Source organism: Panthera uncia, chromosome B4 (genome assembly GCF_023721935.1).
Source record: "Panthera uncia isolate 11264 chromosome B4, Puncia_PCG_1.0, whole genome shotgun sequence".
Taxonomy (NCBI): Eukaryota; Metazoa; Chordata; class Mammalia; order Carnivora; family Felidae; genus Panthera; species Panthera uncia.
In genome coordinates, this window is record NC_064809.1 from 71,315,432 (window position 1) to 71,459,610 (window position 144,179).

Below are 144,179 nucleotides of genomic sequence, written 5' to 3' on the forward strand. Positions count from 1 at the left end.
ACTACTAAGTATTTATCCAAAGGATACAAAAATGCTGATTCAAAGGGGCACATGCACCCCGATGTTTATAGCAGCAGTATCAACAATAGCCAAATTATGGGAAGAGACCAAATATTCAGCAACTGATGAATGAATAAAGAAGATGTGGCATATATGTACAATGGAATATTACTCAGCCATAAAAAGAATGAAATATTGCCATTTGCAACAATGTGGATGGAGCTAGAATGTATTATGCTAAGCAAAATAAGTCAGTCAGAGAAAGACAAATACCATATGATTTCATTCATAGGTGGAATTTAAGAAACATATGTGACCATACAGAAAGGGGGAAAAAGAGAGAGAGGGAAACAAACCATAAGAGACTCTTAACGATAGAGAACAAACTTAGGACTGATGGACAGAAGAGGGTGGGGGGGATGGGCTAAATGGGCAATGGGTGTAAAGGAGGGCAGTTGTTGGGAGGAGCACTGTGTGTTATATGTAACTGATGAATCACTAAATTCTACTCCTGAAACCAATATTATGCCAAATGTTAACTAGAATTTAAATAAAAATTTGAAAAATAAAAGAAAATGCTTTTGATAATGTTTAATTTGTTAGGAGGACATACTACTTTTGTAAGCTAAAGCAACCTGTTCTTTGAGCACTCCAACCCTGGTGTATTTTTCATCTTTCCTTCATTAGCTGCTAATATTCTGTCATTATTTTCTCTTCCTGACTTAAGACAAATATTTTCATCTCGACAGCTCCAGCTCAAGAGTTACCCCATTATGAAGCTTTTTTTCACTTGCTGCGCAGGTAGACTTTTTTTTTTTTGCACCCCTGTGTTTGCTACTGTTACTTCAGCACCTAACAGAGTTGACTTGTTATTTGCTTTCTTGTCTGTCTGACCTTTGCTAGAAAGTAAACCTATTGAAAATAGAGACTCTGTTTTACTTATTTAGTATCCTCTGTGCCTGGCATAGAGTCAGGGCTTAATAAATGTTTGTTTGGTGAAGAGGCTAAATCTTTGAAGGAGAGACCTTGTCTGCTATAGTTCATGAGCCTATTTATGGTGCTGTTCAAAAATATCATTGTTCCAGTCAGCAACCTTTAAAAAACTCGATGATTAAGGAAATTATAAACCCTCTTCCTCTGAACCTTAGTAAAAAAAATCTCTAGGATGGTTATATTTAAATTAGCCTTGAGAGGTTAAGCCATCATATCAAGTATTTACATGTGTAATAGAAATAGACTTTTCCCCCTGTTCTGCATTCACTGTTCTGCTACCAAACACAAGCAAACATCACTGACAGACCTAAAAGGCAGTGAGTGATAGGGAGGGGGTGTATTATGCCCACCTTTCAAGGTTTACTTCGTTTTTATTTCTCCAGTGAAAAATACTGCTTAAAAAAATTGCCATGTGGGGCACCTGGTGGCTCAGTTGGCTATTAATGTCCAACTTTGGCTCAGGTCATGATCTCAGCCTCTTGAGTTCGAGCCCCACATCGGGCTCTCTGCTGTCAGTGTGGAGCTTGCTTTAGTTCCTGTCTGCCTGTCTCTCTCTGCCCCTCCCCAGCTCATGCTTTCTGTCTTGTCTCAAAAATGAATAAAAAACATCACAAAAAATGTAATGGCTATGAAAGTAATACCTAATCGTTGTAAAAAAAAAAAGAATACATACTGCAGAAATTTATAAAGAGGAACGTGAAACTCACCTGGAATCTTATTACATAGCAATTAAGCATTTAGCAATATGTATTATTTCAGGCTGTGTGTGTGTGCACCCATACCCACAAATATTTTTACAAAAAAAGGATTGTATTAATCATACAATTTTGCAATCTGATTTTTTTCACTTAAAATAAATCTGGTCATTTTGCTTATTAATAAATATAGATCTGAATCATCTCTCTTAGTATGATTTCCTATCTGGATGTGTCATAAATTATTGGACTGATTTCCTATTAATGGACATTTTAAGTTGTTTCTAATTTTTTGCTGATATAAAAACATGTCTTGGGATTGCTATCTTGAATTCTGCACTTGTCTGATTATTTTCCTATGATAAATTCCTAATGGTGGAATTGCTAGGCCAAAAGACACATACATTTCAAAGTTTTGGAAAAATAATGCCAAATTTTTGTCCAGAAAAGTTCTGTTTCTACTCTGGTCAACACTGTAGGCAAGTGCCTATTTTGCTACATTTACCTGTAGTACTGAGTTTTATCATTCTTTTATTTTGCATTTCTTTGATCACTAGTGAAGTCAAATATTTTCTCATTGTTTTTCTTTGAACTTTGATTATGGCAGTGTGTGTGTGTGTGTGTGTGTGTGTGTGTGTGTGTTGAAAAAGTTTTTCCTTTTTATATGTTCAGTCTGTCGTATTTTTTAAGGTATTGGCTTTTGAGATCATATTTAGAAAGGTGTCTTTCATGACTGTGATAAATTAGTGCACCTATGTTTTCTTTCATATCTTTACTGGGAGAGGGGCAGAGGGAAAAAGAGAGAGAATCCCAAGCAGGTTCTATGCTCAGCATGGAGCCCAACAGGAAGCTCGATCCCATAACCCTGTTATCATGACCTGAGCCAAAATCAAAAGGACCCTCAACCAACTGAGCCACCCATGTAACCCCCTTTTGGTTTTTTAATATTTAAATCTTTGATCCACCTGACAATTATTTTGGGGTAACGTATAAAGTAGAGTTCTAGGGGAGCCTGGGTGGCTCAGTCGGTTAAGCGTCCAACTTCAGCTCAGGTCATGATCTCGCGGTCCGTGGGTTCAGGCCCCGCGTCGGGCTCTGTGCTGACAGCTCAGAGCCTAGAGCCTGTTTCAGATTCTGTGTCTCCCTCTTTCTCTGAGCCTCCCCTGTTCATGCTCTCTCTCTGTCTCAAAAATAAATAAATGTTAAAAAAAAAATTAAAAAAAAATAAAGTAGAGTTCTAACTTAATTTTTTTAATTGTTTATCATAAAATAATTAGCCCTTCTTCTATTCAATTAAATTGTTATAGCAAATACTTCAGTAGTGATTATACACACTGTTCTGCATGCTTTATGTGTACGAACTCATTTAAACCTTGCCATCACATGGTGAAATAGGTTCTATTATTATCCTCAATTTATTAACAAGGGAACTGAGGACAGAGAAGCTAAGTAACTTGCCCAAGATCACATGACAAATCATTGCTGAAGCCGGATTGGAATTCAGGGAGCTCAGGTTCAGAATCCACTCACCTAAACCTATGCTGCTGCCTCAGTGAAAAGCCTCAAGATCCAGTCCTAACACTGCTTCTCCCAGCACCTTCTCTATTCACCCTAATGAGACATGCTTTCCCTCCTTTGACTTGAATTCTTCCTACTCACAGCATTTAAATTCCTGCCTGGCAGTAAAACTGCGTGTGTATATGGCTCCTATTCCATAACAATAATGCTACTTTCCTTGGTGGCAGGGACAGAATTAACTATATTTGCTCCAAATGCTGTGCTTTGCTCATAGAAGCATAAATGAGTCCTTTCTGTGTGATTAGTTTCTATTTTAATTGGAAAATGATATATGTTCATAGTAAGCATTTATATAGCACAAGAGTAACACTGAAATATGTCTTTGCTCCTACAAATGCCCTCCAAAGGCATTTACTAGACATTTTCCTATTTAAATATAGGTATATGTGTATATATTTTATTTCTTGTAATTAGGAATATTCTAAGTATCTTTTTTTCAATTCATATATCTTGAACCTACTTTCATATGTATACATAAAGCTCTAACTCATTCTTTTTAATGATGTTATAGTATCCATTGCAAGGAAGGGCCCTAATTTATTTAACCAGTCCCCTATGGGTGGGTATTTAGATTTCTTCCAAACTTTTGGTTTTACATTGATAAAATGAACATTCTTGTACATTTGTCTTTAAGGACATATGGGAGAATATATATATGATAAAGTTATAGCAGTAGAATTGCTAGTTCAAAGTATGTGTGCATCATAAATTTTGATAGATAATGCCAAACGAAACCATAGAGTTTTGAAAGTTAGATAATATTTTAGAAATTGCATAGTTGGCTTTCAATAGTGATTGAATACTGAAAGACTTTTGAAGAAAAAGCAATTTAAACATGTGTAGACAAAAACAAATACTATGTATGGAAAAAAGGCTTACAAATTGATTTGATATTTACTGAAAACAAGATAAGCTGGGATTAAAATTAATAAAATGTAAAGTGGTAGCCAAGGTCAAAGACCATTGAGGACCCTGACATCATATACTGGTTGGAAAGCAGCGTTAGAGTAGTTTAAATTAGGGCATTAGAAATGTGACTTCCTGTGTTTAAATCCATGGTGTGCCTCTTAGTTGTGTGACCCTGGGCAAATTTGCTTAACTTCTCTGGGCCTTAGCTCCCTCATCTTTAAATGTGGGAGGAAATAATAGTGCCCACTTCATAAGATTGTATGAGAATGAATGAATACATGTGAAACACTTAGAGCAGGGTTGATACACTGTATGTAAGTGCTCAGTAAATGTTAGCCACTAGGTTAAATGCCATTTGAATGTTAGTAAAGGAGAAAAGATGATCAAATGAGATAATTGGTAACATACTCACAGACTAGAGGCTGAAATGCAAGAGTGAGTTTAGGAATAGATATAAAAGCATGTTTATCCGTAGTGTTCATCTGACATAGCTGGAGAATCTTTGCCTTTGTTTTTCAGGAAACAGTTGTTTCAGTTGTACTTGGCTCCACTTTAGAGGATGCACATGGCTCAATGCAGGATGAGACTGATTTTGGCAACTGAATGGAACACTGGAGTGTTCAGTTTTAAGGCTGATTTATGAAAAAACAATGGCAATAAGGCCATTGATTAAAACATCCTAATCCAACAATACAAGAAAATGATTGTTTATAGAGTGTTGGATGTGATTTTTGATTCTTGAATGAATTGCTTTGTTCCATTCATGAGAATAGTAGGGATTTTAACAAACGTTATATAGTGTTTTCCATTTTTGAAGAGCTTGAAGTTTGCATAATTTTATATACTGTTTAGCAAAGCTATTATAGAAAGCTATATTTGATCCACATGTATATACTTATATATGTTACACTATTCATGGTTCCTTTAATTTAGATAATAATTATAACGAATTTAATTCTGTACACTTGTATAGTGCTTAAAATTCTTTTACAGTTTTTTTTTAAATGTTTGAGAGTTGCTTCGATTGTTTTTCATGTATACAGATTAATCTCTTGGAAAAGATTGGAACATCAAACTTATTTAACATGAGGTTAAAGAAAAAAATGTATTTTTCTGTCATGAAGAAAATGCAGTCAGGAGGTCATATAAAATTAATGCCTGTTGAAATGTTAATTTTATAATAACTTTAGCTATAAAAGAAACCATGTGAGAGTCTGATACCATTCAAATCAGTTCATTTCTATAGGACACAAACTACATGAATCTCTTGTGGTAGGACTGGGGGAGGCAGAGACCACAGTTATTTCTTACTTGATGACAAAATGCTATTTCTGCATTATTTTTATTGGTAAAATCTCTCAGGAAGAGACAAATTACTCTTCTACCAGCTAAAACAAAACAAGACGAAACCTTGCAATTTAATTCTTTCATTGCACAAACTGTAGGGTTCCAGATGGTGGTGCTGTTTTCATGAAGGAAAATATTCTATAAATCTTTTATTTTTTTAAGAGGTAGATTATTATAATTGCTCCTTTATTTGCAAATTAAGCCATTTAAACAACAATACCATATGGATACAATTTCTATTAACCTTAAGAAATTACTGTTTCAGTGTGGGATTATTTTAATCTGTAGTGATTAATCAGCAATGTACTTAGCAAAAAGACAGTGGGATATTTATTTATAGTGACTAGTAATGTAAAAATGTGCATCACTCTCCTTTGTATTTGAAAAGCAAAATGCCCAGAAAATGCCCTTATCTTTGCAAAACACCGTGCTGCATTTATGAAGATATAAAAACCTGTGGAAAAGGTGCAAAATTCAAGACAAAAGCATGTCTAAGGTGGTTAAAATGGCAGTGCTATTCAAATTCACACAAGGAAGCAAACTGTTAAAGCCACACAATATGTAACTGCCAATAGTGCTGTTTTCTCCTTAGATAACATTTTATTGTTATTGTGTGTTGTTTTTTTCAGCTTGGCCTCCTTGGTGTGAAAGTGGTAAAGAGAGAAAAGTAAATGCTTGCATGTCTTTATTTTCAAAAGTCACTTCCCAAGAGGTGAAAATTTCTTTCCATAAAATTTCCTATATGAAATAATGCCTGAATATATGTATGTGGCTCTCTGAATAACTGTGGATGCTTAAGGGAAAAAATATCACCACATATTTACTTAAATTAGATAAAAGCCAAATGTTTCTTGGGAAAGATCTTCAGCAGTTCTGTGAATCTGGGCAGGGGCTGGTCTCTAGTGCGGAATTTGTTACCGTGGTATAAGCCCATATAAAAATGATTGAATGGAACACTTACTGTAGGAAAATCAGCCACTCCCTATCCAGGCATCAGATTTCCCATGCCCCTTCCTTCTGTCAAAATGTCCTGAAAGTTTTGGAACTACTTTCTGTTTTTAGAGGAGTAGATAGCACAGTGGACTCAGAAAGGAATCCAAAGACTTGGATTCTAGAATCTCATCAACTACTATTGTTTGGTCTTGGGCAAGGTGCCTCACTTGTCTAAACTGTTCTTATAAATAAATAAAAGAGTTGGACTAGAATATAGATGACCTCCAAGACCACTTCCAAATCTATAATTCTGGTCAAAGACAATAATAGAGATGTAAATATATATTAACTATATGTTAATTATGCATATTGAACATATATTTAAATACTAAGCAAAGTCTATTATCTCATATAACAGGCAAGGGGATAGGGTGATTACAGGCTTGCTTAATTTAGTAGTCAGTGACATTATCAAGGACATAGATTGTTTTCTATCTTTCTGCTCTGTCATCTTCACTATCTTGGCTTTTCTCCTTAGGCTTGTTCTTCACATGGTTGCAAAATGACTGCTTTAGTTTCTAGGTGTGGCATGGAGGCATGACCTCATCAAACAGAAGAAGAGCCATTTCATTCTGTGACCTCCTGTTATTAAGAGGGAAAATCTTTCCTTAAAGCACCCCTACTCCCACCCCAGCAGACCTGCTTTCACATATCATATATCATTAGCCAAAATTATACAACACATGTCCATGCCTAAACCATGACTGGCTTAGACCAATAAAAATTCACTTTCTGGGGGAAGAAAGGACTAGATATCCATATTTCAATGAAATTAGGGTTTATTAACAAGAAAGAGTTGAAGGAAGGAATGACAGGTAGGCTATCAACAGGGCCAGCCACACTGCTAAATGGGGCTTGTTTGATGTCACCAGTCTATAGACTAAGATCAGAAATACATCACATGGGTAGAAATATCCTGTACCCATGATAGATATCATTAATTAATAATGGTATGACTGTTAAATGAGTCACATATTCAACATCATATGTTAATTTTGGGGTGGGGCAAGAAAAATAATTCCACCCCACCACCATTTAGTCTTAAATTGCCAACATGATGCCCCATTACTCACAAATACTTTACAGTATAATTCCTACAAACATGGATATTCTCCTACATAATTACAATACGTCCATCAAAATCAGGAAATTAACACTGATACATTACTACCACCTAGTTCTCAGAAATGATTCAAGTTTATTTGTTGTCCCAATAACATTCTTCAAAGTTATAAGATCCAATTCAAGATCGTGTGTTGCACTTAGTTGTGTCCTTCAATTTGGAACAGTATTCCTCAATCTTTCTTTGAGTTTCATGACCTTGACACTTTTGAAGTTTGTAAGCCAGTTATTTTGTAAAGTACTTTTCAGTATGGGTGTGTCTGATGTTGCCTCATGATTAGATGCAGGTGATGCATTTTTTGGACAGGATTCATTTTTTTTTTTTTCAAAAAAAAAAGTTTATTTATTTTGAGAGAGAGAGCAGCAGAGGGCCAGAGGGGGAAAGAAAGGGAGTCCCAAGCAGGTTTCACACTGTCAGTGCAGAGCCGAATGTGGGGGTTGAAGTCATAAAGTGTGAGATCATGACTTGAGCTGAAATTAAGCGTCAAACGCTAACCAACTGAGCCACCCAGGCTCCCCTTGGCAGGATTATCATAAAAATAATGCTGTAAATCTGAGAGAGAGAAAGAATGAGAGAGAGTGAACAACTAAGTGAGAGCTTGATTGTAGGCAATTCTTAAAGTTTCAATATAATTTTGTATCCAAAGTTTAAAGAGAAAAGCAGTTGCTCATTAGTTGTACCCATAATAGTGGTATATATTATATCCATTGTTGGCCAAAATTCTGAGCTTCCCAAGAGACAAACTGCTTAGCAAGAGAAATAAAAACAAGTATATATGATTCTCTTCTTTGAGAAGATTGTGACACATACCTTTGTCAAAAGGAATAGATCTCACTGAAGTGGTGAAAAGGTAGAAGTATATAGAGAAGTAATATATCTATATATAGATGTATGTTTTTTTTCAGAGAGTAGTACTTAGCATACAGTAAACTCCCAGTAAATATTTGTCAAATAACATTGAATTTTAGGGTAGAGCAATGTGAAAAACATCAAATTAAAAGAAACAGGAATAGAGAAATTGCTGTGGCAGAGATCAAAGAATTACTGGCCAAATGGAAGGAAGAGATGATGTGTTCCTACTGCTGATTACAAAACCCAAACTAAGGCATGATATTACAGAAATGATGAATAGGATACACTTTTTCAAGCTTCTCTTGCTAGCCAGCTTTGTCTCCTGGGAGACTCCAAAGACCATCCTGGCCTGAATTCTGACCAGGAAAAAGGAACCTGTGCACGAAGGTGATGCAACAGGAACCTTGTGAGAAAGCGATTGCACCATCTCAAAGTTTTGATGATCAAATAAGGGGTTTCTCTGCATGGTTGGTTGGAATGCATACAAAGCTTGAAGAAAGCGGATTTCATCATCTTCAAAAAAAAATTCATCATCTGAGACATGTCAAAAATAAGGTAGAACTCTGACAAAGTGAAATGTTTCCTAGGAGTGTTCAACCTTGCATTTTATGGAAGAGTGTCAAACTGATAATATTTAGGAACATCAAGGCCAAGTGACTGGGGAGAGTTACTAAAGAGAGCATTAGCAGAATTATGGAATCTAGTAGAAAATCCCACAAAGGGGCAGGTTTCTGGTTAGCAACACCATTCTCTAGGGAAAGAAGAGAATAAGTATCACACTTATCAGAATTCAAGCAGAGTTCTGCTTTGGAATACAAAATTATTTATTCATAGAATGAGATGTGTATACAGAAGGAAAATTAATTTTCATTGAAGAACAATACATTACAGAAGAAATTTTGATCTGTTGGGAAACTGGTCATCAGCAAAGAATCAGTAAAACTTGGGTTATGGGGTTTTACTGGAGCTTGTCCCCCAAATCCTAAGGTACTCCGATTTTTGTAGTGAGACACAGTATTAAAGAATCATGGCCACAAGGTTTATTCCATGGGTCACTACATACCTTTCTTTCACAATATCTCTAACCGTTTCAACCAGAGCTGGAAGAAAGCAAAGGGACCACAGCTGAACATATCACATTACCCCACCCAAGCCCAGCAGGCCCCTTTCCCAACTCCCAGGCTGTTGTGTGACAACACTTAGAATATAAATTGTAGTGGATCATAGATCTAAATGTAAAAGCTAAAGCTATAAAAACCCCTAGAGCAAAACAAGAATAAATAAATCTTCATGACTTTGGGTTAGGCAATCACCTCTCAGATACAACACCAAAAGTATATATCTTAGATGATTGATAAATTTGACTTCATAAAAATTAAAAATATTCATGCTTCAAAGGACAATTAAAGGACAACCACATGGGAGAAAATATTTGAAAGTCATATACCTAATAAGACCCTTGTGTCTAGAATATATAAAGAACCCTTACAACTCAATAATAATTTAAAAAAAAAAAATAACCCAATTTAAAAATGGGCAAAGGGCTAGAGTGGACATTTCTCCAAAGAAGATACATGAATAGCTAATAAGCACATGAAAAGATCTTATCATTACTCACAGGGAAATACAAATCAAAACCACAATTAAGATACCACTTCAAATGTACTAGAATGTCTGTAATTAAAAAGACAGACATAACAGATCTTGATGAGGATATGAAGAAATTAGAACCCTTGGGGCACTTGGGTGGCTCAGTGGGTTGAGCGTCTGACTTCAGCTCAGGTCATGAACTCATGGTTGGTGAGTTCGAGCCCTATGTTGAGCTCTGTGCTGACAGCTCAGGGTTTGGAGCCTGCCTGGGATTCTGTGTCTCCCTCTCCCTCTGCCCCTCCCCCACTCACGCTCTGTCTCTCTCTGCCTCTCAAAAATAAAGAAATGTAATAAAAAAAATTTTTTTAAAGAACCCTTGCACACTGCTGACAGGGATATAAAATGTTCCAGCCACTTTGGAGAATGAGGGAACAGAGGGTAGAATAGGAATTGACTTAATGGATGAAAGGTTTCTTTTGGGGGCGATGAAATGTTCTAAAATTAGGTTATAGTGATGACAGCACAACTCTGAAAGGATACTAAAGCCATTGGATTGTACACCCTAAATGAGTGAAATTGGTAGTATATAAATTATATCATAATAAAGCTTAAAAGCATGTGCATCCATATATGTATACATGTGTATATGCACATACACATATACCTATCTATATAAATTCTAAAGTAGCATGGAGTTCCTGTGATAATTCCTTGGCATTATACCATTGTAGCATGATCTTAGAGCTGTCACATGCATAACATGTTGTAGGAAGGTGTGATTCCTATGAAAAGGAAATGTATGAATATGCAAAACAGTAATCTGATTTTTCAAGTGTCTGGTTTTGAGGCAGGTACTTTGGACAGGACTGGGATCGATATTATCCTTTACTGGAACAAAAGTTATAAGACCAAGGGGTCCCTCCATCTAGGTTGACTTATTCTGAAATAAAACATCCTTCTAAGGGCTTATTTTCATTGCTCTCAATATTTCAGGTAAATTTATAAAAAATGTATAATCTTTGCTTTCTGAGCACAAGCTTCTTTATATATATTAGACCTGCTTTCTAACCATGGTTCAAATCATATGCAATTTACTTTTGGCCAACTTGCTTTATCCATCTCTAAGAGAAGTATGTTAGAGATTTCCACTATAACTGAGGAGTTTTTTGACATCTCTTTGCATGCCCACCAGTCTTTCCCTTATTTATGAATGCTGTAATGTTAGAGACATAATGGATTTATGACTGCTCTACCCTCTTTGTGAATTGTTCTTTCTAGTAATGTGAAATATCCCTTGTTCTTCTTCTTGGTACATTGCATCTTGAATGCTATTTTGCTTTATATGAATGTTGCTATACTTGCTTTCTATTTCTTAGCATTTGCCTGGAAAATGCCTTTATTTTCCTTTTTGTTTCAAATGTGTCTCTTACAAATAACATGTAGTTGAGGTCTCTTTCTTTGTTTTATTTTGCTTTGTTTTAGACCAGCCTGAGAATCTCTGCTTTTTAATAAAGGAACTCAATCCATTCAGATTGCTATGACTATTGATTATTATACTCCTTTCTGCCCTATAACTTTATTATTTATTTTTTGTAATAGTTTCATACTTACAGAATACTTGTAAGAATAGTCCAAAGGACTCCAATATACTTTTCACCCAGATTCACCATCTGTTAATATTTTGCCACATTCTTTATCATTCTGTCTCTTGATATATACGTAGCCCTATGTCATGGGTATGTATTATATATTATATAGTTATACATACATCGTTATTTTTCATTTATGTACCGTTTGAGAGTACACTGCAAAGATCATATCCCTTTATTCCCGTATACTTCAGTGTGAATATTCTAAGAAAAGGAAAATTATCCTACAGATCACAGTACCATTATTAAAATAAGGATATTAAACATTGTTATGTTACTATTCTCTAATCTACAATCCATCTGCAAATTTTTCCCAGTAATATGCCTTATGGCAATTTTTTTCCACCCCTGCTTCCATTCCAGGATTGTGCATTGCATTTAGTTATCATGTTTCTTTAGTGTCCTTTAATCCAGAACAGTTCTTTAGCCTTTCTTTTAATTTTCATTATTTTGACATTTTATTTATTTTTTAAAGTTTATTTATTTTGAGAGAATGCGTGTGCACACACGTGAATGGGAGAGGAGCAAAGAGAGAGGAGAGAGAGGATCCCAAGCAGGCTCCACACTGCCAGCTCAGAGCCCCACATGGGGCTTGAACTCATGAACCATGAAATCATGACCTGAGCTGAAACCAAGAGTTGGACACTTAACCGACTGAGCCATTCAGGTGCCCCAATTTTGACATTTTGAAGAGCACAGGTCAGTTATATCCTAGAATGTACCTCGATTTGGATTTCCTATCACCTTGTTTTGTGGGTTTTGTATTTTCCATTGCTTGTTTTCTCTTCTTCTTGGTCTTTTATTCAATTGTTGAAGTTTTCTGTTTGTTTTGGTTTGGTCTCAGTTACATTTAGTTTCTCTAGCTGCTTGGAAGTTAGAAAATCTATTTCTACTTTTCTAATGGTTATTTTTATATGTTTAATATGCCTATTCAGCATATTTTTAATCTACATCTGGTATGAGGCAGCATTTAACTTTGCCCTTAAATGAGATTAACTTTCATTTACTAGCTCCCTCTGCTCCAGCACTGAGATCATCTGGGATTTTAATTTCTGATGGTTATTTTTTTATTGCTCCTCCAACAATTATTAAGGTTTAAGTATAATTTATTTTGGTTTCTTAACACACCACCCTTTCTTGTTTTATCTATCCTATAGGTCTTCTCTTTGGGTTTATTTTTCATTATTTGCAATTACATTCTTTACTAATTTTTTCAGAAATGATTTATGGTTGATAAATTTTTTGAGTCTTTATATTTACAAACATGTCTTTGCTTTCAAAGTGAAGTTATACTTTGATTAAGTCAAAATTTGGGGGTCAATTGTTTTCCTTAGAGCTTTGAAGTTGTATAATATCTTCTTGATTTCAGTATTATTGATGAGGTCTGATGTTAATATTATCTTTGTTCTTATGTAGGTTATCTGTTTTTTACTCTCTAAAGCCTTCATTATTTTTTTTAAAGTAAGCTCTATGTCCAGCATGGGGCTTGAACTCATGACCCTGAGATCAAGAGTTGCATGCTCCACTGACTGAGTCAACCAGGTGCCCCAACTCTCTAGAGCCTTTAGAATACCCTCTTTATTATTTTTGTTCTGAAATTTCACAAGAATGGATCTAGATGTAAAGTCTTTTTTCATTTTTCCTGCTTAAATCCCATTAGACACCAATATGAATTTTTTTCTGAGAGAAATTTTATTTTATTAATTCTTCAATTATTTCCTCTCTTATATTCTCTGTTCTCTTTCTGGAACCCCTATTAAATGGCTATGGGAATCTGTGACTCAATCTTTGTTAACTTTTCTTTCATATTCTCTTTGTCGTTTCCCACCATGTTTTGTTTTTTTTTTTAAGTTTATTCATTTATTTTGAGAGAGAGAGAGAGCATGTGAGCAAATGAAGGAGAGGCAGAAAGAGAGAATCCCAGTCAGGCTCCACACCGCCAGTGCAGAGCCTAATGCAGGGCTCAAACCCATGAAGCACGAGACCACATTCTGAGCCGAAGTCAGATGCTCAACCGACTGAGCCATCCAGGCCCCCCTCCTACTATGTTTTGAGACAATTCTTCAGCTTGGTATTTCAAAATGCTACTCATTATGTGTCCATTCTACTATTAACTCCCAAACTGATCCTTTTATTTTAATTATCAAATTTTTTATTTCTACAATATTCAGTTAATTAACTGTTTTAGTTACAGTTTCCTACACTTTTCCAGAGATATTTTTACACTTATTCTGAAACCTTGTGAGTTCTCTTACATCTTATTCTTCAAAATTCTTTATTTGTTGAATTTTGGCCTTTGTTGCAAGGTGTTAACTTTTCCTGAAATGTTTGCATAATCTTTGTTGTTTGTTTGTCTTTTGAGAATCAGTACATTTGTCTGTTCTGTTCAAACACTGTGTGGGACAGGCAAGATGTGCTAGGGGTTCAGGTTGGTGCTGGTAGCCTGTCTTCTCCCACCCCTAGAGGGTGCTCTTTTTGGTTTCTTGCCCTGCTTCTCCAGCTCCAGGGCACAGCTTTCTGATTTAGCCAATGGATTGATACTACTACTTTTGTCCTGATTTTGTACATTTCCCTGTATCTTTCAGACCCTTACTTGGCTTGCCCACTGCCCCTTTCCCGCTATTGGCTGACATTTCCTGAGACGAAGAGAATTGGATGATGAGGTCTTTGCTACGCTCAGATTCATTGTTGTTGTTTTAGCATCTCTTAGGAACTCAGGGAGTTACAAATCTCCACAAATTGGAAGAAAAAAAGAAAGTATGTTTAACCAACAAAGTTGGGATCCCTACCTCAGACTACGTAAGTGCTGACTTCTTTAGCCTCCAATGCTAGTTAAAATGCAGGATATGAAATTAGGAAAACTGATAGGAGTTTCACTTCTGCCACTTTTTCTAGGTGTTGTGACCCATTTCTGAACCTCAATTTCTTATTTTTTCTTCATCAAGGCATTGAGGATAATAAGATTATCTGCTGCATGTGTTCTGTGAGGATGAAATATGGCAGGAAAGTGAACATACTTTGTGAGTGTCAAAGAGCTACTGAAAAGCCATTATTCATTACACTAAATAATGCCTCCTCAGACTCTGGGGTGGGGAGGAGTAGGAAGTACTACATGAAGGAAAGAGAAGAACATGAGAAAGTAGGAGAGCATGAGAAATGACCAAAACAACCAAGATGGGAGAGGAGGAGACTGCCACAAGGTCTTGCCCCAAACTTCTGTTTTATAATCACTACCCTCAATTCCATAGACTTTTTAAAACTAAAATTTTCCACGTGTCAAATCCAGAAAGCCTACTTTCTTTATGGTATAAAATGTAGTCAAAAGAATCACTGTGAAGATTCTCATTTAATCAGAGTTATGGGGGAGAAGAGGGGAAGGGATGGCTAGTGATAATAATCCTAGTAGATAGGATTATAAACTCAGATTAACTTTTCCCTAGGACTTTTTCAAAGTGACAGTTTTGTATATATCTTGCTCTCTGTGTAAAAGAACTTGGAATTATCTAAAATATGGATCTGAAAATATCTTCTATGAAGTGAGGACTTTGTAGTGGGGTTTTTTCCCCTCGATGAAAAACTGGATAGAACCATAAACACTTCAAACAATCTGAAATCCTTGTGGGCTGGACTCATAACCAGAGTCCCCACGAGGATCTCTCTCCTCAGAGGATTCTCATGCTCTTCCTTTCTTTAGGGAATGCAATTTCTTAGGCAGTTCAGCCCAAGATGTGCTACAGTTACAGTACTGACTTTGGGGCTCAATGTTAAGAGGTCCAATGAGAATCGATAATACTACAATGCAATGGATACAGAGATTTCCTTCCAGTGTGCTTTCATATGGGTTATAACAGATGGCCTTAGCTAAGATTGGAATTCTGTGTTTTACTTCTTGTTTAAAATAATTCTTTGCCAAAACGTTTTCTTTACTAGTGTGAAAATGTCTAGCTGAATCAAAATGATGCTGCCTGCATACAGATTTCTTATGTTGGCTGATTATTGTTTTTTTTTTTTTTTTTTTCTTTAGGAAGGAGAGAATATTTGAATATTTGTTTCCCTCCATTTTCATTCAGGGATTATTTTGTCATACAGGTTTCAGCATGGTTTACCCAGCCCTCACTCACTATTCATAAAGGATGAGTTTGGTCCAAGGTTTCCTGTATTTTAAAGGGTGCCTGGGTGGCTCAGTCGGTTAAGTGTCCGACTCTTGATTTCAGCTCAGGTCATGATCTCATGGTTTGTGAGTTCAAGCTCCACATTGGGCTCTGTGCTGACAGTGTGGAGCCTGCTTGGGATTCTCTGTCTTTCTCTGCCCCTCCTCTGTTCTCTCTCTCTCTCTCTCTCTCTAAGTAAATAAATAAACTTTAAAAAATGGGTTTTTTTAATTAAGGAACCTAGTGATGGTCAGGATTCAGGGAGGGAGTGGATTTAATAGACCAGAAGAAGGACAAGAGACTGGACTCCATCTGGGGTCATTTTCAGCCAGATCAGCCAGATTGTTATTAACCTAAAGCTGGCAGCTTTTCTGTGGCCTGCACAGTATGAATATACTGAGCTCAGCCAATTCTCAACTGACTGACTCTCATGTTTCTAGGCATTCCAGCAGTGGTTCCCAGAATGTAGATTACATGGACAAGTGCAATTAAAAAAATAAAAGAAATATGGAGATAAATAGAAGACCAAAATCTTGGAATAAAAGTCAGCCCTTTAAATTTCAAATATATAAAAATTTTCACTGTATATCTTCCATTTTCTCATTTTTTTTTCTTGACCAATAAATATCAGATCTTGGGTCAGTACTGAGACACACAAACAGATGTGTGAAAACCCCTGTTCCTAGTCCATGGAGTAGCTTGTAATTTTTGAATCTGCAAATCCATTCCAGATGTTTAAACAGCACCTACTATGTGGGAATAAAAAAGTGAACAAAAGCTCTCCATTGTGAATACACTTGTGCAACTAATTACTCAGAAGACTTCACCAGTAATGTCTTATTTGAGTTCACTATTCTTTCAAAAATATTTGTGCAATTATAATCACTCAAATAGCTGTTTTTGGCTATTACTTCAATCACAAATCTGAATGATGCTGAGGTGAATAAAAGGCTAATGTTTAAAAGTTAAAAGTTTTTTGGGAGCACCTGAGTGGCTCAGTCAGTTGGGCATCTGACTTTGGCTCAAGTCATGATCTCATGGTTCCTTTTGGCCCCGTGTCCTGCCTGAAATTCTCTCTCTTCCTCTCTCTTTGCCCCTCCCCGACTTGCACTTGCTCGCTCTCTCTCAAAATAAAATAAGTAAACTTTAAAAGACAATTAAGAGTGTTTTTGTATTTGATCTGATGATTTTAAATATCTGCTTGCTGAAAAAGCAAGAAAGGGGAAGTCTGGAGAAGCATGAAGTATGAAAATGAGTATGTATATCTAAGTGAGCTCATTTCTTTGATGTTAAGTCTGCGTGCCTAAGAAGCTAGAATTTAGATAAATGAATTGCAGTCTTAATAGCATGCTCCTGGAAAACCAAAACTGCATTTCTCTTTTGTCAGGAATGGAAATATGCATTGTTGCCCAATTAAGGAAAGGTTAACTGAAGGGGAAAAAGATTTCACTCTTCTGCCCTTACTGCTCAAGGAGCTTATTTAACAAGCTAAATGCAGAGCTGGGGTGGGGGGACTGCTTCACTCTCAGTATTATTGGGCAGTTGCCAAACACAGTTTAAAAAATAAACTGAAATAAAATTGCTCAAGCATCTAATGCCGTGGAGTACAAGATTGACGTGTTGGGGCTCGCAGTTTTAGCTACAGCCAACTAATTACCACATACGTAATTTCTAGTTATGGATAAGTGGCCATTTGCACAGCATCTAGTACTTTTCATATTATCTCACCCAGGCATCTGCAAATTAATAGGGGTAATATATTATTATGGGAAAAGATTGAATCTGACGATGATCTCAGGCACTGAAGGAACAGGCTGTCCTACAGCACATGTGAATTTTTCATGTTTCTTGGAGACTAGTGTCCTTAAACTTCCACTGGCATTAATTTTTACTGTTAAGCTTTTGCCCTTGTGGCCCTGTTTCTATGGCTCAGCAGACCACAGATCTGATGTTACAGTGTAAGTCTCCCTGTCCTCTGCCAGGAGTCTCTGCTCTGTGCACACTTTCCCAATAAGAATCTACACTGCTTTGACTCTTGACTGCATCAGTCTCTGCCAATTACCCCTGTGAAAAGAACTCCTTCAAAGCAAGCAGTGTGTTTGGCTTTTATACAATGGTCTAGTCACAAACTGTGACAACTCTACCTTGAGTAGCCCATTTGGGAATCCAGAAGAGCTAGGGCTGCATTTGGACTCTCTTTAACTACAACATTCTTTTGGCTTTTCTTCTGGCCTCAAACATGGTATACACAGTGATTTTGTTCTTGCTGAGTAGAGTTTTCTCACTGGTTTCTGCCAAAACGTGGAATGCAGGCCCACAGATAAGATCATCACAATGATAACAGGTAACCTTTGTTACAGGCTTACTATGTGACAGGTACTGCACTGAGCAATGTACAATGTCCCCTCTCTTCCTCACAACCACTCTGTGGAATGGCTATGATTATTCCCATTTTATGACTGAGGAAATTGAGACTGAGAAAGACTAAGGAAACCTGCCCAAAATCACATCGCTTGTATGTGGTAGAGGCCTGATCCCAGCTAAGGTCAGTCTGAGTTCAAAGCCATGTACAATTTCTCCAAGGCAAGACATTTGTCCTTGTTCTGTGTGGGTAATTCTGGAAGAGAAGATCAGGTATCACACATACACTCACACACACACACACACACACACACACACGAGTCTAGGTTTGCTCCCAATCCAACATGGGATTAGTACTTGTAGAGTTGACTGAGGGGGAGTCTCCACTCTGCTTAGGGCACCAACTCTCTCCAAAAGACATTCCTTTCCTGAAGCCTCTGCTGGTGGTGGGTGGCCCTGATACACCATTTTGTTCAGGGCAGTTCTCCACCCCAAGAATGAAGCTTTTCCCCTACCCAAACCACCTAAGGACCACTTTCCAAATGGGAGACCCAAGCCAGTTTTCTAAAAAGCAGGGTCTCATGGATGCCTCTTTGGCAACATGGAAGACATGTTTCCTGTGTTATTCTCATTTTCTGTAGAGGTTTGATCTAAGGCTTCTTTGGAAGCAGTATTGTAGTACTGATATGTAGGCGACACTGCCTTATGAGGACAACCTCCTTTGTCAATTAACAATTCTCTTTACCAACTTGCCATATAAGATGGACCCTGCCTACCAAATTCTTCTCTGTAGTAATTAGTGTTATGCAACCCTAGATTTAATAAATTTACAAAGTATTCGACCACCTCTCCCAAAGAGAGGAAAATTTTGAGAACTCACAACTAAAACATGATACAGAAATAGGGATGCCTGGCTGGCTCAGTCGGTAGAGCATGTAACTCTTAATCTTGGGGTTGTGAGTCAGAGCCCCATGGTGGGCGTAAAGATTACTTAAATAGATAGATAGATAGATAGATAGATAAATAAAATACTAAATAAATAGGAATTCCAAAATGGCAAACATTTCAGTGTACTCTTCTGAAATGGTGATAAAGAGAGCTTTTCTTTCTCAAGACAACTGGGTTCTGCAGAAACAGGGTATGTTGAAAGTTTCCTATTCTCTGAAAGGGTTTTGGCATTCTGCTTGATTGCCAGAGGTAGTTGGAGTATGATTTAGATAGTGAGATAACTCAACACCAAAAATGGGTCTGTTTGGAATTATCCCAGAATCTGCTAAATTCTCTTCAGCCTCAAGGATAAGAGAAATGAACTGGGCAAAAAGAGCTTCCTTTGAATGTCTCTTTGATGAAAGCTGACTTGTTTTATTTTAGAGAAAAGCTGGAATGATAGGAATTTTAGTACATAAATTTCTTCTATTGAACTTCTCTTTGAGAAATATTCTGGAGGATCTTAAGATTATCCAATTATTTGCTAAAATAAAATTAAGTGATAGCTTTTGGAGGAACTTTCTTAGATATGACCTTATATCTGTGCTGCTCAGTCCATGGGTTGGTCTGCAAGGGAAGCATAGCCAAGGACTGCGGTTCGTGAATACATTGTCATAAATAATGGATGATGTCACAGATGACAGGCTGCCTAGCATAATTTGATCTTGAGCTAACTGATATCTGGAGTCATATTTTAGCTTTAGTTTCTTCTGTGTTCTTGTATTTGGTGTGAAGCTGTCCACTTTCTCCAAGAGGCAATCCTTAAATTCAAAGGAAGTATTGGTCTGGAGTTAGGGGCAAGGCAATTTAAAAGTTCAGCCAGAAGAAAAGAGTAATTTGTATGCCTGGTTAGTATATGGATTGGTGCTTCTACTCCTCCACCTAATAGTAAGCAGAGCAGAATAAAATGGGTCACAGAAATTATTGAATCAAGTCAATTTCATCCATTAAGCTCCTAACTAATCCCAAACATGGGTTCTTTTCAAAATAAATTCTTCTTTTTTATGTTTTTAAAAGTGAAATAAGAAGTGTGAAACACCAAATAAAAAATTAAACAGCCTAGACACATTAAACTAGGGCAAAATAATCCCCTTCATTTATAGCAGTGTTTCTCAAACTTCAGTATGAATCAAAATTATGTAGGGAGCTTATTGAGTGTACATGTTTCTGGCCTTACCACATGATTTAATAAGTTTGGGAAGGACTCAGGAATTTACATTTTTAAGAGACATCCAACTATTCTGATTCAGACAACCACAGATCGTACTTTGAAAGACATTGAAATCATTCAAGAAAAGATTAATGTCTGTAGATGTTAATATAGTCCTTCAGGGAGAGAAGCTTCAGGGAGAGAAGGCTGAGCAGAGAATCTTGGGAGCAGAGATTTAGATTCCTACTCTAAACCAGCAGGATTAGATTCTTGGGAACCATCTTTGGTTCATTCCCTCTGGATTAGATAAACCACATCCAGGAAAAAATGGGAGCAACATCAATACACACACACACACACACACACACACACACCCCTACAATTTCTAGACTTATTAATATTTTCTACAGATATATTCTAAGGTACTTATTTCATCATTAGCAAAGTCTTTCTTTACATTGAATAAACCTTGGCCTTTCTTATTTTCTTCATATCTGGACCGTGTAGAACTCTGCAAACTCCAACCAGGACTGATAAGGGACCTCTCAGCTAACACTTCCACTTCTCCAAGCTTGTGAGGGTGTAAGGGAGCTGCTGACCTTTTTTTTTCCTTTCTGTACACCTACTCCTTTCTTTTTTTTATAAATTTTTTTAAGGAGAGAGAGACAGAGTGTTAATTGGGAAGGGGCAGAGAGAGAAGGAGACACAGAATCTGAAACAGGCTTCAGGATCTGAGCTGTCAGCACAGAGCCGGACGCGGGCCTGGAACTCATGAACCACGAGATCATGACCTGAGCTGAAGTCAGATTCTTAACTGACCGAGCCACCTAAGCGCCCCTCCTTACACCTACTTCTGCACTGATTAGTCTCTCTTGTTCAGATCTGTCAGGTAGACTTCATCTATAAGCTCTGACCTGGCCCAGTTCCCGATCCCATTTAGTCTGAAATAAGCAGGATGTTAACAGATTTAGGTTCCTACTCTAAACCAGCAGGATTAGTTTTTAAACCACTTTCAATTCATTCAACAACTTATGAGTGCCTACTCAATATCTGACTGCCTACTATGTGCTAGGCATTGTTCTAAACATTTGGGATACATAGTGAACCCAGCAGAAAGATCGCTAATCTTGTAGAGTTTATATTCCAGTACAGGAGACAGACAGCAAACAACATAATTAAGGCAATAAGTGCTACGAAAAAATGAAAAAGTAGAGCAGGAGGTTCGCACATGTGTGTGTATGTCTGTGTGTTTTCACATGTTTTGCATGGAGTGATGTGGGTCAGCCTTATTGAGAAATTGAGAATTGTGCAAGGATTAAAGGATGGGAGGGAGTTAAAGGATATTTGTGAGGAAAGCACTGTAGTCAGAGGGATGAGCTAGGGCAAAGACCCTATGGCAGGGGTGTGCCTGGCCTGCTTAAAGAATCGTCAGGAAGCCAGTGTCACTGGAACAGATTGAATAAGAAGCTAATAGAAGGAGACAAAATAAGAGATAATGGTAGGGAAAGTCAAGAAAAACGTCAACTGTTTCCTGCCAGTTGCTAGAAGACTGGAGTTGACATCAGCTGAGGTAGGGAGGGCTATGGGTAGGAGGGCTGACATGGAGCGAGTTTAGGGAACAGGGAGAAATCAAGAGGTTTGTTTTGGAAATGTCAGACCTCTAAGTGGAGACTTTGAGTAGGCACTCGAGTTCTTGAGCTTGGAGTTCAAGAGCAATGTAAATATGGAAATCATTAGCATATAGTTTTTATTTAAAGACATGGGACTGATTTAAATTATCAAGATAAAGATAAAGAAGAGGTTCAAATTCTGAGCTTTGGGGAATTCAAACATTAAGAGGATAAACTAAGCAAAGCAAACAGCAACAGAAAGGAAGCAATCAGAGAGATAGGACACAATGAGAAAATGTGGTATGCCAGGAGAATATTAACAGAGAGAGAGCACCATAAGCTGCTAACGGGTCAAGGTCTGAGGTCTGACCATTGTAATTAACCACATGATGGTCATTGATAACACTGCCGAAAGCAATTTCTGCAGAGTAATGGGGGTAAAACCTGATTGGAGGGGGTTCAAATGGAATAAAAGTAAGGTAAGTGGAGACAAATAAATATACACAATTCTTTCTAGGAATCCTGCTACAAATGGAAAGGAAAAGAAATGAGGTAGGAGCTCATATGGGGTTAAGAGAGGTGTTGTTATCACCATTGTTTTCAAGTGGGAGAAATATAAATATACCTATATGACTAATAAGAACGATCCAATAGAGAGAAAAGGATTGAAAGTGTGGGTGAGACAAAGTAAAATTGCTAGAGTAACATCCTTGATTAGATGAAAGGAGTAGGAATCCCAAAGCCAGAGGGACTGGCTTTGTAAGAGAGTTCACGTAGTTCATCTATGGTAATGGGCAGGAAAGCCAAGCATATAGGAGATGATGCCATTTGGGCACATGAGATGGTATGAGTTTGGGGAAGTTCTCTTCTGATACTTCCATTTTCTCAGTGAAGTAGGAAATAAAACCATCTGTTAAGAATGAAGATGAGGATGAGGTTTTTGGGGTTTAAGAAAAGAAGAGAAGGTGTGAAAATGTTATCTGAGCGGGAGAATGAGTGATCTTGACATATATGGTATGATTGCCTGTAGGTGTCAGGGGCCCAGTTGTGGTTTCTGGGTATGAAGTTAAAGTACAACTTGTCAGGAGTTTGTGGTTTTTCTCCAGTCATATTTAGCTACACAGGTGTAGGCACAGAATAGGCTGATGATTGGGTTTAACCCAGGGAGAAAAGGGAAGGCACTTTCAAGAGGAGTTGATTGAAGAAAATGTAACGGAGGGACAGTTTTCAAAGGCTCCAGCAATGTCAAGGAAATCAGCAAGGGTGGTGCAGCACCTCAGGGTTAACAACAGTAGGAAGCCATTACCACCTCCAGGCTGAAAGGGCAAGAGATGAGTAGTTATCTGAACCCTGTGAGAGGTGCAGTTGCAGCAGAAGGACCTGTCAACCCAGGGATGTGGCCTTAGAGAAACACAGCCACTGCTGAACTGCAGCCTGTCCTGGAGGGAGCAGAGGATTAATACCTCTTCTCCTTTTTCTCCTCCCCTTTCCTGCTGGCACCTCTCATTGGCTGAACCTAACTGGTAGCTAAAGGGTAAAGGAGCCTCGTGGACCCATCTGTAAAGGGCAGCTCTTAACAGACAGAGCAGAGTGGAGAAGGATGGAGGGTGGATGTGGAGGAGCAAACACAGTTGGACCAGAGTTGTGCTTTCGCTGAATGAGTGCACTGGACTAAGAGAGGGGCACGTGAGTCAAGCCAATATGCAAGGGAGTGATTTTAAGAGTTGCCTATGGAATTCAGATGGGTAAAGAGGGAAAGGAGGACATCAAGGGCATGAGGAATGGTGAGAATACAGAGGAATTGCCATCAGTGAGAGTAAAAGATAGCTGGCCCCCAGGTAATAGAAGGAGTAAAGACAGGAAGTAAAGGTAGAAGGTAGGTGGCGTTCAAAAAGGTCAAAAGTGAGATCATGGAGGTATTGCAGGTATTGACAATGAGATGGTCTGGATATTGTGCTGTGAGTGAGTGGTTAGGGTAGGGTGAAAGACGAAGTCATCAAGGGTGGGGATGTCAAGGAACTAAGAGGTCAGACCTGGGATCTGGCGTTATATTGGCCACTGGGCTCAAGAGCTACTCCCAGACCACAGCTTGGTATTATCAGATATGACAGGGAGGTCCTCCTGTTGCTCTGCCTGCTTGCTGCCTCAACCAGTGTCACCTGTTTTTGCCTAAGTACTGGTTTCTAAGTTCCAACCAGTACCCTGTTTAGTACTCTGGTCCCTTCTTGGAGACTTGCCCTGAAGTCCAGGACAGTTGACTCTGGCTCTGTTTTCTTTGGAAAGTTTCCTGGCCAATGCCCATAGTTGTCCTGACCTGGGAATCACTTCTGATTTCCTGTTGTAGAGTTGCACCACTAGGAGGAACCTAGCCACTTTCCTCTTGGACTCCGTAGCTTTGACAGATAGCTGATCATGACTGAAACTGGTACAACACTCCTTCTGGGCCTCCCTCACCTCCCCAAACCTTCAGAGTCAATTTTGGCAGCTGGGTGCGTTCCCTCAAGAGCCTATCCTCACGCAGAACCTCTTAACCTCCCTGCCTGTTCAGAATGCTACCAGGCCATTTTATAACTTGAGTCAGATGACTGAGTTATGAAATACTACCAAAGGGGGGATCTATAAATGGACACAGGAAAAATGGCAGGTACTGAACACATAACAGTCTTTTTCAGAGGAATCCTAGATCCAACTCCAAATCCTCCATACCTAGAAATCTTTCTCATAAATATTTTGATCACATAACATTTCTTTAGTCCATGGCTAAAAATTAAGCACTATGTGAAACCGTTCTGGTAAAGGAAAATCATATGAGTTATATGTAAAGCACGTAATATAAAGCAGAAATAGCTTACCAAATGTACTATAGATTTTCAGATCTAGAATAATGATAATGCTAAAAAGAAAAAAAAATGTCAGTGATAATTTGACAATGCTGGGAATGAGGTGCTTCTAACTGACATAATAAAACAAAGCACCTGGAGTCTGCTAATAATCAGAAATAAGGACAGAAAAATACTCAGTTTAAAATAGTGACAAGGACTATAAAATTCTTAGGAATTAACTTTTTTAAAAAGGAAGGTACAGGACCTATATGAGGCAGACTAGAAAATCCTGCTGAAAGATATAAAATAAGATTCACATGAATTGGGAGATATTTTTGTTCTGGATGGGAGGGAGACTTACTATAAGAAAAATGTCTATTCTTCCCAAATAAATAAGAGTCAAGTATTGGCATTCCAGCTTGAATCCCAGTAAGTTTTTAAAAAGCTGGGCAAAATAATTTAGAGTGAAAATAGAATCTAAAAGTGACCAATAATGTTTTATTTTTTTCTTTCTTTTTAAATATTTTTAATGTTTATTTATTTTTGAGAGAGAGTGCGCTAGAGTGAGAGCAGGGGAGGGGCAGAGAGAGAGGGAGATACAGAATCTGAAATAGGCTCCAGGCTCCAAGCTGTCAGCACAGAGCCCAAAGCTGGGCTTGAACTCACAGACTGAGAGATAATGAACTGAGCCAAAGTCGGACACTAAATCGACTGAGCCACCCAGGCGCCCCATCCAATAATGTTTTTAAAAGAAGGACTGAGGGGGCATGCCTCACTGGTTATTAAAATACTATATGAAACAACTGTGACTGTAGTTAACACTGTATTGTGTAATTAAAATTTGCTAAGAGAGTAGAAATTAAATATTCTCAACAACAACAAAAAGATAAATATGTGAGTTGATGGTTGTGTTAATTAACTAGATGGGAGGACCCCTTGCACAAAGTATATACGTATCAAATTATCATGTCATACACTTTAAATATCCTACCATTTTGTCAATTACAACACAATAAAGAGGGGCACCTGGGTGGCTCAGGCGGTTAAGTGTCCCAACTCTTGGTTTTGGCTCAGGTCATGATCTCATGGTTCCTAAGATCGAGCCCTGTGTTGGGGGCTCAGCACTGACAGCACAAAACCTGCCTTCAGTTCTCTCTCCCTCTCCCTCTCTCTCTGCCCCTCCCCTAGTTGTGCTCTCTTTCTCTTGATATAAATAAACAGACATTAAAAAAAAAAAGTACATTAAGTCAATTGAAAACCAAAAAATAAAAATTAAAAAAAGACTGTAATTCAGAAAGTTTTAGCACAGGACTACAAACATTGATAGGAAGAATAGAGTCCAGAAACAGATCCAAATACAGGAACTTCATAAAAAATGGACAAATCGTGGTTTATATAATAAGTGGTGCTGAGTTCATTACATATTCATCTATAAGAAAAGTTCTAGTCCCACCTCACATACACAAATATACTACAGATGGATTAAAACCTTGACTATTATAAATAAAATGATAAACATGTTAAATGGAATTAGGAGGATATGTTTATTACTACTAAGAGAGAATTTCTTATAAAGACTATAAATATAGAAACAGGAAAACCAAAACCCATACAATAAAGGTAGCTTTATTTGACTGTGTGAAAGCAAAAAAAAAAAAAAAAAAGGATTCCAGATATCATAAAGTCCCAAAACAAACATGATAGACTGGGGAGAAATTATTATTTTACAACACATGCTGTGAACAAAGCATTCCTTTGTCCCTTTTACACAAATTAATAAGAAAAAGACAAACAATCCTATTGGACAATGGATAAAGAATTTGAATAGGCATTTCATAAGAAAGGAAATGAAAATGGCAATGAATAGGGGGACCTGAGTGGCTCAGTCGTTTAAGTATATGCTTGATTTCCACACAGGTCCTGATTTCATGGTTTGTGGGATGGAGCCCTGCATTGGGATCTGTACTGACAGGTCAGACCTTGCTTGGGATTTCTCTCTCCCTCTGTCTCTGCCCCTCCCCTTGGTCATGCACCCTTTTTCAAAATGGAAAGGTAAACTTTAAAAAAAAAATTAAAAAATGGCAATAAATATATGGGGACAATGATCAATTTCATTGGTAGTTTAGCAATTTAAAATAAAATAAAAGCAATATCCCATTTTTTGGTCATCACTTGACAAAAACTTTCAAAGTGGCACAACTTCCATTTCTAGTGAAGAGGCCGAAAAAGGGGCAGATTGTATATGATTTGTGGGTGTGTGGATTACTACTAATAGTTTAGAAAGCAATTTGGTAATTTCTATTAAAATTCAGTAACAGACCTTTTGGTCCAGCAATCTTAGCTTTGGGATTTTTATCCTAGAGAAATAATACACCAATTTATAAGGTCCTACAGTCATGGATATTTATTGTAGCATATATACTGTAAAAGTCTTATGTCTATCATAGGAAAAAGATTGAAAAAATACACATCCCTGGCTAATTCATACCAGGGAATGCTAATGTACCTATTCATAGAAGGAGTTTAATCTGTAGGTACTGTGTTGGAGAGATATCCAAGATCTATTGTTAAATGGGGAACAAACTAGATAATTTGCTTAGCATTTACATTATGATGTATACTATTGTGAGTTTCTGTTCCTATTTTAATTAAGTCAGTTAATCCTCACAGCAATTCTCTGGAGAGGTTCTGTTATTACTTCCATTTTACAAAGGCAAAATCAGGCATTAAGATACTAAAGTAACATGTCTGAGCTTGCAGATCTGATAAATTTGAATCCACGCAGTCTGACTTCAGAATCCGTGTGTCCAACCACCATGCTGAAAGTCATATTTTGGATGTTTAGTATATCAATCTAGTGTTCCAAAAGGAAACAAACAAAGCCAGTCCTACATCTATGTACATCTGTATGAGCATAGGGAATAAAGGTGATAATTTTGGCTACCTCAAGGTGTGGGATTATGAGAAGATTATTACCCATTTAAAAATTTTGAGTTGATTTGATTTATTTTTCTTTAGAGAGAGATAAAAACAGTGTGCACCCATAAGTGAGCATGAGCAGGGAAGGGGCAGAGGAAGAGGGAGAGAGAATCATTAACCATTTCTTTTTTATTTTATTTTATTTTATTTTATTTTATTTTATTTTATTTTATTTATTTAGAGAAAGAAAGAGGGCACAATCTGGGAAGGGGCAGAGAGAGAGGGAGACAGAGAATCCCAAGCAGACTCTGTCCTGTCAGCACAGAACCCTGTGCGGGCCTTCAACTCCTGAATTGTGAGATCATGACCTGAGCCAAAATCAAGAGTCAGACACTTGACTCAAAATCAAGAGTCATACTGAGCCACCCAGGCACCTGTCATTAACCATTTCTTAATACATCTCTGTAATGTTTGACTTGTTGCAAGGAGGGGTTTATAAGTTTTTAAAACCCTTATAAAGAAAAACATCTTAAAATTAAACTAAAAATTTTTAAAGGCTTTTAATTGCTATTTTGTACACTTGAAACTAATATAACACTGTACATTAACTAAGGGGAATTAAAATAAAAACTCAAAAAGAAAATTAAAAAGGGGAAGAAAAACAAATCTGGGAACATGATGTTGAATCCTGCATCTAATTATTCCACTTACAGAGGGAAAGTAACTTAATGTAAACCCTTTTATTTATGCATTCACTCATTCAACAAATATGTTTTGAACACCTACCCTGCTCCAGGTACTGGGGAATATAGCAGTGAAGAAAATAGACATAGACCCTGCTCTGACAGAGTTAAATTCTAGCTAGAAATATACAAATAAACAAGCTACCTAACACATTTCAGATGGAAATAAGGGTTCTAGCAACAAAAATAAAACAAAATAAGGAGTATTGGAAGTGAGGTATGAGTGAGTGCTGTAGGTAGGTGAGCTGCTGTCTGTTGTAGAATGGTCAGAGAAGGTCTTAGGGATAAGGTGGTATTTGGGAAGAGAACTGAAGGCAGTGAGGCTAACTGCCATGTGGATAACTGTGGGAATAGTGTGATAGGAGAAAGAACAGCAAGTGCAAATGCTCTGAGGTCAGTATGCTTGGTATATTCAGGGACTAAGAAGATCATTTTGGGGTAGGGGTGGTAGGGAGGAAGAGATCATGGGAAAACCATGTAAATAAAGGATTTAGCTTTTTCTGTGAGTGGTATGGGAAGCCAATTGGAGGATGTCGAACAGATAATGACATGATGTGACTTACTAACCAATGATGGATATTAGTTGGTCATTTCAAATTTGAAGGTAGTACAGTATTTGCCATTTGCACACACAAATGCTGCAGTGATTGTCTCCTGAGAGCATTATTTGAAAAGAGAATTTTCAAATGGCCTGGGAATGTTTTCAGGGAAGTCTGAGAGGGCAACCAGGTGGGATCCCAGAGAGCGATTAGAAATCCCACCCTCATTGGAATGGACCCTGCTTGACAGAATGTGCTGTCCTGTGGCTTGTTTTGTGGTTATCCCATTCAGAGAAAGAATCTTGGAAAATTGATAAGGACATTTTATTCCAGAAGGAGGATTGTTTGTTTGTTTGTTTGTTTGACTTTCAGCAAAGGTGAGATGGCTTCACAGGACTTACCTAAGGCCTGAATTCTTCCCCCCAAAACGAAAACAAAACAAATAAAACCCCCAGGATTTTGATTGGTCAAGAAAGCTCACAAAAATATGGGGGAAATGATTATTTCAAATATGTTTTACACACTGTAGGCCCAGGCAAGCTTAGTGTCTTAGGTTGGGTTCCCCAGAAGCAAATCTTGAGGCTGATTTGTGTAGAAGTTATTTACTGGGGAGTGTTCCTAAGAAGAGCTACAAGAGTGGGGCTGGGAAGGGATGGAACTAAGCAAGGAAACATCTAGTATCAAGTCCGAGGTTCGGAAACAGGCACCATGGCACAGGAGAGTTCTGCAGACAGGAGGCACACCTCCATGTTGGCCCCATCAGGGCAAGTTTGCTGCACTATTTAGCTCACACATTAACATCAGTGACACCTTATGTCATCATTGGTCAAGTGCTGTAGGAAGGGAGGAAATGCTAAATCCTAGGCATACAGATCACAGAACGGACTCCACTGAAAATCTCTGAGAGGAAAGGTCCAGGATAAAGACATCATTTGACTGCCATAGGAGTCTTTGAAAACTATTAGTGGAAAGTATATTTCACTGTTTTCCTTTCATGCTCTTCCGAACCATCATGCTTCCACAGGAAAATAAACCTTTGCCTCAAACATCAACTTAGATGTTTGAAGAGTGAAAGCAAGATGCTTCTCTAGCAGAAAAGACAGCTTTTTTTTTAACTACTTAGAAGAGCTGTCTTTTCAAAAGGTATAGACGGTATATAATACTTTCTCTGATGCCCAATATCCAAGTTCATGTAGACTTGGTTGCCACTTGCCTGACTGAGGAAAAAGGCACCCACTAGTGGTCAAGAACCTATCCTGCTCTCAGACATGCTTTGTTTGGCTGCTTATGTTTAAAAATTGGAATTGCAATATTTGTCTGCATATATCTTGCCCCCAAAGAATGTATCAATTTATTCTGTGTTCGGAGTGTTCATATTATGAATAAAAGGCTGAGAATCAAAGATATAAAAGAAGCAATGCTGGTCTGGGTGGCTCAGTCGGTTAAGTGTCTGACTCTTGATTTTGGCTCAGGTCATGATCCCTCAGTCATGGGATTGAGCCCCAAGTGGTGCTCTATGCTGACAGCGTGGAGCCTGCTTGGGATTCTCTCTCTCTCTCTCTCTCTCTCTCTCTCTCTCTCTCTCTCTGTCTCTCTCTCTGAGCACATGTGTGTGTGTGTGCACACATGCTCTCTCTCAAATAAATTTTTAAAAAATCCTTTAAAAAAAAAATAACCTATGCTAGGGGACAGTGAGTATGGCAATATAAAATATCACAACAGAGATAGGAATTTCACATCCTTCGGATAGTTTCCTTAAAAAACATAATAAGCCAAAGGTAACACACAGCCAACCTGGAGTAAGATGGTGAAACCAATTTAAGGGGCATTTTGAGGAACTGATTGTCTATTGGCCTTTTAAAAGGGGTGATAGAATAAGATTGCTAAAGTGGATACTAAGTTTTTGAGGTTGTATTTCACTTGGACAAAATCATTTGCATCTCTATTAGACAAAAAACGAGAAGTAAACATTTAACATGCAAAGTACACATCCTAACATGTAATATTTACATAAAAACATATATGTAATTACGTTATTACATATTACAGACCACATATGTAAATATGTAATTACATATTACATTTAAGTATTACAATATGTAATATCACAACATATAGGTTTATCACAAAACCTGGGCCTTTAGTCAATAGTAAACAGTGCATCAAACAAAAGTACATTCCTCTAGGGGCGCCTGGGTGGCTCAGTCTGTTAAGGGTCCAACTTTGGCTCAGGGCAGGATCTCACAGCTGGTGAGTTCGAGCCCCACATTGGGTTCTGTGTTAACAACCTGGAGCCTGTTTCAGATTCTGTGTCTTCCTCTCTCTCTGCCCCTCCCCTGCTCATGCTCTCTATCTGTCTCTCAAAAATGAATAAATGTTAAAAAAAATAATAGTAAGTTAAAAAAAGTACATTCCTCTAGATGATTAAATAATGTATGGGTGGGATTGGTAAATAATGTCCTGGTCCAATATTATATCCTTCCTTTGTCTTATTTTTAAATTTGGGGGTAGTTTTTAAAACATTTCTGGCCATGCCCCTAGAGATTATAATTTAATTGGTCTGAAGAAGGAACCTGGCATAATTATTTTTTAAAAGCTATCCTAAATTCATAAAATACATAAAACCCTACCCACCACCATTTTGGAACTGGCTATGAAGAGCCAAGCTATGGATGAGCAAGGGATCTACCAACAAAAATTTTCTGATGCATAAGACCAGGAAATGTCTCCAGTTTCTATCTATGATATGGAGCTAAGCTAACTGGGAGTCTGAGTATGGAAAATAAGGGCTGGGGGCTGGGTTTATGTGGGGGGAATGTTAACATACGGACTGTCCTAGGGCTTATTAAGAGAAGAGATGAAGAAAAAGAATAAAGGACAACAGAAACAGTAGAAGAAAGACCGGAGTATGAATTGAGATAAAGAGAGAGGAAGAGAATCTGACAGTATATTGTTCACATATTTTTGTACCGTCTGAGTTAGAAAAATTCACAGACAGAATTGATAGGGCAAAAGTTAAGAGCATTTACAATATTAATAGATTTTGCCAAGTTTCTCTCCAAAAAAGTTGTAACAGTTTACACTCCCATTGGCCAAATATGAAAATAGATGTTTCTTAAATCCTTACCAGAACTATAAGAGCAACTGTTTTGATTTTTGCCAATATGAAAGGAATAATTTTAAAAGGCATACACAGATGTTCTAATTTTCATTGATTTGATATAAACTTTTTAAAATGTTTGTTTATTTTAGAGAGAGAGAGAGAGCAGGGGAGATACACAGAGAGAGGGAGACACAGAATCCAAAGCAGGCCCCAGGCTCTGAGCTGTCAGCACAGAGCCCGACATGGGGCTCAAACCCATGAGTGTGAGATCATGACCTGAGCTGAAGTTGGACATTTAACTAACTGAGCCACTCAGGTGCCCCCTCTAATTTCCGTCTGTTTACCTATGACTTAGACTGTTAGATTGAACATCTTTTCAAGTGTTTCTTTTTCTGTCAGCTTTTTATATCTGTGGATCCCATTTTTCTACTGGGAAAAAAAATTGCTTTTTTCTTAGTGATTTTTAAAACTTGATTTATTAAGGAGATTAGCTCTATGCTGTGTAGTCAAGGACTGTGTGGGCAGAACCTTAAGAAGCTTCTCAGTACTTCTTTTTGAAGACAATTTAGTCACTTTTAAACAAGGAAGACTCAACTGAATGGCCCTTCTTAAGTTCTATATAGGAGCCAAACTGGCAGGCATCACCCCTAGGGAAAGATGTAACTGGAACATTTTGTGGTTTAACTATGACTGTCCAAAACCACACATCCCTTGGTGTGTTGACACAGGAACTGTTGAAAGGGTCAGGCAAATTTGCAGAGGCACCAGGAAACCTCCTGGGAAGATAGTGTTGTATCTTCTACCCAATTCCTTCCCTTTTGAGTTTTACTAGTTTTCAAACCCCTCTTATAGATTGAGATGGTCTCAGAAGGGGCAGGAAACAGTCCTAAGAGTCTCAAAGGGAAACTCACCATAAGGAACATTTGGAATTAAGACCTGAGATCAATATCAGGTTTAAATGCCCATGGATTCCGAAAGGGGAAGAGTTGGCTCTGATACAGTGAGCAGCTCTAATTGGAGCCCCTTTTGAGCCAGATGGCCTGGAGGGCATGAACTGGGAGGAGATTTCTGGCAAACTGAGGAGCTATTCATTGCTTGAGCTCTCAAGGTGATAGCTACCATAGCACTGCATGGATTAAAACCATCCTTCCTCCTTCCTATGAGGTGATGGAAGGTGACCTGTGAGGGCACCATTGTTGCAGTAGACACATGTAACAAACTGTGCAGTGCTGGTGTTCAACAGTGACCCCATGTGACAGCAACAGAAGCTGCACTGCAGTGGGGAAAGGGGCCTGATGTGAACGGATTAAATTCACCAGTTCTCTTTTGCCTGGAATTTGGAAGCAGGCAACTCTGGGATCAAATGCCTCAAGGGTTTTTAGACAATTTAGAGGTAGGAATATCAAGAAAGAGATGTTGAATAATCTGGTCATTTGACCGAGGGAATATTTTGAATAATTTTGACCTTAAACTTGAGAGACGTCTTACCTAGTGCAGCATATGTGTGGTGAATGTGTTTCACCTCTAATCTGGGATTTTTGTTTTTGTTTTTGTTTTTGCATTTTGGCACTTTTATAATCGTAGAGAGTTTTAAAATATTTATTAGTTACTTCCTTTGTGACTCTTGTGTTTTGTACCAAGAAAGGTCTTCCCTTCTTCTAAGATTTTATATATATGAGATACAGAATGATAGTGCCAGGAAAATTGTGAAAGACCTTGAAATGAGTAAAAAAGATTACCGAATGATCTTTCAGTGGCACATTACCCGGCTTTTCAAGGTGATGTGGAAGAATACCTATGATAGAATGGATGCCCATTAATTATCATAGTATGTTAGCCATAGCATTCAGTCTCATTATCAAATAGGTTTCTGCTTCCTGAAACTTTGCCTGAAGTTCTGTAACTAACTACAGGCCAAAATCTGGTTCTCAAGCAAAGACAGACTCCCCCAGAATCTCATGGAGTTGGACTGTACCAAGTACATTAAATTATTGATGCTTCAAAGAGTAGACCCTTGGGTACAAGCTTGAGCAGCCACAGCTTCGACAACTTTAAGTCTGTACCTGTGGCAGAAGTGTGGACATCCAGGACTCTATTCCAGAAGCGGACAACTTGAGCAGAATGCTGAACCCAAGATCCCACGGAATAGAATTTCACAGGATGAAATGAGCTGATGAGGGAAATTTTATTGTGGTTGTGTTGAGGCTGTTTCAATGCTCTATTTTCTGTATATATGAGGAGGCCATTCCTCTTCTTATGAGATTTTTAATCTACAATCCAGTAGACTCAGCTTTTGTAAAGTGACATTAAAATTTTTTTCTGCCTCTCACTGAACTTCTTACCACTCCTAAATTAAAAAGCTCTGAGTTCCCTTACTTTTTCACAGCAATACACTTATTTGCATAGGTTCAACAAGAATATTTTCCTTTCTACTGGTACATAATTGGAAAAAATTGATGGTATAACCATGGCCTTTTTCGGAATGTCATTTTTGAGAATGATGCACATGTAATCAGTTATGTCCAACAACTCAAAGGAACAAAGGTTGATTTTACTTATGGAGCCAATGCCTACAAAACCATTCCAGGAAAACTGGCCTAGTACCGCCCTTAAAGGTGGTAAGAAGTAGGGGGGTACTTTTTTGAGGGACTCAAGTAGAGAGGAATTCACCCAAATTTACAGATACTGCAAGTGAAATATGGTAGAGTTTCTTGGGCTTGCTTCCCAAGTCTTGAGCTAGCAAACAATAGAAACTTTTAAAAGTGCAATTAGCTGTGGCTCCAGTAGCTGTTCAATACTGCATTGGCTCTCAGTTTTCAAAGCAAAACCAGGGAATCCTATATGATTAATTAATACTTGTTGCACCTATGAAAATGATCAGGCCAAACCAAATGAGTCCAGCCTTTTTTTATGACCAAAAATAATCTTTGGGATTTTTATGGTCACAAAAGGGGAAGTTGTTAGGAAAATTGGAGACTTTGAAAGGGGCAAAAAAAAAAAAATTACTGGGAATACTTTGATAGTATACCAGATATCTCTTCTGGGTTATCTGATTCTATACACATTTTGCTTTATTTTTTATTTTATTTTATTTTATTTTTTTTTGGCCTTTAAGTTATTTTATAGCCCTGTAAATTACAGAAAATTGATGTAGAAATGAGCATTGCCCAGAGAAGTAAAAGAATTCTGCTGGTGGAGATACAATTGATTTCACTGTGGAGGCCTGTTTTGCATCTATTAGCAAATTCATTTCAGCTCCTGATTGCTTATGTATGTGTCTGTTCTTTGAATTCTCCTTTGAACCATTTTGTTAAACATCTTGTTCCTTCATTAATAATGAGCTAAATAAAATTTCCAATACATGGCCGCTTTATGAGAGTCATAGATTTACACTTGTGAAAAGACATATTTAATGCATGTGTTGTGTTTAAAGTCTTAAATATATTTGAGCTCTTTAGATATAAGGGGTAAAACAGGGACCTAGATTTACTTTTCTTCTAAAAGCTAGTCCTTTTTTCAGTATTTATTGAGTAACCCTTACTTTCCCTATTGATTTAAAGGCCACTGTTCTGATGTCATTTGGGCCATTTATGTGCTATTATGATCCAGTCATTTATTTCCACATCAGTAAAAATCTGTTGTAAGTGCAGTAGCTTTATAATATGCTTTGATAATCTGACAGGTTATTTTGATGTTGCACTGAGCCCATAGAGGAAGAAGAGATTACCCTGCCAATTTGGATTAGTCTAAAATGTAAACCATTTAAAGATAAAACATTGGTATACAAAAAGTTGGCCCAGTTATTTGGGCCTCATAACTCCTTCCAGACTATCCTACTCAGACAGAATACAACTAGAGGTCCAGAAGGTAGGCGAACAGGTCTTCTGAGTTGCAGGGTTAGTAAACCCATAGTTTATTCCCTAGGGGAGGTAGAGAATAACTCTTACCCCAACAATTATATATAAAACAGAGCAGACTAGAACGGTAATGGCAGACATTCATGGATAGTGGAAGAAGTCAGAACTATCAAAACCACTAGTGGATTAGACCTTTTGATTTAGAACAAAACCTGCTCATGCACTCAATGGCCTTTTGGGTGTTCATACTTTTAACGACTGATTGAGTTTGAAAAGTAATAATTACTTACACCCTTTACCTTTGGAGTTTTGATCAATTAAGAGATAGAGACAAGAGGCTCATATGCATAAAAATATCAACTTTATTGTTAATGAAGCTAAATTGGAATGCACAGCTTGGACTCCTGTGCCCCAAATTTCCACCTTGAGATCCACATGTGCTCTGCAGAATTGGCTATCAACCAGGCAGCTCAGGGAGAGTCAAGAAGGGCCTCATACCCAGTCATATGAGGTTGTTTTTGCAGTAACCCTGTCCAAAAAAGGAATTTGGGTATCAGACTGGCCATGTTGCTGGTCTGATAAAACTTTCCTAAGATCATGGAGAGGAGGAGTCAGTGATGGACAAAGCAAAGGCCAGGCTGCAGAAGCTTTTCTCTTAATAGTTCCTGGAGAAATGGAAGTACTGATATAAGTTTCTGTTTTATGGTGGCTACAATATGAGTAGAGGAAGACTAAAGTCTCGATTACAACATACCACAGAAATTAATATTCATAAAGAAGAACCTGAGTTTAAAAAGAAAGAATTATGTTCAACCTACTCTGATTACAAGGAATGGAGAAATATGTAATGTTTCAGATCAGATAGATTTCTATCAGAAGTACTTTAAGTTTGGGGAGGTAAATATAAGCTCTCATGAACATACAGTGTTCTAGAACACTGACAAATGTGTGCAAATCTGTCTCCAACAACCAAATGCCCCCCATTTTAGTATTGCATCCCAAAAGAATGAAGGCAAGTTCAAAAATACTTTTAGTTCACATTTTTAATGTTTAAAAACTATGTTAACAGAACAATTATAGAACAGAACTTCTTATATTTCTTTATTTACACCACATCCTGGGGGGAAAATAAACTATTTGATTAACCATGAATAGCAAAATTTTGTGACTTGTGACATTCACTTCTATCACCCATCTGAAAGTCATTTACAAGTTTTTACATTAATAAAACTGTGCTGTGCTACATATATTGGACTTATATGAAGTCTAAAATACAACTGGACTCTGGAGAGTGGATTAAGTACCAATGATCAAGATTCAAATGTTTTGGGTAAAAATGGCTTCAGACAGTCTATGTTGGCGTCAACACTGAAAATGAAAGGCAGACATGCGAGATTTTCAAAAACTTGATAAAATGGTCCCCCCCCCCCCCCCCCGCCCCTTCAAATTCGTGTTCATAGTTAATGTGCAGATTTTTCCCCCCTTTCAAAGATCCCAAAGTTTGGGAAATGCAGCAATTCAATTTTGGAAAAAATTCTCCCCAACTTCTGTTTTTATAAACACTGTATAGTGGTATCAGTGTTAACAGTGAAAGAGCAGTATGAAGAAACAATTTGTCATTTTGAGTATATCTATATGACAATAACTTGGGTTTAAATATTCCTTATTTGTAGCTCAGAGGATTATCTCTTAAATAACTGAGCTTAATACCAGTATAAGAAATCAATACAGCTATTTCTCAGACATTTTGCTTTCTAAAACAATTAAGATTTTTAGATTCCAAGTTTACACTGAGAGAATAATGTTACCTGGGAGAAAATGTAAATCTGTCTAGTTCCCAAACAAAACCACTAATATCTAGGACAACATTTATTCTTGATATGTAGACTAGATTCTTGATATGCAGACTTCTATTTCAGTGTGGACCAACGACTGAAAAAATATACAGCCTCCTGTTTATTTACAACATATTTACATACAAACGAAGTACTTCCTACAATAAACCTCAGCTGCATAGATTCTTCCTTTTAAAAACACAAATTCAAACTTGTAGACAGCCAGGCCCAGTTCAAAGCCCTTCCTCTGAGAAAACCCTAAAGAAGGAGAGTGTCTGAGCCTTGTGAATGTTACAATTTTCAAGAACTTTCCCTTTTAGATTTAGTGATATTTTTCAGTTGTTAGCCACCCCATTCCCAATTTGTACCTGAAAGCCCTATGTCATCATAAATAATCCACTGTGTGTATTTTAGAGGAAGTGTGTTCTTCGCTAAAGGATTCTCAGATCTGCCATCCCTAAGGAAAACCATGTATTAGCATTGCTAAATGATATAGTCTGTACCTTCTTTGTTTTGAGAGCAGCTACAAGTTTACACAACCAGAATGGAGGAATTCTATTCTTAAAGCTTCCGCCCTTTCTAAGCCTCAAGCCATTTACATTGATAAACTGAGGGAAACTAATGGCTTTTGCTCTAAGGCATAAAATCAAATCTGATCTTATCATCAACTTCCTCCCCACTCCAATAAATATGCCCTTCAGCATTCCGATCTGTTGAAATGGAGCTGGGCTCTACATCCTTTTCTGAGCAGCTTGGAGATGCTTATGAAGTGCAGAACTTTCTAGAGAATTCAATTTAAAAGAGGGACAGAATGGGTCATTACACAACGCACACCAACACTGTGGAGAGCTTACTCATGACACGAATTCAGTATCCAAGAATGCATGTACAGAGTGTGTTTTCATTCTACACACACACACACACACACACACACACACACAAACACCTCACCTCCTTCGCAGCTTCAAAAAATGTAATCTTAGCGCGCCTCAGCCCAGATACCCCCGAGTGCAGGCAGCCTTCCTTTATGATTGTGCACCTGCACCGGCGTTTCCTAGGTAACATACTCTGAGGTAGGACTAATGGGGAGAACAAATGAAAGACAAAGTGACCTGGAGTGGTTCTCAAACTTGATGTGCATCAAGATTGCCCAAAGGGCTCATTCAAACCCAGACTGCTGAAGGCTTCCACCCTGACAACTTCTGATTTCATTAGTTCTGGGGTGGGGCCCAAGAACCTGCATTCTGACAAGGCCTCAGGTGATGCTGTCACTGCTGATCTGGGGGCCATACTTTGAGAACCACTGGCTTAGAGGCCTGAGTCCAACTCCAGAAAGAAGTCCGTTGCAGGGCAACTGTCTCACGTGTCCCCTGAGACACTGAGCAATCTTACCACAGCTCCTTGTCCACCCCCAGCCCCATGACCATCACCCATGTGCACCTTTCTCAACACGGTCTGGAAGTATAAAGAAGGAAGGTCAGCAGAGAGCTTTTTTACACCGATCTGATTACTAGGCAGTTAAACAATGGTTTGTTAGCACTAAACCCATTAAAAGTGCTGTGTGCTTCAACGACTGGCATATAGGAGAAGCGAGGCAGCAACATCCTCTTCTGTAATGGGCAGGGAAGGAGACAAACGATAGGAGCAACAGGTCCTACGAACAGAAGAGTCAGGCCAAGCCTGAGAACTCCAGGCAAAAGAAAGGATAGCAGGGGAGGCACGTCCCTGGTGGTTTCCAGCCCACAAGAGGTCCCCTCATCCTCCTTCATCCTCCTTCTACCACCAGACTCTCTGGTGGCCCTGGATTTATTCTCCTCCTCCTGTGCTGGACACCCTGCTTCAGGCCACTGTGGTCACCACTAACTGGTGGTGGCTCTACCCCCACCATCCAGCAGCTGGTGTGTGGCTGGCGTGGGCAGTCCAGACTTCATTCACAGGAATGACATATTCTTGGCAACTCTGAACAAATACCCCTTAGAAACAATATTATTTTTGGTGGTTAGGCTTTTTAGCAATCATGTTACATTATCCTATTCTGCTAAACCATGGGTCTGATCATCTTTCCTAGCTGCTCTGGGAGCCTAAACAACATGTATAACATAGTTCCTGGAGGAAAATACATTCTGGCTTGCAAACAACCAACTAACAGGGCTTTGTAACATGATCTGCTTATAAATTGGGGACAGCCCGTGTTTAACAAGACTAGATTTCTTTCCTGTACACAGTTTACTACTCCACTCCCAGTAAGTAACGTTAAGTAAATTAGGGATTTACAGTATATTGTGTTATAAGAACTAGAGAACAGTTCTAAATCCAAAGTATGAAACTGGCACTGTTCACTAGTGTTAAGGTTCTATCTACCAAAGGAAAACGTGCTGCTCCCAATGGCTAAGGTATAATATTCTTTAGTCTACTAATTTAGCAGAAAAAACTTCTATAGCACTTGACTGTTGTTTAAATTCTACCTAACATCTGTGATACATGTATTTTTGGCTACCAGTTCACTATTCTGAACAAGAATTATTGCAGTACATTGACAGCTAATCCCACACAAATGATGTAATTAATCAGCGGTATATAACAAATGAACAGTGGGGTCTATTATATTCAGTTGATAATGAACTTAGATCACACACAAAGATTTTAAAAACCCATGGTATCACAGACATCAACAACGTGCCTCCTCTAAATAAATATTTTAAATAATAATAAAAATTCCTTGTGCTGACACATAAAATCCAGAGATCCAAAAATACCACTACACATCCCAAGAGTTCATGATAATTTTCTAAACTGACTTTGTGAGTGTAAAATGAATTGTTATAAATTAATGAGGAAAATACAAAGTAGCCTAATATTGCTTGTAAACTAAACTATGTATTTTTTTATGGAGGGTCAGTCCACTACCTGGCTATTTCACTACTCGGTGCTCTAGACAAGCCTCCAAGGGCCAAAGGAGTTGCTTTGCTTTTCATCCAATATGGAAGATACTGCTGAAAGGGACAGAGGTGGCTGTGGATTTTACTAGGTTAGGTATTCATGTATAGGTAGGCATTCATATCTAATTACCTGGACTCTGTCTGACCTAATGTGGATGTAATTCAGAAGCATTACATTAAAAGCTATAATGATCCTACCAGGAAATGCAGGAAACAACCTTTCCTTCTCCCAAAGAGGATCACAACAAGGTACTTTGATGATGCCTTTTCTATGGGACATTAGTCTGTAAAGGGGGAGCGGACAGTTCCTGGTTACTCCCAGTGAATGGTGAGCAGAGGCCTTTGGGGATTTGAGTGAAGGAGGAACAGAACTCAGAGCTAAGTGCTTGGAAATCCTGCTAAGAGTCTGCAGTTAGATTCTGATCTCTGGATAAGAAATCCGTGCTCGGTGAACTTAGGTGTTTTGAGAAATTCAACCAGAATATAAATGAAATACAAATCCTGTTTCAAGAGACCAGCTCACAGAACACGAACATTTCTTACTGTGTGATATAGACTGTCCAATCACAGGTGATTGTCCAGCTTAGGGAACATGTGGTTCTAGGTTTCCTTACTTTCCCCCAACTTTCCAAGCTGTGTGACTTGTCCCCAACTCTCTTCTTTTTCAGTCTCTGTGGATTTTCCCTCTACCCTGTTTAGGGGACAGTGGGGCTGGGGTAAGAGTGTGAGGCAACTCTGTCCTCTGTGTGGGTCACGTCAGGCAGGCAGTAATGGCCCACTCCTTGGTTAGGGACAAGAAGAAGAAACAGCACAGGCACCAGAGTCCCCATCTGAGGGAAGCAAGGTACACTGATTTTGTCACAAGTTCTTCTCAAAGGCTATTTCTGAGGGTGCTATGTTTCTTTTCTTTTTTTCTTTTTTTTTTTTTTTCAAGACTCTGGGTGGATTGTTAATGGAGAAGAAATAGGAATGAGGCTTATATTTAAGGTACAAAAATCTTGTATTTGTAATAACCTAAATTTATAGATATAAAACAAGTCTTTTAAAGACCCCCCTAAAGTACCCAATATAAAACAGGAATTACTTCTCTTAGATCGTCCTTGGCTAGATACACATTATTCCCTGTGCAAAAAGCTGGTGGACATGAGTAAAAGCTGCTGGGTTCATAATTTAAGAAAATGTTTTTTCTCCTTTCAACAATACAGGTGTAGGGTTGAAGGCTATTTTTTTCAGAGGAATATTTTCTTAAGCATTTTGGATACTCTTGCTTCTCAATTTATTACAAAGGTGTCATGGGTCTCCCTCAGTGGAAGGTGACTCAGCTCAGAGTAACTTTGACACAATTTGCCAAGAGGGAAACAAAACTTCACTTGCTAGGTAACCCAAATGTGTGGTTTAATATGTTTACCAAGGTAAGAAGTCATTCTCACCCCCTTCCCAGCTGAGAACATTCATTGGAGAATGTCTCTACATAAAGCAGGATGTAGTACCAATGAGGCCACTGGACTGCTAGAGCCCCCGGCTGCCGGGTGATCAGAGCCACCTCAAATATTGGGCAGGTTCTGATCCAGCAATGGCACACACCCTGTCACTCTCTTACAAGTATCCCTGTGTGCTATGTTAACCAAAGTAGGCAAAATACTTATGAAACCATTTTTTTTTTCTGTAAAGCAAAATAACTATATACAATTCAAGATTCTTTTCTAAAAAGGTACAGATGATGTGAGTGGAACATCGGCAGGAAAATTATTACAGAATCTGGATGTGTAATAAATAAACATGATTGACGATCATGTTTTCAAAGTTTTAAGGGACCAGGAAGTAACAAAAAAATAGAGTTAGAAGAGTGAAAAATAACTGTGAAGAGCACGGAGATACACAATTGCATGAAACTTAAAAAAAAAAAAAATATCCACAATCCTTAAATTGATCTGAAATCTTAGAGGGACTGGAACCATTATAGAAACTGGTTTCTGTTTTGCTACCAAAATGTTATTCCATTTTAAGTATCTTGTGAATTTCTGTTTGCTTCTGTAAACTTGCAAAAGAAGTGATGAAGACTGCTGATGTGGGGTGACATGGCCGAGCAGCGGTCTGGAAATGTCTCCTGTCCTCAGCTGGTCTCAGTGGCCTTCGTCACTATTTGATGAGCAGGCCCAGTCATAGATGACCAATGGGATGCTGACCAGGGAAAACAACACCCCCAGGCCCAAGAAGAGGGCAGCCTGGAGCAACACAAAGGCAAGGGTTATTTTCAGTGAAGCCAACCACATACACCTGGGAAAAAAAGAGAAATGCCTTCCCTCTCTTTTTGTGTCCCCTTGTATTTGGGGTTTGTTACAGCCATTGCTGACCTGTGAGAATCATTCCAAGGCTGTATGGATCTGATTCTCCAAGGATGGGGAAACAAGGACTAAGCTATGCAGGGCCATCCTCTCCATTCTAGTTCTTTGACTTCATGGTCACCTCAGAATGAATCCATTCTGTAACGCACTGGGTATCCTTACAGTTTCTTTCAAACTCAGACTACAACTAAAAGGGAAAAATGGCCTTTAACACCATACAGGTCATTTTGTTGCTTTTTACCAACCAACCTAGGTTATCGCTGGCAGGCAAACATTTCTGTTTGAAAAAGTGGGGGGGAAAGATATGTAAGAGCAAAGTAGATTTGATCAAGTGAAATAGGAAATGAGTATCCACAACTAAGTTATTTTAAGGGTTGAGGAAGGCCAGCGTGGGGATAGGTTGCTAAATCCAGAATCTGAAGAACGTGAGGTTAGAAATTGCTTGGCCTTAAAAGTGTCCAATGAGAGCTTTGCAGGGAGAAGGATAAAGCAACAGAAGAGCCAAGGGGCTGGACTGGAGCCTGGAGGACAGAGCTAAGGAAGGGAAGGAGAAAAGGTGAATGGTGGAGTTGTACAGACTTTACCGTCAGAGAGCTGGTCTGACTCCCAGTGGGGCCCCACATGGACAGGATCCCTTGTCTAATGCTATCTGGTAGATCCTATGACCAGCTTTAACATGGGAGCAGGGTTGGGGAGGCCCAGCGAATTCATGGGCAACAGGCCTCTACCATTTTCTGATTTAATCTGAGTATATTTTACTGCTGCGCCAAAGTGACTGCTCCTTCTCTGTCCTTGTGAAACCCCTACTGGGAAGGTTTAGAAGGGTTTGGGACTTGCGGCTTCAGGGATAATCCTGTTGGGGAGGTAGGTGCTGTATCAGCATCAGTGCTGCCTCTCCTAAATGTACAAGGATGATCCCTCCTGCCTACATCTCTGCTGACTCTGTAATACGTGCAGTTGGAGCGCTTACACTATTTGGGAGGGCAGCTGAGAAGCCTTCTCCGAGGCCAAACAAAATGGTGCTCCAGAAGGTACTCATGTAGCAGCCACTTCACCCCTGCTTCCCTCACTGTCTCCCAAGTGCACCACCTCCAAGATGCCTTTGAACTTCACTAGACCTGGAAACAAGAATCCCAATATAGAAAGGTAGTTTCTGAATCCAGGTCTGTTGTTCCAAAGTATTTTTGTCAAATCATAAAAAGGCTCTTTAAGCTAACTCAGCCACCTTAATTAAGGTGTCCCTTGTTCCCTGGGTTGTCGGAAGGAGTTGCATGACTAGGAATTCTACAGAAAACAGTGGGCTACATGAAATCTTTGAGTCTCCTTCCCTTTCCTGTCTTGATAAAGACAAAGCATTGCCTTACAGAGAAACAGGATGACAGCTGGCCCTAACCCTAGCTCAGAGCAAAATCTAAGGCACAGTAAGAGTAACACATTTTGAGAGAATAGAGAAGATTCTGATGTGATATTTTAAATCTCCCAAAGGGGAAAACTATAGGACTGGTGTCCCCTTTTGAGGTCACTAACAGTAGGATTAGGTGGTGGAGATGGACTATTAATTTGGTAAATTTAAATGAAAAACTAATCAGAAAACTTAGAGTGGCCGGCATGAGACATACCCAAATTCTTTGAGTCCCTTTATCTCCATCCTGACTTGTGATTTTTAAATAAAGAGATGAAGGAAGAATGAAAATAAGCATATTAGCAGATGTAACTCCTGTAAAATAAGAAAAAAAAAAGTTTGAAGTTGTTACGGTGAAACTGTAGCATTCTAAGCAGCTGTTGTAGAATGAGGAGCATAAAATAAAGCCATACCTACGACTCCAAAAATATCCTTCATGGAGGGTATGAAGATCACCAACAAGTTGATAATAACCAAGAGTATGAAGGTAACCAAGACATGACGACATAAATTAAACTTTGTTTTCTTAGCCAGTTCAAATAAAGATGAACGAACCTACAGGATCAAAAAACAAAGATTCTGTGAGGGCCTCTGGCCTGGCAACCCTCACATTCTCAGCAGAAACGAACATACTGGTGCATGGGAATCTGTGAAGTGTTTTCTAAGACCTTGTGCAGTATTACAACCAGGGGTCTTGATTTCAGGCAGGTATTTTTATTTATAAATAGGTAGTTTTCTTTTGTGGGGAATAATTTCTGTGTGTGTGTGTTTTAAGTTTATTTATTTATTTTGAGATAGAGAGAGTAGGGGGAGGGGCAGAGAGAGAGGGAGAGGGTGTGAGCCTCATGAGGAGCTCAAACTCATGAACCATGAAGTCATGACCTGAGCCGAAATCAAGAGTCAGAAGCTTAATTGACTGAGTTACCCAGGGGCCCTGATAAATATATTTTTTTAATGTTTATTCATTTTTGAGAGACAGAGTGCAAGAGGGGGAGGGTCAGAGAGAGAGGAAGACACAGAATCTGACAGGCTCCAGGCTCTGAGCTGTCAGCACAGAGCCTGATGTGGGGCTTGAACCCATGAAGCATGAGATCATGACCTGAGCTGAAGCCAGACACTTAACCGACTGAGCCACCCAGGTGCCCCCCACTTTTTAAAAAAAATTTTTTAATGTTTATTTATTTTTGATAGAGAGACAGAGACAGAGACAGAGCACAAGTGGGGGAGAGGCCGAGAGAGAGAGAGAGAGAGAGAGAGAGAGAGAGAGAGAGAGAGAGACAGGGAGGGAGAGGTAGAATCCGAAGCAGGCTCCAGGCTCTGAGCTGTCAGCACAGAGCCCAACACAGGGCTCAAACTCACGAACCATGATGAGATCATGCATGACCTGAGCCGAAGTTGGACACTTAACCGACTGAGCCACCCAGGCACCCCTGGTAATTTCTGTTTTTATCTATGACTAAGTATTCTCTTCTGGTCCTTTTATGTTCTCTCATCATGGACAATCAAGATTCAAACATTCTATCTACATTTCTCTGTAAAGGAGGAACAGATTAATTAGAATTAAGATTCATTCCATCAAAGGCTACCCTATCTCACTGATCCTACTTTCTTTCTGAAGAGCCTCAACCGAGTCTCGGGGTCCTTTCCTGATACAGTTTCAGTGACACAGGATAGTTACCTGCAGCAGGCTTTCTCTGGAACAGCCTCCTTAACACAGAAGGAAAGGCAAGACCTCAACTTTTCTCATATTGCACCGAGGCCTTTTACTCACCGTGAAGAATAACACCGGCACTGTGAGGATGACAGCAACAATTACAGCCAGCCGCACTGTCAGGATGAGAATGTCATCTTTACTCTGGTACTTGTGAAGGAGGTCTGATTGCACATTTTCTAAACCGAGGAAAAGAGAGTATTAGAAAGAAAGCACATGGCCGAATGACAGTTTTTCTGAACATCAAAGAATTTATAAACTAAAGGGCAAGGAAAGCAATGTTCTGGGTGTTGAAATAACTATTAAAACAATTTATAAAGTTGAAAAGAAAAATCCCCGGTGTGAGACATGCTCCACCTGTCCATATGTAACTTCAAAAGGAATTTATAGTAATCACTAGAAAGAAGCTACACAGTGTCGGGATGCTTAATTTATACTAAATTCAACCTAGGTGTGAATTGGGATTAAAAATAACATACAGCTGAAGAACAAAACCCTTCTGGAGCACCTGAGTGGCTCAGTCAGTTAAGCGTCCGACTTTGGCTCAGCTCATGATCTTAGGGTTTGTGGGTTTGCGCCCCGTGTTGGGCTCTCTGCTCTCAGTGCAGAGCCCATGCCGGATCCTCTGTCTCCCTCTCTCTCTGCCCCTGCGTCACTCACACGCACTCCCTCTCTCTCAAAAATTAATATTTTAAAAAATGTTTTAAAATGCTTTAAAAACTCTTCTAATAATCTAGATTTTCCCTCCCTTGTTGCCATTCATCAAACAATGCTAAATTGCTGCAGTCTTGCTGAGGGGACTATAGGCTACATAGAGCGTTTTTCAAACCCTCCTCTTTTCACACAACTTCCAGTGGCCAAGCAACAGAGGTTGTAATGGAACTTCACCACAATCGGGAAGTAATTCTCTTTCATGTATGGTTTTCTTATTTAAAAAAAGTATTTAGCTTCTGTACCACTTTGAACTTTTTCTTAACTCTGAGCTTCTGAATGTTATTTCAAAGACAACGAAAGCTAGAATGAACCAATCTCAAGAGTCTGGGGGTGGGATTCCAATTCTATGCTGGGCCATAGACTGGCCTCAGTTTTGGAAAAAGGAGCCTAGGTTGTAATAAAAATCTCATTGGTTTTAATTTTCTTGATTCAAAACTCATAACCATCTAAAAATAGCTGAGCCTTTCGCTTTAACCTAAGAGTATGAAAGGGTTTGTATTCTACTTTATGTGGAAAAAGAAACGGATTTGCAAAGAAAACTCAAAGCTTGGACGAGATAACAGTGAGACTGTTCAACTAACATGAAGCTCTCCCTCCCTCCCTTTACCACCCCCTTTCCCAGGCCTGCAACTCTGCAGGAAACTTAGAAACACCATTTTTATGCAAAAATTTAATGTGGCATTTATGGATTCATCAGACAATGCTGTCTGCCACTGCTTGTGAAAATGGTAATAATACAACTATATAATCAAGGTAGCCTTTCTCTCCAGGCTGAATTAATCATCTCTAAACATGTTTAAATTTTGAGGCATTTGTGTTTATGAAAAAAAAATGCCCCAGAGAAATATTATTTAATAGAGAACAATGTGAAATATATGTATTCAAATTTAAATCAGGTCCCAAATTATAATAATAATGAAACATGTTAAATACAGCTGGAGGATAATTTGAATAGGAGAGGATGAAGACTTAGTAAAAGAAGGTAAACTATTCATACAAGGTCAATAAATTACAAATGAAATACAGTATATCTCTTTTTCAGGTTTCATTCCTTTTAACCTTCTCTGCCATTCCTTCAAATCTTTGCAGGGCTCCAAATTGCAGTGAACAGTCAGGCGTTTTATTTTTAATTAACACAAGTGTCAAGAGGGTAGCGCCCTGCTCTTTCTCACTTGCAAAATCTGTCTCTGTCTCTTTTCTATTAATGGAATCTGACCCAATTCGCAATAGCAATTAAGAAAGCCTCCTCTGGTATAGTTTTAAACTTTCCTCGGTAAAGGTGGAATACTTATAAAATGCAATTTCTTTTAAAGACAGTAGTAGGAGAAAAAAAATACAGTATCTTGTTTCAGTAATTATTCTACTGTGCAGTCTGCACAGATATATAAAGGAGTCATCACCATTTGTATCAGGAAAGACCAGCAAAATCAATGGGTAGATTTGTGGCTTTTTTGGGCTATCATGTTAAAAGTTATTTGGATACTAATTTTCGCTGATTTATTTACAAACACCTCTATTTATGTGCTAACAGAAGAAACTTACCATAGAATGTCAAGTAGCCAAAAATGGCAGTCAGGAAGTACATAACAAACATGGCGAAAAAGGAGATATTGGAAACCATCTGCATCTTTTTCTGTGATCGACTATGAACAAAGATAAAGGAATTTTAAAAATTAACAACCATGTTACTGAATTTAAGCACCAGTGTTAATACTGAAGAATAATAACAGCCTTCTATCAGGCTAGGACAGATCTGACCAGCTGAAATTACCTCCCTTTCCTGAACCCTCCCCTGCCCCCTGCAATTTCGCCAGCTTAGAATAACTTCTTTTATACCAAATGGGTATTGTGACAGAGAGATTCATGGAACTAACAATCCCTTGAGTGTTCTTCCCCATTCTTTTGAAAGAATATCAGGTTCTCATCTGAAGGGCAGAGAATATTTTTTAGTATTTGTTTTTGATATCTCCATACTCAGCATGTACGAGGAAAAGGGCAGAATAAATTCAGATGCTGTTCTCCCAGCCCCAGAGATCAGGGGCAAAGCTGGAACTTGACCTCAGGTGTTCTGTTGCTAAAGCTGCAGTTTAGGTTCCTTTTTTCCCACTGAGTAGCCAGGGATGCACCAGAAAGTCTCCGTTTCCAGAGCGATTAGTACACAAGTGGTTATGGATACAATGATGAAGGGCTCCTAACTCTTAGGTCAAGTTTACCCTGAGAGTTTGGACAAACCTGTAAGTTGCTTTAATGGCCCAAATAATTAATCTACAAGACTTGTGCTCAATAAGAGACCACGATAGTCCTAACTGTTGTTTGTGTCATAACAGGAAATATGGCAAACAAGAAAAATTAAGAATTACACACATCAGAAAATTACAAATTAAAAGCTGGACTATTAAATTTAAAAGATGTTAAAGACATATGTAAATACCCTAAGTATGGGATCATAAAGTATGATTGATGTACATTATGACTGATGTACACATAGGTAGCTGTAGGTATTTCAAAATTTACCCATATATCAATTACATATGAAAGAGTCCTGAGTGAATCAATGCTAAATGACATGTATTTTATTTTTGTTTCAAAATGGAAATAGACAGCTATATTGTATACATTTGCTGAGCTTAAGACTATGCCATGATGACTATTTTTGTATGGAAAGTCTGCTGACAGTGGGCTAAAAAGAGAACCCAGGATGGAATTTATAAGCAGGACTTTAATTTTCTCAAGAACAGCAATCAAAAACGTATCTATAGAATCATCTTAAGAGTTTAAAATGAATAATAATATACTTTTGTCCAGTTTGTGGCCTTAACATTAATTTCTTTCTGCCTGATTGAACAGCCTTTTCCATCTAAACCAAGAGGCAAATCAGACACAGCGCATTTTGCAACCTGATTATTATTATACACTTATAAAATAAGCATAAGTTACGTAAAGCAACACAAATACTTGAACTCGCCTAAGTAACACAGTATCTGAAAAATCAATTTAACAAAAAAGTCCACACACTTGGCCGCTTTATATATTTATGGTCAAAATATGCTGCAGCTTTCTGATGTTTCTTGCTCTTTTTTTTTTTTTTTTTAAATATACTACTTGCTCAAGAATGTGAGAAAGTAAATGCTGAAGCTGGGTGATGAGTCTGTGGGGTTCATTATACAAGTCTATTTATTTTAATATAGGCTTTTCCCATTAATGAGGGAGATTATGGGGAGAAAAATGATTAAGGGGAGAAAAAAAATCTCTTACTCTTTAAGCTCACTGTAAATCGGCAGGACTGATGGGTGGCAGACAAAAGCAAACGCAATGGTTGGCAAAGCATACACGGTCTATTGGGAAGAGAGAAATAAACATTAAGAAAAAGCATTCTTACCATAAACATTATTCAGCTCCAGTATTTTTTATTATTATTAATATGTTTAGTTATTTTTGAGAGACAGACAGAGTGGGTTGGAGAGGGGCAGAGAGAGAGGGAGACACAGAATCTGAAGCAGGATCCAGGCTCTGAGCTGTCAGCACAGAACCCGACCCGGGGCTCGAACCCATGAATCGTGAGATCATGACCTGAGCCCAAGTCGGATGTCTAACAGACTGAGCCACCCAGATGCCCCTTTCTGAGCTGTCTTTTTGTCTGATAGCTCTTCAGAATCCCTGGATTATTTGGTTATTAGGAGGGCTTTGATCTCTAAAATAGAAGCAGCTTTTCTAAGAGGTCTTATCTAGCTGGAGACATTAGGCACTTGGCACAGAGGGGTTAGAGGTTCACCTCACCTATAGCATATTTCACATACTTCAGGCATAGCATCGTGCTGGCTGGTCACACAGCATGTTTCCTACGTTATTTCACTGAGTCTCTACAACAACACTGATTAGTAGACAGACCACTGCTTTTCTCCTTACTCCCTCCAACAGGTTAGGTGACATGCCCAGGACTTCCGCCTCTATTTCACTGCTCTTTGCTTTATAGGGCGTGTCAAATCAGACATAAAAGATGGCTCGAAAAAGAAAACTACTTCCACATTCACTACTTTGGCTGTATCATTAGAGTTGAGAGAGAGAGAGATCTATTTAGTTTTCTTAGATAAGACTTTTTAAAACTCAAACTCAGTGAGACTTCTTATGCAAAAAGAAGGAAGAAAAGTAACAATATATCATGCTCCAATTCTGCCCGAGCACTATACCAGGCACATTCTAAAAAATCCCGTAAGATACAGAACAGAATCCTGTTTTTCACAGGGTTTGGTAACTTGACTAAGGATTTAGATCCAAGCCTGACTGGTTCTATAGTCCACTGTTCCCCATACTATTAACAATATCTCAACAGTATGCAAGTTTCTTAAGCGCCAGTTTGTGGTGGTATCTGTATTTCTGCCACCAGCAGATAAGGTGCAGTGGGCTAAAGATGTTATTTATCATTTTTAAAGATCTACAAGCAAGAGAGGAGCTGAGACAATTATCCAGAGAGAGATTTTCGCAGAGAAAGCTTAAAGTTGCCCTATATGTAAACTGGACAAGACAGAGCATGAAATATAATATTTGTCTATTTCCCAAAGGTCTCTAGATTGTGGGAATTTGGAAGTACTGGTATGCTGTTCTACCGAGAATGAATATTTTCATCAAGGCAATTTAACTACAAATATGAAAAATATAATTCCCTTAACAAAATGCTCTTTATTATATTTAAAAGATAGGGAAACTTACCTTTGAATTGAAGGTAACATATTTTGGTGTACACATGTCAGGATTGGTTAAATTAGCACTTATTGTTGAATTTAGCTCTGGAACAATGCAGGGAATTTGAAATTTCTTGTAGATAACCTGGTATTAAGAAATATGGGAAAAACAATATAGACTTTATCAAATAAAGCCAAACAATGAAAAATTGCTGTGTGGCCTTGTACTATGGCAAAACCAAGCCAACCATTTTCGTCAGCACTTACCACTATTAGGAAAAAAACCATACAGCTCAAAGAAAAGCCACTGGTATAGCCAAGATACCCTAAAAGAAAAGTTGAAAAAATTTATTGTCATTATTTCACATATCACCTTGTTTCCTCCAATGCATCATTTCAAGCATAGTTCCAATAATATACAAATATGCTTATGTAAATATAAGACTTATTACTTGAGAGTGCTACTTGATTTGGCAATATAATGGTGACTTTAAATAAAAACATCATATTAATGTTTTGATTCCAGTTTTCGCTGATAACACCAGACAACGCAGATTCCCAGATCTAGGGAAAAAGAGACTCCCAAATGTGGCCATTGCTCTCTTTTGCTATACTCTGATGGATTCCTATTGCCAAATCCATTTACTCTTTGACTCTGATCTACTCAATAGTTCTTTACTATGCACCTATTGTGCACGTGGTGAATATCAGCTATAATGCTTCTCTTCTCAGATGAAGGGGATGCACAGAGGAGATGAAGTGATTTCTAGGAATAAACTGAGCATCTGGGGATCTTCACACTGGCTGCCCTTGGAATCCCCCAACCCCGTAACCTCCACATGGGCAGAGTTAAGTTGTTTCTGGGAGGATGCGCTATTCTTATCCCTGGAGAAGAAGAGGCCTTCCCTCCTTAAACTGCAAAGAGCTATGTGTATATACATAGAAAAGCCAAAACACAGACCTTGAAACCAGAAAATTAAGTCATTTTTTAAGAAATATACCTATTTATAGGGGCACCTGGGTGGTCAAGTGGTTAAGCGTCCAACTCTCAATTTTGGCTCTGGTCATGATCTCACAGTTCTTGAGATCAAGCCCTGCAGTGGGCTCTGCGCTATCAGCAGATTGGGATTCTTTCTCCTTTCTTTCTGCCCCTCTCTGGCTTGCATTCTCAATCTCTCTCTCTCTCTCTCTCTCTCTCTCTCTCTCTCTCTCACAACAAATAAAAACATTAAAAAAAAAAAAAGAGAGAAATATCTATTTATAGATTTTACAGAACAGCTACAGAGGCTTGATATTTTTCATACAAAACACTATGGTTAGCAATCATTTGGGGAAGAACGTTAATCTAAAAATGTCTGCCTTGAGGGGTGCCTGGGTGGCTCAGTCGGTTGCATGTCGACTTTGGCTCAGGTCATGATTTCACAGTTCATGGGTTTGAGCCCGGCGTCGGGCTCTGTGCTGACAGTTCGGAGCCTGGAGCCTGCTTCAGATTCTGTGTCTCCCTCTCTCTCTGCCCCTCCCCTGCTCACACTCTGTCTCTCTCAAAAATAAATATAAACATTAAAAAAAAATGTTTTTAAAGGTAAATGTCTGCCTGGAGTTAGCCCAGAATTAAAGGAAATGCATTTTGGATTGGATAGCAGTTTGGCCACATTACTCAATGTGTAAAATTCCCATAACATCAGGCACATTTGTCTCTGAATACACACAAAAAAATGTCAGAACCAAATGGATGGGACTTAGTGATTATCTATTGAGTTTGACTTTTCACTTCTTCCTTCCTCCTCAGTAAAGCAAATAATTGAAAATGGTTAGACTGATAATTTAAGAGTGATTCATAATACTTTTGGGGATAAATATAAGCAACTTTCTGTCTTGATAACAGATTTTAAAATCTACGTATCTAAATAATCAGGATATATAAGATTTTGTGTAAGGAGAATTCCATTTTTGGAACTTTTCTCAGAGGAGCCTGTAGGTTATGCTATTGGACATAGCACTGTGTGTGTTCCTGACCCCAGAACCTCCCTTTTCCCTCCACAGCCTGGTAGAGGGATTGCTAAGGAGGTCACATATTGACCAGTGTTTTATCTCATATTAAAGTAAAGCCTGATTAATACTTGTAATTTATCACTCACTTTATCTTGACCCTACAAGGGAAAGTAGAGGGCAAAGTTGTTCATTTGTATTAGGTTTCTGATTCATCTGGGTTGGGCACTGTAGAGACTATGATAAAAGCAAGATCTTTCCTTACCTAAGTTCTTCAAGAGACACAGAGGGAGGATAATGCCAAAGGTAACTACCACCACCAAAACACGGCCATCCACATACCAGGCTCTGAAAAAGGCATTTAAGTGGTTGGGTCATATTTTCTTAGGAAGTATTATTTTTTCTCAAATGTAACATTTCACAATTTTACAAATTTTTTTGCCATCGTTATTTTCTATTATTGCTATTATTATTTTGCTATTTTTTGCTATTATTAATTTTTACCATGAATTTCTATCATTATTCAGGTTTACCCAAGCACTATAACCCAACCAACCACTCCTGTTTACTACAGTCTCTCCCAAGTGATGGAAGAAAGGGATTATTTCCCCTTCCCCCATCCGCTAACTGTGGCATTCCTTTGAATTAGTTACCTGGTTTCAAAGCTGAATGCATACACTGCATTCAGTCAGATTACAACATGTCTGATCAATTATTTAAGGAGAAGTTCCTTTTTGTTGTGTTTGGCTAATACCCTTGAAAAACAAGTCACCACAGGTAGGCATTGCTTTCTCCCTAATCTCTTGTACTTGACCTTGAGCCCTGGTGCTACACCACTAGGAACTCTGGCTTCTAGGATTCTCCCTTGAAAGAAAACAGAGAAACTAAGACTAACAAGAGCAGTCAAAGAGGAAGTCAAAACAAGGGATATGTCAGGTGCAGCTGTAGCGTCTTCCAGTTGGCTCATGTAAATTTCGCTCTCCAAGACAGAGACTAGGGTCTTCATGTTGTTGCATGTTCCACTTCTGTGTTAAATATACTTCTGTGTTAAAAATACTCCCTATCTGTTCTATTTTCTAGAAACCAGACATAGATTTTAGGCGCTTGGGGAGATGTAGCATCTATTGTTTGCAGCATGACAGATAAATCTACCTTTTAAATGTTCATATTCAAATAGCTTTCCCTGCTTCTTTCATTTACATAACCCCAGGGAAATTTGTTGGAGCTAGGAAGAAAGAGAAAAACAACCTAGGGAAAGCTAGGGTTTCTGCGGTTTTCAGAAAACACAAACTTTGGTCAGTCCACATTTAAGTTAAAAATATTTTAGTTATCTCACAAAGGAAAAAAAATGGTCCATAACTTACGAAAATGCCTCTTCCTTTCCCATCAGAAACTTTATGGCAGAGGGTAGTTCATTTTTTACGATGAAGAGGTAGCTCAGCATTGCTAGAGGAAGATGAGAACATTGTTAGAAAGGAGATACTAAGGCTCACGTTGCAGGCTGCATAAAAGGCTAACAGCCTGTTCTTACACTGACCTTCAGTAGGACACAAAGACAGTTTTAGATACTCAGTATACTTGGTTTTGAGTAAGGGCTCTCTCTGCTTCACTTTCCTTGTGCCATTTAAGCAATGAGAAGGACACTGCTTCCATTTTGTTAAAATTCATGTGGCCACCCAACCACCAGAATTAGAAAAGATAATAATATTCACATACTTCAAAGTTATGTATAGAAAAGCGAGTTCTTTTTACCTCCAGTGTTCTGTAGAGAGGTGGCTCCGAAGATTACGAGCTTCCCTGTGGTGCCAAAGACCTGTTCTCCCAGCTTCTCATAAACCATGCAGCCTATTTAAAAATCATAGTTGAGGACACAAGAAATGACAGCGTTCTAAAAGCTAAAGAAAGCCAAGATTTCATCGTTCTATTGACTATTCCCCAAGTTATTCTGTGTCTTTCTCAAAATTACACAAATGGCCTTTATGGCTTTGCAAGGGTTAAGGTGTTGCAACCTCTTGACATTTTAAAATGTCAGACATGACCACTATTTCTCCTTTTTCAGGTTGGCTACAAAAGCATTCCAATTAAATTGTTAGGTTGTAAGGCTTATTTTTGACTATCTCAAAGAGTCTTCCTACTTTACTGGGGGGAAATTCCTATTCTGACCTCATTCTCAGGTTTGGTGCATATCATTAAAATAAAGATTTGATTTAAAAATAAAAATCCTGATGACTGAGATGAAAGTTTCCTTTTGAATTAATTACATGAACTGATTAGGCTAACAAGGAATTATCTTAATAATATTCCATGAATGCCTCATGTGTCCTAAATAGAGTAACAAACTTAGAAACATAATAGTCAACATCAGAATTTTGATCATTTGTAAAATTTACTTCAAAGATATGCCACTCACAAAAGAGACCAATAGATAAATCTGTCAAAAGAATAATTTGGCTACAGCAAAATCCTAAAGTGTTCAACTGGCTCATCTCAGTAAATACTAAACTGTTAAACCATTCATTAAAAACACATGTTTACATTTCTTTATGACGGTTCAGCTCATGTTTTCAAAATGTTTACAGAAAGCAATATGGGTCAGACTATAATTAAACCTTTGTTTAATCCTTCATAAGACTGGTGTTTAAACTAGACAATGGTAGATCCTCCATCTATTACAAAACGTCCCAGTTAAATGGAGCCGTCTATGTACAATAATAGCTGGCCAATGTGGTTTTAGCCAATGTAAAAGTCAGAGTATTACAAACAGAATCCATTCGTCCCAGGAATAGAAAATAAACACTTCAGGTAGGACACTGCCCAGGACTTGGAGCCTTTCCACAGTACCCTCACTCCCACGTTGCCTTGGGAGTAACATTTTCTCCTTGGAATATACACAAAAAAGAATGAAAGCTCTGTTTACTTTTAAAATCGTGAAGGTTATAATATCAAAACATGGGATCCTTGTTCTGAATTTATAAAGAACTAAGGAAAAACTGAAGCCTTTCACATGGAGTCATCTTAAACTAGAAAAACAGGTATAATTGAGGGTTCACTTTAAATGGCAACGCTATTTTCTCAATGTTCGTGACAATTTAATTTCTATGGTGCTGTATCTATTTCTCTGGGTAAATACCACTAGAGGTTTTCGAGTGACTGTAGGCCAACGTGCTCTTCAATAATCGGTGGCTGAACTGGGAGGGCATCATTTGTTCACAGTACCCTGGCTTTCACAAAATAGACGTATTATCAGCTTACCTGTTTCCTTTGAACAGATCAAAAGAAGGTTTATTGAATATATAGACAGCAGTGTCACAGAAGTCAAAAGTATCCTAAAGCAAAGAAAATAAGTCTTGTAATAACTATAAAAGAACATACCCTGACCTTACATTTTTTAGAAGGGCAAAGGCTTGTTTATATTGTTAACACTATTCGTTAGTAGCACCCAAATTTTGGGAACTATTAGTCATGCCCTCTTTAAAATCCTGAATAAAAATGTTCTACCCAATAAAGAACTGCTATTTAGAATCAGAGTAGCCCTAACAGTGCAAATCCCCTACATAATTCAAAGTCTAAATAGCTCTCTGAGGTCATTTCAGTTGAGATGACTTTCAAACAATATTATGAAAGATAGCTTTTATGGTCTATGATGCACTTTCCCTTACATCCGAGTGAGAAAGTGTGAGAAAGGGGTGAGGGGATAGGGTGAGGGTGGGGGCTGAGGAAAAGGCTTTTGTGACTCTTAGGTCAATGACTATGTGACTTTAGGCAACTTGCTCAATTTCTCCCATCCCTAGATTCCTTACCTATAGCATAGACACAGGCTCAATGATGTCTAAGGTACTTTTCATCTAATTACTCTAATGACTCTGTGGCTACTTTTGAATCTATACACTGGACCACAAAGATAATCCACTTTTTTTTGCACCTGGTACCTTACTCTTAAAGAAAAAGCACTTCTTTTAACTGATGGGAAAACTTTGATAAGAAAAATAAAAAGACTTTTTTGAATGACGACCTCATGTTTTTGTTTTAGTACATCCGGCTCATTATCAAACCCTCCTCAAGAAAAAGCACAGTTAAAATGATGCAGGAGATTACACAGATTATTTCTGAATCATTTGGTTCATATTTAGTAATTGAAAATAAAGCCTATTTACTAAAAAGAAAAAAATTCTAGTCCCCGTAGTGAAACCACTCACTTTCCTGAGGTAGGGAAATATAACCTTAGAACAATACGTTACTGCAGTTGATTCAACGTTTGAGTAATTAAGGCAATGATTTTTATAGCAAGTGCCATTGAGAGGTACTTGGCACATCATGTGTGGGCTCTCTCTTCCCAACCCTTCCCCCACCTTGCACACCCTCTGAACCACTGCCCTTGGGCCCAGCTCAGATGTCACCTCCTTGGGTGCCTTCCCTTGCCCCAGGCAGAAAGACAGCTCTGTGGCTCTCTCTTGTCTTATATCTCTCATGGCAGTTTGCTTCTCTTGTGTGCAGTGTGGCCATCAGGAGATAAGTGGGGACTACAGAATGGTTAACTGCAAAGTAGATGGAATGCCAGAGACTGGCCACAAAACATAAAAGAGGGACAGAGCTCAGTAGAGGTAAAACAAAACACTGGGAGAAATAATAGAAAAACCTAACACTTTGGGTGAAGACCAAACTGACCAGCTAATAAAAAGGGGAATTTAGGTTAAGATAGGATTGTAAGAAAGTGCATTCAGACACAGATTGACCTAGCTAAGATCCTTGAGTAGGAGGGTGATTAAGAGGGTAAGTCCCTTATTATCTATTCTGGCTGAGGGACTCGAGAAATAGATAGTTTCTCAAGAAACTGAGAGCAAGCATTTATTAACCAATCCAGTAGTTTTGAGATATGGTAATGGAACATGATTTTATATGCTCTGCCAGATAGGAAGATATAGGACACAATTGTGGTATGACTTTTCTTTCATCTTGAAGAGATAAACAATATTTATTTTAAAGAAGCAAGCTATGAAGTTCACTCAGAGCTCACTCATATTTTTTGGGACACTGAACACACACTGGCAACTCCTACATGAGCATGCAACAAGCCACAGAGAAATTCTGTGTGACACAGAATAGCATGGACTTCCAGTTGGGGACAGGATAGATGTCATTTTAGGAATCGCCATGGAGTGACCGACATGTCCCCCATTGAGTCTGTTCTCCCACAACTGACCTGGGGAGGAGAGGGGATATTGCCACTGAGCCCCAGGCTAATGAGTAAAGAGCACGGCCTTGCAGGGACTATGTACCTAGCAGGAGAGAGACTTACCAACGTCTACATAATGATTAACCAAAGGCCCTAAGCCTAGAAGAACTGGGTATTTATTAGCAAAAGAAACATTATCAGGAAACATCGGTTACTCAGCTAAGTAGCTCATGGGACCATGTGGTTCTCACACATGGTTGCCTCTTAACATGTTCTACTTGGTTGAATCTCTTTGTAGGTGATGCTCAGCTGGCCTGTGACCCTTGGCAAGAAGAAAAGGATTTCTTCATAAACTCCTATCACCTCTTTTTCTTTTGCAAGTGGGAGAAAAGTGTTGGTCAGGGAAAATATTAGCAGGGAGTTCACCTATTTTTTTCCCCACACTGAACAGCAGCACAGCGAGGTCCTCCCACGGTGAAGGAAATGACCCTCCCACTCCCATGTTTAAGAGACATAGCATTGCACCCCCACAAAAGGACCTGTAGTAGGAGCCTGACAACCTCTGCCTTTAACCACCCAGTCTCTAAGACTATCTTCTCCATTCCTCCCAAAATATAAATCTTCCCTTCGAAAACTGAAAACTAACATAAAACAAAGCCCTTTTTCTATCAGGTCATAAGAGACAAATTCTGTATGTAAAATGTTAAGACTGCTTTAGGCTGTAAGAGAATCTGGTGGTATTCACGGAATTAAAATTTAGAGAAGGACACCTTCTTGTCTAGATTCTTAGAAACACTAAGTTGTATAATTGGCTATCATAGATCCTAGAATAGTGTAAGGGGATCCAGAGATGTCAAAGACACAAAACATAACATCAACAAGAGTAGGAAGAATGAGTTGGGAGAGAATGTAATGACTTATTTGAACATTTCTCCTGTCTTGAGCATTGTGATTGTGCCTCTGTTTGTCCAGTTAGATATTTGTATACAGTTGTGGTTTGTTGGAAGAGAAATATAAGCTGGAATTCGTGTTCTGAGAGGAACATGTGATGCATTGTTTTCGTCTCATGTGGATATCTAGACACACTTCTCATATTGACCAAAAGTTTTAACACGGTTACGGCAAAAGCTGCATGCTGAAAAAGGTGTTCCGGTGGGAACTAAACCTCAGCAATAGGAACTGAGCTGTCAATGTTGGTATTTCAGACTTATGTTTAGCCTTGAAGAGAAGGGGATTCAGAACATGTGTCTGTCTGGACATGGGCACTGGGGAAGCAGTGGCAGGAGAGTTATCTTGTTAAGAATGTGGTCAGGAACTTCTGAGAACCCTTGTGTCATTAACACTTCGAAGATATGTATGGTGTGGGGACATCCTCGGAGAGTTTGTGTCCCCTGAGAAGAAAGAGGCCTGTTAGGAAACAATTCTAGACTCCTGGATCAGGGAGACAGCTTAGAGGCCACCCTGTCCAGCTTTGCACCCAGCACAGGAAACATCTATGCTCCATCCAACACACAGACATCCAGATCTAGAGAGTTATCTTACAGGGGACACATATGCAACCCATCGTGTTTCTGGAAAGTGCCATGCACGGGAACTGAGGCTGAGCTGAAACTACCGCTGCTATTTCTACCCTTGGGTCCTCATTTCATCCTGTAAACCTACTTGAATCTACTTGAAACCCTCTCCCACCAAACGGTCCATCTGATGGGCACTCACTTTAAGACTGTACCGTTTGACCCAAACCTCTCCAGTTCTTCCAGCTTTTGTCCTGTGATGGAGTGCTCGGGCTCTACATCTCAGTCATGGTCCAGTTCCTCCACTGTACTTTTTAATGGCTGTATGCCAAGAAAAGCACAATGCTGTCACCTCAGTTTCGGGCCCAACAGTACAAAGCATGTTAAGAGTATTAACTTGAGTTGGACATCATGCTTTCTTTAAGGCAACCTATTTCAGTGTTTGTTTTTATGGTGGCCATGCCACATTCTTCATTCTTGAGCTTCTGCTGTAAACTGATATTAGGCTACTCTTCCTGGTTCTATCCTATGTACTTTTTTTGAAAGCTAAGTGCAGGACTCTGCACTTATTTCCACTACATTTTAGCTTTCCAGTCTTGTGACATCTTTTAGAATCGTTGATCCTTTCTCCTTATGTGCCAACTACCTCATCAAGCTTCATATCTTGAATTTGCCTTCATCCAAATCACTGGTACCAACTTTGAATAAAACAAGACAATCTAGAAAAGGGCCCACCATCCAGTCAACTGCTCAAGCCAGAAACCTGGGAGTCACCCTTGATCTTTTATCTACTCTCTTATCCCTCATATCTAATTCACCGGCAAATGTCCTATCACTTCTACCTCCAAAACACATCCTAAATCCATATGCTTTTTCCCCCCAATCTCCATGGCCACTACTCCAATCCAAGTCACTATCACCCATAATTTCTGGGCAATTACAGTAGTCTCTATCTGTCTCCTGTTTCTTGCCCCCAATGATCCATCCTCTACCCAAGCACCCAAGTAATCTTTTTATTTCATTGCTTTATTATGTTCCTCCATTACTGGACAGGCCATGACAGTTTAATTTGGAGTCATGGCCTATCCTCTTTGCCTGTTTACATACAATACCAAACGAAGCACACTCTTAGCTAAGAAGAATAAGTGCATTTACAAAATATTAGAATCTCATTTGTAAGTCATGTGAGATTATGCCAAATGTCCTGCTAAAATCAAGATACACTTTGCCTAAGACAGTCCTGTGACCTACTAGTTCACTGTTGTCTCAAAAGATGAAGCTAGTTTAACACAACTATTTAGGAAAACACTACTGGCCTCTGTGGAGCAATATTTTCTACGGTATTTGCACATAAACAAGCCATTTAATAAATTGCCCTAGAATATTACTTGGGATCTACTTTTTACCACTTCTGAAAGCTGGGATGAAACTTGCCTGTCTCTAGTTCTCTGGCGATACTACTGTTCTCCACGGTCCACGATATATTTACTGTATTTGGTGCAAGAAAATTTTGACTCCTACCTTAAACAGTAACATCTAAACATCTATTTCAAAAACATTTATTGATTGTTTTGAATCACATTGATAAGACAGTAATTCTTTGTTCTTCCATAACTTACCCAAAGATTACATGGGTGACCTTATAATAATTTCATTTCTTAAAGCACTGTATGCTTAGAAAATGGAAAACCATGAGAATAAACGGAACCAAAACATTCAAGGCAATTGAAATGTTCTATCCCATGACTGTGGTGGTGATTTCACAACTGGATTTGGGCAAACTTATCAAATCCTATCCTTTAAATTGGAAAATTTTGTTGTATATAAACTATACCTAAAACAAAACAAAACAAAGGACCAACGCCACATCACTTTATGGATGATGAGGTTATCTTTTAAAAGCCTAGCTGAATAACAAGAAATCATATGACACACTCCCCACCCAGCACCAGAGCCCTGGAAAGAGGTGGAGATGAGGCAGCAGTCACTGCTGCGGATCCAGAAATAGCATTGATGGGGGTGTGCAGAAGGGGGTGTTCGGGGCTGCCGTGCAGGTGAGCGCTTTCAACTCCTCCAGGACCCACCCACTCCTCTTAAAACATAAGGGAACCCTTCCCAACTACTCTCCCCGCATTACTCTCCCTGTCCTCTTCCCTTGCCAAAGTTTAAGGCAGCTGTCCTCAGACTTTAATGCTCTATACAGATCTCCTTAGGATCTTGTTAAAATGAAGGTTCTAACTCAGTCGGTCTGGGGTGGGACCCGAGATTCTGCATTTCTCCCAAGCTACCAGGTATTGCGGATGCTGCTGGTCCAGCACGTATCTAAATCTGCAAGCTCTGGCCCTGTGGCATACACAATGCAGCGTTTCTGTTTCTCACAACCGCTGAACTGGTGCCGCATCGCCTTGCCACACTGTCTGGGTGAGGGGCCATGCCAGCACCACAACGTGATTAGCTGTAACACGGACCCCAAGGCTGTCCAGGTGAGACTGCAGTGAAGGGAACCATTTACAGCTGAATCATTATTGTTCCCGTGGGACACTGACTGGCTCTCAGTGTGAATGCAAGGTCTGGTCGACTTCCTCAGGGCATTAGGGCATCACTTACTTCACCAACGTGTATATTTTTAAATGATTTTCAATGCCAGACCTCTCCCCCCAACCCCACCCCCCAGCCAGGTCTCTTTCCTTCCAAAAGGGATCTGAGGCTCACCACACTTTTTAATTCTTCCTCTTCTAAACCAGGTTAAAAGTATAAAACTTTTGGGGCACATGGGTGGCTCAGTTGGTTGAGCGTCCGACTCTTGATTTTGGCTCAGGTCATGATCTCACCTTTTGAGTTCGAGCCCCACATCGTGCTCTGTGCACTGACCATGTGGAGCCTGCTTGGGATTCTCTCTCTGCCCCTCCCCTGATCGCATTCTCTCTCTCTCTCTCAAAATTAATTAATTTTTTAAAAAAAGCTTAAAACTTTTACTGTCCTCATGGCTAGAACAGTCCATATAAAAACTCCCAGCACTGGAAGAAAAGTAGTCTTTAATATTAGTCTTGCTTTTACCTACCATCATCTCCCGCCAAATCCACAGCCCCTCTCTCCAAAACTCAGAGACATGTAAGCTGGTTGAGGCAGAATACTTACAAGAAAATTTAAAACTCCAATACAAGGGAATTGGACAAACTGTAGGAAACATATTGTTTTCTGGCCCGCCATCTTTCTCCAGTCCTTATCCTTATTACTGGTCTCTCCCTCACTCTCTTCTACCCCTTCCCCTGGTCCTACCTTTCCAAACTGTCTCCCCCTTCCTGTCTTCCCCCTCTCCACTTTTCCCTCATCTCTAATCTCCACTAACTCTCCCTACTCTTCCATCCCCTCCCTGCCAACTCCTCCGAAGGGAAGTATCAAAATGAGGTGAGTAAGGATTTAAAAACACAGAGAGCAGAGCGCTAGCTGGGGATGAGGGAAGGGTTGGGCAGCATGGAGAACCCAACTGAGGAGGAATTGAAAGTGTTACCCATCTGTGTGGTTAGATAGAGCTCAGTTTTGGGGGGTTTCCAGCTAGTGTGACAGAGAGCCAGTGGAGAAGGGAATTTTAGCGTGTGGGAAAGAGAGGGGTTTTCAAGTGAAGGGCTTGTGACAGCTACATGGGACAGGAAAAGCAGCACAGTCCAGAGGTTCTCCATGACAGTAGAGGACAGGCACAGTGGCAATATCCAAGGGAGGAGCCTGGAACTGGAGGGGGCTGTGGTCAGTAGTAGGATGTCCGGCGGGTAACTGCAGAGGTAGGGTGGTACATGCCAGCAGAAGGAGACAAGAGGAAGGATTGTCTATTTAATGAGAGCCCAGATGGAAGGAGACATCCCTGAAAGTGAGGAGAGAAGAATGAGGTGTCTGAGTCCCTAATTCAGTGAAAATTTTAAATATTTTGGAAAATTCAAAATTATCTTTTGTATACAAATGCATTTCCTAGAACTTTAATAGGGACTCAATATAATTACTAAAACACTTCACTGATCATTACTAATAATAAATTTAGCATATTTCCACTATGCCAGGCCCACACTAAGCCCTTTTTTATTAAATATTTCACTTATGGGTAGTACTATTACTACTTTACAGATAAGGAAATCGAAGTTCAGAGAGGGTTTGTCTAATCGATTTCCTTATCTGTAAAGTAGTAATAGTACTACCCATAAGTGAAATATTTAATAAAAAAGGGCTTAGTGTGGGCCTGGCATAGTGGAAATATGCTAAATTTATTATTAGTAATGATCAGTGAAGTGTTTTAGTAATTATATTGAGTCCCTATTAAAGTTCTAGGAAATGCATTTGTATACAAAAGATAATTTTGAATTTTCCAAAATATTTAAAATTTTCACTGAATTAGGGACTCAGACACCTCATTCTTCTCTCCTCAAGGTCACACAGCTGGCATCAGAGCCCCAAACCCTCATAGTCTGATTCCAAAGTCCTTACCCACCATGCTATATTGTCTGCCAAAGTCAAATGTCCACAGAAGAATGAGAGTATAAAAGGTAAAACCTAAGCAAAGACAAAAAAACTTGGAATGAAATACGCCACAATGTTACCAGAGCCTGTTCTAACAGTGAGACTCCAGGTGATTTCTTTACAGTTAATTTATTTTATGTACTTTCAAAATGGTCTTTAATGATTATCTTACTTTTACAGTAATAGTATTAAAATGAAAAATATTTCAAATGGTAGTATTATTATTCGAAACTTTTTTTGCGGGGGAGGGAGAAGAGTTGCATTTGTTTAAACCCCCAAGGTCATTCATTAATATTGTCCCTATTTCATTTAAAGAGCTCACAAAATACTTTAAAGGAGCAGAGGGACGCCTGGGTGGCTCAGTCAGTTAAGCATCCAACTCTTGATTTTTTTCAGCTCAGGTCATGATCCCACAGTTCATGAGTTCGAGCCCTGCACTGGGCTAACAGAATGGAGCCTATTGGGATTCTCCCTGTCTCTCTTTGCCCCTTTCTTGCTCATGTGCTCTCTTTTGCTCTCTCTCTCTCAAATTAAATACATAAACATGAAAAAGGGAAGGAAGGAAGGAAGGAAGGAAGGAGAAAAGAAAAGAAAAGAAAAGAAAAGAAAAGAAAAGAAAAGAAAAGAAAAGAAAAAGAAGCAAAAATGTAAATATTCAGTCCCAAAGTGCACTTTTTATCATTAGATCCTGATTGACTTTCAACATTCTAAGGAGCAGAGGACCAGCACACCAGGTCTGATAGCATGCAATTATTTGTAATATTTACACATTAAACTAGGGAATGAAAGGATGGTTTTTAAAGGCTGAGCCAGGAACAGGCAGGGATAAATTCTTTGTACAATTCCTTCCATTTATTTCCTCGTAGATAAGTCTAAATTGGTGCAAAGTTGCTCTTAAACTAACCTCACTGCTGGTTAAGTATTTTGTTTTGTCTAAGGAAAGAAATATGTCTCACTGATGACCAAATCAAATAATATCTAGTATAATCCTAAAAAAAAAAAAAAAAAAGAAGTATTGAAAAGAGGTATGCAGATAGAACTTGTCGGTTTAGTTAGTGCTTTAAGAGGTAAAAAATTTAGGAGGAGGTCTGACTTTAAATGAGGAAGCTGTACTGGTAAGAAAGAAAACTGTGCACCACCACCACTTCCTGTTTTTGCCTCCAGTCCTTAGAGGGGGTTGTGGGTTTTATGAGCTCTCCCTTTATAACTTGACATGTCCTCCTTCCTCTTCTTCCACTCCACAAGAATAACTAGCTTACTTTCCCCTCAAACCTAGATCCTTACTTTTGAAAGTGATGCCCCCTTTATCACATTCTTAAAATGTATCTCCTGAGTGACAGAAAAATGCCATATAACCATTAAATAAAGGTGTGTGCTGTTTTGGGTGGGTATTTTGGACTTCCACTCCAGCAGGAATGGTGGATCTGGGGCTTCATTCATACTTTCCTAATGTTTATTCATTTGAGAGAGAGAGAGAGAGAGAGAGAGAGGGAGGGGGAGGGGCAGTGAGAGGGAGACACAGAATCCCCAGCAGGCTCCAGGCCCTGAGCTGTCAGCACAGAGCCCAACATGGGGCTCAAACCTATGGACTGCAAGATCATGACCTGAGTTGAAGTCGGAGGCTTAACCTACTGAGCCACCCAGGCGCCCCTGTCTCTTTTTTTTTTTAATGTTTATTTCCTTATTCTGTAACGTGGGAGTGAGCAGATGAGGGGCTGAGAGAGAGAAAGAGAGAGAATCCCAAACAAGCCCCACATTCAGGGCAGAGCCCTATGTGGGGCTCTATCCCACGACCATGAAGTCATGACTTGAGCGGATGTCAAGAGTCAGACCCTTAATAGACTGAGCCCCCCAGGTGCCCCCCATTATTCTGTTTCCATGGTAACAATGCACATCTAAAGAGAGATGGAAGAGTTCAGAGTACTACACCAGGGGCTTGTTCCCCTCCCTCCCCAGCCCCACCACCAATCACACTGTCATCCTAACAAGTTCCTTAGCCTCATGAGTTCTTAAGTTTCTTTACCTATAAAACAGGAATGATAACTAGGGATTGTTCTAAAGATCCCATGACACATGTATACTTTATAACTATCTTCTTTTTTTTTCTAACTCTTAAAAAAAATAAAAGCTATTCTCAGTCAGCAAGCCACGCAAAAAAAAGAGGCTGCAGGTCAGAAGAGGTTTTGGTCAGTACGTTGTAGTTTGCCAACCCCTGGCTATAGACGTAGATCACTGATACGAGGTACCTGATGTGAGGTGAAGCTTGTGGCCATAGAACAAAGCAAAACTAACTGGCCCACACCAGGGCGGTTTTCCACTCTACTAAACCAACTACCACTCTGAGTAGTAAAAGTTCAAGCTAACTCGGAAATCCCAATTTCTGAACTATGCTGATCTGCAGTGCGGATACACATCTGGGCTACTGCAACCCAGGAAAGTGAACGAAAAGGCCGTGTGCATCATGGAGGTATTAACACTGGTAAGACCTTAGAGAGTACACTTAAGTTGCCTCTTGCAGGCTACGAAAAACACAGTGCTACAAAATAGAGGCCATGCTCTTCTCCTTGGGTCCTCGTCCTTGCCCGACAGCAGGTGCAACTCAGCGTCGACAGGACGGAGCCCACTCTCCGCACATGCTCTTGCGCCCGCGCGCTGCACACACACGCCCACCTCTCTGGGGCCCCAAGAACTGCCTTCTTGGAACCCCTTATCAGACACATCTTAGATGACTCACTAACTAAGCATAACTGCTCAACTTTTAAAAACAATGGGTGGGACTCCTCTCCTACGCTTGCCAACGCTCTCCGTTTAGAAAAGAGGCACTCGTTTTAAGCACAACATTAACCACTTTCCTATTTCCCTATTTCTGAAAAGCTTCTTAATCCAATGCATTTCAATAGAGTTCAATGGCACTGCCACTGTCCTTTCTACATGTATTTCAAATGTTGGCAAGCCTGAATGTGCCACTTCTCCCCTTCCAGCATTATTATTCCCAAAACAAGAGGCTCTGATGCCAGTGATTTTCCCTGCCAGCTGAAGGGCAACGATTTTCTCTTCAGATCATTTCTAAGGAACGGTGACTATAACTCAAAGAATTTTAAAAACAAGTAACTGATTGACAAGAGGGTAGATGAATGTGACTATACGGATGGGCCTCCCAGGATCACTGGAAGAGCAGGGCTTCCCTATTGACTTCCTCTTTAATCGCATCATTTTTATATCACAAGATCCAGCGTCATCTCTCCTCAAGAGGCAAAGAACTGCCGGCTTAGGAGTGCACAGGGGAAGACAACTTAACATTTACAAGGAAGAACGTGATAAATGGCCACGCAGACCATCTTCATTACTGCTAAGAGCAAAGTGACCCTCTTGGCGAGTGTGATTCATACTTTTGGGAATCTACATAAAGTAACGAAGCAATGGCGGTTCTTGAACGTGCAGAGTACATATTTGTGAAGCTGTGCTGCAATCTCACCCGAACTCATAGAATTTGCTGGAAAAGATGCAGACTTCAGAGCTATGCTGAGGCACTTATGTAAGCCTTATGCAAGCCTCCTGATATCAGGAGAAGCCCATTTTTGGTGACAGGATAATAATGATGAAATACCTGTAAGACACGAACAGGACTTAGGGCACTGTGCTGATGGGTCTCTGGTTCCAATTCCATTTCTGTCTTCCTTTATGTAGGCGAAGGCCCCTGGAAGTCTGATCTTGGTTTACAGAGATCCTTATATTTTAGATTTACCCTTACTGGCATGGCTATTTACTGGTATGTTTGTAAACACTGTAATTATAGGTAATACAATGTTGCATCTTTTTGGTGGAAGGATAATGAAAAAAACGCCCCACAAAGGTAAATATTAAGAAATAGACAGAGAGAATTCACCTACAATTGAGGCAAACACTCAACCACAAAGTGAAGGTAATTGCTGTAAACTAAAAATGACAATTACTGTCCTTTTTGCAAGTAGCAATTTAACAACAAATGCCCTTTTAGCAACGCAATACCAACCTCTTACAGTATTTAACAGCCTCAGAACTATTTAGAATTTTCACATGAAGGAGGCAATCCCAGGAAAGTAACCAAGTAACCACTTGGTGGTGAGTCCCGTGCTAACCTTGTTATTATCATTACATCTCCAAAGCCCATTCCAAATTTGAGGGTGAACTAAGGGTTTTGGTTGATATTTTCCCTCTGATAAGTCTGCAATAATTATGAGAGCCCTTGTTTTTCCCTAAAGCCTTGTTTTTTGTTTTGCAAAATCTAATTCTTATATATTCATTCATTCATTCATTCATTCATTCATTTCAATGAAACTTTATTGAGCATCATCTTATATGCAAGCAACTATTCTAGATCTTGTCGGGGCAGAGGGGATGTTTGAACAAGGAAGAATTAGACATTAGTCCTGCTCTTGTAGGGCTCAGAGTTCAATTGGGAAGGTAAAATATATGCCTAATTAATGGAAGTAATACTTGTAATTAGAAAGGTAGAGATTACACTGGAAACACAAGAGAGGGAGAGCTTCCCCTGCACGTAGGAGGATCAGGGAAGCATTTTTGGAGATGGCATCCAACTGGGCTTTACAGGCCTATTGGCATTCAGCAGCAGAGACGGGCACGGGAATAGGGAGGTGAAAAAATCAAGGCAACGAGGACAGTGCAGGTGACCTTTACAGAAAAGAAGGGGATTAGTGTAGCTGAAAGGGAGGCAATCTAAAGGGAGATGGGGTTGAAAATATAGTTTGGAACGGGTGGCACAGCACCAACGGCTTATTCTCGCTCTCGTGGTCTAAACATCAACACTGAAAATCTGTTTTTCCTCAAGTTTTCTGTAGGCAAGAGGGAAGAAAAAAAGCCTTATTGCATTGGTTTTAAGTTCTCTAAAACACAAGGTTTTTTTCCAACTACATTCGTCCCCCAAAAACACATGGTAGAAAAGAGAATACAGGGGCACCTGGGTGTCTTAGCTGGTTAAGAATCCAAATCTTGGTTTCAGCTCCAGTCATGATCTCATGGTTCATGAGTTCAAGCCCTGCATCAGGCTCTGTGCTGACAGCTTGGAGCCTGCTTGGGATTCTCTCCCTCTGTGCCCTTCCCCCACTAGCATTCTCTCTGTCTCTCACAGGATAAATAAACTTTACTTTAAAAAAAAAAAAGAGACAGAAAGAAAATACAAAGAGTGTAAACTTTGCACTTCTGCTCCACCCTAGACCCCGTGTCACTCTCCAGAAGTATCCACTGTCCACAGCTTTCTTGTGTGCCCTCCCGACTAGTCTGTGTACAGTCTTCCTCTCTGCTCACTTCCACCCAGCATTCAGGTTTTTTCACATAATAATATTCCGGGGAAATTTTTCCACACCAGTACATATAAATCTAGTTTACTCTTTGACATAGTAGCCTAATATTTTATTTTATAGAACTACTATGATTATGTAAGCAATTCCCTAATAATGGACTTGGCATCATCTGACATTGCTAGCACTTGTGTTTTAATTCTCAGTAAGAAAATTTAAATCTTTGGAAGGAATTAAATTCAAGGGCTCATGAAGACAGTGGGGAATCTTAAATAGCCACATGAGACCAAGTCAGGTGTAGATATGACAAATATGAAGCAGTTCAGAAGTTATATTGGTTTTATAATATACTTTAGGCATATATGTTACTGGCTGTGACCAGGAACTTGACCACTGCTGATCTACAATTTGGTGCATTTGATATTGCAGAACTATTTCCATTAAAATGGTTCTTTTCGAAACAGTAAAATAATCCAGGAATACTGACAGATTATACAAGAGGACTTTATTTTTTTTTTTCTTCCAAGATTTTATTTAAATTCAAGTTAGTTAACATATAGCATTGGTTTCAGGAGTAGAATTTAGTGATTCATTACTTACATATAACACCCAGTGCTCATCACAACAAGTGCCCTCCTATACAAAGTGATTTTAAAGCTAAAATATTAACTTGCTAGTATCTATTGATAAGAATAAAATTTCTCTTGTGATGTACAGTAATAATGCAAATTTGGTTATGGAAGAGGCATCACTAAAAGGCAGTATAGTGTTTTGTCCCTTTTTCTTTTTAATGTTTATTTTAGAGAGAGAGAGAGAGAGAGAGCACGCGAGGAGAAGAGGGGGGTGCAGAGAAAGAGGAGGACAGAGGGTCCAAAGCAAGCTCTGTGCTGACAGGAGAGAGCCTAATGTGGAGCTCGAATTCATGAACCATGATATCATGACCTAAGCCGAAGTCAGACACTTTAATAACTAAGCCAGCCAGGCACCCAAGCAGTATATAGTTTTAGTTTTATAGTATATAGTTTTAGATCACACAGGTTCTAGAGTCAAGAAAGCCTGGATGGAACCCTGGTTCCCCAACTTGCTAAGTAGTTATTAAGCCTCAGTTATTACTTCATCTGTAAAATGGAGCTAATACTTCTGAGTGGTGATGAAGATTAAATGAGATAATATGGCAAGTAGAATAGTGTTCAATAAATGTTAACCGTTATTTAGTGACTACCTAATTATACTTCAGCAAATACTTACTATATAGTGCTACTGAATACCAGGTGTTACATTACTGGTACTCTCTTCGTCTCTTTCTCTCCCTCACACACACACTCACAACATACACACCCACACCCACACACCCACACACTCTCTCATAGCAGCCCTATGAGGTTGGAACAGTACATAATCTTCTTGCGTGCCACTTTTCAAAGTGTTTTTAGCTATTTATCTTTTGTATCCTTACAGCCATAGAAAATAGAAAACAAGACTCAAAAAAGTCTGGAGTTGTAATGAACCATAATAAAATTTAAACTATTGTCTACATAGATTGTTACGTTGTTCTAGAATTATATTTCAAACAGATGGTTTAAAAACACACTGTTTACAATAAATGATGACATCATTGAGCTCTCAGAAGTATCATGAATTACATTCTCCTTTTTCATGCTTTTATACCTAAGGGCTACATTATTAAAATAATAATAAACAATAACACCTGCTAAGAAGTTATGGGAAAACATAAAGCATTTATTGCTTTGTCAGATTCTGTGTAGTTTAATAAACCTCTCATTTACCTACTACTATGAGATGATACGTTCTAAAGACATTAACTTTCTATATAATGTATGCCTTTAATAGATATCTTTAGAAAGGTAACTTTCCTGTTTTGGGCCAGAGTGAGGGAGACGGTAAAGTGAAATAAAAAACAAAACCCGCCATTCTTACATGCCAATATTTACTTTTGATGCCACTTTGGCTATGACAGAGTTAAGGAGAAACTATGTAAAAAAAAAAATCAGTGGTAGAACAGGAAGTTACGGTGGAAGATTCTTCAGCACCCATTGCATTTTCCTAGGATACCCACTCTTAGGAAAACTCACTTCAGTGGGTGCATTTTACCCTGAGATACTTGTGCCTCAGCACATCCCCAAACGGCTGCCTCCGGGTACGGCCCCGTTTTGTTTCCAACAGAAAACACCTACTGTCAGAACAACGGTCAGCTGAGATTCCCCATTCCCATACCTCCTGTTCCTCAGATGGAATTATAGGGCTTCGGAATTCAGGAAAACACAAAACTGAACTGTATTCTTACAACAGGGCAGAGTTCGCCGAATCCAACTGAATCAGATGTGTGTTAAACAGGGATGACAGCCATTATGGTTAGGTCAAAAAAAAAATGAGCCCCAAACTCATCCAAGAAAAAGAAATCACTCCCGCAAGTTTTCAGATGACTCCAGTGAAGAGCTCCGCACCCAGCCTCAGGGAGACTCGGAGGAGCCTTCCGGCTGCTTTTCTAAAGAAGTTTGGACAGGCTTGGACTCTTTTTCCATGTTGGCTAATATGAGTCTGGAACAGGGCCTTGTACCAGATGAAATATCTTGATCCTGCCAACTGCTTCTTGGCTTTGAGCAGCTGTAGGAGCAGCTGGTTTTACAACACACAGAGTGAGTCCTTGTTCTACATTTTGTGAAAAACTTTAAGTTTGGGTCTTTATACAGCTACCTTCGTGAGCTTTCACTTGATGATTTGTTGCGCCTGCTTTTCATGCATCTTGCAAATAACCGAATGATCTATAATAATTTTATGTAGGGGAAGTCTTCCTGCAACCATAAGAGTCAAGTTTTTCCAGTTCTTTGCTTCAGTTGGAAACTAAAGAGTCATGAGACAAGAGATCAATTATGCCTGAATCACTATAATTAAAAGTCAACTGAGTTCTAGGAATGGTAGATTGAATACAAGAACTTACTCCTGCTCTCTCCTAAGAGCATGAGAGGACAATAATAACAAAATTTCAGAACTGGAAAGCAGACAAAGCTAAACCTTAAATTAGCAGTAGAGAAAGCCAAGACCAATCTAATTTTCACCACAGAATTCCCAAAAGGCCCTGAGAGCATTACTGGAAATAGGGAACACTGGAAGGGATGAGCTAGAATAAAGGGGATCTTCAAGAGATAGTGAGATTTCCCAGACCAGGCCCCTGTTCTGTAAAGCTATGATTGCTCCCCCTCCATCTGGCAGAAGTATATACGTGAAGATACATTCTCTGGAAAGTATAAAATATAGGTGTCTGGGTGAGGGACTCAATACAACTTGTTGGGGAGTGGGTACTGTCATGAAAGCTGGGATTCGGTGAACACATGCAAGTGAGATATTCACCACAAGCCCTACCCCCACCTTGGTTCCCAGAAAGATGGCAGAAATGCTCAGACCCTCCAGCAGGAGACAGGAAGATGCTGGGCAATCTGAAACAGCCAAAGAGTTACTGACACTGGTGGTTCCCCAAGTAAAGGGCTGTAGACAACCCTTTTAAGTGAAGCTATTGCCAACAAGCTCCCACTCACCTGTGCCGGGCTTGAATTAGGCTGGTTTCCCCCATCCCTTATTTTTAAATATAACAGACAAAGAAGGACCACCTGATACCTGAGGAAAGATTCCAAAATGAAAGAATCCAAAGCCAACAAACAAACCAAAAATGAACTTGCAACAGAGATACAATCAGCACAATTCAGACTGTGGGACCTCTATAGGACAAATGGCCCAGTTTCTTCAACAAATATATGGCATAGAATACAGAGGAGAGAGAGAATTGGGGGAACCTATAGATTAAAAGAAATTAGAACACATGTCAACCAATTGCACTATAGGGGCTTTATCTGAGTACTGATTTGGAAAATCCAATTGGTTTTTTTAAAATGAGATAAACAGGCGATTCAAATATTGTTTGGCTATTTGATGATATTAAGGAACTGTTGATAATTTTTAGGTACAACTATTATGGTTATGTTTTAGTCCATTTTATATATATATATATACATATACACACACACACACACACACACATATATATGCAATACATATATATATGTATTAAATATACATATGTATACATATGTAATACATACATATGTAATACACACACATATATATATATATATAATGAGAAATATACTGAAATATTTATGGATGAAATGATATGAGAGCTGGAATTTGCTTTGAGAGAATCTAGGTGAGGTGGATGATTAAATAGGTGAGGCCAGGAGATGACGGGAACATGGGAATCTCATACTATTCTTTCTACTTTATGTTCAAAATTTTCCGTAAAAGAGGAAAACTGTCATTAGAATCCTTGGAGAATACACTGAAATCATAAAACAAAATAATAGAATATCAAAAAAGAACATTCCAAGAATTTTTTAAAAGCTCCTGTAAATAAAAAAATAATAACAGAAATAATACTCAGTAAAGAGCTGGGAAAAAATTTGAGCACATATTCCAGAAACTAAAGAGAAAAATTATCGAAATGAAAATTTAAGAAAAGAATAAAAATTAGAGGACAAGTCCAGAAAGGTCCAGAATCTGGGGAGTAGTTCCAGAAAGAGTAAAAAGGGGAAAGAGGAGGAAGAAATTCATTAACACAACAGTGTATACGAAAATGTCCCCTGGGGCACCTGGGTGGCTCAGTCAGTTAGGCTTCCGACTTTGGCTCAGGTCATGATCTCACAGTTTTTGAGTACAAGCCCCATGTTGGGCTCTGTGCTGACAGCTCAGAGCCTGGAGCCTGTTTCAGATTCTGTGTCTCCCTCTCTCTCTCTGCCCCTCCCTCCCTAGCCTCTGTCTCTCTCTCTCTCAAAAATAGATAAACGTTAAAAACATATTAGAAAACGTCCCCAAACTGAAGACCATGAACTTCCAAAAGAAAAGGATGTACCAACAGCCTGACACAATGGATAAAAACAGGCCCACATCAAGACACATCACTGTAAAGCTGCAGAACATGGGGGACAAAGAGATTCAACAAATTTCCAGAAACAAAATAAAATAAAACAAAAACCCTGGCTATACAAGGACCGGGAATCAGGAGGATATGGGACTTCACACCAGAAGAGACTGGAAAACAATGGAGCAATACATTCAAAATTCTGAAGGGAACTTACTGCCAATATAGAGTTCTATATCCAGCCAAACTGCCAATCAAAGGTGAAGTCAGAATAAAGTCATGTTGCAGACATGGAGGCCTCAAAAAATTATTTCTATTCATCCCTTCTCAGCAACAAAAGGAAGAACATTCAGAAAGAGGAAGAAATGGAACATGGGGAACAAGGGAAGGGATCTAGCAGAGAAGAGAGGTGAAGGGGATTCCCAGAATGGTGACAAAGAGAGATTCCAAACTAGAAGTCTGTTCTCTCTGTCTCGGTTCCCTCATCCATCAAGCAGGGAAGTACTAATAGGACCTATCTCACAAACTTGCAAGGATCCAGCAGAGAACACTTAAGAATAGTACCTGCTACAAAGTAAGAGCTGCAAGAGTTGCTGTTGTTACCACCATCAAAGAATGGACCCTTCACTATGTTAAACATAGAACTAACTACTTGATATACTGCAGTAACTAAAAAAAAAAAAAAAAAAAAAAAAAAAAAAAAAAAAAAAAAAAGTAAATCAATGTAAAACACATTTCTGAGCTGAACATATTTCCAGCTTTGGAATAACTAAAATTAGTCACAGAACCATAGGGTTTCGGAGGTTGGCAGGGTTCTGAGATTTTTCTAGGGCAATTTCCTTGTTTTACAGAATAGGAAACTGAAGCTCAGAGTGGCCAAGTCACTTGCTTAAGACTACACAGCCATTTAGAAGAGGAATTGGGACTAGCAGTCGGGTGTTTCCTGCCACTGCTCTGAAAACCACAAGCGCAGCTGCACAAGCCACCCCGTGGCATCCTCAGAGGGTCAGAATTCCACATATACCAATAAAAAAATCACCAGAGAAATATTTTGTCCAACTCTTATCATTTTACCCTAAAACCTGGCACCTGGCTCAAGATATACATAAACAGAAAGGCTACATAGAAAGATCCACCCAGGGCAATAAAGAGAAGAGGCTACAGTTGGATTTACTGAGTTGGATGGACAATGAAGAAGAAATGCATTGAATTCACTGTCCTATACAGAGTTTTAAGTCTAGGAAGGACATCTTTAGTGATTTACACATAAGAGTATTAATCCCTAGAGGCACCTGGGTGGCTCAGTCGGTTGAGCGTCTGACTTCGGCTCAGGTCAAGATCTCGAAGTTCACGAGTTCCACGAGTTTGAGCCCCGCATTGGGCTCTGTGCTGAGAGCTCAGAGCCTGAAGCCTGCTTCGGATTCTGTGTCTCCCTCTCTCTCTGCCCCTCCCCAGCTAGCGCTCTATCTCTCAAAAATAAATAAAAACATTTTTTTAAAAAAATTTATAATGAGTATTAATCCCTAGTGCTACTGACCAGTATGGCACAGCATGGCTGGACATCACTGATCCCTGAGTAATGGAATGGGTAACAATGTACTTTCACTGCAGTTTTCTAAGTCTTTCTAAAGGTATATACACAATTTGTAGGATTACTAGCCATTTCGGTCACTGCTTCCAAGCATAGATGATGCTCCTATCTAAACGACCCAGGGATACAGACTACTCAGCAAGGCCAACAAAGACGTGAGTGTAGTCTTGTGGGGAAAAGGCTGGAAGAAGTGAATGTCCTCCTTGCCTCATCAGGCAAAACACCCCTGACACTCCTTAGAGGTTTGAGAAGGGAATCAGGCTGGGTGAGAATTTTCCTGGTATAAATTCTATGTCTGTTTTCATCTTGTTCCAACTAAAAATAAGCTCTCTGTACATTTGCAGAAAATCCCATTCAACAGTGTGAGAAAAAGTTATTTAAAAACAAAATTGCCTAATTTCTTTTAACTAACTCTCAGAGAAAAGTACATGCTAATTTCTCATCTGTGCTTCTTGGCTATTTATTACAAACAAATTTACAATCACCTTTGGATATAGTACATGTTCCACTGCAATCCAAACACCGAAGTGGTGAGTGGTTGGATTAAATACCTCTTAATATTTTGACCTTTTAGCTGAGATTTAAAATGACAGGTAAAGAATCCAAAAATACCAAAAAAATGCTATCTTGAAATCTTTTAACCCTTTTTATAAATGCTTATTTTGGTGTTTTTGATTAATGAAAAGATTTTCTCCTTCCACTTTCTTATAAACATTAGGTGCAACTTGGAAAATCATTCGAATAAACAATATAAAAGTATGTACTCACAACTTAGCCAAGTTAGTAAAAACATAAAATGAAATAAAAACTACTTGGAAATATTTCCAGTGTCTTCTGTACATGAACAGGAACATACAGAAAATACAGTTTTAAAATGGAAATTACAGCACTGTCAACACTCACAGAAAAAGTAGAATTCCGGTGTTTGCCAGGGCAAAGGCGAGTCCCAAAATCCCACTGCCCATAATGGCATTGCTTAGGTTAAAAACAGACATGCCTAAGGAGGTTGTTCCTGGAATCTAAACACAGAGACAAACATAAGCAAAACCGTCCCCAAGAAAGTTCATCATGTCAAAGTCTTTAAAGCATTATTAGGAACCAGTGCAGAAATAAAATTCAAGAAATACTTGTTTAGTGGTCTGGTTATTTTCCAAAATGGGTTTCAGGAGAAAACACACAGGGTCCATGGAATATCCTGGGGAATATAAATAGCTATACTTTTGGTAGGATGCTACATGCATTAAAAACATCTGTCCCAATTTATGGGATTAAAACAAATAAGCAAACTTTATTATAATGACACTTACATAGTCATCACATTTCTTTTTTTCCAAGTGGCTGTTAGTGAGACTTCTTCTACTTTCGCGATCAGAAATAAATTTGCTGTAAAGACATGCAGAATAATTTAATTTCACAATAATGATCGAAGGTTAACATTATTACTTATCAAAACATCACACAGGGAAAGTTATCAGTCAATTACTTAAGAGTTTACAGCCCCATTCAACCACCTTTCTGTTTTATTTTGCTTTGTCCCTTGCCAGTATTAGTTGTTTACACTCTTGTTTTACCAAGTAAACTATGAGTGTCCCAAGGGCAGATACTTTGCCTCATTTGTTTTTAAATTTTTTTTTAATGTTTATTTATTTTTGACACAGAGACAGAGCATGAGCAGGGGAGGGGCAGAGAGAGAGGGAGACACAGAATCTGAAGCAGGCTCCAGGCTCTGAGCTGTCAGCACAGAGCCCAACAAGGGGCTCGAACTCACAGACCACCAGACCATGACCTGAGCCGAAGTCGGACGCTCAACTGACTGAGCCACCCAGGGGCCCCACCTCATTTGTTTTTATACCCCTCACTGTACTTAGTACAAAACACTATTAACAGCAGGTGCTCATCCTGAGATGATATGAAAGACAACCCTAAATCAAAAAGAACTATAATCTCGAATCATTCAGATTCGAATCATTCAATATTAATAAATGACTATACACAATACAAGTTAACTTTTATGTAGATTTTTCTCTAACTGAAAATTAGGTAATGTCAAGGATACTATAAAGCTGGCATTTATTTTTTTAAATGATTATTTATTTTTGAGAGTGGGGGAGGGGCAGAGAGAGAGAGAGAGAGAGAGGGAGACAGAGGATCCAAAGCGGGCTCCACACTGACAGCAAAGAGCCCAATGTGGGGTTCGAACTCACAAACCGTGAGACCATGAGTCGGATGCTTAACCAACAGCCACCCAGATGCCCTATAAAGCTGGCATTTAAAAGAATACTGGAGCGGCGCCTGGGTTTCAGTTGGTTAAGTGTCTGACTCTTGATTTTGGCTCAGGGCATGATCTCAAGGTTTGTGAGTTTGAGCCTTGTGTTGGGCTCCTAGCTAACAGCCTGCTTGGGATTCTCTCTCTCCCTCTCTCTACCCCTCCCCCACTCGCACACACACACTCTCTCTCAAAATACATAAAAACATTTAAAAAAAAAATAAAAATAGGGGCGCCTGTGGGGCTCAGTCGGTTAAACGTCTGACTTTGGCTCAGGTCATGACCTGGCAGTCCGAGGGTTCAAGCCCCACGTCAGGCTCTGTGCTGATAGCTCAGAGCCTGGAGCCTGCTTCAGATTCTGTGTGTCTCTCTCTCTGCCCCTTCGCTGCTCATGCTCTGTCTCTGTGTCAAAAATAAATAAACATTAAAAAAAAAAAAAAAAAAAAGGAGGGGCGCCTGGGTGGCTCAGTCGGTTAAGCGGCCGACTTCGGCTCAGGTCATGATCTCGCGGTCCGTGAGCTCGAGCCCCGCGTCGGGCTCTGTGCTGACAGTGCAGAGCCTGGAGCCTGCTTCAGATTCTGTGTCTCCCTCTCTCTGACCCTCCCCCGTTCATGTTCTGTCTCTCTCTGTCTGAAAAATAAATAAACGTTAAAAAGTAAATAAATAAATAAATAAAACTTCAAAAAATTAATAAATAAAATTTTAAAAAGTATGTTTTAAAAAATTGAAGCAGGAATTCAGAAAGCTCTAAGAATCATCAAATATATTCAGGGTTAATATAAGAACTTTATGGCCTAAATTTCTAATTAAAAAAGAAAATTCCCCATTAAGAAAACAAATGCTATTGTCAAAGAAAGGGCCATTCATAGGTAAACTGTTGTATGTATTAGTAAAACACCTTAGGGATGCTTTTAGGCTCTTCTTCTGAAAATGTCATTGTCCGGCCTCAGCAAGAACTAGTCACAGAGAATTTTTTCACTAATAAACATGAAGCCGCTTGAACTGGACTATTTTCAAGCAGGTATCTTTAAACCGCACACTAGATTTTCATAAGCTGTTTTGAATGATGTGGTATTTCACAATAAAACATTTTTAAACGAAAGACAGATATCATCAATGTTGGTTTACTATAGCTACCTACCTTTTTCACCTTTAATCTAAGAGGTCTGGCTTCTCCCTGGCATTACTTCTCCAAGTTTGCTTCATTTTGCCCTGACAAACTAAAGATAAGCAATATACATACTATAAACTTCCTCTGGGACCATCACCTCATATAAGCAGCACAATCTCTGGCTTATTCCCTTCAGCATCTGCCTGTGTCTACAACCTGTCCAGTTACCGTGAGAGAGCGAAAGGAGGTAGAAGGAAACCTCGGTCTCCTGAAACTCAGGAGAAACTGTGCCACTAAAACCAGAATAGGTTTGACTGTGCAAACCTGAGATTAGATAAGGAATCCAGAGAAGGAAACGCTTCTTCTATTGGGTGGGACTAGCCAGAGGAAACTTAAAGGCAGACGCCTAAGAAATAGTATTGCAGGCTCTTAGCAAGAGAACATAATGAAAGTATCTTTGGAGACCAATCTGGCAGCTGGATAGCATTGTTATTAATGATTGGTGTGGCCCTTCTTTTGCCCTTAGCATTTTAAATCTTTACACAGAACTGAGGTTTACGGATCTGGCTGAAGAGGGGCAAGGGAAAGGTGTCTTCCTTTTCACACAGGCAGCCCAAAGAAAGTGGGTGCTGGACTTGCTAGGGTGAAATGGACTCCTATTTGGCGTTGCTATTAAGTAAAAGGCTCTATTTAATCAGGTTAATTTTAATAACTCGATTCTAACCAAATCTTCATCTAGAAGCTCCCTCATTTGCCTTTCTTGTGGAGGGACCTGTTTTCCAAATAGAATTTCCATTATTCTTTTAATGTTTACTTATTTATTTTGAGAGAGAGAGAGAGCGCGCGTGCGCAAGTGAGCACACAAGCAGGGGAGGGGCAGAGAGAGAGACAGAGAGAAAGAGAGAGAGAGGGAGAGAGAGAATCCCAAGCAGGCTCCGTGCCATCAGCACAGAACCCATTGCAGGGCTTGAACTCACAAACCATGAGATCATGACCTGAGCTGAAATAGAGTCGGATGTTTAACTGACTGAGCCACCCAGGTGCCCCCAAGAATTTCTATTATTTTTAAGTCAAAAGAAAAACCCCAACATTTTCAAAGAAACCAAACCAAACACCGATAAAACGCCTGTGACAGCAGATCTAAGTTCCTAGCCTGGCGGTACTCAGAGCTGGTGGCAGAGGACTGGTGGGCAGGGGATGGGCCACAGACACCTTGACACCAGGGGCATTCAGTAGGGTCAAACATTGTGCAACGTAAAAGGATAAAGAATAAAGTCCCTGCATGATTGCTGGATCTTTCCTACGGAACTTCTACAGGGGGAGTATGATAAATTGACATACAGTAGCAAGTAACCATTAAAAAGCACATCAGAAAACATGTGTATCAAGTGTCTCCCTGATTCTGCCTCTTCCAGTCTACTTTCTGCGGAGGTTAGGCTTAATAGGTTTTCCCAAAAATCTTCACTGGCTCCCCCACTGAAAAAGCTTCAAGTATGAATTCCCTGTACTGATTAATTTAATTTTGTCTCAATGTCCCAATCTTAGCTCCCCCTGCTTCTCAAAATGATCTTCCCAAGAGGGGTGAGGCCTGAGACAAGACCAGTGCATTTTGAGAACAGAGACTGAAAACTCTGAAAAACAAGTACAGTTGACCCTTGAACAACACAGGGGTTAAGAATGCTGACCTCCTGTGCAGTTGGAAATCTGTGGGGAAACAGGTTTTGCTTACATAAATGGGTTAGAAGTTTAGGACAGAAAGCCACCACCATGGGGCGAAAGCACCCAAGGTTAGCTAGCAAGATATTATAATGGGATCACGAGTAACTTGTGATATCACTTGCAGGAAATTACTTTCCATCTGATGCCAATATACTATTGTGCTTTGATCACAAACTCCACTTGCCCCCCCAGACCCTTTGCTTCTTACACACATAAGTTAATGATAACTGTCTGACTGTTTTCTCCATGCTCAAGTGTGTAATATCTGGTTTTCTTCATGCTCACCATGTGGGTAATATCCTGTGAGCTCAATAAATACGGAGACAAAACACCTGTTTGGGGCTCTTGTCTCCTCCCTGATATTAGCCTCTCTTGTATTCAATTCTGCATCTGCTCTCTTTCTGGACAAGAGGGCACTCCAGACTCATAGTCTGCAACAGAAATCCACGTATCACTTTTGACTCCCCCAACACTTAACTAGTAATAGCCTACTGGAAGACTTACCGATAACACAAACAATGGATTACACATACTTTGTATGTTACATGTATTATATACTGTATTCTTACACTGAAGTGAGCTAGAGAAAAGAAAACTGTATTAAGAAAATTATTTCCAGGGGTGTCTGGGTGGCTCAGTCAGTTAAGCGTCCGACTCGTGGCTTTGGCTCAGGTCATGATCTCACAGTTTGTGAGTTTGAGCCCTCCATCAGGCTCTGCACTGACAGTGTGGAGCCTGCTTGGGATTCTCTCTCTGTCCCTCTCTCTCTGCCCCTCCCCTGCTCTCTCTCTCTTTCTCTCAAAAACAAATAAAAACTTCTAAAAAATTAAAAAAAAAAAATATTGCCAGTACTGTACTGTATTTGCTAAAAAAATTGGACCTGTGCAGTTCAAACCTGTGTTGTTCGAGGGTCAACTACAGTCGGAATCCACTTTCTCTTCAGGAGACCCTCCTCTCAGCCAGTGCAGTTCTGCCTGTTCAAAATACATTTTTTTTCTTTTTTTAAGATTTTAAAAAGTGTATTTATTTATTTATTTAGAGAGACAAAGAGAGAGAGACTGCAAGAGGGGCAGAGAGAGAGGCAGAGACAGAATCCCAAGCAGGCTCTGCACTGATAGCACAGAGACTGACGCAGGGCTCAAACTCAAGAACCTTGATATCATGACCTGAGCTGAAATCAAGAGCTGGACACTTAACTGACTGAGCCACCCAGGCACCCCTGTCCTCCCAGTTCAAAGCCCTCATCTTCCATGAGTCTTCTTATACTCTGGTCTGAATGGAGTTTTCTGACTCTGACCTATTTACTATTTTTCTGTGGCACAGACTGAGCCATGAGGTCACTTTGCATCCCGAGCGGTTATGTGGTGTCCTCACTCCCTCTCCTTCCAAATGTACCTGCCCATGCAGTAGCAACTCAGAAGACCCTCCACAAACCAAATATGCATCTTCTTTTTAGGAATTATGGAGTAGCTTAGGCTGCAGGGAAATCTAGCTCAGTAAGAATGAAGTACTGAAAGAACGCCTCTTTATTCTCTTTGTGTTGTTCCAAAATGTTCTCCTCTTTATATCTCTTTATATCTTTGTATTTCTGTAAACTATTTTCTAAAAACAAATGAAGCCAACCTTTTTTGTAATGGAAAAGTCTATTCAAAATAACTAGGTCATGCAGCTTATCACAAGTTTCTGTTATCTCACCATTTAAAAAATGCAATTGCGTGTTAAAAAGCACTGACCTCTGGCAAAGAAACTGAAATAAAATTTCTATTTACTGACTTAAAAATGGGCTATGGGCAAGGGTGCCTTTGACATGTGGTCTCAGATGATAAAGGTATTATTAAAAAAAGAGTTTCCACAGGGTCGGTCTGTACCCACAAAGCAGAATTCAACCAACTCTTAGGTAGCCAATTGTTCTGCAAACAAAACAAAACAAAACAAAAACCTACAGTGTCTGTCGTGGTGACCTTCAATAGACAAAGCCTTAAAGAGGATGTAGGCGTTATACTGAGGTAGTGTGAAAGGAGGAGAGAAACATAGAACAGTTATTTAAAACCAAAAATAAATCAGCAACAACAACAATCCAGTTAAGGATGGGTTGTACAACAAGAAGAAAATCTTCCTATTGTAATCTCCACCAATCAGGTTCTTACTAGATTATAGTGTTTCATTTGAAGATTCGTCACACAAAAGGGATGAGTGGTTGAACTTAAATGACCTTTGTGAGTTCCTTCCCTGAAATGTTAACAATCTATTAAAAAGGAAAAGGAAAAAAGAACAAGAGCAAAGAAGCAGGTAACAAAGAGACTGGAAAACATGAAAGAATGAAAGACACAGGAAGGCATTTCAAGAGAAGACTGATACAGATGGTCAACGACACATGAAAAGATGATCAACATCACTCATCATCAGGGAAATGCAAATCAAAACCACAATCAGATATCACTCCACACTTGTCAGAATGGCTTAAATTAAAAAACACAAGAAACAGTAAGTGTTGGTGAAGATGTGAAAACAAAGGAACCCTTTTGTACTGTTGGTGGGAATGCAAGCTGGTGCAGCCACTGTGGGAAACAGTACAGAAGTTCCTCAAAAAGTTAAAGATAGAAATACCATATGATCCAGTAATTCCACTACCAGGTATTTACCCCAAGATTATGAAAACACTAATTTGAAAAGATATATGCGCCCCTATGTTTATTGCAGCATTATTTATAGTAGCCAAATTATGGAAGCCACCCCAGTATCCATTCACAGATGAATGGATAAAGAAAATGTGGTATATATCTACAATGGAATATTTCTCAGCCACAGAAAAGAATGAAATCTTGCCATTCACAACAACATGAATGGACCTAGAGGGTATTATGCTAAGTACAATGTCAGTCACTGAAAGACAAATACCATGATTTCACTCATATGTGGAATTTAAGTAACAAAACAAATGAATAAAGAAAAAAAGAGACAAAAAAACAGACTCTTAACTATAAAGAACAAACTGATGGTTACCAGAGGGCAGGTGGGTGGGGGGATAGGGGAAATAGGGGACTGGGATCAAAGAGTGCACTTACTATGATGAACACTGAGTAATGTACAAAATGTATACAATTGTTGAATCACTATATTGCACGCCTGAAACTAATATTACACTGTATGTTAACTATACTGGAATTAAAAAATAAATTAATGAAAAATTAAAAATAAATAAAGAGAAGACTGAGAAGTAAACAAAGCCTTACTTGATGGGTAAACTCTACTGAAAAGAGAAAAAAAGGAGGGGAAGGAGACTTTAACTGGAACAGGATCCATTAAAGAAAGGAAAGAATTTTCTGACATGAAAACTGAATTCAAGAAGTTATGGAATCTCCTTCCCTAAGGTTTAGACAAGATAATTAAATTTTCAAGGGTCCTTCCAAGTGATACATATTTAGTACATAAATTCTGAAAGATACAGAGGGACCAAAACAAAGGCTAGTACAGGGCATAGTGACAAGAGTTGTCCCAGATTCTTTTAAGAAAAATCTTAGTAAGACACTCAAATTTTGTTAGATGCTTCTAGGGTCGTAACAACACTAACTCTACATCGAGATGAGAACAGCAGTAGATAGATATTAAAATACATGAATATGTGCATGGACACAGAATAATCTACTAATATTTCGACAACTTTAACATTTCAACAGCTTTAAGGTAACAATAACTGGCCACCATGCAAAACCTTAAGCAATGCTGTTATTCCTTGGGGTGGAGAAGACAGACGTGCTTACCAAAGAAAGAGGGTTGCACTGTTATTGATACATACTTTTCTCATACTAAAAGGCTTACTATTGCTGGACACTGCCAAGTACTTTACATGGGTTTTCTCATCTGTTTTCACAATAATTACACGGGCTAGTACTATTATTAGCTCCATTTTAGAGAAATTAAGTAACTTGACCGAAGTCACATTGCTAACAACTAAAACTGTTGAGCCAGGATTTGAATATGAGCTGGCTGAATGCAGAGCCTGAATTTTAACCTACAAACAGTATAACAGTATTGCATTTAATATTCCCCAACGATCCCATGAGGTAAGGTATTATTATCATCCCTGTCCCACAGGGATGGCACTAAGGTTCGAAGCATCAGACCACACAACATCTATTGATGGAGCCAGGATTCAATACAAGTCTAAATCCAAACCATGCACTAACTGTTCTCTGTGTGTGTGTGTGTGTGTGTGTGTGTCTTTGTCTGTCTCTCTCTCATTTAACAGATATTTTGTAACATCCACCCTGTACCACGCACTATTATCATACCATATCATACCATTACAAGGTATAAGAAATAGAAAGATGATTAAGATGACTCTTTCTCTTAAGCTTACACCTAGAAAGTTTAGAGCTTGCCACTACTAAAGTGTAATCCATGGATCAACAATACAGGCATCACCTGGGAGCTAGCTGGAAATTAGAATGTCAGGACCCATCCTAGACTTCCTGAACCAGAATCTGCATTTTAACAAGGTTTCCAGGTGTTTCATACGCATGTTAAAATATCACCACTACTGGTCTAGTGGACATTTTGAAAGGATTTGCTGTTTCAGGTATAGATTTCTATGACTACAACCCAAAAATTAGGGCATGAAAGAAAACAAATGAACTGGAATAAGGGCAGGTGTCCTAATACCAAAATGGCTCTACTCTATTTTTAACTAAACTTAAAAAGACTATTCTTTTTTTTTTTAAGTTTATTTTTTTTATTTTTTGAGAGAGACAAAGACAGTGCTAGCTGGGGAAGTGCAGAGAGAGGGAGGAGACAGAGAATCCCAAGCAGGCTCTTCAATGCCAATGCAGGGCCTGATGCAGGGCTTGAACTCATGAAACCACGAGATCATGAACTGTGCCAAAACCAAGAGTTGGATGCTTAACCAACTGAGCCACCAGGTGCCCCAAAAAAAGATGATTCTCATAGTATCCTCGTGGGGAGTTTCTGGGCAAAGTTACCAGTTACATGCCAGGTAAGGAGAGACCAACATTTGTTTTCAACATTCTCTCTAGCTTCCTAAAAAGAGGCAGTGTGACCTAAAAACTCACTCCTTTGGGAGTTGGCTCTCTTAGATTCATATAATTGAGCCTACTTTCCTCTCACCAATGTGAAAAAGCCACAAGAAGTGTGAAAGGTATTTAGGTACAGCTTTTGCAGGAATCATGATGGGTGTCTTTTTTGTTTTTTTGTTTTTAATTTGCCTTTTTTTTTTTTTTTTTTTGGCTTCTCGTTGTCATATCCTGTTTTTAATTTGAATTGTCCTAGAGCCAGGAATGAAGCAAGATTCATGAACTGTGTCAGTGAGAGAGGATATTAAAGAAAAAAATGCCTCACACTGTATTTGCAGCAGCGGAACCAAATTCCACAAAGCAAGCGGTCAGCACCAGCCAGCTCTCCCGCTGTAGCTGCTTACTGCCTGAGTCACAGCCTGTGAGGAAGTGAGCTCACCCAGGCAAGGTGCCCAAGCCACAGGCGAGAATGGATATTTCCAGTCACTGCAAGCTGTAACCTCCTCAAAAACTTAGTATTTTCAGTTTAGTAAGTACAACATTTAAAGATCTGGCTCAGATTCTAAACTGAATATTATCAATGACTCACTTGAAGGTCCTCCAGGTTTGCACTGCTTTGGGAATGAAGCTTCATTATCAAACCAAAGTGTCCTAGTTGTGAAATGGTTAGAATCCCATGCACCATTAAGTGGAGGTCAGCAGTGACTGCGGGACGCTCCAGGTATACAGAGCTTAAAATAGCACTGGTAGAGTTAAATAAAACCAGTAAAGACGATCTTTTTCACTAATGCCCCAGCATTATAGTCAGAGGCGGCAGGAGAGGAGCAGAACGACAGGGATTTCTCACAGTCCTGCGTGTGCCCTTGGACAAGTTACTTTATTTCTCGGTGCCTGAGTTTCCTTATTTGTAAAACGCATTTTTAAACCATCCTTATTTGCAAAAGAATGCATTGCATGAGGTTATAAGGAAAAATGGCAATATATGTAAAAACACCTGGCGCTCAAGAAATGGTAATTATTATTGATAATGACTCAGAAGAGGTGCAAGAAGCAAATTTGCATCCAACAATAAGAAACATCATAACACAGTGAACTTGGATAATAACGAGGAAGTGTCTGGGTTGCAGACTTAACCTCTAAGAACATTTAAGGAAGGGAAAAGGGAGACGAGGCAGGGTTGGAATTTCTGAGTTTGTAAATGATGGCAGCTGAGTCCTTTGCTGGACTTCCAACTGTACGCCGTATCAGAACACAAAGCAGATTTCCAGAAACACTTTCCACAAAGATGCCTGGTGAGCTGACATGTTTTCCTTTTCCTCAATCCCAATTTCCTTCTGACCACCCCCCAAATGTATAGATCGGTGGTGATCCCAATTTCCTTCTGACCACCCACCCCCCAAATGTGTAGATCGGTGGTGTTCTAATAAGGGGTCGTGTCTACTCTGCTCTCTTCCCCTGGTCTTTTAGGAGGGCTGCATTCTTCAAGCAAACCACAACACTGAGTCCCAAGCTGGAGAGCGTCCTGCTAAGGGATCTACATATGCTGGCTATAAAATCAGTATGTCAGAGAATGCCTCAGATCACTTTTTTAAAAAAGACACTGGTCCTGGGACACCTGGGTGGTTCAGTTGGTTAAGCGTCTGCACTCAGCTCAGGTCATGATCTCACAGTTCATGGGTTAGAGCCCTATGTCAGGCCCTGTGCTGACAGATTCTCTCTTCTTTCTCTGCCCCTATACTGCTTGCACTCTCTCTCTCTCTCAAAATAAATAAATAAACAAACCAAAAAGAAAAAAGACACTGGTCCTACCCTTCTAACTTAAGAAACATAGGACCCGAGAGCTGCAAGGACACACTGAGGTCACAACTGGGGCCGAGAACTCTGAGGGCAGACTCTTCCCATCTGCCTCCCTACTTTCTCTCACTCGTGCTCTGTTTTCTTTCTGTTTCATGTACTAATTCTCTACTACATTTTCTCAGAGAGCCACTGGGGCTAACCCATTGTTATTATTATTTAAAAGCTGCGTCATAAATGATGCTTGCAATAATGTGTTTGCAGTTTTAAAATGGGAACATTGGCAAATAAGACGTGGACCATTGTTGATTAGTATGTGGGTGAGGGCAGACGAGAGTGTTACACACTCAGATACGGGATGCGGCAAAATTCCAGTAGTCTGTCTAATTCACAAGCACAGAGCTTTGAAAAGTTAGAGCTGGTTGGGGTCCAGTGTATTGATATTTTTTTATTAGACTCAATTGAAAGGATGAATAAATTACTTTCCTATTTGTTTCATCTGTTATTGCATACTATGCCCAACAGATGTCACATAAGAAATTCAGATTAGATTTTCAAATGGAGCATAACTTTAGTAATGAATAATTCAAGGGAAAAACTGAAAACCAGAATAATATTTTAGAGACATTTCTTTCATTGGATAGAAAGTGTTAGTGGAAAAATACTCACCTATTTATCTGACCATTTTCTACTTCAGTGAAGTCATTGGAATCGTTGCTAATGTTATCATCTTCGGGCACGGTCATGTTTTGCAACTCTGTTAATTCGAGTCCACTTTTGAAATGCATCATGTTTAGAAAGTATCTGTGGTCAAAAAATTAGTCCAAATTCTGCTCTGAGTGTATTACAAAGGGATAGCAGCAAAAATAGAAGCTTGACACCCCTAAAATACAACACAAGAAAACATTATTAAACATATGAATACCGCCACTGATTAAAGATAAACTATTACAAGCAAAAAAAAAAAAAAAGTTTACCGATAATTTAACACATTTTGCTATCTAATGCATTAAAGCAATCTTTGTACATCTAGTTATAGAGGCTTATCTCTAAATTTTATGCCTGTCATAAATCTCTCTCCATCTCAACTACAGAGTGAATCATGTCCTGTAATCTTTGTGTTCACGTTTATAGAAACACCATGTCAGCTGCAGGCAATACCGATGCCCTTTTATGAAACAGTGTGTTTAAAATGAAAGCGACTCAGTTATTTTAGTGCATCTGATCACAGGGCACACACATCGTGGGTGCAGACGACAAAGACACAAAAGCACCTCTGATTTAGCAATCCCAGTTTAATAACAATGCAAATCCTCAATAAATGGCATCATGAGGGATCAACTACCCAACCTGGAGGTCAAGCAGCAAAGGACAAATCTGTGTTTTGAAATTTAGCAAACACTTTATCCATCAACTGCGAGAGATTAAATCAATCTCTTCAATGAAATCACTCCATGTCAGGGAATTAGGGAATTAAAAACTCATACTCTGGGGATTTAGGTTAATCCACCTAAAACTATATTTCCTCTCCAGAAACGAAAGACTTGCAGAGTTCATATTCTCCCCCACATGGATGAGCAGAACTTACATTTCAATGGTGTAGAAGAAGGAAAAGAGTTTCAGACACACAACATCACAAATTAAGAAGCAGATGGCAGAGTGCCTAGGTGGCTCAGTCGGTTATGCAGCCGACTCTTGATTTCAGCTCAGGTCATGATCTCGTGGTCCACGGAGTCAAGCCCTGTGTTGGGCTCTACGCTTAGGATTCTCTCTCTCCCTCTCTCTCTGCCCCTCCCTTGTTCACTCTCTCTCTCTCAAAATAAATAAATAAACGTTAAAAAAATTAAAAAAAGAAACGCAACCTAAAAAGCCAGGTGTATGCACATAGAGGAGCCTCAGCAGGATCATCCCAGTGAGGGGACAGAGACCATGGAATGAAGCAGAATGCCAATAAGTTTGTTCTTTTTACCTCCAATGGTAAACCCTTTTGGATGACATTTTGTCTGATCCTGAATCCTGTAAGATGACGGTAGCCTAGTTAAGAGTCAAAACTCTAGGGGCTCCTAGGTGGCTCAGTTGGTTCAGCATCTGGCTCTTGATTTTGGCTCAGGTCATGATCTTGCGGTTTGTGGGTTTGAGCCCTGCATCCGGCTCTGCGTTGACAATGTGGAGCCTGCTTGGGATTCTCTGTCTCTCCCTCTCTCTCTGCCCCTCCCCACTCACACACATACTCTCTCTCAAAATAAGTAAATAAACTTAAAAAAAATAAAGGGTCAAAACTCTAATGTGCCCAGCTAAGCATCCTAGTATATCCCAAGAAGCATTTTGCAAATTGATAAAATTTTCAGGACCCATAGAAAGTACCTTAGAATAATACCTTTTTTAGAAATTTTCTTCTTCTCTTTCCCACAACCAGGCCACACAGTATTCCCGTTTGTTCATGCAGACTCACATCTAGAATGAAACTTTCCTGGCTCCAGAATCCTTTACAACTTCCAGCAGGGAGATTCCCCCAGTGCTGGGGACCTTCTGTTCCCCTTTGCACCTGTCCTCTTGAGCCTAGACCCCCAAAAGGATGGGGAGAACCTTAGACACCAGGCATGGATGGGGATCCATGGGGCCAGGGTAAATGGACCCCGGAGTGGGGGCCTGGAGCTTCCTCCCACACCCCCAGAGAGAGGGGGACATCTTTGTCCTCTGCTTGTGAAGACACTCTCACTGCCCACTAGCAGTGAGACTGGGGAAGGTAGGCTTCAAAAAAAAAAAAAAAAAAAAAAAAAAAAAGGAAGAAAACATTTCCTAATGCCTCATGTTTTGAGAGCCTCACCTGCCTGCAGGGCAGGGCCTCTCCTGGAAAACAGGAAGCCAGGACAGGGAGAGTTGAATGCCATGTCTCCTGGGCTAAGGCAAACCTGGCAGCTCAGGGCTGATTCTTCTAGCCAGCTAGCAACAGGGCCTCTCTGTTTTCTGTGCCTTCACACAGCAGCAATGTTTACAACTGCCTTTACTTCATAAAAGCTGAAGTGCGTTAACATGTGCTCTTACTTGCTGACCGCCTTAACGAAAGCTGCACGGATGGGCTAGACTGGGCACTTCCCAGGAGTCTTGCCACACTAGCTGTCTCCTGTACAACTTCCTCAGAGTCTGAAGTGACATGAAGTGATACCGATTCAGATACTGAAGTGACACTACAGGGCTGGTAGAAAGTTGATTCACTGGATGGCGTTTCCAATTTGGGTTGAGTCCTTTTCTCTCTCCAAATTGGTAGAAAATAGGACACTGGACAAAAATTTTCTGGGGACAGGAAAGATGGACTGATAATAGATCTAAAGTCTCCTGTTTGAATTTCAACTTTCATATCAATATATATATGTGTGTGTGTGTGTGCATGTGTGTATACAAATCATTTAATAAATGGGCATAAAAGCAAAAGAATAAAAAGACTAGAGGAAGTCCTGGCCACGAAAATATGTATTAGGCAAATCCCAGTACAAAGTTAATCACACAGAATTAATTTCCCCCCCGCCCTTTGGCTTAAAGAGAAAATATTTTTTCACAGTTCTGGAGACCAGAAGTCCAAGATTAAGGTGTCAGCAAGTTTGGTTTCTCCTGAGGCCTTTGTCCATGGCTTCTGGCCAGCTGCCTTCTCTCTGTGTCCTCACGTGGTCTTCCCACTGTCTGTGTGTTGTCTGTGTCTTAATCTCCTTTCTTTCTTTTTTTTTTTTTAGAATAAATTTTTATTGTTATGAAATAACCTATCTGAAATCTAACTTGTTCTTGAAAATGAAAACTGGAAAATGGGGTAAATTAACAAAGTTAGTGACACCTTTCACCAAGGCTGAGGTCACATTTAGAAATTACTCTCTATTCAGTTTATTTATTGAGGCTAGATGATTAAGGAATTTAAAAGGTTGAAAAAGGTTAAATTCAGGGATCTGAGGCAGCTTTGTAGAAAAGTCACATTTGGACTGCCTCTTGAAAAAGAATTTTTTTTTTACTGATTCTAAAACTAATACATACTCACTGTATAATCTTTAGAACAGAACTTGCAAAAGAAATCCCACCTGCGGGGGAGCCTGAGTAACTCAGTGGGTTGAGCATCCAACTCTTGATTTCGGCTCAGGTCATGATCTCACAGGCTTGTGAGTTCAAGCCCCTCTGTGCTGATCTCTCTCTGCCCCTCCTCTGCTCTCTATATCCCTCTCTGCCCCTCGCCTTGCCCTCTAACTCTCTTTCAAAATAAATAAAAATAAACTTAAAATAACATTAAAAAAAAAAAAGAAATCCCACCATCCAAAATTGGGCCACTGTTAGATACTGGTGTGTTTCCTCTCTTCTTTTCTTCTTTTTTATTCCCCTTTCCTTCTTTTTCTTTTTCCCTCTCTAGCTCCCTCTCCTCCTCTTTCTCTTTTATTAACATTGGGATTTTAGACTCTTTTTAACCTACTTTTCTTCATGTAGCATTACATTATAGGCATTTTGGAGAATAGAAATGTTTTTTTAAAAACATTACTTCCTTATTAACCAATAATATAAAGCTTTATAGAAAAATTAGAAAATACATGTTTGTAACACAAGTAAAAAGAAAAAAGTCACCTCGTATCTCAGCAAACAGAGACGATCACTGTACATATACAGGAGTATGACCTTCCAGGGCTTTTCTATGCACATAGATACAGTGCCTGGCATACAGCAGGCACTCAATAAATACCTGTGAAATGAAAAGAATGAATACAAATAAAAAATAGGTATACATTTACAAACATGGAAATTGTACCAGAGTTTTTAAAACGTATTTTTTCACTTAACAAGATATGATCTCCTATCCTGAGTTATGTCGAGAAAGTGAACACGGGCCTACACCATTACTGCAAATGCTTGCTTATCTGCTTGACTGTGCGATAAACTGACATCCAACCTTTACTGCTGGACAGTCACACTGCTTGACAGACAAGTGACTGACTAGAGATGGGGCCTGAGCTGAGACGTCTCAGTAAAGGAGAACATGGTCAATGGCACAGAGGCAGGAAGTGCAAGTTGAGCTCAAGAAGCAAAAAATTACAGTTTCACTGAAATACAGAGCTGATTATCAGATCACATACAATTAATTAAAAGACCTAATAGGATCATTGTGTGAAGATCATGATGTTAGCCCAACCATAATTACTATCTCTCAACTTTTATAATAGCTTATAAATTAAAATGTACTCAGCACAGAACATCTTTTATCCTTTACCACAATCTTGTGAGGTACTCTTAAGCAAGCATGATCTTGGTATGCTTATTAGTACATTTTACTAATAGTACCAACATAAAATACATAAATTTATTCTCTATTCTTCATAGTGTTATATATCAAAGGAGAAGATCTACAGAAAAACTTGTCTGGCCTTACATTGCTTTGACCCTGTTTAAGCAAGCAAGGCCATCCCATATAAAGTGACAGTATACTATAAAATATCTGCATGATAGAGACCAAACTATATGGCAGAATAAAGAAAAAATCCAGAAAGATTTCAGAGGTATACAGACATACCGATGTACAGAAGGAAGGAAGGAAGGAAGGAAGGAAGGAAGGAAGGAAGGAAAGAAGGAAGGAAGGAAGGAAAGAAGGGAGGGAAGAAGGAAGGAAGGAAGGAAGGGAGGGAGGGAAGAAGGAAGGAAGGAAGGAAGGAAGGGAGGGAGGGAGGGAGGGAGGAAGGGAGGAAGGAAGGGAGGGAGGGAGGGAGGGAGGAGGGGAGGAAAGGGAGAGTGAGAGAGTGGGAGGGAAGGAAGGCGGCAAGAAAGAGAGGAGAGAGGAAGGAAGGGAGGAAGGAAGGAAGGGAGGAAAGGAGGGAGGGATGGAGAGAAGGAAGAAGGAAGGGAGGGAGGGAGGGACGGAGAGAAGGAAGAAGGAAGGAAAGAAGGAAGGAAGGAAGGAAGGAAGGAAGGAAGGAAGAAGGGAGATGGGAAGGTGGGAAGGAAGGGAAGGAGGGAAGGAGACAGGTATGAAGGGAGGGACGGAAGGAGAGAGGGAGGGAGGGAGGGAAGAAGGAAGGAAGGAAGGAAGGAAGGAAGGAAGGAAGGAAGGAAGGAAAATAAATGGTTGCCTGGAGAAATTGCTAAGGTTTTACAAAGAGTTAGAATTTGAACAATGTCTAAAAACAGGTGGATTTAGACCAGGGGGTTGGGAAGGCATTGCTTGTACTGGGAACAACACAGGCCAAATGTACACAGAACAGCCCTGAGTGACCATTTACATGAACCTACCTAGAGTAAAGGGAGCAAGGTACATGTTCTTAAGTAGTAGAAGTTTTACAGGTTTGGTAAAAGCCAACTGAAAGAAAACCAAACCAAAGAATATACTATAACTTAAACAATGTCCAAAATCACTTTTAGGGATAAATACAATTTCAATTGCTCATGTACTTTGTGGTGGATCCTGCTCAATATTTGCTCCTACTTCTTTCTAGTCTAGTTCTGTAGATGATGGAAAGTTGATGGCATCCATTCTGCTGGTACAATTCTAACAGGTGCAGCAGAGAGTTCTGGAGCCAACAGTGTGGCTATGGATTCCTGATCATTGGATGTGGCTCAAGCAATGTGTTCCTGGAGCACGCAGTTGAGACAATAAGAAACTGGCTTCATGGTTTCCTGCCTTCGTGACAGAGGCACAAGTAGCAGTTCCCTTAGCAGACTGTTTTTAAGTGGTGGTATTCTGGTAATTATTTCTAAAGACCCAGCCTCAGGCCATCTGCCATCTCTTCTAACAATCTTACAGGTATTTAGTTGTCTGTATTAAATCTCTCTCACTTAACATACATAGGAAGATCTCTTCCTATGCAACATGCAACTAAACCCTAATTGATATTCTTATTTTTATTTCCCCCCTTTCAAACTTTTATGATGGGAACTTCTAAATACATATACAGAATAGTAGACAGAATAGAATAATGAACCCTCATGTACCAACTTCAACAATTATCAGGTCAGGCCAATCTTACTGAAGTTTTACCCCCACCATCACATAGAATTATTTTAAAGCATTCTGATATCGTATCATCTGTAAAATATTTTAGCACATATTTGTGAAAGAATGCTTTTATAAAACAATACCAACAGATCACTATCAAACCTAAAAACTAACAATAATTCCTTAATATCACTACATGTCTGGTCACACATACTTAATTCTAAAATTGTTATGAATCCCTCTTGTTTTTTTTTTATTATTATTATTCTGAAAAACTAGTAAGATCAAACCTTTCCTAGTTCAACTCCTGAGAATCAATTATAATAACTGGGCCGGTAGTTTTGAGAGAGTGTTAGGCCTTCGGACCAGTGATGGTCCTCTTCCTCCTGCCGTCTCTTCCCGGGCCTGAGCCAGTTTACCCACCTGGGATCCTTGGATCACCTGGCTCTTAGCTGGTAATAATGCGAACCCATGAGCTGCTTTTGTGTATCTCAAAAGGCCTCAAACATGCCAAACAGGTTGACTAAATGTCAGGTATCCTTGCTTTTAACTAGATTGCATTAACTTGGTGTGATGATCCTAAATTCTAACTGGCAATTTTATGTTTCTTTGAATAACAAAAATAGGAAATAAATTCATATATTAAGGTTATAGTCAAAACTCATTAAACGGTATCCTTAAGATCTAGATATTGTATCTCATATAAATTATATTTCAATTAAAACAAAAGCTTAAAGGGGTGCCTGGGTGGCTCAGTTGGTTAAGCGTCCAACTTCAGCTCAGGTCATGATCTCATGGTTTGTGGGTTCGAGCCCACGTCGGGCTCTGTGCTGATAGCTCAGAGCCTGGAGCCTGCTTCAGATTCTGTATCTCCCTCTCTCTCTGCCCCTCCCTTGCTCCCACTCCGTATCTCTTTGTCTCTCAAAAATGAATAAATATTTTTAAAAAATTAAAAAAAAGAAAAGCTTAAAACTGATAGAATCTTTGAAAATCTGTGATCTTTGGACCATGGGGAATAATACAAGTGCCTTTTGGTAGTGAACAGGCTGGGAGCCAGTAAGCAATCTCAAACTGTAGATGTTTTCTCTCTTTCTTACTCAAGACTCACGTCTTAACCAAGTGCAAGTGGCCTCAGCCGTGCCAGCACTTTGAATCACCACTTCCTCTCCGCCGGTTTCCCTGACTTCCGCCAGTTACTCTCAGCTCCATATCTGGGAAGTGACTTTGTCTATAACCTTGAAATACCACCCCCACCCCCTTTACTGCCAACAGTCTGAACAACTTGCTGTGTCTTCATCACTCCCCTGAAACCACACTCAAGTGGCAAATTCTGGCTCTACCAATTAGGAGCTGTGGACCCTGGGCAAGGAGGTTTTCTCTTTGCCTCAGTTTCTTCATCTGCAAACAGGAGACGTGGAATACCCACCTCTTTCGGTCGTTATAAAGATTCCATGATCGGCGAGGGGGGGGGGGGGGGGGCCTGGGTGGCTCAGTCAATTGAGTGTCCAACTCTCAGTTTAGGCTCAGGTCATGATCTCACTTCATGAGTTCGGGGCCCACATCGGGCTCTGTTCTGAGCGTGCAGAGCCTGCTTGGGATTCTCTCTCTCTCTCTCTCTCTCTCTTCCCCTCCCCAGCTCACACTGTCTCTCTCAAAATAAATAAGTAAACTTAAAATTTAAAAAAAAAAAAAAAAGGAGATTCCACTATTGGGCACATGGGCAGCACATACACCAGTACCTGGCCTGGTGCCTACAGGCTACTGTGACTATGCTTGCTACCACTGCTATGACTTCTAGTCAAGGCAAGTGGCCTTGTCTCAGTCCTCATTTTCCTCAATTCCTTCCACAACAGGGAGCACTGCTTCCTGACCTCCTCCAACATGCTCCAGAGCACTGCCTCCAGGCCTCCTTTACCAGCCCCCTCACTCCTCCCTTATGCGGGAAGAGGGGTAGCTCTTCGGGCACACGCTCCAAATTCTTTCCTTCTTAAGGTCTCAAGCTCGTAGTGTCAGGCTTCATCCCACAAAGGCATCTTTCCGATCTCTTTCCCCAGTCTTTTTCATCTTATAAAACTAGCATTCCTTTGCATTACGCAATAGGATCTCCCTTGTAAATACTACTTGATAATGATCGAGTCACTTAACATCACATGTTTCTTCATCTGTAAAATGAGAAGGCTGGAGGGAAAGTGGATCTCTCAGGCTCCTTCCTGCTCAGAAAAATTTCCACAAGTTCTTTGTAGACTCCAGCTGCCCGCTGGACTTCTCCACGTGGATGTTTGCCATTACCTCAAACTCTGCATGCCGAGCTGAACACATCACTGACCTCACACATCAGCTGTCCTATTCCTGTTAAAGATAACGTTCCCTCTCCTCATCACTCAGACTTGGAGTCTGGGTATTACTTTAATGCTGCTGAGTATCTAATCAGTCACCAGCCCCCATCAACATTCTTTCATACGTGCCCCCATCCTCTCTGCCCCTCATTCCTCTCCACCCACAATCCTAACTTGCAGAGTTCAGTGCCTCCGTGCTACCTGCTGACTCTACCCTCTCCCTGCTGCAGACACACGTTCTGGCCCACTTCTCTTCCCCTCTTGCCAACTGTAACTTCCCAATGTCTACAGGATGAAGTCTAATCTCTGGACCCTTACAATGCAACACGGATTGCTCATAACAATCTTTTTAATTTTCTCTCCTGTGATGTTCCTCCTGAACTTTCCATTCCCCACCACGGATCTAGTTGTACACAGTCTTCTGCTTTGTTCACACCATTCCTTTGGCCCTGAACATGCTTCCTTCCCCCTTCCCGTGAAGCCCATGCTTACTTAAGGACAACATTTCTTTCAAAGCCCAGCTTGTTGACTTTCATGCTTTTTTTTTCTTTTTAATTTCAAACCAAACTTCTCTGTGATATCTTTTTCCCATGACCAACCCACGACAGATTGTTTACCTGTGATGAATTCTTTCAGGACTTTTGTATAGATTACTCATTGGCTTACACAAGGATTCTTATATATCTTAATAGTCTTCTTGCATTCTATCATCCTTCCTAATTATAATCTCAACTCCTTGAGGCAGGGACCATAAACCTCACAGCTCCCTAGCACATGGTAGCAGCAAATATGTTAACAATAATAATGATAACTAAATTTAAAAAGCAAGCTATGATCATCTGTCTGCAGATAATGTATCAGTGATCCCCACAAACACACTTTCTCAGGAAAACAAAATAACAGGTTGACCTCTGTGCATCCTACCTTGTTCACAGTACCCCAACCCTTGCTCTCACGGCTCCCAGAATTCCTCTTCTGTTCTGGTTCCTATATGCTCTTTCAAATGTCTGTTATCAAAATGCCCAGCCTATGATGTCCGGGAATTAACCTAATCCACATTCAGATGTTTTGAAACTACTGTGATTTCTCTAAGACAGAAAATACTGATAAACTTCAGAAGTCAATGAAGTCTCTGTATTTAACTGTAAATTTAAGAGGACAAACTGTATGTTACATTAAAAAAAATCCACTTGAAACTTAATTTAATGAGAACAGCGAGTGTATCTGACCAGTGTGTATACCACAAAATTAAAAATCTTCCTCAATGGGTTCCTGGGTGGCTCAGTAGGTTAACATCAGACTCTTGATCTCTGCTCAGGTCATGGAGATCAAGCCCCGAGTGGACTCCATGCTGACAGCACAGAGCCTGCTTGGGATTCTCTCTCCCTCTCTACCCTTCCTCCACACGTGTATTCTCTCTCTCTCTTAAAACAAATAAATAAACATTTAAAAAAATCTTCCTCATCTACTGAAAATTCATAGATGTAAGTAATTCCTAAAAACACAGAGTTGAAAGCAACCTGCAATAGTTCAGCCTTTGAGAAAATTCTCTTTCTTTGCACATGTATATTTTTGCTCTAATGATATTTTTGATTACGGTTGAACTAAAACACTGGATGGGATTTTCTTTGTTATTAAGACTTAGCTAAGCTATGACAGCTAGCTCCCAACAAAAATACTCAAGAAATAATAGAAATAAGGAGAATTTTAAAGCATCACAAAGTGGTACATGTAAAAAGGATCATTTGTAAAAGAAAAAAAAATTTACAAATATGCCTTTACATGAAAATAGAAAATGGAAAGCACACTATTCCCTAATACCAAATGATGTAATAATCCTTGGACAAGTTTTTCTTCCCTCTAGGCCTGTTTTCTCACTTTAAAATAGGAAGATCACATTAACTGATGCTCTCTCAAAGATCTCCTCCAGTTTTAAACCCCCCTGAATTTATGATTCTATAATGTTTCTTAATGGATCGCTTTCAGAGACAAGAAATGGGCTTGTGGACAAATCTTCTGAATAGGTGACTTAGGCTAGAAGTTGTCAGTTCTAGACAGAGAGGAATCACCTTGGGAGTTGTTTTTTTTTTTTTTTTTTTAATAACCTAACACACACCAGTTTCTGATTTAATTGGTCTAGGATGGGATCAAGCATGGATATTTTAAATGCTTCCAGGAGAGTGTAACGTGCAGCCAGTACTAAGGTCTACAGATGCAGACCAAGGGTTGCAAATGCAAACAGTGCCCAGGTCCACGAGAAAATGGGCAAGACAGACTGGCATAAGGAACCGGAGAAAATGTACCCTATCTAGTTCAGTGGGAATAAGCCAGATTGTCCCTTTTTTTTTTTTTCCAACAGATGCAGATTTTAAGTGAAAATCTCATGTTTAAATACTGACAACTAATTCCAAACAATTTTAAGAGAAAGTGTAGGTCACACAAAATGTACTCACAGACTTTATTTGGCTTTATAGTCACCAGTGTACAACCTCAACAAAATGAGTCCCATCAATCAAACACAACTTTTTCTCTGCACTCTGTCCTGTCTCTCCTGCTCAGAGCCTCTTCCTCCTATACCTGGGTCAGAACCTATCCCTTTCCTTTTCCTTTCCATTGTCTCTTTCTTTTCCAATCTTCTTCATCACTCCTAAAACATGGAAACTGAGATCCACACATTTAATCTTTTATGTGTGGCCCTGGCTGTATCACTGGACAGGATTTTGTGCCTGGGAAAATTCAGGTTGTAAATTGTAACCTAAGGCTATGGTCCCATGATGTCAAAACTGGTTGGGTTAGTCAAGTCAGGGAAAAAGTCAGTCAAGCTCACAATTCTGCATTACTTAGACTTTATCAAGCAACATACGGAGGTCTTCATTTGATTTCTGACTTTGTTTTGTTTGCTTTAAAATCTAAGCCACTCAGTCAACTCAGTCAGTTGAGCATCTGACCTTTGATTTGGGCTCAGGTCACGCCCCCAGGGTCGTGGGATCAAGCTTTGCGTCAAGCTTGCGAGGATCATGGAGCCTGCTTAAGATTTTGTCTCTCTCCCCTCTGTCCCTCCCCTGCTCGCGCATGCATTCTCTCTCTCTAAAAAAAAAAAAAAAAAAAAAAAAAATTAATAAAATAAAATCTAAGCCACTGTGATTAGAATCATCCTTGGTGTTTTTAAAAAGCTCCTAAATCTGGGCTCCACCCCAGGTCAACTAAATCTAAAGATCTAGAAATGGAATCTGGGCATTCACTGGTAGCTTTTCAAAGACCCCAAGTAGGTCTAATATGAAACCAGAGTTGAGAATCACTAATCTAACTCATCCCCTAAAGCGGTGGATTAGCAGCACATTTAACTCCAGATAACTGGTCATCTTGGATGACATCTTGAATAGATCTTTTAACTTGTTCAAGGGTTTCCTCAGCAATATTTTCGTTGTTATCTTCATAACTCTGCGAGTCAGGGAGCTCAAAAACTATTACTAGCATTGGAGAGATGAGAAAATGAGGCATAAAAACGTTAAATGATTTGCCCAAGTGTGCCCAGCTAGTTAATTGGCAAAGACACATTGTAACTTTACTTGAGGCAGAGTTCCTGGATTGTGAACTTGGTGCTTGCTAAATTTCCCCAAAACATAGTGCCTTTGTGATCACCAAATTCCTTCACTCTCAGTAGGTAACCCTAACACATAGGTGGGCACTAGAAAGTCAGTGACTATAATGTGGTCCGATTTCAGAAATAAGTATAACAACGTTTTTAAAAGCCTCAGTCTAGGGTCAGTGGTCCAAGGTGTCTTTTTCTGAAGTCTATGATGTGATTTTGAAAGTGCTTACTTCTACACGCACCCTTCCCCCCACCCCCACATCCCCTCTCAGAGTTTCCATTAAGGTATTATTTTGAGAAAAGCATTTTGAATGATTAACTATGCACACAATTTCAGAGGTAAGGGGAGCTTTGCTGATCAACTTTCCCAGCACCTCTGATAGATGACAAACCGAAAGTCCCTTTTAATTCAATACATACGCAACACTAACATGGTGCCAAGCACTTCATACCCGTTATCTTAACTACATCGTCAGGCTAACTCAATGAGATGGGTACCACTACCACCACCATTGTCATTCTCTTCATTCCCATTTAACAAACAGAAAACAAGGCAGAAACCCTGAAGTTTAGAGATGCTAAACAAGCTGCCCAATATCCCTGGGCGGTACGTTGGGATCTGGAATTCGTATCTGACTCAAAGCCTCTGGCCTCATCCCCCTACCTTCCATCACCGGGAGTGACAAAAGTGCAAGAAGTAAAAGATAAATCCTACGTAAAAAGTAAAAGGAAATGCTAAGAGATGATCAGTGAACACTTATTTGAAAGGGCAGAGAAGTGGCATTTGGGCTAGGCCTTCACAGATACGTAGGATTTTAGTAGGCATTCCAGTCCACAATCAACACCGATATTGAAGCAGAAAAGCAACAGGAAGAGCATTGGGTGAACTGAGAGAAAGAGAGGGAAAGATTCAAGGAGTCAGATCATGGAGGGTCCTGAGTGTCCAGCCAAGGAATTGAGACTGATTTTAGGCAATGGGAACCCCCTGAAGGTTTTTTTTTTATTTTTTTTTTAACGTTTTATTTATTTTTGAGACAGAGAGAGACAGAGCATGAACGGGGGAGGGGCAGAGAGAGAGAGGGAGACAAAGAATCGGAAGCAGGCTCCAGGCTCCGAGCCATCAGCCCAGAGCCTGACGCGGGGCTCGAACTCACGGACCGCGAGATCGTGACCTGAGCCGAAGTCGGACGCTCAACCGACTGAACCACCCAGGCGCCCCAAGAACCCCCTGAAGGTTTTTAGAAGCAAAGTCATTAGGAAAGCAAACTGAGTTTTAGAAATACAGATCTCATGGAAATGTGGAGATTGAATTAGGGGAGCAGAGCTTGGTACTGGAAGAGAGCAACCAGAAAGCTGTTAACACCTCATTCATTCCCTGCTTCACTCTTAACCACGCGTCGCACTTCCACGAAGCACTGGTTTCTTCAGGGCACCTCCACATCTGTTTCATGGTCCTCATATCCCAACACACTACTCGAATTGCCATGTCTAGGTCAGGTGACAGGAACCTGAACTTGGGCAAGTGGGAATGGAGATGAGAAGACAGGTTGGAGAGGCATTTGCAAGGGCCTTGTAACCCAGGGGATAGGGGAGTGGGTGAGAAGTAGGGAGACGGTAAGAAAGAAGGAGAAGCAGGGGAGCCTAGTTGGCTCAGTTGGTTGGGCATCCAACTTCAGCTCAGGTCAAGATCTCACAGTTCGTGAGTTCGAGCCCTGCGTCAGGCTCTGTGCTGACAGCTGGGAGCCTGGAGCCTGCTTCAGATTCTGTGTCTCCCTCTCTCTCTGCCCCTCCCCCACTCACGCTCTGTCACTCCCTCTCCCTCAAAAATAAACAAACATTAAAAAAACCTTTTTTTTAAAGAAAGGGAAGCAGAGTTTAAAGAAAGGAAGAAAAAAAAACCTCTCATATTTAAACTTGGGAGAAAAGGGAACAAATGAGATAGAAAAAGGAAGGGATGGTCACCAGTAGCATAAAGAAATGAAGGAGGTGGCTAAGGTCTCAATCCAAGAGGCATTTATTAAGCTGCTGCTCTGTGCTGGGCACTAGGGGAACAACAGTAAGTAAGATTGGTTTTTGTCCTCAACTATCACCAGGAGGGAGGAAAATATAAAACTAGATAGCCAGATGCCTGGCCTCCTAGTCTCTGGACAAATGTCACCCTCCCACACAGGCCCCGCTAGAGGGTTATCTATTTCAAGCACCCATCCCTATCATGTGATCCTGTTTTACTTCTTCAATGCGCTAACAAAGATCTGAAATTCATTATATGTGCGTTTATTGTATGTTTCCCCCACAGAAGCAGGAACTTTATACAGTTACAAATAGTTAAGTCCTCAGTACGATATATTTATTGAATGTGCTGGGGGGTGGGGAGAGTAAATAAACCTCATCAAGGTTTCAAGACCTCAAACCAAACTAGGCAAGCCTCCTAGATGCCGAGAATTGAAGCCACTCTGAAGAGTAAAACCCGTTTTGAAGTTGGGACCCACAACCGGTCGGTGCCCCAGCTGGACTGTTTCACATAGCTTTCAACCCACCCCGCGTGAGATGTTTAAGAATGAGGCCGGCCGGTCACCTAGCTCAGGTTTTATTTCCGTTGTTCCTCTGACGTCAGAAAAAGCACGAGTTGCCGCACAGTTTCTTCTATCAAGGTGACGATTACAGCCTCGCTGTGCCCCGCAGTCTGCAAACCATACATTTATTCTCTCCTCCCCCTTATGTTAAAAAAAAAAAAAAAAGAAAAATTTTAAACTTCACTGCAGAGATGTCAAATCCCCATTTGCGTGTAAATAAATACCGTTTCTTAGTGCTGGGGGTCTTTTTCACTCAACTACCTAACATCGCCACGGATTCGTCAGAGAAAGTACGTGATCCTGGCGGCTCTAAGGTTTCCACCGGAGTAGCAGTGCTATAAAAACCGGGTCCGCGCCGCAGAGCGAGACACAAAGGACTCTCAACTGTAGCACCACCTTCTCAAGCCCCAGACAGCCTGTGAAAGGCATCCCGAAATGCGGTGACGCTGTGACCGCGAAATTCCTTTTGCCGCCATAGGCTCCCGTACACCCTGATTACAGTTCACCCCAAACCCAGGGGCGGGCGATTCCTCAGGGAAGCAGCGCCCATGCAGCCCCGTAACCTGTGGGGTCGCAGTGGGTGCTGAGCAGTTCGACGCTAGGGAGGCGGATTAGTGGGGGCGCCTTACCTCGGGCAATAAAGGAAACGGGCGCCCAGGGCGTGCATTAGGACCGAGGAGCGCTTTCCTTCCGGCACCGACGCGGCGAGTTCAAAGGCCTTTTGTGGCAACATTTAGGAACGCGAGCTAGGTGCCGGGGACTGGGGGGAGGCGGGAGGAGAGGAGGCGAGGGCAGTCCGCGCCCGGGCCCCGCGCGAGCGGTGGCCTTTTGTTCGCCAGCGGAATCCAGCTCTCAGAACATCACTTCTCTTTCTCCCCTTCTTCATTTAAGAAAGCACCTCTTCGGGGCGGGAAAGGGCAGTGAATCACCGCCGGCATCCTTTAGTAACCTTCCCCCCGCATCCTCCTACTCTAGTCTCCCTACAGAGAGAGGCAGACCTGGAGAAGAGACTGCAAACGTGCTCCTGTTTACTCGCGCTCGGCGGCTCGGTTCCCCGCGGCGCCCAGGCCTCCAGCCCCAGCCGGACGCACGCATACCCCCGGGGGCATCACCTGCCCTCCTCTGGGCCAAGCGGACGCAGGAAATTCCCCCCAAAAGTCCAGGATTCGAGCACTTCTCGCGTACGCAGCAGCGCCCTCACGCCCGCTATACTCCTCCCCCCCCCCCCCCCCCGCCCCAGACCCGCGTGGTCCCTGACCCCTCGTATCGTTTAACTAGATAACTAGATCTGGAGCCACACTCTCCCGCTATGAAAACAGACCCAAAAAGTAAGCCACAGCTCACGCAAAGGTGAAATCAGAGGCCCCTGCGCCTCCTTACGCTGCCGAGTGCGTCTGAAAGAACAGAGGACCTGGACTTTTTCTAAAAGCAAAATCCGAACGCATCCGGTAGAGCCGCACACTCATTCCTTCCATGCCCGCATGGGTGCCTTGTACGTTACCGCCTCTCTCGCATCTAAAACATCCCTTTCCTTCCCGCCGCCGCTCCCTCAAGCTCCCCTAGAAAAGCAAAATCGCCTTACCTCGGGCAATAAAGGGAAAAGTGGCCAAAGGAGACCAGGTGTCCGCCCTTCCGGGATTCCCCCCCGGCCGTGTGATGTCCTTTGTATCAAGGTCTGGCTGTCTCGGCCGGGAAAAGGTGGCCTCCGTCAGCGAGGGCTGGGCGGGGAAGCTTGGCGTGGCGTGGCGGATTTCCGAGGAAGGTGAAGGGCGGAGGTTCCCGGCGACCTTCAGGCAGAGCGGCGTGGCCACCCCAGCCCGCGCTCTCTGGCTCTCCTCCTCCTTTCTGGGCCGATTGCATCAGAGTCTCCCCCCACCGCCAACCCCCACCCACACTCTGCTCGCCAGCCTCGCACTTACATCCACACGCTAGGGCGCGGAGGGTCTCGAATCGCAGTCATTCTCCTACTGGGGGGCGCGTCGCCTTTGCGCATCCATGGCTCGTGATGGTTTAAAGGGGGAAAGTCAGGCCATTCCTCCGCGTCCCGCGTCCCGCCGCCTCCCCTCCCGCGCGCCCGCTCTTTAACCAAAGCTGCGTGTCACTGAGCGGTGCCCGTCACATGGTGTCTCCGCTGGCGGCCGCGCCTGGCGACCTCCCTCTTGCCGCTCTCAGAGGATGCAGCGACTGCGACTGGCGGAGACCGAGCATCGGGGAAGGGGCGAGGGAGGGGTTGCGGGGCGTGCGTGTGCCGGGCGCACTGACGGCGGCACCGGGAGCGGAGGCGGCGTGCAGCCTGGACACCTGCCCCACGACCCCCTGGGGCCTGGCGGCGGGCCCAGAACCCTGCTGCGGGGCCGGCTGGAGACGCGGAGCCCTTGGGAATGGAAGTGGGGGCGGCTAAGAGGGCGCCGGCGGAGGAGGGCTGTGTTAGGGGGCAGCATTTCGGGGTACGCCAGAGCGCAGATGGGCCGAGGGAGCCAGGGGAGTTGCATTGTGGGAAGGGCGCAGCGTGAGGATGGCCGCGGGAGTGGCTGGTCCGCGCGCAGCCCTGCAGGCGGCTGGCAGCGTCTGGAGCTGCGGGTGGCGATGGAGCGGTGTGTTGGCTCGGGGGACCGCACCGAGACGGGCCGGATCGGCTGGGGACGGGGGTGAGGGGCAGCAAGGGCACCTTTGGAAACCCTTTGTCCCACCCCGCGGTGGGAGGTGCCTCCCCTCTTCCGGATCCAGCACCCGCAGACCTAGCCAGCCTTCCCTGAGACCTGTGCTTTCGCGCTGTGTTTGGGGGTCTGGGTGTGACGCGACCCCATAGATTTGCCGAGCTCGCAACGCGCACCTGCCTGGGCGCGAAGGGGCGCTCTTAATTCAGGGGCAGTGGGGAGCGAGGGATCAGGATGCAGGGGAGTGGGCAATTCGGCCAGTTTCCCTTTCTTTTGCTTCCTCTTTGTTTCAGACACAGACCCTTTTAAGTGGGCACTTCCCTGCAGGGGAGTTGTGTTTCCTTAAAATGGCGACAGGAAATCCCACCTGTGTCCCAGCCAATTAGGCTGTCATTATAGAGCGAAGTTGCGGGGTGGAAACTCGAGCTTTTTATTGACAGGAATCGTTCAGTCTCCGTGTTCCATCAAAACAGGAAAGGGAAGGTGAATCATAATTCAGAAATTAATCTACCTGGAGCGTTTCAACCGGGCAGACTGAATACGCCCTTATAGTAGTGGAGTGGCTATCACTTTTTTATTTTTTATTTTTTAATCACTGCTGGAAAAGTGAGAAGACAACCAAATTTCAGACTCTTGACAACTAAAATCCTTTTTCCTTTCGAGCGGCAGTAAATGGGTTTCGTTAATTTAGCAGTAGCCTCCTGAGAACCCTATTTCGAAGGTAATGTTCTTGCATAAACCCGAGAAATTGAAAATGCAGTGCAAACAGAAGGGGGCAGAATGATGGTCGCTTACCTCCCATGGACCTGTGTTCAAATTCTGCCTCTGACAGTGCTGCCCTCCCAGGCCTCACTTTTGTCCTAGCCCTGTTTTCCCAACTTGTTAACAGAGGGTTAATTGTACCCACATCATAGTAATGTTCTACAGGTCCTCAAAAAGTTGATTTCTTTCCTACAGGAAGCTAATTCAGTATGGACTTACTAATTTCAAGTAGTGTGTGCATCTTGCCTGGCAAAATAATTCTGATAAATAAGGAAAGAAATCCGAATAGGCAAAGTAGGTTAAACTGTGAGCATGGTTCTATAAGTCTCTTGAAATCTTTACCGTATGGGACAGAAGGTATATTCACCAATATTTGTTCGGAGACCATATGATCTCAAGCTCATCCTTTGATTAACTTATTTGCCAGTTTCAGGGTACCAAAAATGCTGCAATTACCTGGCATTTTTTTGAATTGGATTCAATAGTGATGAATTGAATTCTACTCTTTGCCAGCTTCTGTGCTATGTCCTTTACACATAAATATTATCTCATTTAATCCCTTCAACCACTCAATTAATTGGGTATTATCCTCTTTGTATAAACAAGAAAGCAGGTTCAAAGAGGCTGAATTGGCCTTGTTCACTGAAGGCAGAACTAGGTGAAGGTGGAAACCGGGAAGTGATTCCTGGTGAGGTCTCAACTGAAAGTCTGTGCTCGAGTCTTAGCCTTTTGCAACTAGACACTCTTGGTCCTGGAGTTGAGAAAGATCTTTGGCCTCATCTGGATGTTAGTTGACAACCTGGAAGGGGAGTGCAAGCATCAACATGGAAGCTGAAATGAAGGACTTCTGCTGTGTGGAGAGCTTGGGGAAAGGAGGGAAGAGGTAGTGTTCAGGACAAGCGACCAGTAACTGCAGTTAGTGTGTTTTTCTTCAGGACTGCTTGTAGGTGAAACTTCCTTTGAGTAGCTTAGCACTTAAACCCAAAAGCTGTGGCCTCAAATGGGGACCAAGGGTGTCATGGGGACAACTCCCCCACTCACTTGATGCTTACTGAGAGATCAGCATCAGGATAAGCACTTTACAGATGGTTTCTTATTTAATCCTCGAGACATTCCTAAGACGTACAGACCATCTGAATCTCTGATTCAGATGTTCAGCAAATCATCGCAAGTTCACACAGGTCTAATTGGCACATCTAGCTCTAGAATCCCAAGCTGACTCCAAAGCTGATTCTCTGTGTGTCTGGCTCTAACATGTTCCCCGACGTGTGAACAGCTTTCTTTGGAGGGCCAGGAGGTGGGACAGGCCCCAGGCCACTCCACCTTCAGGTCCTTATGACGGCCCTGTTTCCGGAGAGCCCACGGAGTTAGTTTGCTCTGTGACGGCTTTCTGAGTTCCAAGGGCATTGTTCCCAAACGGTACTAAGGTGGTCAGGACACATTAACGGTGGTATTGTGGGCTGCCCTATGGAACTGAGAAAATAAAAATTCTCTGTCTGCCCTGAATGTAATGCCGGAGAAGGAATCTATACTGTGAAGGGAGAGTTTAGTCCTCTCGGGTCACCTGGGAGTTTTCTAGTACCCCATGGGTCCTTTCTGGATGGTTCCAGGAAGGAGGGGTGGCTTTGTGAAGAAAGATCCCCAAAGGAGATTCAGCCTGAACTTGAGTCACATCTGCTCTCAATCCAGCTTCACCCCGTACTCACCTGGGCTGCAGGTTGCCCAGGAGGACAGTGGGAAGAGTCACCACTAGCTGCTCACTTACAGAGACACTATGCCTTCCTCCTTGCATTTCCAGAGCTTTCCAATATTTCTTGTGGATGAATTTTGAGTAATGGGATAAAAGCTGTCTTCTGAATATGTAGTTTTTCTTTTTAATCTGTAAAGAACTGTTTTAGGACAGTCTGAATTTTAAGAATGGCGAAACCAGAAAAGTCAACTGGTGAGGTTAATTCAGACTAAGCGTCCTGTACTTTTTCTGCTTGTAACAGAAGCAGTACAGCCATCTGTGAACAAACCTTACCTTGTTAGAAAATAAGTTATTTATTCTGAAATCAGTTTTTTGTTCCTATGTATAGGGTCCACTCTAAAATAACAGATGGTCCTTAACATTACTGGTCTTTCCTTTGACTGATGTAATCACATTTCTTTGCCTCATTAACCCTTTTTACCATCGTTGGTCTTTGGATCTTATCCATAGATGACAATATTTTGACACTAGGAATTAGTTAAGCAGCCACAGCAAAAAGCAATTTGCAACTGAAGTTCCCAGTTGTCTTAGCCATCTTTCTGCAGATACATAGCACTGTGTGTTCTAACCCCTCTCCACAGCACTGTGACACAGCCTGCTGTCACCTCTTCCAGCAGTAAAATGAACATTCTACCTCATTGGATTTGTAATTGATTGGTCCTGGCAGGAGGTCAACAATCCCCCTGACTCTAAACTGAATTTAAATTAAAATCTCTGAGTGGGCCTCTTTCAAAGTGTGTATTGTCTCTGATTTTGGCCCAGGGCACCTTAGTGGGGTTGTTTGTTTGTTTGTTTGTTTGTTTATCTTGGGGAAGCAGGGAGTAGGACTCATTAAGTATTGTGACTGTATGGCAAGCTGATAGAGAACCAGGGCTGAGATCAGTGTAATTGATGTGTAATTTACCTGACACTTATGCATCATTGTACAGGTCAGCCTGAGTGTATCTCCCTAGCTTGTTGCCAAATGGGGTAATGATACCCATCTTATGGTCAAATGCGTCAGTGTGTACAGAGTACTTACCACGATGCTTAGTACATAGTAAATGCTGAATAAATGGTATCTGTTATTATTTTCACACTTTGCAGAAAAAAGCATGGAGCAATGACTTTTCAAAGCCTGAGTTTAGAGGCACAAACTATCAAGCCCACACCTCTAAGCCCATTTGTCCCACTGTGGGAATGGGGAGGCAGACGGTGTCAGAGAATAGTTAGCCCTCCATTTCAACTCTCAACCTTATCTTTAAGGTGAGAAAGCAAAGTTTAGGATCTACCTAATAATGTATTAATTAAAAAGTAGAAGTGTTCCCAAACAGTATGGTCTCTACTTATTAATGGTGCCAGTGTAAATTGGTACCACTTTTTGTAAGGTAGTAAGTTAGGTGGTTGAGGGTAGGCTCTGGGCCAGATTTTCTGTGTTCTAATTCTGACTCCATAGCTTACTAGCTCTGTGACACTGGGGAAGTTACTTAATGTCTTTGTGCCTCAGTTTCCTCTTCTTTAAAACAGTAATGAACAATAATACCTATCTCACAAGGTTATGTGAAATTTGTATGTTAGTAAGTGTAAACACTTAAAATAGTTCACCACATATCTTAAGTATTCAACAAATAATGAAAATTGTTAGTGGAAAACAGTATGGCAATAAATAGAACTTGGATTTCATTGGTGTTACTTCTGAGACCCTGTATCCTAAGAAAAATGCACAAAGATGTTCAGTACTAGCACAGAGGGCATAGGCACAGGCAAGTAAAGGTTAAAAGCATGTTTATAAATATTCATTTAAAGCAAGGATGACATAGGGACACCTGGGTGGTTCAGTTGGTTAAGCAACTGACTTTGGCTCAGGTCATGATCTCACAGTTTGTGGGTTTGAGCCCTGCTTCGGGCTCTGTGCTGACAGCTAAGAGCATGGAACCTGCTTCCGATTCTGTGTCTCCCTCTCTCTCTGCCCCTCCCCCTGCTTGCGGTGTGCCTCTCTCTCAAAAATAAATAAACACTAAAAATTTTTGTTTTAATAAAATAAAGCAAGGATGACATAAATTCATAAATGACCTATTGAAATAAAATACTCCACTGGCTAGGCTTGGACAGAGCTATAAACCCTCCATAAGCCCTTAGAGATACTTTGGGAAAGAGGATACAGGGCTGACCTGTCCTTTATCCTGATCCAATGTGATCCTTCTTTCTTTCTTATCAGTTTGGGTGCCCAAAGGCAATAGACCTAGAGAGAGGATCTGCATCCAAGAGTGAGGGTTGAAAGGCATCAGGGAAAGATTAGAAAGATAAGAAAATGAGAAAATGAATGACAAGATCAGGAGACGGGAATGTCTGAAACAAGTCACCTGGCAGGGCAGGACTAGAGCTGGGCTCATCTCAGGATGTTGGAGGCTTTCATGCTTCTATTTGATGCTACAATCTTACTGGGGAGAAATAAGGGTTTTTGTCTTTTCTGATGACAAGATAGCTTTGAGAAGGAGGGGCTGTTTTTTGTTTTTATTTTATGTTATTTTATTTTTTACTGCTGGCAGTACTTAGGGGGAAGAGTCCTATTCATTACTTGAGTAGAGTAACACGCTTTACTAAAATAAGATTCTATTCTAAATGATTGTTCTTAAAATAGGAAATACCCAGAAATATCCATTTTGAAGGACTCTTTATTCAGTTATATTTTAGGCACACGAAGCTACTTCATAATCACAAAGGGGATAATTTTAACAAGAGATTTAAAACTGATAGTCCTCTGTTGATAAGTATTTATAGTTTTTTATACCAACATATATTTATGTGCTTCTAAAATAAAATGCTCAAGGTTTTTATTCAAATGTAACATGTCCAAGATTGAACCCATCATTTCTTTCCCCGACCCAAAGGGCCTTCTCCTCCTGTAGACGCCATCTTGGGAAACAGCACCACCATGGACACAATCACTCAAGCTAGGAGAAGGGGAGTATCTTAGCTGTCTCCCTCACTCTTCATGTTAAGTTAATTAATTCTTCGAATTGACATTTACTAAGTGTCAGGCATTTTGCTGGTCTATCATGGAGCTTGGAGTTAGAGTGGGAGGCCAATATTCCTGAGGTGGTTTTGGCAGTGGATGTGAAAATTACAGATGGAAAGGAGTGCTCAGAGGAAAAGAGCATGACCCTGTGAGCGTAACAGAGGAACATGTACTGGCCTGGGAGTCAGGGAGGCTCCCCTGAGGATATGAGCCTTCTTGGATTCTGTCCTCTTCTTACTAAGGTGGGTGTTTTTTTTTAATTTTTTTTAGTGTTTATGTATTTTTGAGAGAGAGAGACAGAGCATGATCGGGGGAGGGGCAGAGAGAGAGGGAGACACAGAATCTGAAGCAGGCTCCAGGCTCTGAGCTGTGGGCACAGAGCCCAACATCAGGCTCGAACTCACAAACGGTGAGATCATGACTTGAACCGAAGTTGGACACTAAACTGACTGAGACGCCCATGCGCCCCTTTACTAAGGGTTTTAATAGGGAAGGGGTGATGAACATGGTCCAGTGTGCATTTTCAAAGGAATAATTGCCAGTCCCATTGCTCTGCTGCCTAAATACTTCTGGCATCTGTTCCTTTTTCTCTATCCTCATGACCATCACTAGCGTGAGCTTCCATCAACTCACTCCTGGCCAAGTTCCTTCCAAAGAACATTGATTATGTACTTAATCATTAAAAAGATCTGGATTATACTTACTCAACACAATATGTACGTGTACGTATTTCTCAATAACATATATGTATTACTGTCCCACTTATTATGTACCTTAAAAACGTTCCCCCAAATTTTTAACAATTAAATAGGATTTTACATTTTGTATTTATTTGTTAACTATTTTATTCTATTACTAAAAAGATTCCTAATGGTCATTAAAACATTAACATTTAACTTTAAAAATTTTTTTCAATCTTTATTTTTGAAAGAGACAAAGTATGAGCGGGGGAGGGGCAGAGAGCAAGGGAGATACAGAATCTGAAGCAGGATCCAGGCTCTGAGCTGTCAGCACGCAGCCTTACACAGGGCTCAAACCCATGAACCGTGAGATCATGACCTGAGCTGAAGTCAGACGCTCAACTGACCAGGTGCCCCAAAATATTAACATTTTAATGATGTAAATTGATTTAGTATACTTTATTTTTATTTTTTAAATATTTATTTATTTATTTTTGAGAGAGAGAGAGCAAGCAGGGGAGGGGCAGAGAGAGAGAGAGGAAGACAGAATCCCAAGCAAGCTTCGTGCTGTGAGCACAGAGCCGGATGGAGGGCTCAATCCCACAAACAGTGACATCATGACCTGAGCCAAAATCAAAAGCCAGATGCCCAACTGACTGCACCACCCAGGCACCCCAGTATACTTCACTTTTTAAATTGTGTTTAACACTCTGTGATACAGCAATTCACAAGTCTGGTTCCAGATTTGATTTATTTTGACTCTGAATTTAGTGGCTGTGGCAGCTAGAAAAGAAACCTCATAGACACATGTGGACCCAGTGGAGACAGTGCAGAGATGGCTGCACTTACCAGATGAAGCCAGTCATTTCTTCATCCCATCCGCTAATTTACAAAGATGTATTTTATTCATTGTTCATCTACAAATGTATGCTTAGATGAAGGTCATCATTAATAACTATGGAAGTGAGCCCATAAACCCTACTTGATACTTCCGTATTGGTTTTGATGGACTTCTTAACACCTTTGTTTAGATGGGCATTTCTTTACCTTGCAATGTGGCCAAAGAGCTCTTATGAGAAGTGAAAGTGTCAGCTCTACTTTTTCTTATTTCCTTATGCTTGTATTGTCCATTTTTGGAGGACAAGTTAAACTAAAACATAATTTAAAATTTTAATCAACTAAGCACACAGAAATGCAATACATCACAATATGCCAAAAGGTGACAAATTAACAAGGGCATCATTGTCACCCCCCTGGGTTCCTTCCTCAAGATACCCTGAGTGCTGCAAGTGACAGGGGGCCATCTAATGTGTGGGCTGAGGGAGGGTCACCAATGATCTATGTATTAATCTAAAGAGGAGTTCCAATATTTTCTTCCTGCAGTCTACTTTGTTACTCCATGTCAGGCTTCCCCCAGAGCCTTCTAGCAACTCCTTCTCCCTTCTCTTGATCACTTAATCTCTCCACTGCAGTTTAGAAGCTATTGCCATTTCTGAAATCCAAACTAGCTTAAATGCTTCTCTGAAATTATTTATTCAAAGACCACCTTCCCCACTAGTCGACAAGCGTCATAAAGGCAGATAGCGTGTTTTCAACTGTTTCCAAGTTCCTCAGACATAATGGAAGTTCAATACATATTATTTGTCCAATTAATGAATGTATGAATGACTAAATAGAATATCTCTATAGCTAAATAGCTCTAATTCTTTCATATTAACTTTAAATGTCAGGTCCCGGGGCGCCTGGGTGGCGCAGTCGGTTAAGCATCCGACTTCAGCCAGGTCACGATCTCGCGGTCTGTGAGTTCGAGCCCCTCGTCAGGCTCTGGGCTGATGGCTCGGAGCCTGGAGCCTGTTTCCGATTCTGTGTCTCCCTCTCTCTCTGCCCCTCCCCCGTTCATGCTCTGTCTCTCTCTGTCCCAAAAATAAAAAAATAAAAAACGTTGAAAAAAAAAAATTAAAAAAAAAAATAAATGTCAGGTCCCTAAAAGGACAAGGAATATAACAAAAATACAAAATATATATCAAATGTACATTTAACTAAGTTTTGAAAGTTTAGCAGTCTGTATATGTGTATCAAGTGAATAGCCTTATTTATTTATTTATTTAGATTTATTTATTTAGATTTATTTATTTTTGAGAGAGTGAGCATTGAAATGGGGAAGGGGCAGAGGGGGGTGGGGACAGAAGATTCAAAGCAGGCTCCGTGGTGACAGCAGCTAGACCAATGTGGGGCTTGAACCCGCGAACTGTGAGATCATGACCTGAGCTAAAGTTGGACACTCAACCAACTGAGTAACCCAGGCGCCCCTGAAGAGCCATTTTTAGAATCTTGTGATGAATAAATTGCAATTTTAAAATGCCAAGGGTGTCTATTGAACGTCATTCTTAAAAGGGAAAAAAGAAACCTCAGCCTATGTTTAAAAAAATAATATATTTAGGGGTACCTGGGTGACTCAGTCGGTTAAGCATCCAACTTCGGCTCAGGTCATAATCTCACAGTTGGTGGGTTCGAGCCCCGCATCTGGCTCTGTGCTGACAGCTCGGAGCCTGGACCCTGCTTCATATTCTGTGTCTCCCTCTCTCTTTGCCCATCCCCCACTCATGCTCTGTCTCTTTCTCTCTCAAAAATAAATAAACATTAAAAAATTTTTCTTAAGTAATATATTTGGTTTAACAGTTTTCTAGTTTATGTGAATTATCTGGGAAATTCAGAACCCCAACCACTTCCTTAATAATAAGTATCGTTTTTACTTCCAGAATTTTCTGGATATGTGCCAGTGTTCTCCAAGTCACATTCTCTGCATGATATTAACATTTGTAAACGCAGTCTAATTAAATTTTGTGCTAAAAAAAAACACAGTTACAGTTTGTTCTGTTTTTCCTTCTTGCTTTTCATATAAAAATGAGAATTTAGACATAATCCTATAGTTAAGATAGAAACCATTCAGCAATATCAATTTAATGATGAATATGATAGTTCTTTGTCTATATTCAGATTCTCATTTTTAATCCACTGATCTCAATTTTGAAAAGGAGCAGAATTATAGGAAACAGTCTTATTACTGCTTGGCATTCGTTCGTTCATTCATTCGTGTGTTCAACGGATGTGTTCAAAGTTACTTCCTTTTAAAGGCAGCATTCTTTATTGGGTTCTCTCACCTTTGGAAACTTGCTCCTGAATTTATTTGTTTACTACTGTATTTTCATTCCCTTCTCTACTGAGAGGGTAAAATATTCAAACCTCTCATCATTAAAAAAATAAGATAGAGGGGCGCCTGGGTGGCTTGGTCGGTTAAGCCTCCGACTTCGGCTCAGGTCACGATCTCGCGGTCCGTGAGTTCGAGCCCCACATCGGGCTCTGTGCCGACACCTCAGAGCCTGGAGCCTGTTTCAGATTCTGTGTCTCCCTCTCTCTGTGACCCTCCCCCATTCTTGCTCTGTCTCTCTCTGTCTCAAAAATAAATAAACGTTAAAAAAAATAATAATAGGGGCGCCTGGGTGGCGCAGTCGGTTAAGCGTCCGACTTCAGCCAGGTCACGATCTCGCGGTCCGTGAGTTCCAGCCCCGCATCAGGCTCTGGGCTGATGGCTCGGAGCCTGGAGCCTGTTTCTGATTCTGTGTCTCCCTCTCTCTCTGCCCCTCCCCCGTTCATGCTCTGTCTCTCTCTGTCCCAAAAATAAATAAAAAACGTTGAAAAAAAATTAAAAAAAAAAAATAATAATAATAAAAAAAAATAAGATAGAAAGGAAAGAAGGGCGAGGAAACAAGAGAAGACAGGAAGACAGGGAAAAAGAAAGGGAGTAAATGTCCCTGGATTTTACTTCTCTCTAGGTATAGCTTTTATCTTCCTTCTCTTTAAGAACAAGTTTCCCCCAAGAATAGCTAACAATATGTTTCCAAGTTTTTACCTCCCGTTCATTCTTTAAACACACACACATAGGGGCACCTGGGTGGTTCAGTTGGTTGAGCGTCGGACTTTGGCTCAGGTCATGATCTCGTGGCCTGTGAGTTCACGGCCCGCTTGGGGCTCTGTGCTGACAACTCAGAGCCTGGAGCCTGCTTCCGATTCTGTGTCTCCCTGTCTCTTTGCACCCCCCCCCCCCCCCGCCTCATGCTCTGTCTCTCTCTGTCAAAAATAAATAAACATTAAAAAAAAATTTAACACACACATGTACACACACAAAACTGCAAAACTGTTTCTCACTGTAAAAAAAGTTGGAAAATGCAGTAAAATCTAAAAAAACCCAAACTCATCTCTAAGTTCATAGACCATTAAATAAACACTATTGATATTTGGTTAATTTTGTATATGTGCCCATCTTTTTAAAATTCAGAATCATGTCCAGTTTTGCATTTTTTAGCAACATTAAATTATGATCATTTTACTATATCATTAATGATTCTTCAAAAACATAAAGTTTAATGACTACAAAATATCCTATCATATGGTTTTTGCATTCTCATTAACTTCAGATTTTTATTTTATTTTATGCACATAATACTTTTCCCCCATCTCTGATTATTTCTTTTTTTATGTTTATTTATTTATTTTGAAGGGGGGATGGGAACATGCGCACGGGCAGGAAAGGGACAGAGGGAGAGGGAAACAGAGAATCCCAGGAAGGATCCATGCTGTCAGCACAGAGCTGACACCAGGCTGGAACTCAGGAACTGTGAGATCACAACCTGAGCCAAAATCAAGAGTTGGATGCTTAACCGACTGAGCCACCCAAGCACCCTTGACTATTTCCGTAGATAAATTTCTAGAAGTAGAATCAAAGGGTTTAAGTGTAGCAATATTTTAAAATATTTGATATAAATTTAAAATCACTTTCTAGAAAAAGTATGCATTAAAACATTGATAGTATGTGAAGGCGCTTGTGACGTTACATCTTTAGCAGTCTTGAGTATTATAATTTCACTCATTTTTATTAACTTAGTAAGTGAAAAAGAATTTCTGGATTGAATTTGCATTTCTTTTGTTACTGATTTTATTGAACTTTTAAAATGTGCTTATTAGACCTTTTATTTCTTCTATGAATTGTGTATCATATGCTTTACTCATTGTTCTAATATTTTGATGTTTTTAAATCTACTTGTGCAAGCTTTTTATACTTCAAAAGACATAATTGTAGCTAATTATACATCTTTTCAATTTTTGCTTTTTATTTTTTATCTTCAGAAGTTTAAACTTTCTATGTCAATGAACTGTTGAATTTTTTTCATACATCTACAAGTTTATTTCTCATACAGACACAATATTCACCAGAATTTGGCCTTAGTTCCTATGACTTGGGTTCCCTTCCACCATTTGTTTCATCCACCTAGGAGTAAGAGTTAAGAATCTAAATTGATTTGTTCCAAATCACTAACCAATTATTCCAGTACCAGTTGTGAAAATTCCTTCTCTTTTCCCCTCAGCTGTGGTGCCTCCTTTATCAGATTTTATTATATTTTAAAATATATATATGTAATAAGGTTCTACTCCTGATCTAACTATTCTGTCTGCTGATCTGTCCACTCTTTTATCACCTATATGTATTTAGTAGACCCTCCTTGTGTGTTTTAATATCAGCTAGGGCACAAGTCTTTTTATATTTTTCTTAGCTCTTCTTCTCTGTTTATTATTCCGGGTGAATTTTAGGATCATTACGGAGACAATAAAACAAAACCCCTAGATTTGGACTTTTATTATGTCTATAAGTCAATGCAAACACACACATAAAACATTTACAATAAAAACACATAAAAATCTAGGAATTCCCTTGAAAAGAAATGTGTGGGCTCTCTTTCTGTAATTTTGAACATATAGGAGTGCCTGGCTGGCTCAGTTGGTAAGGCATGTGGTTCTTGATCTTGGGGTTGTAAATCCCGGAACCCACATTGGGCCTAGAGATTACAAACAAACAAACAAATAAAATACACTTTAAAAAGTGAACATGAAAATTGTCTAATATATAAATGAAGTACTGCATACATTGAGAAATATACCATACAATCAGAAGGTAACGAATTTTCCTAAATTAATTCATAGAAAATTAACTTTGCACCAAGATACTTCTTATTTTTTTAAGATTTCATTTTTAAGTGATACGATACTCAAAGGTGGGGCTTGAACTCACAACCCAGAAATCAAGAGTTGAGTGCTGTACGGACTGAGCCAGCCAGCCTTGCCCCCCCAGCCCCATAAATACTTTAAAAAAATAATAATAAATGAATTATGTTAACCGTTCTCAACTAAGGCAGCCAGTTTTAGGTAAATTACGTTTCTATATTAGGAAAGCATAAATCATAAATAAGAACCTTATGTGCATGGGTTTTTTTTGGGGGGGGTTGAGTTTTGGATTTTGGTTTTGTTTTTGTTGCAAAAAGCTTCATTGTTTCCCCTCAATCCACGGTTGTCTGAGGGGCTCCAAGTGGCTGAAAAGCTGCCTCGCGGCCGCCCAGAGAGGCTCAGGCAGAAGCCCGTACCCGGGCGGAGGCCCGAGGGGCCCCCAAAGGCTGCCTGGATCCTCGTCGTGCTTGGGGGGCGCCTGGGGCAGGGCCCCGCGCCCAGGCCCGCGGTCGTGCGGGCAGCGGGGAGCCGTGCGCGTGCGCGGGCGGCCCCGGGCCTGCACGAGCCGCACGAGGGCCTCCGCGGGCGCTTCCCCGGGGCCGCAGGCGCTCCCACGACGTCCAGGCTTCGGGCCCTCGTGGCTCGGGGAGCAGGGGGCTTCCGCACGCCCTCCGGGTCTGCACGCTGAGGGGCCGCGGGCGCCGTCGGGTTTCTCCCGGGCCACTCGGGGGACGAGGCGCCCGCCGTCCGGAGCCCGGGCCTGGCGGCAGACGGGGGCCCGAAGACCCGTGAGTAGGGGGCCGCGGTGCGCGTGCAGCTGGTGGTTGTCCCGGGGAACGATTCCGGCGAGTCTGGGAGCTCAGGGGTGACCGGCAGTCCGCAGCCCGGCTGAAAACAGGGTGCTGGCTGGTCCCCGGGGCCGAGGGTGGCTGAGAAGATGGTGGCGTGGGTTGTGACCAGAAAGGAGGTTGGAGGGTGGCGGGAGGCTGGATGAAGGGGCGTCCCTGAGGTCTGTTGACCCAAGAGACAGATCCGGGACTGCCAGGGGCATAGCCCTTAAATATGCTTAAGTTTTAACCATCTACAATACATTTGTTGCCATTCTTATTATATAGGTTGAAATGAAAGACACCCCTTGTGTTTGCTGTATAAAGAGAATCTTGGTCCAAGTTACCAAAAATGTTTAATAATCAACCAGTTAGGTTATCTGTCGAGGGTTGGGTTCTCTGGGGAGGAATCCAAGACTGAGATTAATGAGCAGAAAGTTTATTAGGGAGTGCTCTTGGGATCCACATTTGAAGAAGGTAAGGAAGCAATACTAGGGAACAGATAAGTGGGACTATGGCACAGTCTCAGAGAGGGCCTAAGCAACCCCTTAGGGAGCCCTGAGGTTGTGATGGCCCTTCAGAGTTGTCTTGAGTTAGGGTGAGGGGCTATCTTTTTACCGGCTTGTGGCCCAGTCGTTGGATGCCAAACGTGGCGGGAACAGAGTGTGACCTTGGGAGAATCCGCTTTCTGTAGCTGAGCTATTTCTGTAAGACAGCAGATAAATGAGGGCTTCTGCGGGCCTCTAAAGGGGGACATGGACAGTGTCCCATGGTGTCCTCTGCAGTACGGACTTAAAGTAGGCCTTACAATTCCACATCATGTATCAGTGCATACTCAATAAATATAAATGCAGAAGTAGAAAATCCTTGGGAGAATTATTTTTAAATACAGCCCAGTGTGCTTCATGTCATAAACAGGAAGGAATATAAAAGGAAGGATTCTAGGGTTCTCATCGTTCTGACTTGTCTGACTCTTGAGCTTGAAAAACTAGAGTGGAAGAATTTGAATCTCATTTCCTTTGCTTTCCAGTCATTCCTTTCTTTAGTGAAGCAGCAAAATAAAAAGAAGCCAGGAGACATAGTGAGGGATCAAAGTTCACCATACATTCTTAAACAGGCCGGGAGGGGTTGGGGCAGTCAAGATTTCCTAGACAGCAGCTAAGCTGAATTCAAACTCAGACCGGTCTGCTTGTACTGCCTGTGTTTCTTTTTCTGTATGCTATAAATATTTGAAATAGAACAGGACAAAACAATTAGAAACTATTCCTCCATTCTAGCATAACTCCGTTTTGTCATTCACTGGTTTAATAAATGTTGATGGAGTGCTTACCAGGCACTCTACTATTTGTTTAAAAAGAGATATAGTAGGCACTTTACTGCTTGATTAAAAAGAGATGGATGAAATACAGTTTTAGTCATGAAGATCTTCCGAGCTTATAAGTCCCGTTAATTATTAGAGTGTTTGTTTTGCTATTTTGTTCCTATGGAAGTGGCAAAGTGACTGAAATAGTTATCCAGTTAATTCCTTTGATAGCTTGCCCGAGTTACCTAAATCCATGTTGAGTGGGCATCTGAAAGCCATTAAAAACATAAGGTACACACTGAAGTAGATTTTTGGAGATGAAAGGTGGATATGCTAGCATGGGGAGGGGGGACACAGGCAACCCATTTTCTAAATAGAAACAAAGTAAAAGAATGTCCTATAATGGGAGTAAAAATGCCAGTGAAGAGGGACATTCCCGAATTGTTTGTTGACTTTAATGAAGAACCTAAAATAGTAAGTTAGATGCCATTTATTCTTTCTTTTTGTATAGGGTCCTGCTTACAAGCATCGGCTTTGTTAACTAAATATACCCAAATTCTAGTCTTATCCACGCAAGATGAATGTGTGGGCAAGTAACTTAACCTCCTCAGTCTTGTATCATCACTTGTAAGACAGGGATGATAGTACCAATCTCATAGGATTGTTGTGTGGATTACATGAGATACAAGCTTAAATAGAGCCTGGCACTTACTGCTTACTACTTCTTAGCTCTTGTTAAGGATTCGTATTCTTGGGGCACCTGGATGGCTCAGTAGGTTAAGCGATGAACTCTTGATTTTGGCTTATGATGGTCTCATAGTTGGTGAGTTCAAGCCCCACTTCGGGCTCTGTGCTGACAGTGTGGAGCCTGCTTGGGATTTTCTCTCTCCCTCTCTCTTTGTCCCTCCCCTGCTCATGTGTGCGCACTCTCTCTCTCTCAAAATAAATAAATAAACTTTCAGCCAAAAAAAAAAATTGGTATTCTTTACTTGAACACCTATTTAACTCTGTTTGTAGTTAATATAGGAGATGGTAAAGCCTGATGGTTACAAAAATGGTCTCTAGAACCAGACAGCCAGAGTTCGAACCCAGTTTCTGCCTTTGGCAGGCTGCATGACTGAACAAGTTACTTACCCACATTGTTCCTCAATTCCATTGTCTGCAAAGTGGAGATTATACAGTTCCTACTCATAGTGTTGTTGTGAAGACTGAGTGAGTAAATGTCTGTAAAGCCTCTAGCATACTACCATGTATAAAGAGCATGTAGAGGAGCCTGGGTGGTTCAGTGGGTTAAGTGCCTGACTCTGGGTTTCAGCTCAGGTCATGATTTCACGGTTTGGTGAGTTCAAGCCCCACATTGCTTGGGATTCTCTCTCTCCCACTGTCTATCCTGCCCCCACTCTCACTGTCTCTGTCTCTCTCAAATAAAATAAAATAAAACTTAAAAATTTTTCAAAAAAAGAAAGAGCCATGTAAATATTAGCTATCATCATCACCACCATCATCATCATTATCACTGCTTGGGTTGTTAAAGACATGTGCTTCTCTAAACAATAAACAAAACTAAAAGGCAAACGATGGAATGGGAGAAGATATTTGCAGAAGCTATATTGGATAAAGGGTTAATATCCAAAATCTATAAATAACTTATCAAACTCAACACCCAAGAACAAATAATCCAGTGAAGAAATGGGCAGAGGACATGAATAGACACTTTCCCAAAGAAGCCAGATGGCTAACAGACACATGAAAAGGTGCTCAACGCCACTCATCATCAGGGAAATACAAATCAAAACCACAATGAGATATCACCTCACACCTGTCAGAATGGCAAAAATGAACAACTCAGGAAACAACAGATGTTGGCCAGGATGTGGAGAAAGGGGAATCCTTTTGAACTGTTGGTGGGGATGGAAAACTGGTGTAGCCACTCTGGAAAACGGTATGGAAGTTCCTTAAAAAGTTAAAAATAGAACTACCCTAGGAGCCAGCAATTGCACTACTAGGTATTTATCCAAAGGATACAAAAATGCTGATTTAAAGGGGCACATACCCCAATGTTTATAGCAGCACTATTGACAATAGCCAAATTATGGAAAGAGCCCAAATGTCCATTGATGGATGAATGGGTAAAGAAGATGTGGTATGTATATACAATGGACTATTACTCAGCAGCCAAAAAGAATGAAATCTTGCCATTTGCAACGACGTGGATGGAACTTGAGGGTATTATATTAAGCAAAATAAGTCAGAGAAAGACAAATATATGATTTCACTTATATATGGAATTTAAGAAACAAAACAGATGAACATAGGAAAAGGGAAGGAAAAATAAGATAAAACCAGAAAGAGAGGCAGACTCTTAAATATAGAGAACAAACTGAGGGTTGCTGGAGGGGTGTTAGGTAGAAGTTGGGCTAATTGGGTGATGGGCATTAAGGAGGACACTTGATGGGATGAGCACTGGGTGTTATATGTAAGTGACAAATTACTAAATTCTCCTGAAACCAATATTATATGCTATATTATATGATAACTGCAATCTAAATTAAAAAAATAGAATTAAAAATATAGAAAAATTTTAAAAAAGACCTGTGCTTCTCTAGATTAGTTGATGTTGCAAGACACGCAGCCCTCAGACATCCACCAACACACTGGAATGCACACAAAGGCTAACACACCCCAGCTACAAATAGTCCAAGCTGCTACACACCGTTCTCTGGGGAGACTAGCAGGATAAGTAGACTTATCCTCTACTGAATTTCTCTGGGAAAGGGAACCAACTTCTCTAACAGTGTAAGGGCAAGATAAGACAGGAGGAATGAACTGCCAGCCCTGGGGCAAAGGGTAACCCTGGTGCCCTTCCCACCTCCCTTATCAGCCTCCTTTCCTTCCTTCTGCCACTCCCACCCTCTACTCCCCTCCCCCCCCCCCCCCCCCCCCCGCCCCCCCCCGCGCCTAGTCCCCAGTTTCAGTGACTTTCAACAATGAGCTCTTGCCAAAGCGTGAACTCTATTTAATGTATTTGCTGAGAACTTCAGGTACAAAACCTCCCAGAGGGCCTTTTCTTTTTTTTACAGGAGGAAGGGGCAGTCTCTGCTTTGTTTCTTCCACCTCTTCAACTCTCCCTCTTTGTAACATCTGTTAGGGTCTTAGTGAGAGCCCACAGCAGGTGGAGCAGTGGGACTGTTCATTCAGAACAGTGCCGGAGGTTCTGGGTTATGTGTGCAAGGTTTGCTGCACACAACCCACGTCAGCTCTTCCACTCCCTTACCAGATTATGAGTCAACGCAGGGGTCCCTACCTTTGGTTCAGAAAATGTTGTCATCAGTCAGTCTCTCTGACTTGTCTCCCATAAGAAACGTTCCCACTTTTAGTTGGAAAAAAGAAGGGAGCCATTAAAAAGAGGAAGGAGAAAGAAGTTTAAGCGAGGGCTTTGACAGGTTCCTCAAACCAGCTAGACCTGCCTGAGTATGCCAGTGGCCAAGCAGGTGTCGCTGAATGTGTGAGCAGACAGATCTTGGAAGCATCATAGAAACACAGCATTCCAAGCTGGGACTCTGGAATTTCCTTTATAACATCCCTGATAAGTGGATAGGTCTAGCCAGTTGGGTTATTTATTTTGTTTTCAGGTTATTCTGTTTCTCCTGACTCTGTCCTTCACCACCCCACTCCCCTCTTCCCTCTGCCACATGACAGACACTAGAGCAGCCTCTCATGCATTCTTTCTTTAGCCACCATCTCACCCAGGCCAACCCCACCCCAATCTGTCTTGTCTTCTCTTCCTCAGCATGAGTATTTCTAGTTCCCTTGATCATCCCATATATGTGTGTTGACAATATGTTCTGCACTTAAAATTTTCCAATATGTGATCTGTGCTCACTTTGGCTATTCCATTGTCAGACCACATGTTCTAAATATTGTTTGGAGAAGATGTTGCTCTGGACCACTAGGTTATTCCTCCAAATCCTCTAACTCTGACTCCTGATCTTGCTCTCTTCCTCTCCCTTCAACACATTACAGCTTCCTAAATACTTTGCACAGGTACCTGTAAAAGTTGCTGATCCCTAAAGAACCCTAAACATTATCTGAAGGTAGTGGTGCATGTGCAATTCAGGAGTGACCAGGATGTATTAGGAGGGGTACAAGTAAATCTTAGGTGGTGGAGGGGAACACAGAGTTAGGGTCTAAAGCTCATATAAAAGAAAAAAAAGGACATCTAGTCAAGCTTATACTGCCTTTAAACTTTGGGTCTTTCTGTTCCTTAATAAATATTTGCCTTTTGTAAATGATTTTTGTTTCTTTATCTCTTTATTCGTTGATAGTTTTCTATGGGCTTCAATTAATTCTTCATTTTCTTCCTGGAGAATATCTACCCAGCCCTTGCTACACAAGAATCAACAATGTGGGCATCCCATGGGAATTTGTTAGAAATGCAGAACCTTAGGTTCTTCTTCAGACCTATAGAAGCAGAGTCTGCATTGTGAACAGATCCCTAACTGGTATTACCTTGCACACTGAAGTCTGAGAAGCGCTGTACTAAGCCATCACAGCCACCTGCAAATATACTACTGTTCTTTGTCAGTGGCTGGAAAGTCTTAAAATAATGATACTTTGTCCCAAAATTCCACCAGTATACACTAATCATTTTATCCATGATACATGCATTGGTTTTTTTTTTTTTTAAAGGCGAGTACAGTTAAATTCAGGGCCTTCACTATAATTCTAGGAAACGATAGACATTTAAATCCTTGCCTTTTGATAAAAATGGTGATGAGGAAAGAAAGGGGTATGAGTAGAATCAAAAGCAACCTCAGGACTGGAGCTGTTTTCAGGAGTAGACCTGGGATGACCATGTTTGCTTGCAATGAGAATGAGTTAACGGGCACTAACACAATCCCCATGATTGGAAAGCTGAAGCCATGTGGGGGCAGTTAATAGAATATCTTGTGGACAGTTGAGCAAAGAAATCATGTGACTAAAAAGGGTTTTGCCATTTTTTTAGGGGGCTGTAAAGGATGGGCTGGAACTTCTCTAAGCCTTAGTTTCCCCATCTGGAAAATGGAGGGTAATTTCCAGTGTACAGATTGTTGTAAACCATGCAAAGAGCTTAGACCAGGATCAGCACATAAGAAGCCCTCCACTGGCACAGAGGTGGTTGTAATTATTCAGGCATGGGGGATGAGAGACTGAAAGCAGAGAATGCATATGGGAGGCTCTTCCAATAGTGATAATGATAGCAACAGTGCTTAGGTGCTCCCTGTGGCAGGGCACTATTCTAAAAGCACTTTACAGGGGCGCCTGAGTGGCTCAGTTGGTTAAGTGTCCAACTTCTGCTCAGGTCATGATGTCACAGTTCATGGGTTCGAGCTCCGCATCGAGCCCCGCATCGAGCTCTGTGCTGACGGCTCGGAGCCTGGAGCCTGCTTGGGATTCTGTGTCCCTCTCTCTGCCCCTCCCCTGTTCACACTCTGTCTCTGTCTCTCTCAAAAATAAATAAACATTTTAAAAAGCGCACACATACTTTTCACCATAGTCCTATGAGGTGGAGATTGTTATTCCCATTTGTCGGATTGGAAACTGAGGGACAGAGAGTCTAAGTGACTTAAGTTTCCACAGACAATTCAAATGCACAGTGTGACTTCAGGTCTGACACTCCTGCCCACCGTGCTATTCTTTTCCTGGTGTCTCCGTGAAGACAAGGAGGAGGGGTGTGATGGGAGAACTAGAAAAGAAAGGGAGGAGCAAATGCCCATCGGTGAGGAGAGATGGCAGTGTGTGAGCAAACAGCCCTGGATGAATAAAGTCCAAAATAACTCTGAGCTGGTAAGCAGAGCCGGAAGGAAAACGGCACCAATGCCAGAGATGGAGGCTTGTTTTGTTTTTGGCTTACTCTCCTTGAAATGTTTAAGGTTTGATTTAAAATGCTGGGATCCTTTTGGAGCTATAAAAAATTATTTCTGAAAAATAGCATTGCTTTTGTTTTTTGAACAAAGAACACTTCATTCACCTGAAGCCTGTGTGTTCAGTGATTAGTTCTGTACACAGGTGAGAATTTCTCTCAAGTAGCTTATATTTAAAGAGCATAAGTGGCTTTTTTTCACACCCCATTTAATTTACACTGGTTTTACCTTCCTGCACAGATGGCCTGCTTTTCCTCTTCCTGTGCTTAATTCTCACTGAAGCCAGAGAATGCTAAATGCCCATGAGGATTCAGTGGAGTTAAGGAATACAGGAAAAGGAGTCATATAGTGCTAATATTACAACACAACTGCAGGGAATGGTCCCTAACGTTCCGATTTTATGCATAAAGCATTGAAAGCATTTTTGCCACACAGTCAGTAAAATGGCAGAGATATAAGTAATGTGAAATAAAAGAGAAAACTCAATAGTATCTGCAGTATGATTCTCAAATGGTAAAATTAAAAAGCGTTTATAAGTGTATGTATTTTTTAAAGGCCAGGAGTTTATTTCAGAAAACCATTAGTGGTAATTTTGGTCAAAAAGACTTAGGGTGATTTTATTTTATTCTTTAAATTCATTTTCAATTTTCCATGCTGAGTATGTATTCATTTTATAATCAGAAGAATCCCATATTTTCAAAAAAAGAAAAACGGCATTTACAATCTGTTTTTACTGTTAGGTGTTTGAATCTAAATTAAGGCTGCAGTTTCAGCTGAGTTTCAGCTGTGTTTTTTGCCTGGTGGGGGCAGTATTGGTCCCCAAGATTTCTGCAGTTACCATGTTCTCCGTGCGACTGGGAGAGCCTGAAGTGCAGGGAAGAAATGAGGCTCCTTGTCCATCACCAGTTGTTAATTGATTAGCAGCGCTAAGTAGAATTGTTCTTCCTATTAAGGGGAAGAGTCAGCCTAGAAGAGCAGAAAGAGGGGGTGGTGGTGAAGGAAGAACCTTCAGGAGAGCTTCCTCTTCAGCATTTTTCAGTGATGATTACTCCAGGGTCTCAGCCAGCTGCAGCATGCAGCTGTGTTTCCAGCTGTGCCTAGTGGGGCTGGATAATGTGTTTGGCAAGTGCCCCAGTGGCCCTTCTCAGGGGCATGTAGACCAGCCAGTAACTATGGTAGAGCTGTGGCCACACTGAAACTCTAGGGAGCGAGCTCTCCGGACAGCCCTCATAAGGTTGAAGGCGTACCTTTCAGGTGTCAGAAAGATCAAGTGAGCCGATATACATAAAATTGAAACCTACAAAGCACAATTGTGATGTGTTTGTATGAGGTTACAATTATTTCTCTCCTTACGCTCTAAAACTTTAAAGCTTAACCATTGTTATTTTCATAAATGGAATAGACATCATTTTTTATTACTAAGCATATTTTAAAATTCCGAAAACAATATTATAATGGTCATAAAGAATGCTTGAGAACAAGAAAAGGATCCATGATTTAAGAATCCAATTAGTTTGGGACGCCTGGGTGGCTCAGATGGTTGAGCGTCTGACTTCAGCTCAGGTCATGATCTCACAGCTTGTGAGTTCGAGCCCTGCGTCAGGCCCTGTGCTGACAGCTCAGAGCCTGGAGCCTGCTTCGGATTCTGTGCCTCCCTCTCTCTCTGCCCCAACCCACTCACATTCTGTCTCTGTCTCTCTCAAAAATAAACATTTAAAAAAATTAAAAAAAAAAAGAATCCAATTATTTTCATTTCGGGGGGCCTTGAAGTATTTATATACTTATAAGAATAATGAAACTATAGGGGCGCCTGGGTGGCTCAGTAGGTTGAGTGTCTGACTTTGGCTCAGACCATGATCTCAAGGTTCCTGAGTTCAAACTCCACCATGGGCTTGCTGCTGTCAGTGAGGAGCCCCACTCCAGATCCTCTGTCTCCCCTTCTCTCTGCCTCTCTCATTCAAGTGCATGGTGGGTGCGCATACGTGTTCTCTGTCTCTCAAAAGATAAACATTTAAAAAAAAGAATAAACTATATTACAGAAAATTTGGGGGAAAAATGTTATCCCCCTGAGATTACACTACCCTAAGACAGCTGTCACCAATTCTGTGTATTATTTTTTTAATATCTTTTTATTCATTTATTTATTTGAGAGAGAGGGAGAGCATGCGTGAGTATGTGGCAGGGGCAGAGAGAGAGGGAGACAGAGAATCCCAAGCAGGCTCTTCACTGTCAGCACAGAGCCCCACGTGGGGCTCGATCTCATGAACCATGAGATCATGACCCAAGCAGAGATCAAGAGTTCAATGCTTAACCGACTGATCCATTCAGGCTCCCCCAATTCTGCCTATTTTCTTCCAAATTTTTTTGTAGAGGCAACATCTTTAAGTTATAGTGGATATAATAATTTTGTAACCTGATTTCTTTTTGCTTTTCTGTTTAGCACGATATTAAATAGGAGATAGTTTAGGGTAATGGTTAAAAATGGTTAAAAATCCATGCTCTGAAGTCAGGTGAGACCTTCTTTAAGGAATTCTCTGTTAAGTAGAAAGGGAAGTCAGGGTGGAGAGATAATTGAAAGAAAAGGGGGGATAAAAAAGAACCTTCAAAAGAACTTTCAATAGGAGTAATACCTACATCACAGAATTATTGTGAAATAGAAATGATATCCACAGTATAGCTACTATATGGCCTGGGACATACTGAGTATTCAGTGAATGGTAGCTATTGTACTGTACATATATTGTTTTATAGACTTCATAATTATTTTAATACCAATATCATTATTTTAATTTCAATATGGAATTTCAGCAGATACATAATATGATAATATCTTTATTGGTAACCGTTAATTTTCTTAAAATTTTTCAGCATAATAAATAATGCAAGACATGGCTTTTTTCACATTTTAGATTATTTTTTGAGACTATATATAATTTAATAGAATTATTGTGTCAATGAACATTTTTATAGTTCTCAATACATTTTGTTTTATTGATTTTTAAACATGTTCCAATTTACAATGCCATCATCAATATTTAAAAGCAATAGTTTTAGCGTACCGTTGCCAGGATTGAATATTAAAGTTAATGTATGTGTGTGTGCGCATGCTTGCATGCATGAGCACACATTGTGTGTTTGTGTATGCTTACTAGCATGGTGAAAAGCTAATGATGATACAAGAATATTTTTGCTAAGCCACAGCAAAGCCTGTGATAGGCTGGCACGTGGAATTAGGAAGCACTATTCCCCTAGAGGTACTCTGCAGGATCTGGGTGAATTAACTTTTTAACTGCATTAGAAAGTTCCAGAAATTTAACTCCCACAGGATATGTGGGACAGATGCCCAAGTATATTTCCCAATTTGCATTGGTCCAGGAATGCAATGGGAATGAGTTAAAATTTAGCTTACAAATGGGGCTCAGATGTAGAAAGTTTTAATGGTAAAAGAGAGATTTTCCGGGGCGCCTGGGTGGCTCAGTCGGTTAAGTGTCTGACTTCGGCTCAGGTCATGATCTCGCGGTCCGTGAGTTTGAGCCCCGCGTGGGGCTCTGTGCTGACAGCTCAGAGCCTGGAGCCTGTTTCAGATTCTGTGTCTCCCTCTCTCTCTGACCCTCCCCCATTCATGCTCTGTCTCTGTCTGTCTCAAAAATAAATAAACGTTAAAAAAAAGAGATTTTCCAAAAAAATGAAAGATATATCACAGTTCAGGAAGATGCAATGGAGAGTTTGAGGAAAAAGTTTCTTTGAATAAAGATATATTCTCACAAAGTGGCTCGGGCTCAGCAGCAGGAACTAACTGCTGAAAGGAGCTGGCGTGCTTCTGAGCTCTTAGAAAGAGAAGATGATAATAAAAAAAAATATCACCTAGGGTACAATATCTCTGCTGTGGCAACCTTTCTCTGAAACAGCTGGTTAGGAAAAGCAGGTGTGTCCCACTAGCTGGAGAGTTATAAAAGCCCTAGAATGGAAGGAGAGGCAATGTGTATGTGAGGGGGAGCAGAGCAGTAACCATCAGTGGAGCAGGGATAGCTGAGACCCCAAACACTGAGTTGGTTGGGGGGAGCAGCAATGCTTTGGCACCACTGAAGATACGTTAGACTGTGGGCCTGCCTGTAGCTGCTCACTTTCCTCTTTCTAAATTGCTGCTGCTTATCTACTATGGGCTTGGAAACCAGATACCTAATCTTGTCAGAATTGTGGGTAAAATAACAATAAAAAGTTTCTGGGATGATGGTGGAATACCAAGTGCCAGAAATCTGTTTCCCTACCTAGACAAAAATTGTATTGGCAGAATCTGTGTGATGTAACTATTTTGGAACTGTGGAATCTGTGGAAGGCTTGTAACTTTCAGAGGAAGGCTTGGATGGTAAATTGCAGTAAATTTTGGTCACTTTCAGCTCTTAGCACAGTATCAGCTACCCAGCCCTCACCCCCTAGATCCATGACAGGCAGCCATGTATGCATTCCAGAAGAAGTTTGTATACAGCTTACAGGAGCCAGGGTAGGCAAATGTTGGGGATCTGCACTCCAATTGCTAATTACTGCTCTGATCACAGAGATGCAGACAAAGAAGGTGATGGCCATTGTTGTTGCCCCTCCCCCCATTGTTGCAAGCCCCTCCTCCTCTGGCTGACAAGACTTCCAGAGAACTTAAAGGGCCAGTGACCTTTTTTGCCTTCATTTTTCTTTTTCCCCTTCCATGAGCCAGACATTAAAAACCAAGACATTAAAAAACAAAAAAGACCCCAAGATTTTTCAAAAGCAACTGCAGGGGTGCCTGGCTGGCTTAGTCGATAAAGCATGTGACTCTTGATCTTGGGGTGTTGAGTTCAGGCCCCACGTTGGGCATAGAACTTACTTAAAAAAAAAAAAGGCAACTACATATATGGGGACATTGGAAAGTCACTGCACACACCGAGGAAAGAGCACAAGCTCAGAAAAGACCTGAGAAGACATTAATATTACTCCTCAGGTCGATCCCTGGCATAGAGATAGCTCACATCAATCGAAACAAAAACAAAAACAAAAAATAAAAACAAAACAAAACCGAGCAAACCCTGGGCAAAGGGGAGAATTTGATCTTCAGAGTTACTATATTATTAGATTCAAATGTTAAGTTTTCAATAACAACAAAAAAAATCACAAGACTACAAAGAAACTGAATAAGGCCCATTCAAAGGGAAAAAAAAAACAAAAATCAAAGAAAAAAATTGTCCTTGAAAAAGCCCTGATGGAAGATCTTCTAGACAAAGTCTTTCAACAACTGTCTTAAAAGGCTCAAAGAACTAAAAGAATATGTGGAGAAAGTCACAGAAACAATGCATGAACAAAATGAAAATAAATCAAACACAGCAACATATACATTGTGGGAGTCCCAGAAGGAGAGGAGAGAAAGAGGCAGAGAGAATATTTGAAGAAATAATAGCTAAAACTCCCCAAATTTGATGAAGGCATGAATATAACCAGCCAAGAAGCTCCATGACTCCAAATAGGATGAACCCAAAAACATTCACACTAAGATACATTATAATGAAACTATCAAATTATCAAACTATCAAAACACAGGTATCAAAACCCAAGAGTGAGAATCTTGAAAGCAGCAAGAGAGAGGTGACTCGTCACATATGAGGGATCCTCAATAAGATTATAAGCAGATTTCTCCTCAGAAACTTTGGAGGCCATAAGGCAGTGGTCTGATATAGTCAAAGTGCTAAAAGAAAAAAATTACCAACCAAGAATCCTATCCTATCCAGCAAAACTATTTGTCAGAAGTAAGGGGAGAAATTAAGTCATAGCCAAAGAAAATCTGAGGGAATTTGTTACCACTAGACCTGCTTTACTAGAAATGCTAAAGTGAGTCCTGCAGGTTAAAATGGAAGCACAGTAGACAGTAACTCAAAGCTGTATGAAGAAATAAAAAGCTCAGTAAAGGTAAATACATGGGCAATTATAAAATCTAGTATTTTCATAACAATGGTATGTAACTCCATTTGTTTTCTGCGTGATTTAAGAGACTGATATATTTTAAAAAACAACAATTATTAGTCTAAATGCTAGTATCATTGTGACTTTGCTCTATAACTTCACATTTTGGTTTTTACATAATTTTAAGAGACTAACACATTTTTAAAAATTGTCAGTTTATGTTTTGGGACACACAACGTATAAAGATGTAATTTTATGACATCAATAACTGAAAGGGGCAGGAGCAGAAATGTAAAGGAGCAGTTTTTGTATGTTAATGACATTATGCTGTTATAAATGCAAATGTTATAAATGCTGTTAAAAATGCAAATAAATGACATTATGCTGTGTTGTAATGTTAGGATGTTAAATGTAATCTCCATGGTAACCACTAATAAAATAAAACAATTCAAAAATAGGCAAAGGACCTGAATAAATATTTTCCCAAAGAAGATATACACATGGCCAACAAGCACTTGGAAAGATGCTCAACATCACTAATCACTAGGGAAATGCAAATCAAAACTACGGTGAGATACCACCTCAACTCACTAAGATGGCTACTGTGAAAAAAAAAAAAAAACAGAAATTAACAAGTGTTGGCTAGGGTATGGAAAAATTGGAACCCTTGTGCCCTGTTGGTGGGAATGTAAAATGGAACAGCGGCTGTGAAAAACCATCTGGCAATTCCTCAAAAAATTAAAAATTAAATTTCAGTTTGATCCATTAAACCCCATTTCTAAATTTTTTTTTTTTAAGAATTCAATTACATTTTATTCCACTGGTGGTTTCACTCCCCCCCTCCCTCCCCCACCCACTCCTTCATTTCCTCTCTAATTGTTTGCGGGACTGCAGGGTGTACCGTGTCTTCCAAAATGATTAAGGAGGACTATTCCATCCATCCCCAGACTGGCAGAGTTGGAAGGGATCTTGGAGGTGATGTCAGGCTGCCATTTACAAGTTCTAGTAGATGAATCAGTTGTGCTTCAGAACCACAACTGGAAATTCTGATTGTGTGGGTCTCAGCAGGGCTTGGGAATCTGTATGTGCCTCTGTGAGTTTCTCTACCAGTTCCTGTTCAGTCCCTGTTCGGCCTTGCTGTCCCCTGAGTTGTCCAATCTCAGTTACTCCTTGGTAAAATTGATGCACCTGAGGTACCCAGAAGAATTCCCGGCAGGGCTGTGACCAGGACCCACCTCTCTCCACCCTGATAGCAGTGCTCCTGGTCTTGGAGCCCATTTCTAAATTTGAAGGCCGAGTCTTGAAGAGATGTTTGTTCACCATGTTCATAACAGCATTATTCACAATAGCTAAAATGCGGAAACAAACCAAGTGCTCATTGACAAATAAATGGACAAAAAGAATGATATATACATACAATGGAATATTAATCAGCCTTAAATGGGAAGGAAATTCTGATGCATGGTGCAACATGCGTGAACCTTGAGGACATTATGCTAAGTGAAATAAGTCAGTCACAGAGAGACAAATACTGTGTGAATCTATATATGAGGCACTTAGAGTAGTCAGATCATAGAAACAGAAAGTAGAATGGTGGTTTCCGGGGCCTGAGGGGAGGAGGGAATGGGGAGTTACTGTTTAATGGGCATAGAGTTTCAGTTTTGCAAGATGAAAATAGTTCTGGAAATGGATGGTGGTGATGGTTGCACAACAGTATGAATGGACTTAATACCACTAGGCTGTACACTTAAAGATGGTTAAGATGGTAAATTTTACACTATGTTTATTCTAGCACAATAAAAAGTCTCTGAGAACCTGAGGAATTATCATATAAACAATGTGTGTGTATTTTAGTGTACAGGTTTATAAATTCCATTTTGACTACTTACTCTTTTTGTTTTTTTCCTTGATTCTCTGCTCTGTTTTATGCAAAAGCGTTTGTCTAATAGCTGAGTTCGATATAAGTGAAGTCCTTTGACAAATTTTATATAGGGTTTTTTTGCCCTCATTCAGGTTCATAATATATAAAGGCACTTTAACGGAATGAATAAAATTTTAGGCTCTGGAGTCAGAAAAAGTCAGGAAGACCTGGGTTTGAATCTGAGTTCCACAGTGACTACTTAAGTGACTTTGGGAAGTTATGCACCCTGTGTCAAAGTTTATTCATTCATGAAATGGAGATAATAAGTTACCTGTGGGGTCCCTTGGGAAGATTAACGAGAAAATGGTTGTGTAATGGTACAGTGCATGATGCCAGATACCAGTCAGGGTCAAGGTGTATTAACACTATACTGAGAAGCTCCAGCAGGATGAGGGCGAGGCGGGGAGTCTCTCTTGTTCATTCTGCTTGGTGGTGAGTGACCATTTCAGCCAGTTCACTTTACAGTGTGGAGGGGGAATTACACCCAGAGCATTGCTTTATTATTAGATGTTATCAACAATATGCGGATTTGTAATGATAAAATTTGTAAAACTTCTTTTATAAAAGAAAAAAATGATTTTTCAATTAAATTTAGAAAATGGGCAATCAGAAATAAACTTATTTCACATGAGTTTACCCTATGATCACAAAGTGGGCCTGAGTGAGCATATGGCCTCTTAGAATAAGGGTAAAATAAAGTCTTTCAAGACCCAGTGGGACACATTGGTTTTCCCTAAAAGGCCTAGGGACCAGATATTCAAAAGAGACATAACCATATTTAAGTTTGAAAGCCTTCTTTCTCACTTTTTATTTGCCTTTTGGATGGAAGCCTTTATACATACACATACAGGTGCACACACACACACACACACACACACACACACACACACTGTGTGTGTGTATTCTTAGTTTGCCTACTTGTATTTCTTTTTACAGAAAAAAAGAAAAAGAAACATACAGTTTCCGGATAACCTTGGTGAATACACTTCTTCATTTGGAACCAGGAAAGGGATGTTTGGGGTTCCAGGTCACCCTCCTTTTACCTCTCTTACCTATTCTCTTCTTTATTCAGACTTAAAGACAATGTGAGAGCATAATTGATGATAAAGTGTCTTTCTTTCAGAAGCAGGCACGCGGAAGGAAAAAAGCATATGTCAATAAGCTATACAAATGTATACTGGGATTGAAAGTATATGTCCAAAGACTTGGACATGAAAGTTCACAGCAGCATTATTCATAATAGCCAAAAAGTTGACATAACCCAAATGTCTATTCCCTGATGAATGGAGAAAATGTGGTGTATCCGTACAATGGAATATATCTGTGTATATATAAGTATATACATACTTGTATTTAGTTTATTCAGCTTTGTTGTATTCACCGAGTTGTATACCTTAAAAGTGTAAATCTTAACAGTATGTGGATTATATCTCAATAAAGCAGTTTTCAAAAAAGGAAAAGCCTCAAAAAAAAAAGGAAAAGAAAGGCATGACTAGGTTCTCATAGAACTGTTGGTTTTATGACATCTGTATGTAACTTCACCATAGCAGAGTTATAACATTTTCATGAATAACCTGAAGGTTATTTACATAGAGCCAATTTATTCTGAAAAAAAAAATTCAGAGTTTTCCAGGAAAAGCAGGCAACATTAATGGTAAATTAGCTCCAACTCTCTTGGAGGATTATGGAAATATTTGCACTCTGTATTCACGTTCATCAGTTGAAGCTTCTGAGGCAGTGTTTGTTTTCTGAATGTTTCACGCTTCCTGGAGAGGTTGAAAAATTCTTATTATTAGGAGTAATACCAAAACAGCATTACGCATTTGACGTGAAAAATTCAAGAGAATGACTAACAAAGTTCTAGCAAAGCTGCTTTTACATTCTACCTCTGTTCTCTGCTAATGTGTGTAAGTTTTGTTTTCCGATGCCTGTTTATTTAAGCAATGAATTTCTTCCAGAAATGGAAAACCCAGTAAGCAATGATAAAGTCCACTCTAAAAACAAAGTTGAGAAGTTGAGTTTTTCATTGCTTTTCCATTTGATCTTCTTTAATGATTAAAATGAACAATGTCCTCAATGTGCTAAAGTAAGGAATTAGATGGAAATAATATTACAGGCTTTAAGTTGTGCAATGCTTTTAATCTTATAGGTATAGCAACTGATATTTTGGGGCTAGGGATCATTCCTTAACTATCAATAGAAAAATTCTTTTACAGAAGAAAAGTACATTATGTGGTTAGATTTAGAGGTTATTTGGATCATACATTTAATTATGCTTTTTGAAAAAAAATAAATTCTGATCTATAAAACAGATTAGAAATAACAGCGCAAATCCTTTTAGCCTGCAAGCCAGTTTTATTGTCAGTTATTATCAGAAATTATCTATAACATTCAGTGAGCCAGTCCACTGCCAGCTCCTCTAAGAACATAGATTCCAAAATAAAACAAAAATAAATTAAATGAGAAATAGAGACAGAGTCTTTCATTTGCAACCTCCTTAAAGTCAAATGAAATGATTCCTCCCTGGGTCCAAACAGCTTTCTTTTCAGCTGATGTCACTAAAGAATTCCACACCCAGCAATGCCTGAGGGTTATAGTGGAAGTGAAGGGCAAAGATACCCTGGTTTCCAGGGACAGCTTCCTGGACTAGAGACATTGGAAAAACTGCCCCCTAACAAGTCTTTATTACACATTTTTAAAGTTCTGAAGTCATTCTTGGCGGCCCTACTCTTGATATGACCCATCCAACAACGAGGCGCCCATGGCATCTGATCAGGAAGTAGGGATCACTGCACTCACATCTGATACCTTGGGAATCACTACAGTAGACTTACGTTTTCATCAGTGTCTCTCCCATACCATTTTAAAATCTGTAGCTCACCAAAGTGATACACTGTTCCTCTACACAGCAATCCCATTTGCCTTAATTCTCACTACCTCTGCTTTGCTTGTCAAGGCATACATTTTCTCTCCATGTAAACAATCTCTGTGCATGCCAATTTTGGAAAAAATTCCAAATCTCCACTGAACACTCACCACCCACAGATTGGTGGAGCATATTAAGCTGGACCTAGCAGAACAGCTCTATCTGTTGCTAGACATTCTACAGACAGCTGGGCTAGCAGAGTACTGAGCCACTGTGGTATTTACAAACAAGATACCACTTCTCCCACAGTACATCCACTTCCACACCAATTGTCTGTTCTCCCCACCTGACTTCTGAGCTTCCCTGCACCATAGTTTCTCCAGCACCTGGCTAATGTCTGAAAGAATGACAGGCAAGTCATGAGAACTTTCAGAAGAACTTCCAGTGGCCCAAAGAGCACAAAGAATACAACAACTGGCTGAGAATGTCCAAATGGGAGAGACTATTAGGTTCTGCTTCCAGCACACATGTCCTCTGCATATATCCTCCATTGGAAAACCAAAGCATGGAAGTCATCAGATTCATCACCTCCTCAAGTCATCTATCCCAGGCTATTTGCAGTGACCTCTCTGCAGGTATTTTCTCTCTGCAGGTACCTCTCTGAGGTATTTTCCCCACCAAGACCTCTATCCTTTCATATCCCAGGGCCCACTTCAATAATCTGATAGTAGAAACCCAAGTACCTTATCAAAAAGATTCTGAAAGAATGGCAATAATAAAAAACATGGACAACAAAAAGCGTTGCTGAGAATATGGAGAAATCGGAACTGTGCTAATGGTGTAGCCACGTTGGCATACGATTTAGCAGTTTCCTCAAGAAGTTAAAAGTAGAATTGCCATATGACCTGACAGTTTTACTCCTGGGTACATACCCCAAAGAACTGAAAACATATGGCCACACAAAAACTTGTTAACAAATGTTTACCACAGTAGTATTCATAATAGCCAAAAGGTGGAAACAACCCAATCATCCATCAGCTGATGGATGAACAAAATGTAGTAAGTCCATGTGATGGAATATTATTCAGTCATAAAAAGGAATGAGGTACTGATACATGCTACAACATGTATGGACCTTGAAAACGTTATGCTAAGTGTAAGAAACTAGTCACAAAGGACCACATATTGTAGGATTCCATTTATATGAAATGTCTAGAGTAGGCAAATTCATGGAGACAGAAACTAGATTAATAGTTGCCTAGGGTGAGAAGAAATGAGAAGTGATGGGCTCTGGGATATGATAAGATAGAGGTCTTGGTGGGGTTAGTGCCTCAGAGAGGTGTTAGCGTTAGGGTCATTGCACATAGCCTGGGGTAGTTGGCTTGGTGAGGTAATGAAGCTGATGACTTCTATACTTTGGTCTTCCAATGTGGGATATATGCAGGGGAGCAGGGATATATATGTGTCGGGAGCAGAGCCTAGTAGTGTCTCCCATGTGGATATTCTTAGGGTGATGAAAACATTGTAAAACTAGATAGTGGTGATGGTTATACAATGAATTACTTAATTGTATACTTCAAAAGGATGACTTTTGGGGCGCCTGAGTGGCTCAGTCGGTTAAGTGTCCAACTTCGACTCAGGTCATGACCTCACGGTTTGTGGGTTTGAGCCCCGCATTGGGCTCTGTGCTGACAGCTCAGAGCCTGGAGCCTGCTTCAGATTCTGTGTTTCCCTCTCTCTCTGCCCCTTCCCCAGTCATGCTGCCTCTCTCTCTCTCTCTCTCTCTCTCTCCAAAATAAATAAGCATTTAAAAAACAAACAACCAAAAGGATGAATTTTATGGTATGTGAATTATATCTCAATTTCAAAAAGATGCTAGATTCCTGGTGAAATGTCCAGTTCTAACATCTGGTTCACTGAGAAGCATATAGGCCAGAAGAAATGGGAACTTGCCTTCTACCTCAGGAAAGTCTTAAGTCTAATTTATTAAGACTGTCCACCCATGATGAGATGAATCAGAGAAGTGCCAGTGCAGACAGGGCAGAGGTTGCACTCATGTAAAGCCAGCTCCTAGCTGTCTTTGCCCAAGTTTATCTTCCTCTTTGTTTCTTCAACCCACCAATACTTGTTAGTCTGCATTTGCCCCACCCCCAACCTCAGCCCATTATCTATTCTTTTCCACCCTGAACTGTGCTTTTCCAGATTGACCTTCACTGAGGCAGCTTCTGGGTTTTTGGCTTTTTGGAGTCCAGTTGGATTTGGCCAATTGGAGGCACCAGAAATTAGATTGGAGGGCGAAGGTGGAGAGGATGGGATATTAATTCTTCTGGTCTTCCTTTCTCCCCAACTCCCATTCTTTGCCTCCTTGGGATCCTGGCAATGGCTTCATCCCTCTATAGCCATAACCCTTCTTCCACATCTCCTGCTCTCAGTAAGCCTTTCCCTCCCTTTGCCTTTTCAGACCGCGTTGTGATAATGGCTTCCTGCTAGTGCTTGCTGCAGATGCTTCATCTTCCCTTGTTAGTTTCTTTAATCCTGCCCCAACTGTTTCTTGTTGGGACAGTGGCTGGTATCCTACTCCTTTCCCTGTGTATCTCCCTGATTTCTAAGTCTGAGGCTTCTTGGTGCAGCTCCTACTTCTGAACGTCTTCCTTATTCTCTAGGAATAACCACATTGGTGATGGGGAGTGGAGAAAGAATTGCAGATTTATAATTCCCTTCCTTCTATTTTATTCTCCAAATATTATTGAGAGATAGCAGCTACCTGTAACACAGTGCAGGGCTTTCCCGTATCCAGAACATTAGTGTCTTAGAGGGATAGAGACAGAAGGGGGCTCAGTGGACAGTCTGGCTGTGCACCAGTGGAACTTTTAGAGACAGCCTGGGACCCAAGTTGCCCTGAACCATTAAGGACTTCATACATTTTTATTTCTAAACTCCGCAGCTTTTGAATGAGGGTTTGTGTTATATAGACCCTGGCTTCATTTTTCCAGGAAAGGGGCAATCTTTAGAAAGTTAAGATAGTTTTTAGAGTCAAGGTAGGGCCTGACAAGAACCTCCAACTGTTTCATTATATAAAATACAGATCTTCCAATGCCAAAAGTTTATAGTGAGTTGAACATTTTCTCTTAGTCCGATCAGCTCCAAACCACTAAAATCAAATCCTTTATTAGGCAAATCAGGTTTTTTTGACCCATTGCTATGGGGCAAACTACAAGGCATCTCACTAAACAAAGGAAAAAGAGTTAGAATTGATAGAATTTTGGAAGAGTAGAGTTTAGGTAAAATTTAAATAAATCAGTGTTTTGATGGGTTCCAAGCAAAGCAAGGCTGCATAAAGTGGTTAATATCAGATCCCGAATGCAAAGTAGACCAAGGGCCTTATTTCCTTGCAGGGGGAGGGACAGGGGGAAGTTGAGATAGATGTGGAATGTTGTGTGTTAAAACTCCTTATCTGAAGGTCTGCACCTGGGCTGTAAATCCAGATTGCTTCTCTGTGTCCAAGTAACTTACCCCCAACCCTGGGCAAGTGGGTTGTTTCATTCTTACTGACATCATTTCAAACAATTTAAATCAAAGTATTTAAAATTTCGATAGTCTCTGATTGCAGGCAATAGTTTCTCAGTGAGTGAGAAAGCAGTAGTCTTTTAAAGGAGGAGGGTGTTATGACAGTTTACAGCTGCAGTGTGTCCTCGGGGGAAATATTGTTTCCTGTTAACTCTGCAGCTGGCTTTATCTGTGTCTTTTATTCCAATCTGATGAATGGCAGACAGATTTTTACAGTCCTAACTATTTTTACTTTCTCATTACCTTGATGAACTGCACTGGACACGTAGCATAAGAAAGAAATAAACTTTTGTAAGATTAAGCTGCTGACATTCTGAGGTTTTTGCTTTGTTTTGTTTTACCAGAGCATAACCTAGCCTATTCGGGATGTTATAGAAATTTCTATTTTAATTAAATTTCCATAAAATGAAGTATTGGCTTAGGGGTTGGTAGCAGGTGGTAGAAAACTATTACTGGAAAATGGAAGGATGTATATCCGTATTATGCAGGAGCAAAACATTTGGTACAGTTGTCAACTGAAGTAATTTGTAAGGCACATTGAATTTCTAATAATTTGAGGTTTGAGAAGAAGAGGTTGGAAAATAGAATGTTTATAGCCTGTGTTGGTTGCTGATGATTATGTTTGGCAAAGTGTTATAAGAAATAGATAAGTTCAGGAAAGAATTGGCCAGTTTGCAGACGGGAAAGGGAATAGTGTCCACAAATTTGGGAATTTATAAGGGTTGCAGAGGGCAACCATTTTGGAACCTCAGACAGCAAAAAGCATTGAGAAATGCTCTAATGACAGAGTCTGATTAACTCAAACCTGTGGCAAGGATCAAATCAAGGTTAGCCATGGGACATATTGTTAAAATCTCTGTATGGGTCGAGGTGGCACTTGCTATATCTTTTCAGTTGGACAGATTAGCTCTGGGTGAATGTGGCTGTCCCACCAAAGACAGGCCCAAAGTAATTGCAATTGAGAGCAAGAGAGACACACACACACACACACACACACAGAGAGAGAGAGAGAGAGAGAGAGAGAGAGAGAGAGACAGAGAGGAGCGGTGTGTGTGTGTATGTGGTGGGGGGTGTCAATAAAACAAAGAAATGTGGAAAATTCAAGAAGTATGACTAGAGAGAAATGAAAACATATGTCCATTCAAAAACTTGTACACAAGCATTTATAGCAGTATTCTTCATAATAGCCAAAATGTGGAAACTACCCAAATGTGTGTCATTTAATGAATAAATCAAACACACGTATCCATACAGTGGAATATCATTCATTAGTAAAAAGAAATGAAGTACAGATACATGCTACAACATGGATGAACCTTGAAAACGTGCTACATGGAAGAAGCCAGTCACAGTAATTGACGGTCCACTTCTCTTTTTTTTTATTTAATTTTATTTTTTTAATTTAATTTTTTAAATTTACATCCAAATTAGTTAGCATATAGTGCAACAATGATTTCAGGAGTAGATTCCTTAATGCCCCTTACCCATTTAGCCCATCACTCCTCCCACACCCCCTTCAGTAATCCTCTGTTTGTTCTCCATATTTATGAGTCTCTTATGCTTTGTGCCCCTCCCTGTTTTTATATTATTTTTGTTTCCCTTCCCTTATGTTCATCTGTTTTGTCTCTTAAAGTCCTCATATGAGTAAAGTCATATGATATTTGTCTTTCTCTGACTGACTAATTTCACTTAGCATAATAGCCTCCGGTTCCATCCACGTAGTTGCAATGGCAAGATTTTATTCTTTTTGATTGCCGAGTAATACTCCATTGTATAGATATACACCACATCTTCTTTATCCATTCATCCATTGATGGACATTTGGGCTCTTTCCATACTTTGGCTATTGTTGATGGTGCTGCTGTAACATTGGGGTGCATGTGTCCCTTCGAAACAGCATACCTGAATCCCTTGGATAAATACCTATAGTACAATTGCTGGGTCATAGGGTAGTCCTAGTTTTAGTTTTTTGAGAAACCTCCATACTGTTTTCCAGAGTGACTGCACCAGCTTGCATTCCCACCAATAATGCAAAAGAGATCCTCTTTCTCTGCATCCTCGCCAACATTTGTTGTTGCCTGAGTTGTTAGTTAGCCATTCTGAGAGGTGTGAGGTGGTATCTCATCGTGGTTTTGAGTTATATTTCCCTGATGATGAATGATGTTGAGCAGTTTTTCATGTGTCAGTTAGCCATCTGGATGTCTTCTTTGGAGAAGTGTCTATTCATGTCTTTTGCCGATTTCTTCACTGGATTATTTGTTTTTTGGGTGTTGAATTTGATAAGTTCTTTATAGATTTGGGATACTAACCCTTTATCTGATATGTTGTTTGCAAATATCTTCTCCCCTTCTGTCGGTTGCCTTTTAGTTTTGCTGATTGTTTCCTTCGCTGTGCAGAAGCTTTTTATATTGACGAGGTCCCCATAGTTCGTTTTTGCTTTTGTTTCCCTTGCCTCCGGAGACGTGTTGAGTAAGAAGTTGCTGCAGCCAAGACCAAAGAGGTTTTTGCCTGCTTTCTCCTCGAGGATTTTGATGGCTTCCTGTCTTACATTGAGGTCTTTCATCCATTTTGAGTTTATTTTTGTGTATGGTGTAAGAAAGTGGTCCAGGTTCATTCTTCTGCATGTTGTTGTCCAGTTTTCCCAGCACCACTTGCTGAAGAGACTGTCTTTATTCCCTTGGATATTCTTTCCTGCTTTGTCAAAGATTAGTTGGCCATATGTTTGTGGGTCCATTTCTGGGTTCTCTATTCTGTTCCATTGATCTGAGTGTCTGTTCTTGTGCCACTACCATACTGTCTTGATGATTGCAGCTTTGTAGTATAGCTTGAAGTCCGGGATTGTGATGCCTCCTGCTTCGGTTTTCTTTTTCAAGATTGCTTTGGCTGTTTGGGGTCTTTTCTGGTTCCGTACAAATTTTAGGATTGTTTGCTCTAGCTCTGTGAAGAATGCTGGTGTTATTTTGATAGGGATTGCATTGAATATGTAGATTGCTT

The 144,179-nt window shown here is 40.3% G+C and overlaps 1 protein-coding gene across 3 annotated transcripts; it reads right to left on the reverse strand.

Moving 5' to 3' along the window:
• Nucleotides 1–41,643: 41,643 nt before the first annotated feature.
• On the reverse strand, nt 41,644–105,637 carry SLC38A1 (solute carrier family 38 member 1). 3 transcript variants are annotated; one of them, XM_049627235.1, is made up of 17 exons: nt 105,552–105,637; nt 93,113–93,227; nt 89,186–89,399; nt 77,904–77,979; nt 77,500–77,615; nt 56,838–56,911; nt 55,338–55,430; nt 54,950–55,031; nt 53,851–53,933; nt 51,864–51,922; nt 51,625–51,741; nt 50,173–50,252; nt 48,460–48,560; nt 46,264–46,382; nt 44,906–45,047; nt 44,710–44,807; nt 41,644–42,970 (listed from the first exon to the last, which is right to left on the reverse strand). In XM_049627235.1, exons 3-17 carry the CDS (start codon nt 89,305–89,307, stop codon nt 42,869–42,871), a joined length of 1,464 nt encoding a protein of 487 aa, XP_049483192.1. In that variant the 5' UTR covers nt 89,308–89,399; nt 93,113–93,227; nt 105,552–105,637; the 3' UTR covers nt 41,644–42,868. The 3 variants fall into 3 exon arrangements, with proteins under 3 accessions (XP_049483192.1, XP_049483193.1, XP_049483194.1); XM_049627236.1 differs by lacking the exon at nt 105,552–105,637 and adding an exon at nt 104,599–104,613; XM_049627237.1 differs by lacking the exons at nt 93,113–93,227; nt 105,552–105,637 and adding an exon at nt 90,894–91,305.
• Between the last annotated feature and the right edge of the window lie 38,542 nt (nt 105,638–144,179).

What these genes read in the sequence shown, in the direction of transcription:
- SLC38A1 (XM_049627235.1), bottom strand. Translation starts at nt 89,307, where the DNA reads ATGATGCATTTCAAAAGTGGACTCGAATTAACAGAGTTGCAAAACATG. An exon ending in TGGTTTTTTTCCTAATAGTG is followed by an intron (nt 51,742 to 51,863) that starts GTAAGTGCTGAC and finishes TCTTAATACCAG; the next exon opens with GTTATCTACAAGAAATTTCA. An exon ending in ATGTTACCTTCAATTCAAAG is followed by an intron (nt 50,253 to 51,624) that starts GTAAGTTTCCCT and finishes TCTTCCCAATAG; the next exon opens with ACCGTGTATGCTTTGCCAAC.